This window comes from Bos javanicus, chromosome 14 (assembly GCF_032452875.1).
Source record: "Bos javanicus breed banteng chromosome 14, ARS-OSU_banteng_1.0, whole genome shotgun sequence".
Lineage (NCBI taxonomy): Eukaryota > Metazoa > Chordata > Mammalia > Artiodactyla > Bovidae > Bos > Bos javanicus.
The window spans coordinates 18635361-18779539 of record NC_083881.1 but is presented as its reverse complement, the minus strand read 5'-3'; the positions used below and the strand labels follow the sequence as shown (position 1 = coordinate 18779539).

General features: G+C 39.5%; 1 non-coding gene across 1 annotated transcript; it reads left to right on the top strand.

Moving 5' to 3' along the window:
• Positions 1-126950: 126950 nt before the first annotated feature.
• Positions 126951-127023, top strand: TRNAM-CAU (transfer RNA methionine (anticodon CAU)). The gene has a single exon. It is a non-coding gene; the product is annotated as a tRNA-Met (tRNA).
• Positions 127024-144179: the final 17156 nt, after the last annotated feature.

Here is a 144179-nt window from a genome sequence, read left to right as displayed (position 1 = left end):
AACAAGATATGGGGCTCCTAAAATCTTAAAATATCTAACTATCTGAAGGCCTGTTCTGCCAGATTTTCCCAGAGCACAGAGAACCTTATTCCTGATCTCCACCCTGAACTCCTTTCAGGATGTGTTGAAGGTCAGCAACTGAACCGGCTAATGACTTAATCTTTGTGGAAGTAGATGACAAATGACAACTTTTAGTTGGCACACCCGACTGGCAAATGAATTTATAGTAAACCCACATTTTCCGAGGGCGTGTGTGCATGCTCAGTTGCTTCAGTTCTGTCTGACTCTTTGTGACCCTATGGACTGACTGTAGCCCACCAGGCTCCTCTGTCCACGAGACTCTCCAGACAAGACTACTGGAATGGGTTGCTGTGCCCTCCTCCAGGGGCTCTTCCCACCCAAGAACTGAACCTGTGTTTCCTGCATTGCAGGTGGATTCATTACCGCTGGGCCACAGGGGAAGCCCCCTTTCCCAATTACATTGCTTTATTTAGTTTCAGATGCAATGGCCAAATTTCACCACGGGTGGTCGTCAATAACTCAGCTCTTCCAAAGAGTGAACTTTGGCTGTTGCTACACATGGAACAAGATACGAACTCAGGAGCCAGAACAACAGTGATCCAGACATCATATTGATGCCAATTGCGTTCCATACTAAGTTCTTATGTTTACACTGGCAGCTCAAAACTTCCTCTGAAGACATAGTTTTGCCATGAGGAAGAATCTGTTGAAAACTATTGCTTTCTAGTGTATGGAATGTTAGAATGTGAGAAAAATGAGATTTGCCTAATCTCACCTCATCCAATTTACAAAGGAAACACCTGAGATTCAGGGAAATGACTTAAGGAAAGGACTTGCCCAAAGTCACATAACTGGTTCATGTACTGAATCAACCTTCCATCTTCACACTATGTCAGGCAAGAAGAGAACCGAGAGGATCTAGGAAGGAGGACTGAAATATGTGTTATGGTGAGACCTGTACAGAACATTCATCACCTTGCTCACTGGATTCTGCACTCCATGGTACATAGCCCACCAATATGTTTATTCCATATTGGAAACTTTAAAGCGCTGGGACAAGTTCCTAGCTACAAAAGAAGTGAATGAAATAGATATAGAAATAAGAAGCTACCATATAGCATAGGGAACTCTACTCAGTATTCTGTAATGACCTACATGGGAACAGAATCTAAAAAAGTATGTGTATATATATATATATATATATATATATATATATAATTGATTCACTTTGCTATACAGCAAAAGCTAACACAAAGGTATAAATCAATTATCATCTGATAAAAATTAATTTAAAAATTAAAAAAAGAAGTGAATGAAGACAAAGATAGATGTTAAAGGCTGCTGCTGCTGCTGCTAAGTCGCTTCAGTCGTGTCCGACTCTGTGCGACCCCATAGACGGCAGCCCACCAGGCTCCCCCATCCCTGGGATTCTCCAGGCAAGAACACCAGAGTGGGTTGCCATTTCCTTCTCCAATGCATGAAAGTGAAAAGTGAAAGTGAAGTTGCTCAGTCGTCTCCGACTCTTAGCGACCCCATGGACTGCAGCCTACCAGGCTCCTCCGTCCATGGGATTTTTCCAGGCAAGAGTACTGGAGTGGGGTGCCATCGCCTTCTCTGTGTTAAAGGCTAACTTCCCTCTATTTCCAAATTATGTGCACAGCTGGTCATCACTGCCATCCACCTGTTTCTATTCAAGCCAAATTTCATATTGAAAACAGGATAGTCCATACAGAGACACTTGGTTCTGTTCATTAATTATGGAGAACTCCTTTAAGAAATCATATTCAGCTTTGGGAAGAAACTTCATTTGCTTCCCAAGATGCAAATGATGTGGTCATTTTGGCTAAAAAGCAAAATATGTTTCCTGTTTAAAAAGTGGAACAGAAGAGAGAGTCCTTTGAGATTTTTTTCTTCTAAAGAATTTAGATCACTTATCGCTTGAATTATAATGCAGACACAACCAGACTCCTGTGGCAGGAAGGGACCAGCAATTGGGTTTTCCCAGGAGCAGTTTTTTGTCCTAGAGCAGAGAGAAAGAGAGAGAGGACTAGCTTTATCACAGTGCCAATTATTTCATTCTTCTATTTTAGGCTCCAATTATTTAAACAGGAAATTTTTGAGGCATAGTTGCACACCAATATAGTATGTAACCAGGAAAAGACCTACAAGTAATATGTGATAATAAGAAAGAAATGTTTCTTTGAAACATCTTGAAGTAAGATTAATGAAGTGAATGATTAATCATATTTTTTAAAAAAAGGATTCTTTGTCTAACTGAAGAAATCACTAAATTTTCCCTTGATACATCAGTCCTCCTAGTGCATTGAAAAGAGACTCTTAATATCTTCTGTCTACCAGCCAACTATGCGTCCAATAAGACTGAATAATAGGGAGATTTCTCTTCTTTTCCATTTGGATGAAAGCATCCTGTATTTTCTCCGGGCTTCACTTCACATGGCCATGTCTGGGACCCAGTCTGTAAAAGCCCTTGATTATTGGTCGGATTCAACCTAAGAGGAGATCAGCTCCCTTACCATCCCAACCTTTTCCTGACTCGCCTTGCAGGAGTCAATGCAGTCAGCCCTCCTTTCAGGCGAGGTTTAAATTTGCATCTGCAGTTGGGTTCAACCAAACCCATGGAAGTGGAATCCGTGGAAATAGACAGCTTGTTGAACTACAGGCATTTTATATAAGGGACTTGAGCATCCACAGAATTGGTATCCTGGCAGGAGAAACCATGATTGAACACCTTCATAGTATAATTAAAGGGAGAAGGTAGTAAGATTCAATGGGCAGCTGACATTTTTGGAAGATTTTTTTCCTCAGCTGTTTTGAATCCAGAATAAGACTAGTGCCATTTTGAAGGCTTATGGTGATGAACATAGGCTTTGGCACCTGCATTGGTGTATCCAAATCCTAATTTTTCCACTTATCAGCTATGTGATCATGGGTAACATGTTTAACATCTCTGTGCCTCCGTGTTTTTCATTCATAAAAATAATTCCTTTCCTTGCAAGACTTTTTCTGAAACTTAAATGGAATGAAACAATGAATAAATAGCCAGTAAGTTTGGAACATAAAGCTGTGTAACAACTAATAGTCACTGTTTCAATTCAAAAAAAAAATGTTTCCTAAAAGCCTGATAACAATAATTTACTTCTGTACTCTCAACAGCATCTAACAAAATGCTCTTGCATGAAATTGTGGCTCAGTAAGCATTTGTTGCATTCAATTCCCTAGTCTGAAGGAGCAATAAAACTGACACATGCTGTGTCTGCCAGAAAAGCCACTGGCAGGGCTCAGATTGCTCACATGTGTTAGTTGGAAATGGCCTAAAAGAGGAGAAAGAAGCCAGACCTTCAAAACAACACTTTGGAAGCTGTCCAGCAATCAGCTTCGCTTATCTTGCAGGAAAGCACAGGACAGGAGACTGTCTGTGAGCTTTTCGGTAGCCTTCATTAAAACCGATGTCCAGAGAAGCTGGTCAAAACTTTGTCCCATACAGCAACCAGATCTCCTAAGTCTAATCTATTTCTTATCAGGAATGAAGAAGGCAGAGTCAAGAGAGATACTCTCTTTCAATGAAATAACCAATGCAAAATGTTACTATAAAGAAATGAAAATAATAATTCTTGCATATTAAAAAATAACCATATATATACATATATAGGTTATATATATGTATATATACATGTACTTGAGTCCTTTTGAGGATTGGTAGGAAATAAAATAAATTAATTATTAAAAAATAAAATAAATTGTGTTCCTCAAATGGATTATTGAAGAGGGTTTAACAAGGTGTAGGGAAGCCACAGGTTGATGGCAACATGTCTCTGGGGCAGGAACATCACAGTGCTGTCATCGCCTTAAATCAGAGGTGATGGAAACTTGGAATGAGTCATGTGGAGAGGGCTACTTTGACCTGAATTGTGACTTTCAGTGCATACAGTCAAGCCCCAGCAACCATTCAAGAAAATAATCGGGAAACACCCTAATCTCACTTCCCTTCCTCCAATCTCTGGCAGTGTTTTCATCTGGAGTCAGAGAGCAACGACACTCAACTGATGTAATCCATGCAAGGGCACAGAGTTGGGAGGAGAAAACAGGGTGTAGTTTTGGAGGGGAAGATTACTGAATCATCTCTGAAAGCTAATGTCCAGTGAAAAGTAGGGCTTTCAGAGATCAGATCAGATCAGATCAGTTGCTCAGTTGTGTCCGACTCTTTGCAACCCCATGAATTGCAGCACGCCAGGCCTCCCTATCCATCACCAACTCCTGGAGTTCACTCAGACTCATGTCCATCGAGTCAGTGATGCCATCCAGCCATCTCATCCTCTGTCGTCCCCTTCTCCTCCTGCCCCCAATCCCTCCCAGCATCAGGTCTTTTCAAATGAGTCAACTCTTCGCATGAGGTGGCCAAAGTACTGGAGTTTCAGCTTTAGCATCATTCCCTCCAAAGAAGTCCCAGGGCTGATCTCCTTCAGAATGGACTGGTTGGATCTCCTTGCAGTCCAAGGGACTCTCAGGAGTCTTCTCCAACACCACAGTTGAAAAGCATCAATTCTTCGGCGTTCAGACTTCTTCACAGTCCAACTCTCACATCCATACATGACCACAGGAAAAACCATAGCCTTGACTAGACGAACCTTTGTTGGCAAAGTAATGTCTCTGCTTTTGAATATGCTATCTAGGTTGGTCATAACTTTCCTTCCAAGGAGTAAGCATCTTTTAATTTCATGGCTGCAGTCACCATCTGCAGTGATTTTGGAGCCCAGAAAAATAAAGTCTGTCACTGTTTTCACTGTTTCCCCATCTATTTCCCATGAAGTGGTGGGACCGGATGCCATGATCTTCGTTTTCTGAATGTTGAGCTTTAAGCCAACTTTTTCACTCTCCACTTTCACTTTCATCAAGAGGCTTTTGAGTTCCTCTTCACTTTCTGCCATAAGGGTGGTGTCATCTGCATATCTGAGGTTATTGATATTTCTCCCAGCAATCTTGATTCCAGCTTGTGTTTCTTCCAGTCTAGCGTTTCTCATGATGTACTCTGCATATAAGTTAAATAAACAGGGTGACAATATACAGCCTTGACGTACTCCTTTTCCTATTTGGAACCAGTCTGTTGTTCCATGTCCAGTTCTAACTGTTGCTTCCTGACCTGCATACAAATTTCTCAAGAGGTAGATCAGGTGGTCTGGTATTCCCATCTCTTGAAGAACTTTCCACAGTTTATTGTGATCCACACAGTCAAAGGCTTTGGCATAGTCAATAAAGCAGAAATAGATGCTTTTCTGGAACTCTCTTGCTTTTTCCATGATCCAGCAGATATTGGCAATTTGATCTCTGGTTCCTCTGCCTTTTCTAAAACCAGCTTGAACATCAGGAAGTTCACGGTTCACATATTGCTGAAGCCTGGCTTGGAGAATTTTGAGCATTACTTTACTAGTGTGTGAGATGAGTGCAATTGTGCAGTAGTTTGAGCATTCTTTGGCATTGCCTTTCTTTGGGATTGGAATGAAAATTGACCTTTTCCAGTCCTGTGGCCATTGCTGAGTTTTCCAAATTTTCTGGCATATTGAGTGCAGCACTTTCACAGCATCATCTTTCAGGATTTGAAATAGCTCAACTGGAATTCCATCACCTCCACTAGCTTTGTTCGTAGTGATGCTTTCTAAGGCCCACTTGACTTCACATTCCAGGATGTGTGGCTCTAGGTCAGTGATCACACCAGTGTGATTATCTGGGTCGTGAAGATCTTTTTTGTACAGTTCTTCTGTGTATTCTTGCCATCTCTTCTTAATATCTTTTGGTTCTGTTAGGTCCATACCATTTCTGTCCTTTATCGAGCTCATCTTTGCATGAAATGTTCCTTTGGTATCTCTGATTTTCTTTTTTTTTTTTTTAACTTTTTTTTTAAAATTTTATTTAATTTTTAAACTTTACATAATTGTATTAGTTTTGCCAAATATCAAAATGAATCCACCACAGGTATACATGTGTTCCCCATTCTGAACCCTCCTCCCTCCTCCCTCCCCATACCATCCCTCTGGGTCGTCCCAGTGCACTAGCCCCAAGCTTCCAGTATCGTGCATCGAACCTGGACTGGCATCTCGTTTCATACATGATATTTTACATGTTTCAATGCCATTCTCCCAAATCTTCCCACCCTCTCCCTCTCCCACAGAGTCCATAAGACTGTTCTATACATCAGTGTCTCTTTTGCTGTCTCGTTCACAGGGTTATTGTTACCATCTTTCTAAATTCCATATATATGCGTTAGTATACTGTATTGGTGTTTTTCCTTCTGGCTTACTTCACTCTGTATAATAGGCTCCAGTTTCATCCACCTCATTAGAACTGATTCAAATGTATTCTTTTTAATGGCTAAGTAATACTCCATTGTGTATATGTACCACAGCTTTCTTATCCATTCATCTGCTGATGGACATCTAGGTTGCTTCCATGTCCTGGCTATTATAAACAGTGCTGTGATGAACATTGGGGTACACGTGTCTCTTTCCCTTCTGGTTTCCTCAGTGTGTATGCCCAGCAGTGCGATTGCTGGATCATAAGGCAGTTCTATTTCCAGTTTTTTAAGGAATCTCCACACTGTTCTCCATAGTGGCTGTACTAGTTTGCATTCCCACCAACAGTGTAAGAGGGTTCCCTTTTCTCTACACCCTTTCCAGCATTTATTATTTGTAGACTTTTGGATCGCAGCCATTCTGACTGGTGTGAAATGGTACCTCATAGTGGTTTTGATTTGCATTTCTCTGATAATGAGTGATGTTGAGCATCTTTTCAGAAATCAAAGAGGACACTAATAGATGGAGAAATATACCATGTTCATGGATTGGAAGAATCAATATAGTGAAAATGAGTATACTACCCAAAGCAATTTATAGATTCAATGCAATCCCTATCAAGCTACCAACGGTATTCTTCACAGAGCTAGAACAAATAATTTCACAATTTGTATGGAAATACAAAAAACCTCGAATAGCCAAAGCGATCCTGAGAAAGAAGAATGGAACTGGAGGAATCAACCTACCTGACTTCAGGCTCTACTACAAAGCCACAGTTATCAAGACAGTATGGTACTGGCACAAAGACAGACATATAGATCAATGGAACAAAATAGAAAGCCCAGAGATAAATCCACGCACATATGGACACCTTATCTTTGACAAAGGAGGCAAGAATATACAATGGAGAAAAGACAATCTCTTTAAACAAGTGGTGCTGGGAAATCTGGTCAACCACTTGTAAAAGAATGAAACTAGAACACTTTCTAACACCATACACAAAAATAAACTCAAAATGGATTAAAGATCTAAACGTAAGACCAGAAACTATAAAACTCCTAGAGAAGAACATAGGCAAAACACTCTCTGACATACATCACAGCAGGATCCTCTATGACCCACCTCCCAGAATATTGGAAATAAAAGCAAAAATAAACAAATGGGACCTAATTAACCTTAAAAACTTCTGCACATCAAAGGAAACTATTAGCAAGGTGAAAAGACAGCCTTCAGAATGGGAGAAAATAATAGCAAAGGAAGCAACTGACAAACAACTAATCTCAAAAATACACAAGCAACTCCTACAGCTCAACTCCAGAAAAATAAATGACCCAATCAAAAAATGGGCCAAAGATCTAAATAGACATTTCTCCAAAGAAGACATACAGATGGCTAACAAACACATGAAAAGATGCTCAACATCTCTGATTTTCTTGAAGAGATCCCTAGTCTTTCCCATTCTGTTGTTTTCCTCTATTTCTTTGCATTGATCACTGAAGAAGGCTTTCTTATCTCTTCTTGCTATTCTCTGGAACTCTGCATTCAGAAGTAGGGCTTTGGGGAAGTGATTAGGTTATGAGGGTAGAACCCACACAAATGGGATTAATGGTCTTAATAAAGTGAAAGTGAAAGTCACTCAGTTGTGTCTGACTCTTTGCAACCCCATGGACTATAAAGTCCATGGAATTTTCTAGGCCAGAATACTGGAGTAGGTAGCCTTTCCCTTTTCCAGGGGATCTTCCCAACCCAGGGATCAAACCGAGGTCTCTGGCATTGCAGGCAGATTCTTTACAAGCTGAGCCACAAGGGAAGCCCAAGAATATTGGAGTGGGTAGCCTATCCCTTCTCCAGCAAATCTTCCCAACCCAGGAATTGAACCAGGGTCTCCTGCATTGCAGGTGGATTCTTTACCAACTGAGCTATCAGGAAAGCCATACATAAAGAGGTCCCAAAGAGCTTACCTGCCCCTTCTACCATGTGAAGTTGTAGAGATAAGACAGCTGTGATCCAGGATGTGGACCCTCACCAGATATTGAATCTGCTGGCACCTTGATCTTGGACTTCTAAAACTGTAAGACATAAACGTATATAGTTTATAAGGCCCCCATTCTATAGTGTTTTGTGATAGCAGCATAAGCAGATGGATAGGGGAGTTGACAGCTCATGTTTAAAGTGAAAATGCACTTATTAAGAGTTCTAGTGAATTTTTGTCTTTGCTTTCCAGTATAGAGATTAAGAATAATAACATGTTGCTTTTTCTTCTACTACCCTGACTCCTCCCTGTTACCCATACTGCCACCTACACCGTCTTGTGGCTTCCCTGGTAGCTCAGTGGTAAAAATCTGCCTGCAATGCAGGAGATGCTGGTTTGATCCTTGAATAAGGAAGATCCCATGGAGAGAGAAATGGCAACTCACTCTTGCCTGGGAAATTTTATGGACAGAGGAGCCTGGTGAGCTACAGTCCATGGGATTGCAAAAGAGTCAAACATGACTTAGAGACTAAACAACAACAACCATTATTACCCATGTTTTGTTGACCAAGTTGGAATAACTCCCAACTGTCAATATCAGTTGACACCATGTCCATATCTGTGGATGTAGGATAGATACTACTCATTCTTCTTTCACTATACATTGATGCAAGTTGCAGTAAACAGCAATGATCATTACATTTTAAAAATTACTTTGGTAAATAAATAGAATATGATTTAACTATGTGGTCAGTCTTTATAAATGCACTTCAAAGTAAATACTATGTTATAGCTTTTTAAGAGTTTCCAAATTCATTCCATGTTATTTTTTTGCTCCATTTCTAAAACAGGGGGACCCAAACTCAATAGATTAAGTGGTCTTCTTAGGGTCACAGAACTATTATGTAGAAGAAGACTGGGGTCTTGAAGCTTTATCTAATACATGCAAGTCCAGAACTGTGTTTACTACACCGTATCAGGGTGTATGGTGTGGACTGCGGATCATTGAGTATCTGGTTGCAGCCTCCAAAATCTCTTACCTTCATTGTTTCTACTTATATATTTCTTTGAGATAAGGTCTGAAGATGCCTATTAAATTGGCAATGCTGTCAGAGAACAGAGGCCTTATGTGGTTTATTATAGGTTTTTCAGATTTATTTTCTGGTAACCATTTACAGGAGGAAATGGAACACAGAAATGTTAGGTTTGCAGAGAAGCAGACATAAAAGGATTGAGCAGGAGATCCGGAGCCCCCATAGGACGACATTATACCCAGACACTTTGGAGAGCTTTTATCATTTAAAAACAAAGGTGAGAAACTCATCCCAGTTTGAGACTGAAGGTCCCACATCTTAGGAAGCCTCTCAGATCTGGGTCAACAAGGATGGCTGGTCACTCTACAGTTAAGTCCAACATTATTTACCATTTGGAAAGCATTGCTTTCATGAAAGAATCATAGCCACTTCTGCTGACATTTCAGTGGCCAAAAGGTAGCACATGGATGCTCTTGGTTTCAGTAAGGTGGAGATAACATAAACATTCTACTGGGAGCAGCAAAACTGAACCTTTGGCTAAGGATAATACAATCCACTGTGACTGGTAATTAGTATATCTCATGATCCAACCTAGAAGGAGTGTGGAAAATCTTCAGAGTTCCAACTACTCCTTGTCATGGTTGTTGTTCAGTTGCTAAGTCATGTCCATTCTTTTGCAACCACACAGACTGGAGCATTCCAGGCTTCCCTGTCCTTCAGTATATCCCAGAGTTTGCTGTAACTCATGTCTATTGAGTCGATGAAGCTATAATCATCTCCTCCTCTGCTGCACCCATCTCCTTTTGCCTTCTTCTTTCCCAGCATCAAGGTCTTTTCCAGTGAATCAGCTCTTCCCATCAGGCGGCCAAAGTATTGGAGCTTCAGCTTCAATATCAGGCCTTTCAATAAATATTCAGGGTTGATTTCCTTTGACTGGTTTGATCTCCTTGCTGTCCAAGGGACTCTCAAGAGTTTTCTCCAGCACAACAGTTTGAAAGCATCAATTCTTCAGTGCTCAGCCTTCTTTATGGTCCAACTCTCACATCCATACATGATTACTGGAAAAACCATAGCTTTGACTATATAGGCCTTTGTCGGCAAAGTGATTTCTTTGCTTTTTAATATGCTGTCAAGGTTTGTCATAGCTCCCCTTCCAGGGACCAAGTGTCTTAATTTCATGGCTGCAGTCACAGTCTGCAGTAATTTTGGAGCCCAAGAAAATAAAATCTGTCATTGCTTCCACTTTTCCCCCTTCTATTTGCCATGAAGTGATGGGGGATGGGATGCCATGATCTTAGTTTTTCAAATGTTGAGTTTTAAGCCAGCTTTTTCACTCTCCTCTTTCACCCTCATCAAGAAACTCTTTAGTTCCTCTTCACATTCTGCCATTAGAGTGATATCATCTGACTATCTGAGGTTGCTGATATTTTTCCCCAGCAATCTTGATCCCAGCTTGTGATTCATCCAGCCTGGCATTTCACTTGATATATCTGCCTAGAAGTTAAATAAGCAGGGTAACAATATACAACCTGTCATACTCTCTCCCAATCTGTAACAAGTCAGTATTTCCATGTCTGGTTCTAATTGTTGCTTCGTGACATGCATACAGGTTTCTCAGGAGTCGGGTAAGGTGGCCTGATATCCCCATCTATTTAAGAATTTCCCACAGTTTGTTGTGATCCACACAGTCAAAGACTAGCATAGTCACTGAAGCAGAAGTAGATATTTTTCTTGTCATGGAAGCCCAGGTTATTAGTCACCTGCCTCCTTTAATTTTTTGCCAGCATTTAGGCTTGGGTTTTATAACTGGAAGACTCTCAGAGAACATCTAGTTCATCCCTCTATCTTTGGGCTAGTAAAGTGTGACTATCACTGTCTTAAAGGTAAGACAAGTGATGCCCAGGCAGGTGGGTTGCTAAGGTGTCCTAGAAAGAAAATGGTGGAGGAAAGGCTATGGCCTAATCCTTCTGTTTTACAACCCTCCTCCTCCTTACTGCCTTCTGGATTGGAATTTGCCTCATGATCCTTGTGTCACATCTCCAAAAGTTATTCAACAGTCTTTACTTTTACAGTGAGGCCAGCAACACCAAATTTCATAAAAGTAAATGCCGCAAAGTATACCATTGCAAGCAAAGCTTGGTTTTCTTGGCTTACTTTTTTGTTTTATTATCCTAGCAATTTTACATATGAAAACATGATTACATCATTGGGTTCTGCTAGTTAGTATAAACAGCATTTCTCCAAAAGCAATGATATCTACTATTGCCTTGATTCTGTAATTGGTCTTGACATAAAATTGATTATTGGACATTATATGAAGGTTTTGTTTAGGTGTCTCAAAGTTTTATTAAAATAATAAATCTCCAAATTATGTTGTCTTGAATTAGATCCAGAGGAGAATGAGGAACTCAGAGGTGGTTAGGACATGTGGTAGAGAAAGCTGTTGTGAATTCCTGAATTTAAGAGGTGAAGGCCAGAGAAGACAGGCCACCCTTCCATTTGCTAGGGTAGTTCTTCAAGCCAAAGTAAAATGACATGCTTACCTACTTGGCCTGTCGTGTCATGCAAATACAATGAAAGATATTTTCAAACAATAGCTAAGGGCCGTGTCATTTGTAAATTAAATTATTTCATTTTTTATCAATTTGGAAGCCAGAGTGAACTAGCAGGAATAAGTGAAAACTCATGTATTTAATATGAAAAGCTATGTAACACCGTCTGAACTCTTCTGCATATTTATGTATTACTAATCCCCACACCCTTCTACTTGCTCTAATTTGAATTCTTTCTTTACACTAGTATTCTTGAAAACATTTCCTTGCCAAGTAGCCTAAGTGACTCTTGATTTCATTCATTTCATTGCAGTAAAAATTTTCTGTGTGGGGTTTAAAACCCTCACAGCATAATCCCACCCTGCTTATTTATTCTTTGTCTTAGTGTAGGTAGGTAAGTGTGTTTGTGTGTGTGTGAATGCTTGTTTCCACGCTTCTTATGTTTCCATAGATGGGAATGTACTACAGCATTACTGCTCCTGGTGCCTCTTATAACACAGCCCATCCCATCTTTGTCACCCCTCCACCCCTCCCTCTAAAAGTACATAGATTTATTTAGTGAGATTTTGGAGGTACTGGCATATATTGGACTACATGTTTCAGCAGCTGGATCAATACACTGATGTGTAATAATAATAATAATAATATTATTATTACACTCCTCAAGCATGCTGCCCTATTCTCTTCCATTTCTTACTCTCTTACAGTAAGTACAATAGGTTAGAGAACTACTTTTTAAAAGAAACTCCGCCAATCTCTAAGTTCAAATTGATGTGAGAAGCATGTTCTCAAATCCAGCCATTTCCAGAGATCCTATACAAAGCAGATTCTATGAATAACACTGGGGTTAATTCTGGAGAAAGAAGACCCTGAAAATCCAAGTCAAAACTTATATTTGCAAATAGGAAAAATAGCTTAGGCCAAATAGATCCTTTGTCTCTTTTGGAAATAACAGTAAGATACTGTGAACTAAAAAAGAGAAATCAGAGCCAGCGTGGAGTTCTGTGCAGTTCAAGAAACTAGATGGGGGATCATGAATTGATTGTGTTTCTTGGAGGCCTTCACACATACAATTCTGAAAAAATTGATGTCCCACAGGTGCATTGGTCAATAGTGAAAAAGCAGGGTATAATCTGTTTTTTTTAAACATGGTACTTGGTCAGTTATACCTTCTTGATTCTTTAGATAGACTTGCAATTTTTGTGGTGGTTTCTTTTTTAAGTCTGTGGATATAGAATATCTTTTTTGGTAGGTTCCAGTCTTTTTTTAATTGACAGTTGGTCACAGTTAGTTGTGATGTTGGTGTGCTCACGAGAGGAGGTGAGCTCGAGGTTCTTCTACTCTGCCTCTTGTCCTCTCATTTTTCTCCTTTGTCTCTTTCCCTTTCTCCACAGAGACTCTTTTTCTTTTTTTTTAAATTTAAATTTATTTATTTTCATTAGAGGCTAATTACTTTACAATATTGTATTGGTTTTGCCATACATCAACATGAATCTGCCACGGGTGTACCTGTGTTCCCCATCCTGAACCCCCCTCCCACCTCCCTCCCCATACCATCCCTCTGGGTCATCCCAGTGCACCAGCCCCAAGCATCATGTATCCTGCATCGAACCTGGACTGGCGATTCGTTTCTTATATGATATTATACATGTTTCAATGCCATCCTCCCAAATCATCCCCCCTCGCCCTCTCCCACAGAGTCCAAAAGACTGTTCTATAAGTCTGTGTTTCTTTTGCCATCTCGCATACAGGGTTATTGTTACCATCTTTCTAAATTCCATATATATGCATTAGTATACTGTATTGGTGTTTTTCTTTCTGGCTTACTTCACTGTGTATAATAGGCTCCAGTTTCATCCACCTCATTAGAACTGATTCAAATGTATTCTTTTTAATGGCTGAGTAATACTCCATTGTGTATATGTACCACAGCTTTTATCCATTCATCTGCTGAGATTCTTTTCTGTGCTTTACAAGGTTTCCCAAGGCTTTTTCTTACCCATAAGTCTCCAGTTTCTTCTAAATAATCCATATTTTAAAGTGAGTTCTTATTTCTCTTCCCCCAATAGCCTGGCACCATCATGACTGTTTTGATCACCTCTGAATCTCCAATCTAGCACAGTTCCTATAATGCATTCAGTTCAGTTCAGTCGCTAATGCATTAGATGTTCAATAAAATCTTTCCAGTCTCTACTTCATAAATTATGAATTAATGAAATAAATTGGAATTGCAAGATTAGCATTTTCTTAATAAATGATGAGCTAAATGAAATATTTAAGAAAAGGAAAAAGGAAACAAAATATCACTTGAGTATCCAGTTGTCTGAAAATTTTCAATCATTCTGCTACTTGCCTTCTACTTCTCGAGATGTAATAGTGGAAGATTACATAGGAATAGATGAGTTAGGAACCAGAGGATAGAGAGGATGAGAATCTGGACTCATCCCTTTCAAGAAAAATAAAATTAAAATTTGAAAATGAATAAAGCAGACCAATTTTAGGTCTCTTCTAGCTTTATAATCATGTAACTACATCATGTTATTATTTTGTTTCTATTTTATGACTGTCATAAAAAGATACTTTTAATCATATTAGAAAAGTAGTTTTCTCCAGTCATTAGAAATATACAAAGCACTATATAATTCTGAATAAGATTACACTAACTGGGTGATTTTTACCTTACTCATTAAATAAATATCTCAAATTCTAGTTATATACATATAAGAAATGCAAATGTTAACCATCAGTTGTTTCTTTTTAAGGGATCAACAGACTCTTTTCAAATGATTTCTTTTTCTTATTACATTGATCAATTTTGACTAAACTGCTAAAATTTGATCTCTTCTTGTTGTTCAGTTGCTCAGTCGTGTCTGACTTTTTGTGACCCCATGGGTCACATGCAGCATACTAAGCTTCCCTGTTCTTCACTATCTACTGGAGTTTGCACAAACTCATGTCCATTGAGTTGGTGATGCCATCCAACCATCTCATCCCCTGTCATCTCCTTTTCCTCCTGCCCTCAATCTTTCCCAGCATCAGAGTCTTTTCCAACGAGTCATCTCTTCCCATCAGGTGGCCAAAGAATTGGAGTTTCAACTTCAACATCAGTCCTTTCAATAAATATCCAGGGTTGATTTCCTTTAGGATTGACTGGTTTGATCTCCTTGCTGTCCAAGGGACTCTCAAGAGTCTTCTCCAGCACAACAGTTTGAAAGCATGAGTTCTTTGGCACTCAGCCTTCTTTATGGTCCAACTCGCACATCCATACATGACTACTGGAAAAACCATAGCTTTGACCATACAGACCTTTATCAGCAAAGTGATGTCTCTGCTTTTTAATATGCTGTCTAGGTTTCTCATAACTTTTTATCTCTTGGAAATAAGTAATATAGCCCTCCAGTTTCCAAGAAATTTTGAGAAATACAGTATGTTTTTTTGAGGAAAAAATCATGTGTCTCCTTAGCTCAAGCTTGTTATTGCCACCGTCAGGGATTTTAACATTTGCTTGTGTATGTGTGTGTGTGTATGAAGAACTATAGTTCATTCACTTAAATACTTGAGATCATGTAAGACAAATTTTATTATGTACAGATAAATAGTATAACAAGTTGTAATATGACATGTCAGTTTTTTCTCTGACTCATCTACTTATTTTGTAATCTAATTTTCCTCATCTGTAATATTAAAAATACTTAAAATAAGCACATTAAGTACCTGGGAAGGCAGTAAGAACAAAGGTAGTGTCAAATAGGAAATGTTATTTGATATACCATTACATCAGTAGTGGGTATGGCAGCAGCCGCAATACTGATCTTAGTAGTAAAAAATTTCTAAGTGAAGCTGCAAAGGATGCCCTCATCAGCTCTTTTCCTCACCTCAGAAAAGGGCTGTGTGGGGTGGGGCAGAAATTGCCGGCTGGTCATCAAAATTATATATTATATTCTTTTTCCTGGCACACAGCTAGAATACATTTACTATTCTTTGTAGTTGGTGTGGCTGTGCAAATAAGTTCTAGCCAATAAAATAAGAGCGAAAATGAAGTACATTACTTCTAGGCTTGGATCATAAAATCTGATACATTCACCATTATCTTTTTAACTTCTGGGCTTGAAGAAATGAAGATGACTCTCAAAACTTTTTTAAACCAAGCAACTTCAACTTGCTTGCCTGCCCAGTCCTATTAAAGAGGTTTGAAATGTCATACATGTTGGGGTCTCTTCACTTAATAGTACTTACTGAGTCCAAATTTGTATTTTAATGAGTGTGTGTATCTTAATGTATGCACAGTCACTCAGTCATATCTGACTCTTTGTGATCCCATAGACTGTAGCCCGCCAGGCTCCTCTGCCCATGGAATTCTCCAGGCAAGAATACTGAAGTGGGTTGCCATTTCCTTCTCCAGGGGATCTTCCTGACCCAGGGGTTGAATCCACGTTTCCTGCATCTTCTGCATTGGCAGGTGGATCCTTTACTACTGAGCCACCTGGGAAGCCCCATCTTAAATGTGTACCATATCAAAAATCTGGCACTGGCTTAGTGACAGTAGGCAACTGAGAAAGGAAATAGGTATTGGAGACTGTAAAGCTGAAGATCCATTTCATGGAGAGTGTATTATCATTTAGGTAATGCTATATAAAAAACCATCCCAAAACTCAGCAGCTTTTACAACAGTCATTTTTTTCTCACTGTGGGTTAACTCACATCTATGGGTTAACTGTGGTGGTGTTGTAAAAGCTTGACCTGTCTTGAGTTGCTGGAGCATGAACTGGATATCAGGGTTGGAAAGGAGGGAATCAAGGATGGAAAATGAGATAACAGAGCCTCTGAATAAATAAATCACCTGGCCAAAATATCTGACATTTAGGTATTGCATGTAACATCTCTTAGAAGTTTAGCAGTTTTTACAACTAACCAGGAATCTCTCCCTGTTTTTAAACTACCAGGTGGAGGCCAAAGGTGTATCATCTCCAGGCCTAAAAATGTGACACAAAATTGGCTTAGAAAATTATTTTTGATCCCAGAGTTTATTTCTTTTTCCTCTCTCATAACTTTGGACAATGAGAGTCAGCTGATCTTAGTGGAGAAGAAAAAGCACCAACATTAACTATCTTTTAAGAGTTGTAATTTGTTACTAAGTTCCATGTCCACTTATTGCATGCTTTGGATCAGGATCAGTCGCTCAGTCGTATCTGACTCTTTGAGACCCCATGAATCGCAGCATGCCAGGCCTCCCTGTCCATCACCAACTCCCGGAGTTCACTCAGACTCACGTCCATCAAGTCGGTGATGCCATCCAGCCATCTCATCCTCTGTCGTCCCCTTCTCCTCCTGCCCCCAATCCCTCCCAGCATCAGAGTCTTTTCCAATGAGTCAACTCTTCGTATGAGGTGGCGAAAGTACTGGAGTTTCAGCTTGAGCATCATTCCTTCCAAAGAAATCCCAGGGCTGATCTCCTTCAAAATGGACTGGTTGGATCTCCTTGCAGTCCAATTGTGTGGTAGTTTGAGCATTCTTTGGCATCACCTTTCTTTGGGATTGGAATGAGAACTGACCTTTTCCAGTCCTGTGGCCACTGCTGAGTTTTCCAAATTTGCTGGCATATTGAGTACAGCACTTTCACAGCATCATCTTTCAGGATTTGGAATAGCTCAACTGGAATTCCATCTCCTCCACTAGCTTTGTTCGTAGTGATGCTTTCTAAGGCCCACTTGACTTCACATTCCAGGATGTCTGGCTCTAGGTCAGTGATCACACCATCGTGATTATCTGCGTTGTGAAGATCTTTTTTGTACAGTTCTGTGTATTCTTGCCATCTCTTCTTAATATCTTCTGGTTCTGTTAGGTCCATACCATTTCTGTCCTTTGTCGAGCCCATCTTTGCATGAAATGTTCCTTTGGTGTCTCTGATTTTCTTGAAGAGATCCCTAGTCTTTCCCATTCTGTTGTTTTCCTCTATTTCTTTGCATTGATCACTGAATAAGGCTTTCTTATCTCTTCTTGCTATTCTTTGGAACTCTGCATTCAGATGCTTATATCTTTCCTTTTCTCCTTTGCTTTTCGCTTCTCTTCTTTTCACAGCTATTTGTAAGGCCTCCCCAGACAGCCATTTTGCTTTTTTGCATTTCTTTTCCATGGGGATGGTCTTCATCCCTGTCTCCTGTACAATGTCACGAACCTCATTCCATAGTTCATCAGGCACTCTATCTATCAGATCTAGGCCCTTAAATCTATTTCTCACTTCCACTGTATAATCATAAGGGATTTGATTTAGGTCATACCTGAATGGTCTAGTGGTTTTCCCTACTTTCTTCAATTTAAGTCTGAATTTGGCAATAAGGAGTTCATGGTCTGAGCCACAGTCAGCTCCTGGTCTCATTTTTGCTGACTGTATAGAGCTTCTCCATCTCTGGCTGCAAAGAATATAATCAATCTGATTTCGGTGTTGACCATCTGGTGATGTCCATGTATAGAGTCTTCTCTTGTGTTGTTGGAAGAGGGTGTTTGTTATGACCAGTGTATTTTCTTGGCAAAACTCTATTAGTCTTTGCCCTACTTCATTCCGTATTCCAAGGCCAAATTTTCCTGTTACTCCAGGTGTTTCCTGACTTCCTACTTTTGCATTCCAGTCCCCTATAATGAAAAGGACATCTTTTTTGGGTGTTAGTTCTCAAAGGTCTTGTAGGTCTTCATAGAACCATTCAACTTCAGCTTCTTCAGCGTTACTGGTTGGGGCATAGACTTGGATTACTGTGATATTGAATGGTTTGCCTTGGAAACGAACAGAGATCATTCTGTTGTTTTTGAGATTGCATCCAAGGACTGCATTTCGGACTCTTTTGTTGACCATGATGGCCACTCCATTTCTTCTGAGGGATTCCTGCCTGCAGTAGTAGATATAATGGTCATCTGAGTTAAATTCACCCATTCCAGTCCATTTCAGTTCGCTGATTCCTAGAATGTCGACATTCACTCTTGCCATCTCTTGTTTGACCACTTCCAATTTGCCTTGATTCATGGATCTGACATTCCAGGTTCCTATGCAATATTGCTCTTTACAGCATTGGACCTTGCTTCTATCACCAGTCATATCCACAACTGGGTATTCTTTTTGCTTTGGCTCCATCCCTTCATTCTTTCTGGAGTTATTTCTCCACTGATCTCCAGTAGCATATTGGGCACCTACTGACCTGGGGAGTTTCTATTTCAGTATCCTATCATTTTGTCTTTTCATACTGTTCATGGGGTTCTCAAGGCAAGAATACTGAAGTGGTTTGCCATTCCCTTCTTCAGTGGACCACATTCTGTCAGATCTCTCCACCATGACCCGCCCATCTTGGGTTGCCCCACTAGTCAATCTAATCACACTAGGACCACAAGGCTGTGGTCCTAGTGTGATTAGATTGACTAGTTTTCTGTGAGTATGGTTTCAGTGTGTTTGCCCTCTGATGCCCTCTTGCAGCACCTACCATCTTACTTGGGTTTCTCTTACCTTGGACGAGGGGTATCTCCTCACCATGCCCTTCCTGACCTTCAACGTGGGATAGCTCCTCTAGGCCCTCCTGTGCCCGCGCAGCCACGGCTACTTGGACGTGGGGTTGGTCCTCCCGGCTGCCGCCCCTGGCCTCAGGCGTGGGGTAGCTCCTCCTGCCTGCCGCCACTGGCCTCGGGCTTGGGGTGTGGGGTATCTCCTCCCGGCTGCCGCCCCTGACCTCAGATGTGGGGTAACTCTTCTCCTCGCCACCCCTGACCTCGGACACAGGGTAACTCCTCTCGTCGCTGCCCCTGACCTCGGACGCGGGGTAACTCCTCTCGTCGCCACCCCTGACCTCGGACGCTGGGTATCTCCTCTTGGCCGCCCCCCCTGACCTCGGACGTGGGGTAGCTCCTCTCAGCGGTTTCTGTGCCGTCTCAGTCTGGTACTCTCGGCCGCTGCCCCTGACCTCGGACGTGGGGTAACTCCTCTTGGCCGCCGCCCTTCGGGCATGGGGTCCTCCCGGCTTCTGCCCCTGACCTCAGACCTGGGGTGGCTCCTCTCGGCCGTTTCTGCACCGTCTCAGTCTGGTACTCTTGGCCGCTGCCCCTAACCTAGGACGTGGGGTAACTCCTCTTGGCCGCTGCCCTTCGGGCATGGGGTCCTCCCGGCTTCTACCCCTGACCTCAGACCTGGGGTGGCTCCTCTCCACCACGCTTAGCACGCCTGTCGCAACCGCCTTAACCCCGTCTAACCATGAGTCCTTAACTACTAGAGAGAATGGTTTAGAAATTGTGGAAATTGATTAATAAGTTATTTCTTACTTGTGAGTCAAGATCATTAGTCTTTGTAGGATAGAGACTAAGGACTGGACAGGATAGAGATTTTACCACTGGTTTGATTTTTTTTTAATTTAAATGCTTTTTTGCCCTCTCAATATATTTGCAAGGATGTAATTTTCACTCTAGATATAAGAAAAACAGAACCACAGAAGCAAAATGACTTGTTCAAACCCCGTGTCCTGTGACAGTTTTCTGACTAGAGTCTAGGTTGTTGCTGTTCAGTCACTAAGTCGTACTCGACTCTTTGTGATCCCATAGGCTGTAGCCCACCAGGCTCCTCTGTCCATGGAATTCTCCAGGCAAGAATACCGGAGTGGGCAGCCATTCCTTTTCCCAGGGGATCTTCCCATCCCAGGGATCAAACCCACATCTTCAGCATTGGCAGGTGGATTCTTTTGCCACTGAGCTACCAGGGAAGCCCAGAGTCTAGGTATTTGACCTTCATCCAGAAATAATTTCACAGCAAGATACCACTCCTTAAAAATTGAAAGGAGTTGCAAAATATTAGTACAAGGGAATTAGGATTATCTTGTCCATAGAATACAACAGTTGTGTGTCAGAGAGGAAAAGCATTATCAACTAGAACAGCCACTCAGTTGATTTAATATAATATAAAATGAGTGTCTACTCTGTACCAGGCATTGACTGAGTGCTTACACCATTAATCCACCTAACCTTCAAGAAGCCTGGAATTAGGTATTAATTTAGCCCTCTTTTTTGCAGCCAAGGACACTGAGAACTTAGATATTTTTCTCCAGATAATTCAGCTGAACATAAGGATTCATGTTCTATCCATGGGTAGGAAATATTTGTATCTTGTTGGATGAAACTTTACAGAAGTTGGTTTATTTTAGAAAGTTATCACCAAATTTGCCCTAAAATATTAGGAAATGTTCTAACTAGGAAGCGATGAGTCCAAGCCACAGGAATGTCTCTCTTCATTCCATTAAATTCAGCAGTTTATTATCCCAAACTGAAGGTCATTGTTGCAAAACTTAAAAAATGAATAAAATTATGGGCAAACATTCAAACAATTGGGAAAAAGATCTGTAAGTGCTTGATTTCATACCTTCTGAATCTGTTCCCTCTTTTGTATTTTTTGGTGGAGGTGCAATTCTGCATAACACTCTGTGCCCCTTCCATGAAAACAGCTGCAGTGCTTGCTTAGTTTATCCCCCAAGGTATGGACATGACTTAATGCTCTAATCTGTGTCCTCCTATGGACAGGACATTGCCGTTTTAATCGATTCAGTCTCAGTTTGTATAGCAGTGGCCCTGATCCAGTCTCTGGCTCTACGTATTTCCTTAACCGATTCTACTATGATAACTTTGCTTCTATACTTTCCAACCATATTCTATGGAGAGCAATTCCACCTAGGCCAAGGACAAGGTGATCTAGCCAAACTACTCTCTTTCTCACATGTTTGATACTTAGTAATATATTGGAAACTTTGTAAATGGAACAGGAACACTGTGACTTCTTCTGTGCTGCCAGAGTCAATTACTATCATTGTTAATCTTATTAATATTTGCACACAAGTGAATCCTCCATTTGCTTTTGAAGTAAGTTGATTCCTTTGAAGTTGTACCAGACTGGTTGGAGACTAAGTTTAAAGGCTGATTCTTCCTTGTCTTTAAGATGACCTGTTTCAGTGAAATGATCATAACATTTCCTACAGCAGTAAATTCTTATTTTCATGAAATATTTTCCATTCACTATAATATTCATTGAGAAAATAGATCTTCAGGAAAATTTTTGCCTAGGTAAGCTCACTTAGAGATGTGTCATTTTTTTTCTGTTCCCTTAACTCTAATTGTCTTGAAAATTATAGGCAATACGTCCTGCTGGTTAAGGAAGCTACTCTGGAGCCAAAAAGTGTAATCCAAAAGTCAACTCCACCACTTATGATATGTGTGCAACAGGCCAACCATACAAACTTCCTGGACCATAAACCCTCCTTAGTGAATAGATAATGATGCTATTACCAATATCAAATATTATTACCAACCTCAAATAGGTAATAACATTTTATCAATTTCAATCTGTTGTACAGATTAAATGAATTAATATAAATAAAATACCTAATAAATGTAGAAAAGAACAATTTCTGATGTTACTTTATCATCTATTTGAAATAAAAGCTTGGTGGTAAAGTCCTTGAAACACAACTCAAACATATCTGAAAATATATACTTTGCATTTGATTGGGTTGATTTTGCTCAGTAACCATTTATTTGAGTATTCCTTCACAAAATCAATGATAACTTAGCCATGTGTTCACTCCTTGTTTCTCCTGTTCTCACCATTCTCTCAGCGTCTCTCCACTGGGAGATGGAAACTTGAACTTGTTCTACTAAATAATATTTCTTCCAAAAATAATAATGTATGAGTTGGAGAGAAGGGAAGATTAGTCTGTTTTTTGGATGAAGACCTACCTCCTCACCTGGTCTATCCAGACGGGAGCCAAGTGTGTTCCCAAAGTTCTGCCGAGAAAATGAGAACTTTCTGCAGAGCCACATCTCATCACTGAGTCCATAGTAAGGCTACATGTAATTTATTGAGCTTATTCTGCATAGTAAACTCAGCTGAACTAGGCAACTAATTTATTTATTCCATAGCACCCTCTAAACAAATTATGAAGATAGAAGTGTTAATCCAATTTTACAGACTATATAAACAGAAAACAAGAGAAGTAAAGAAAATGCCCAAGTTCCCAGATTAAGGTAGCAGTAAAATTGAAATTAGAACTCAGACTCCTGGCTCCCAGTTTCCTTTCTCCCTTCCTTCCTTCATATGTTCTTCTATTTCTTTTTTTTTTTAATTAAAAAAATTTATTGATGTTTAGTTGATTTTAAATGTTGTTAGTTTCATGCTTACAGCAAAGTGATTCAGATATATTCTTTTTCTGATTCTTTCCCCTTCCAGGTTAATATAGGCTACTGAATATACTTCCCTGTGCTATACAGTAGGTCCTTGTTATTTATCTATTTTATATATAGTAGTGTGCATCTATTAATCCCAAACCTCTAATTTATCCCTCCTTACCCCCACCCCCTACCCCCTTGCACCTTTGGTAGCCATAAGTTTGTGTTCTGTGACTGTGAGTTTCTGTTTTGTAAATAAATGCATTTGTATTTTCTTCCATTTCTAAATCATATCACATATGGGATGTCTCACTGAAGGTGGAGTAGGTTGATATGTTTCTTTTGGGTCTGAAAACTTTCAGCGTCGCTCTCAGGTTTTTAAGGGAAAACTCTCACTACCAGGTTTTGGCAGGGTTTTCCTGAAGGAATGCAATTTTGGGAGACGGAGGGCGCATAACACAGCTCTGGGATGTCCTCTCAAAAGGCAAACAACAGGAAATAAATGTAAAATGACTCTCAACTACTTACCTGCCCAGGCTAAGTGAAGGCAATTGAAGGCACAATTTGCTTGTTAACCAAATTTGGTTGGAGAAATGGTCAGAGAGCACAGAAAGAGAGGAAAATTGCCATTACAAAAATTGGCTCTAAAACTGGCTATTAAGCTCCCACTTGCAGTTAATGCTTAGAGCGTGTATAATATGACCCTTTGTAATTCTATCTTTTATACTTCTAAGGAAAAAAATGTATTAGTTTAGAGAGCAGTGCCGTATATTGGCTATATTGAGTCGGTGTGACTATAGTTTTAATGCCACTGGAGTTTTTGACTTGTTGGTGACCTTCTCAATTTTAGGTTTGAATACTGTAAGGTAAGATAAGGAAAAAATTGTTGAACTTAGACGATTGAGTGCCAGACACTTTGCAGTTTCGACATGCTTTAAGGAAACGTGGTAAGGAGGGAAGGTGGCAGGCTTTGCAGCCAGAGGACCCATGCTATTTCAAATCTAAAACCCTCTACTTTATACCTGTATGATTGTCAGTAGGTCATTTAACTTCTCTGATGTTCATTTTTTTCCAGACTTAAGTGAGAATAAGTGGCACGTGAGAAAAATCTCTTACTCTGTGTTTTTCTGGAACTTTGCCCTCAGGAGCTCTCCATTCTTTAACTGTGCATTTGTTTAGCATTTCAGAGGATTTTTGCATCCTTGGGTAGCACACCCAAGAAAGATTTCAAAAAAAGGTGAGATGTGTTTTCATTTTGTAAACTAAGCGAAGGCTGGTTGTGAAAGATAATTAGGGAAGGTAAAGTCCGAGATCTTTGGTGTCTCCTTGGATAAGTCAGGTAAACATTAGGAGAGTACAGAGTGACCAAAATGGATTGTGATTTCATGAAAACTAGTCTTTCTGTAGTCTTCCTCAGCAAATCTTTGAACTCCTGAAGTAGCTTTAATAAACAGACACTGAGCTGGATGCTAAGGCACCTCAGAGCTATGGTGTTATTTGGTCCCAAGAATTAACTTGGAGATAAAGTGCAGGATGAAAAAGGGATGGAAGAGTCTTCCTTGGCTTGTGAATTTCTGGGGTAATGCAGATGTGGATCAAGTGCTAAGGTTCAAGATATCAGTGTGTTTTCACAAAATACTGTTAGGTTTGCAAATGTGAGTCAGCCGTTCTTTCAGCAAAACCCAGAAGAGAATTCAGGCACACTGAGATGCTCACATGTAAGGGGAGAAGCAGAGCAGTAATTTCTTTGCTCCTTCTGAGGAGCAGGAGATACCAACTCCCTTGTCATTTCTATAGGGCCAACTAATGGTTATAGTTGCTTGGAAAGGATTCAAGGACCTTTGGTTTTGCCAACTCCAAAACTCCAAGTGAGAAAGACCTACCTATACCTTTCCTTTTCTTTTTAAAAATCTTGTCCAGGAAAAGAAAAGCAGTTATCTGAGCGTTAACCCCATTAACCCTTTAGGGGATGTAGAACTAAGGTCTAGTGTCCCGACTCCTAGGATGTGGATTTCAGTATGCTCAAAAGCATAATACAGACTTGATTCCTTTTAGCTGTTCACTCAATACTGGAGTTAACTAGACTTTAAGCTTTGGATCTTCCAGATACCTGGGAGTACAAACTCCAGATTGATATTTGATTTCTGTAATTCTCACTTCCTTGGTAGCTCAGCTGGTAAAGAATCTGCCTGCAGTGCAGGAGATCCTGGTTTGATTCCCAGGTCAGGAAGATCTGCTGGGGAAGGGATAGGCTACCTACTCTAGTATACTTGGACTTCCCTGGTGGCTCAGATGGTAAAGAATCCACCTGCAATGCAGGAGACATGGATTCAATCCCTGGGTCAGGAAGATCCCCTGAAGGGAATGGCTACCCACTCCAGTATTCTGGCCTGGAGAATTCCATGGACAGAGGAGGCTGGCAGGCTACAGTCCATGGGTTCGCAAAGAGCTGGACACAACTGAATGACTTTCACTTTCCTCAGCCTGGAGATAGGAACAATAATAGCAGCCCAAATTACATGGGGTTGGTGTGGGTATTAAAAAATAATGTAAACAGGGGATTAAGCATATCTTCTGGCCCACAGGAATAGGCTCAAACATTGTTGCTATTTTCATCCTAACTCTGAAAGGAGAAGAATTAGACTCAACATCTCAGAATTTCAGGAAAAACATAAAAAAGATTTGAAATTTCTGCAAAGTCCTTTCCCCCATTCTCTCTCCCTTTCCTACTCCCCCTTTCTTCCAGACAACAGTGATCTAACAGGAAAAAACATGGAGTAACTCTTACCTAACTGTAGGATACTGAGGCTGTTAGGCGCACATTAAATATTTTAGGGCAGCCACAAAATAATTTGCTTCTGAAAGTGAAATTAATTCTGCAGTGAAAGGATGCTATTCACTTCCAGCCCTGTGATTATATATCAGTGTACTCATAAATATTCTCAAACCAAGATGATGTATTTTGAGATACTTTGTATATAGCAAGACAGTATATGTCACTGCAGTGAAATAACGCAGATATATGCTTCATTGTTTTCAGCCTCATGAAAGTATATTTTTAAAAGGGGTTTGTTGAAAATCTTGAGGTAGGGGAATTCCTCTCATCTTGTATGGTCATCTTCTTATGACCTTCTGTAAATCTTAAACTTGATTGGTGAATCTACTCCATTTGGATGAAGCCTATGATAAGACTGTCAAAGGATTAGCACCACTTGAAAATCAGTATTTATTAAATAAAAATAATAAATATAAATACATAGCACTTGTGATAAAATAATAACACAGAACAGTAATTGCCTTTCTGTACCGTAACACCATGCTTCTATAGCAAAGTATCATTTTAAGCTGGATGTTCAGCATAAATTATACATTAAAAATTCATCTGAACTTGAAAACTTTCGCAATTGGATCCAATCGTTTCCTTGGAATGTGTGAAGTGTTACAAATGCCGCCTAATTCTTTTTGAAGCTCAAGGCAAAGGCAAAAAGTCTTGTAACATACTGGAATGATTTGAATGATTGTACCATAAAATGGCTTGGATTTGCTCATCTGGCTTCAAGTTCAGAGGAATGACCAACCAACTGACACGTTCTCAGCAGTGTAGACTCTGAAGGGCCTGAGCAGATGTTGAAGGCTTACTCCAGGCCAATGCACGAGGTTTTTTGTGGTTTCTCTTAAGTGTTTGCTAATATCTACCACATTGCAAACTCAATGTCCCTTTTCAACTGGCCTGACTGCTCTTAATATAATACAGATGATTTCATCTTTTGCGGAGCCTTTTCGCTACAGTGAACAAAAAGTCTGCAGGGCTCAGAATTCTATAATAACATACATGTTTCTTTAAGAACAGGAAAATCCCTTCCCCTTAAATGTTTTCCTGCTCCGTCTTGGGTTCTCTAGTACAAGATCATATGTAATTCCTGTTTAAATAATGCCCTACTTTTCCTCTGCATCTTCATTTAGGCTTCTGCTATTTTACGATTTTTCTAGATAGGCTGTACTTTGGTACACACAAAATACATTTCTTGTTAGGAGACAACGCCATCACTCAGATGGGTTAGGAATGCTTCATTTTAAAGTAAACAGAATTGAAAGGCTTTCTTTTTTCTGTGTTAGATGCAAAGTAAACAGTCCTTTCACACAGACAATGAAGAAATTGTATGCTTTTATACCCCAGAAAGAAAGAAGAGTCATGAGCGGACTGCTCTAGTTCTGATTTTGAACTGATTTTCACTGTCTTTCACCTTTGCCCTTGTTGAGCAGAGTCGATTGATTCGTGTGTTTGCACCAACTTCATTTAAAGGCTTAGTTGAAGTAGACATTGCCTTAATTTTAGCACATGAGAGCATCTTAGAGGGTGCTGATAATACTTTGTACATGTTTCCTTTCTGATTATCAGAATAATTAAAACAAAAGGGCCATTGAAACCTATACATGTTCCCTCTGTTCTTTTCAACTCACACTTCTATAAGCCTTGATAAGTCTGAGCTATGCAGAAGAGTGTTTCCAAGATTATCTCCTTCCACCTTAATGAGATTAAGAATGCACATGTAATGAGTTGTCAAATTTGTCTTTCATTTAGTTTAGGAGTGCTTTGTTGTTTTAGTTGCTAAGTTGTGTCCGACTCTTTGTGACCCCATGGACTGTAGGCCACCAGGCTCCTCTGTCTGTGGAATTTCCCAGGCAAGAATACTGGAGTCGGTTTCTATTTCCTTCTCCAGTGGGTCTTCCTGACCCAGGGAATCAAACCTGCCTCTTCTGCATTGGCAGGTGGATTCTTTACCACTGAACCATTAGGGAAGCTCTTGGGAATGCTTACAGAAGCCCTAATGGCTTCTGAATGAGTAAAACTGTATGAATTCCCATTTACCAAGGTTGATCTTACAATCACCTTTATCCCAGATGACCCTTCATCCTACAGTAAGGTGCTCATGTTTTATAGTAAGACCAAGCCAACTAGCTCAAAGAATTATTATTAACTTCATGAAAAACACCTTCTGTTGTGCTACTGGGCCCTGGTAAAAGACATAATGCCTGACCACAGAGCAGCCAGCAGCTATGCAACTAGAAGTGTTTGTGTGTATGCTCAGTCACTCAGTCGATTCCGACTTTCTGTGAGCCCATGGACAGTAGCCCATTGGGCTTCTATGTCCGTGGAATCTTCCAGGCAAGGATACTGGAGCAGGTTGCCATTTCCTTCTCCAGTGTTTACCCTGAGTAGAATTCAGACAGACTCACCACATCATAATGTTGACCTGGCCAGCAGTAATCCATTGTGAGAAGAAAGTGTTACAGCTGGGATTAGAAAAGAACAGGGCCAGAAGTCATAAATGGGATTCACGAGCAGGTAGCCCAGACCTAGGCCCTCATGATACCCATCACTCTTGTACAAGCCCTCTCCCTCAGGTCATACCTATAAATATAAGGGGGGTTTCCCCCTGAGGAAGAGGGAATAAGCCAAGCATAGGTCACGAATGGTTCAGCTCAGTATATAGACACAACTGAAACTGAACAAAGACATACTATATCCCATTCAAGACTGGCACTGAAGACACATAAGGGAAAATCACCCCAATGGCCAGAACTTTGGGCAGTATACCTAGCCACCTACTTTGTATGGCAAGAGAAGTAGCCCAAGATGATAATAATACAGACACATGGGCAGTAGAAAATAGCTTGGCTGGTTAATCAGAAGCCTGGAAGAAGAAAGAGTAGGAGATTGGGGATGAAAAATTCTGAGGAAGAGGCATTTGGACAACTGATGGGCAATGGTCATGAAATGTGATGGGCTTTCTACTGCTTGTCAGTGCTGACTAGAGAACATCCAGCATAGAAGAGACACTAAATAGCCAAGTACGCTGAGTGACTCAGCCAGTTGATGTCAACCATTCTAATACTGGCACATTGGGCACATGAACAGAGTAGGCTTTTAGGTAGTGGTGATGAAGGCTGTGCATCAGTCAAACTGTGTGAATTCCCATTTACCAAGCCTGATCTAGTGCCTGTCTTTACCACATTTCAGTCTGCTAACAAGAGAGACCTATGCTGAGCCCTGAATATGGCATCATTCCTTGAGGATATGAGCCAGTCCCTTGATGGCAGATTGACTTTAATAGGGTCCCTTCTACCCTGGGAAAGGCTGCCATTCTTATTAACTGATATCCACACCCTTCAGGATATGAGTTTCCTTTTTCTGTCAGTAGGGCTCAGCCAGCTCCACAACTGGAGAACTTGCCAACTCTCTGACCCACTGACATGTGAGTCCATGTAGGGTGATGGTAGAATAACTGACCTCCCTCACAGCAGAGTAGAATGACTTTATCCTGTCCTCTTGGGATGCCTTTGTCCTACTATGAACCTCATTTCCCAGGAACTGTCAGTCACTTTAGCAGTGGTACAGCCTGCTGAACAAACATCTGAGGCTCAGCGAGGGCACCTTGGGAAATACTGTATATACCTTAAGTTAAGAACCATAGTCGGTGCTGTGTCCTCCAGAGAGAGAGAACACAGCAGTCCCAGTGCTGAGCAGTGAAGATCAAAGTAGCCTATTTAATCATCACTCCCAGTGATTTGCTTAGAGAATCTTTGTTTCTTATTCTGACAACTCTGAGCCCTGATTACCAGAGGGAGAAATTTTTACCAGGGAACACAGAAAGAATCCCATTAAACTCAAGCTTTGACAGTTGTTCAGTCACTTTAATCTTTCTTGTGCCATGAGAATAGCATGCAAGGAAAGTGAAAGTGAAAGTCGCTCAGTTGTGTCCAACTCTGTGGGACCCCATGGACTATACAGTCCATGGGATTCTCCAGGCCGGAATACTGGAGTGGGTAGCTGTTCCCTTCTCCAAGGGATCTTCCCAGTCCAGAGATCAAACTCAGGTCTCCCACATTGCAGGCGGATTCTTTACCAACTGAGCCACCAGGGAAGCCTGCATGCAAGGAAAGGGGTCATCAATCTGACCGATGTTTCTGATTATCTAGAGGAAGTAAGGCTATTTTTATATAGGCAATAAATAATATGCTTGGTATTCAGGTGATACACTTTGGTATCTCTTGGTATTCCCTTTGCCCAATTTTGATTATAAATGGACAACTTCAGGGCTTCCTAACTGGCTCAGTGGTCAAGAATCCTCCTGCCAATGCAGGAGACTCAGGAGACATGGTTTCGATTCCTGTGTCAGGAAGTTCCTCTGGAGGAGAAAATGGCAACCCACTCCAGTGTTCTTGTCAGGATAGTCCCATGGACTGAGGAGTCTGGTGGGCTACAGTCCATGGGATCGCAAAGAGTCGGACACAACTGAGTTACTGAGCATGCACACATGGCCCAGTTCAATGGCTAAAGCTTGAGAAGAGCATGGTAACCACTCGGAAATAAGGGTGTGGGTCCCTCTACCAGGTAGGGCTAACAGCAGTGTAGGTTGAGGGTGAAGGGGATCTTGAATAGCTGGTGAAAGAGAAATACAATGAATATCACACTTCAATACCAGCTTTATTGTTGGTGCCTGTAGTTCATCTCATTAACCAGGTCCTGGTAAGCTTCCTCCAAGAACAATGGGACTGCTCCCAGAAATGATTGTGATGTCTGTGGGATTGAAAGGTACAAGGTGTGGATTGGAGTGGGCTCAGTGGTGTTCACCCAGGTCAAATTCCAGAACTGAAGAACTAAACTCTGCAGCTCCTAGGAGTGTTCATGGTTGATATCCCTAAGCTGAGTCCCTCTCCAGGTCTTATCCTTAGCTAAAGAAAGCCACCTTGCTCAGGGTTACCCTTCTTTACTAGATAGGCTGGGTCAAGTCAATACAGGGGTATAAAGGACCTGCTTCCTTCTCTAACTAGAGAAAACACTGAAGGGCTGTTCGAGCTCCAGAGGTCTCCATAGAATCTGCTGAAGTTTTTACTGTAAGTTTGTGACAGTTCAACTCCTTTCTCTGCTCTATCCTGATTCCTTCACTTCTTTACAGCTGTTAATGCCAAGGATACCCCAAAGTATACTTGCAAGCTAATCTTCCTCTAGATGTCTACTTCCTGGGAAACTCAACCTCAAATATCTTATAATTTAATTTAATATATCAATTAATAAGGGCTTCCTAGTGTCTCATCGGTAAAGAATCCTCCTGCAAGGCAGGAGCCTCAAGTTTGATCCCTGAGTCAGGAAGATCCTCTGCAGGAGAGCATGGCAACACACTCCAGTATTCTTGCCTGGAAAATCCCTTGGACAGAGGAGTCTGGAGGTCTACAATTCATAAGGTCGCAAAGAGATGGACACGACTGAAGCGACTTAGTATGCACACATCAGTTAACAAATCTTGTTATTTCTATTAAGGCTTTATGCTTATGTAATTTAAGGTTCTGTATGCGTATGTGTGTTTTGTGCTTACACACATGCACGTGTGGTTTTTTAAGTCTAAGGGCATTTCTCCCCCTTAGTAGAATGTATCTTTAACTTTCAGTGTCACATGGAAAACAAGATTAACAATGAAATTTCCATGAAAACTTTCTTGAAAAGTTTGTTAGAAAGAGATACCCGGAGAGCCATGATCAGCATTGAATCAGGTGGTGACTTTGAAGCAAGGAGTCTGTGAAATGTGTCTCTCACAATGATAGAAAACACACAAGTCTGACCCACTAGCTTCAGAATTTCCTGAACAAACACTTGGATTACTGGAAAATCACCCTTCTAAGTTGACTGTAGATCTCCATAACAATTACATTTTACAGCAATGTTGAAGAAGAAGGGTCCCTTACCCTTTTGAGGCGCTTTGTGATTTCCGTTTTAAGGTCTCACAGCAACCCAAGGACTTAGATAAGACAGGTACTATTATTCTCCTTTGCTATGGGCTGCAGAGAACTAAGTATGTTTCTCAAGGGTACACAGTTTGTAAGTGGCACCCAGGCATTTCAGAATTCTGAAACAATCTGGCCTTCTTTTGATATTTTTAGACACTGCCTCATTAAAAAAGTAAGGAGGAAAGTCAATGTAAGACAACTGTGGGACAATTTGAATGTTTACATTTAACACATAAGGTGTTTCTCCACGTTAAGACAAAAAGAAAAAACATCACATGATATATAAAGTAATTTGGATATATATATTTGGATATATATTTTATACATACAACATACAAATAAATATTGGCAAAAGTCTTATGAACAGTAATTCTGGTCAAATAGCTCTCCTACCCTCTGCCCTCCGGTTACTGCTCCATTAAATTCCAAGTTCTGATCCAAGCCCACTGCTCTGTCTTTAAATTCCGTGGCTTTCTCCTCTGAATTAAACTTGGGTTTTCATTTTTGACCTCCAGTTTTTCTTTTTATGTAAGCTTATTTTCTTAAAAGAGGATTTATTTATTATTAGGTTTGTGTTTTCTTTAATCCTATGAAATATCCATTTTTTTCCTCTACCCTGTAAAAAACAAAAATCTTTCACCTTCTTTTCCCCCTCACCTCCCCCAACTATTTCTATACCAGTACACACACACACTTTTCTATTTTGGCTAGATTTATTCCTTTGAATGGCTTTGACTATGATGAACTTTACTTAAGACATTAATAATTCTTGACAAGGGCTTCTTTTGTGTTTTAGCTTTGAAAGGAAAACTTACTATGCATAATTGCCCTGTTCTTAACTGTGTTATAGATTGAAAGCAGCAGAAGCTGATAACAAACAGCTTTGCCCCCAAATACACAAACTTCATGTCTAGCCTGTTCTCCCTGCAGAATCTCTTTTACCCATACATGAAGAAATTTTGAGTAAAATTAGGCTTAGGGACTGAAAAGGGAACAAAGAATTTAGATTTGAATTTAAAGTCTCAGGAATCAAACCCAGTGTTCTTTATACTTTAAGAATAAAGTAGGTAATACTAAACAAATATTGTGTGGTGTGCTTAGTCACTCAGTCGTGTCTGACTCTTTGCCACCCATTGGACTGTAGCCCACCAGGCTCCACTGTCCATGGGATTTTTCAGACAAGAATCCTGGAATGGATTGCCATTTCCTTCTGCAGGGGCTCTTCCCAACTCAGGAATCAAACCCAAGTCTCCTGTGTCTCCTACATTGCAGGTAGATTCTTTACCTATTGAGCCATTGGGAAATCCATAAATAAACCTATATTTTAATAAAAAACAAAATATACAAAACAAAAAAAAAGCAAAATTTCCATTTTGCCTTTGTGGGTACTATCAGAGATTCAAATATGGTGAGGATAAAAATTATTTTAATAGGTAACAGATAATATTTTTCCTGAAAGACCGTTATCTTTTCTAAAAAATGCAATTTAATAGAATTGTTTTTAAAGATAAGGCCTTCTGAGAATGGCAGAAATGATTCAACTATGGAAATAAATTTACAAATCCATTAATCAACCAATAGAAACAAACCTGTTCAAGAAAGCTACCAGACTTTTGAAATTGGAAGAGATAGAATAGAGAATGGAAGGAAAAATGAAAGGGAGATGAGGGCTGAACAATGAAGTTGAAAACTTGACCTAAATGTCAGTCAGTGAATAATTTCAGAGTCAAGTGTGATGCAATTTTTTTTCATGTTTTATTTTTATTTTATGCAAAGTGGTTTTTAATTGTTTTCCCTCCATATATATTTTATACAATTTTGAAGGCTACAGTCCATTTACAGTTATTACAAAATATTGGCTATATTCCCTGGGTTGTATAACATATCCTTATAACCTGTCTTATACCCAATTGTGTGTACCTCCCACTCACCCATCCCTATATTGTCCCCTGCAAATGTGAATCCGTTTCTTTTATTATTATTATTTTAATTAAATTTTTATTTAAGTCGAGTTTATTTACAATGTTGTATTAGTTTCAGGTGTACATCAAAGTCACTCAGTTATACATACAAATATATAATTTTTTTCAGATCCTTTTCCCTTATGCTGCTGCTGCTGCTAAGTTGCTTCAGTCATGTCCAACTCCATGCGACCCCATAGACGGCAGCCCACCAGGCTCCTCCGTCCCTGAGATTCTCCAGGCAAGAATACTGGAGTGGGTTGCCATTTCCTTCTCCAATGAATGCATGCATGCTAAGTCGCCTCAGTCGTGTCCGACTCTGTGCGACCCTATGGACAGCAGCCCACCAGGCTCCTCTGTCCATGGGATTCTCCAGGCAAGAATACTGGAGTGGGCTGCCATTTCCTTCTCCCTTATATACAAAAGAGTATAGGTTTCTGTGCAAGGTCTTTGTTGGTTGTCTATTTTATGTATAGAAGTGTGCATAAATTAATCCTAAACTCCTAATTTATCACCTCCCTTTCCCTTTTGGTAACCATAAATTTGTTTTCAATGTCTGTAGTTCTATTTCTGTCTTGCATATTAAGTTCATTTGTATCATCTTTTAGATTCCACTATAAGTGATATCTTGGAGAAGGCAGTGGCACCCCACCCCAGTACTCTTGCCTGGAAAATCCCATGGACGGAGGAGCCTGGTAGGCTGCAGTCCATGGGGTCGCTAAGAGTCTGATACAACTGAGCGACTTCACTTTCACTTTTCACTTTCATGCATTGGAGAAGGAAATGGCAACCCACTCCAGAGTTCTTGCCTGGAGAATCCCAGGGACAGGGGAACCTGGTGGGCTGCTGTCTATGGGGTCACACAGAGTCGGACACGACTGAAGTGACTTAGTGGCGGCATAAGTGATATCATATGATATTTATCTTTGCCTTGGCTTACTTAGTATGGTCATCCATGTTGCAGCAAATGGCATTATTTCATTCTTTTTTATGGCTGAGTAATATTCCATTGTATAAATATGCCGCATTTTCTTTATCTGTTAATCTGCCATTGGACATTTAGGTTGCTCCCATGTCTTGGCCATTGTAAATAATGCTACAATGAAGATTGGTATGCATGTATCTTTTCTATTCTGGTTTTCTTTGGATATATGCCCAGAAATAGAATTTCATGATCATAGATAGCATTGTTTCTAGGTTTTTAAGGAACTTCTATACTGTTCTCCATAGTGGTTGTACCAATTTACATTCCCACCACACCCTCTCCAGCATGTATTATTTGTAGACTTTTTGGTGGTGGCCATCCTGACTGGTGAGTTTGTTCCTTTTCTGTAGAGTGACTGACAGATTTTTAGGTATGGCAGATTTATGTGCCTATGTGGCTGACTGGATTTTCCTATGATAGTTGCAGTAATATTTCTTCCCTTATTTGTTCTTTAACAAAGTGACTGTGTCAGTCCTGTGACAACACTGATACTGTGCCAATTCCCATGTAACCCTTAAGTGGCCTTGAAGTTCTGTTACCTGTCTCTTGGAAATGTTGGGGGGAAACAAGTGGGACTGAAAGGAATGTGTCAATTTATAAATACAGAATTAACTGATTTTGTCACTGAGAAAAACAAATGCTCCAAAAGCATGTAAGTAACCAGCATAGTGACTATGTAATGACTTGTTCGATTATAGAGTTGAAAAACATTAACTCTCTGTGTGTCAAATCATTGTTATAACATTTTATATTCTCAAATTCACTCCTTCTCTGGAATAGCAGTATATCAGGAAATGGGCTAAATCTGTTTCATCTTTGAACTTCGTGTTGAGCATGATTCCTGGCTCCTAGTATATGGTTGTTGTTTAGTTGCTAAGTCATATCTAACTCTTTGAGACCCTGTGGACTGTAGGCCACCAGGCTCCTCTATCCATGGGATTTCCCAGGCAAGAATCCTGGAGTGGCTTGCCATTTCCTCCTATGGCACACAGTAAGTGTTCAGTAAATATTTGTTCAGTTAACCCAAACTTGGGTACCGAACCACCAAAGGGCGATTCTGAAGTGGTAGTGTGGAGTAGGAGAGGCATCACTATCCCACAAATGAGATGAGGAGGAAGGGGGTGGGAGTGAATTTATGCATCGGTAGAGACAATCAAATTCTCTACTTCTATCTCTCCCAGTGAAGAAATGATCATGTTATGTCCCCCAATCTTGACTATGGGTGAAGCTTCTTTGTTGCTAAAATGCAAACACACACACACACAACTGGGGGTTCTTTTGAATCGTATCTTTAAGAAATCGTAACAATAAAGGGATGAAAAAGGTGCTGTATAAAATTTTAACAGCCATATATCCCAAACATCTGAGACCCTAATCAAAACATGTTGGAATTTGAGAGGAAATGCCCACTATCCTGTCAGTAAAGACATAAAACCAATTTTCTGTTTTAATTTTTCTTTGTTTTTATTTTAAGAAAAAATAGCCCCTTGGTGGTTTGATGGGTTTTCATGAACACAAACCAGCAAACACTTCCTGATGAGGGCCACCTGCTCGCTTCTTCCCAAGGAGAGCTCCTTGGAGGCTCCCCACATCCACTCTTCTGTTGTTCATTATGTGGCCCATGGACTCAGGAACACCAGTGGAAATCTTCCCCAGCTGGTGCTTCCTGTTATAATTGTCTGGGTCTTTTCCTTTACTAGCTCGGAAGAGTTTTATAAGCTTCTCCCAGGGTGGTCAAATGTGAGTGTTTTTCCTAGCAAAGCATTCAGTTCCTACTGAATGAGGCCCTCTTCACCAGTTGCTTATTGCTAACACTGGAAGAAAAAACTCAAATATGTTGTGTATTAGTTCTTTTCTTATTCACACGCCTTAGCTAGAATACTTTATAATTTCTGTGTCTTGCTCACTCCAGCTCCTCCTTTTTATAGGTAGTTTTCCTCTTTACTGACTTGGGAGTTTAACTTATTAACTGTATTAACATAGTATCAATAGCCAATTTAAAACATTCAAACTATGACTCAAGGCTCAATTTCAGTATGAGTCATAAGAAAACTCCTATGATTTCTAAATGAGAGCCAGAGCGAAACATAATTTTTAAGGTAAAGACTGGTATGTTTCCTTTTGTCCTCTGAAAACTATATAACAAATCGTGCATCTTCCTTTATCATAATTTTGAGAACTTTAGGGCTATTTTTCTTTTTGAATGCCTTATTCCAGGATTCTGGTAATTATTCAATTTATTCTTTAGCCATGATTCTTAACATTACATGTGTCAAAGAAATATTTGAGAATATAAGCAAAGCTATATGCTCCCAGAATCATGCACATATGAACACAAGTTTGCATTTAATTCAAGAAATTCTGACATTCTTCTGTGGAACCCTAGGTTCTATGTGTTCTATAATTTTTCTCTCTAATAATATTATTTTTTATTTTGTATAGGAAAATACTTTAACTTTCTGAATTTTTACAAAGGCAGCATTATAGACTTCTTCACATTTTCTGGTGACATAGCCAGAAATTTTGAATAATTGGGGAAGTGTGTTTATTTGAAAGTAAAATAAAATTGACATTTTGAAGAATGCAGTTTAAAATTAAAGCTAGATAAATTGCTATGGGCAAATGAATTGATATAACCACTTTGAAAATCATTTTAGCATTATGTTATAAAAGTTGAATTTTCACATGGTTCATGAACTGGCGATTCTACTTTAGAGTACAAACCCACGAGAAAGAAACTCCTCAGCTCCTCACACTCGTACCAAAGTATAATATAAAAATTTATATTCGTGTTAATGTAACCTGGATTAGTGAATACTGAACCATTTCTCCTAGGGGAAATACAGATTTAGGTTTCTGTGAGCCTCTAATCACAATACTTGCATCAACTGATCAATGCATACCTTGTTTTCTGTGAGGTTCTGTTTAAGACATCCAATTTAATATATTTTGTTCCTTTGTTAACTTTGAAATCATGACCAGTATCACTGTAACTCATGCCTGAATGATGCTTAATATAAGCATTTATGATGCCTGATATAAGCATTTTCTCTAAAAGGCCTTCTCACACTGGGAACATTAGACAGCACTTTAGCACTAGGTTTGAGGGTCATTCCAAGCAGCAAAGTCACCAACAGAAATCACAAAAATGCAAAAAAGAATAAAAAAGTGATACTAAATAGACCATGAAATACACACTTGTTCGCAGTACTCAAATTGAAGCAAGAAGACAGAATCACTTTGTGTTTCCTCAACTGGGAGCAGGCATGCTGGATGACTTCTGCTCTACACATGCCCTTGAATGACCATGAGAGCTCAGCAAGTATTGATTCAAACGAATTTTAGGGAATAGGGGAATTTGTAAGCATAGAATCTGTGGATAATGAGGATCAACTGTGTGTATATATGATTTATATATATATATGTTAAAACCTAGCAATAAAGTAAGAGGATAGTAAACATAACGTCTTATTTTCCACCCCATACATGCCCAAAATAAGATGCTTACTCTGTGACCAGCTTCCACAAGAACTCTAATCCCTTTAATAAGATTTTAGGTATATTAAAAGAGATTTTGCCTGAATATCTAGGAGGTCATAGAGATGCACCGCATTTGCACCACACAACGTTTCAGGACCCTCCTTATCTCCTCTATGGTTCTCCCTATCTCCGGTACATCTTCCTCTCTATGCTGTCCCGCTTACTTCAGAGAAGTTAAATAACTCCTCTTTTTCTGAAATATTTGATGCTGTTCAGAGTCTCAAGATTTCTGATTATCTAGAGGCCATACAACTTCTTTGCCTGCAAATACAGTGATCTTTTCTTGAAAGAAATATTTTCTTTTCTGCCTCATGAAGTTTGTGTAATTTATTATACTACTCAAAGCTGTTTTTCTTCATGAGGACAGCCCATCATTCTGGGATTCTGCCATCTTACATTTCCGAGACTTGCCCGTCTCATGAAATATGCTGATATCATGAGAGATTGTATTTACAAAAAGTCAGCAGGTATTGAGTGTCTATCAACAATGTTGAAAACTCTGTACTAGTTGTTGATGCAGTTGTAAATGTGAATGTAACACAGTCCTTGCCCATGAGCTTATAGTCTGTTGGGGGAGACACACAATTAACACATTGACTGGGGGATTTTTGCAGAAACTAACACCTGTGGCATTAATATGTCTCCAGTCACTAATGTGTTAAAATGAAACGGTTCCACTACAAAGCAGATTATGAGCAGTGTTAAAAAAGAAGTGTGAGGGAGCAGCGATAGAGAAATGTTAAGTCTGGAAGGCTGCAGATTATTAAAACTTCATTGAATGAGTGATATTTCAGGTGGGACTTGAAGGGAGACCAGAACTGTGCTTTAACATGGCAACTCTTCTTCATATCCTAAGCGATGCCTTAGCGTTGCTCTCTTTGGGTTCTTCTGAAGCACTGCTGGAGACATGGGCTTGGTAAAAGTAGTTTATCTTGGTAGTGAACCCAGCAAGAAGTGGTAAGTCAGTAGGAAGAGTACAACAGAAAAGGAGAAAAAAGTGAAAGGAGAGAGTATTACTAACATTGCTACTACAGGTAACAAGGGCTTAATTCTACGGAAACTTCTGAGAAGTATACAGAATTGATCTTAAATGATCTGCTCAAAGAATGGGGATCTGGAGGATTTATTCAATGTTTCTGGTCCCTCACTGGTTGAGAGGTGTCCCCAGGTTATTAACTCTTGTGTATTTCTGGATGTACTTGTAGGAGTGCCTTCTGGGCTCTTAAAAGAGCCGAGAAGACACCCCAGCAGAAAGGAGGGAGAAGGAAGGAGGGTGCTTAAGGGATAGTGTCATCACAAGGTGAGTACGAGCTCCCATAGACATATCCACTGGAGTTGCAACCAAAATCAGCAATGGCTGGGAACACCGAAGATACCTGTAGAAATGCAAAGGATTTCTAAAGAGTTTAGGATTAAGAGCAAGGAGACCCGTTAGAGTAATGTCCATCAGCAGATGAATGGATAAGAAAGCTGTGGTACATATACACAATGGAGTATTACTCAGCCATTAAAAAGAATACATTTGAATCAGTTCTAATGAGGTGGATGAAACTGGAGCCTATTATACAGAGTGAAGTAAGCCAGAAAGAAAAACACCAATACAGTATACTAACGCATATATATGGAATTTAGAAAGATGGTAACAATAACCCTGTATACGAGACAGCAAAAGACACACTGATGTATAGAACAGTCTTTTGGACTCTGTGGGAGAGGGAGAGGGAGAGGGAGAGGGAGAGGGTGGGATGATTTGGAAGAATGGCATTGAAATATGTATAATATCATAAATGAAACGAGTCGCCAGTCCAGGTTAGATGCATGATACTGGATGCTTGGGGCTGGTGCACTGGGACGACCCAGAGGGATGGTATGGGGAGGGAGGAGGGAGGAGGGTTCAGGATGGGGAACACATGTATACCTGTGGCAGATTCATTTTGATATATGGCAAAACCAATACAATACTGTAAAGTTAAATAAAATAAAATTAAAAAAAATAAAATAAAATTCCTTCTCCCTGAAAAAAAAAAAAAAAGTAGTAAAGAAAGCATCCCTCTGTGTCTTTGCAACCTTTTCTCTCTTCCTGCAACACTTCCCCTTATTGTTTGCCTGCACTCTACCCAAGTAATAGGCATAGCCTAGAATGGTGCCTGGCAGTCAGTAGGTGTCCGTCACTATTAGCTGAATGAACAGCTAGCATATGTATTGTGATCCAAAATCTGCAAAAAGTCTGAATTTAAAGCCCACAAAACCCTTATTAAATATTCATTAGTGCCTCCATTTTCTGGGCATATTCATGTCTCAGTTCAATAAAGCTCACAGAATGTCAAATAGTGTTCTGAGTTATAGAAGATGGTAAGGAAATCCATCCCCAAGAAGGTTAACTCTGCAACTGAAAAACTCACAAGTGGAGAGGAAATGTGAACTCAATGAAGTTTTCCTATTAATACATCCCTCCTTGTTCTTTGATTCATAATCCTTCCAATTATACCTTATAAATCCCCAGCTCTCTTATCAAGCTTTAATTCCTGTACCATACTTTGAAATTTTAATTTGTTACAGAACTGTGATATTCTATTGGGTTGGCCAAAAAGTTCATTTGGGTTTTTCTGTAACATCATACAGAAAAACCTGAACAAGCTTTTTGGCCAACCCAATCCACTTTTACCGGTTTTATTTATCTTTGTCTTCTCTCTTCAAACGAGTCCTTTGAGATTAAGAATTGTTGTATTATTGATTTTCCAGAACTTTAGACCTTTGGCGGTGATCTGGATCTTTAATAATATCTGTCAGCACGTTAATTTTCCTATACAAGTATCATAGAATGAAGAAAATGTCATCTGATGGGAATGCAGAGTTGACATCTGAGTCATAACCTTTGAAGTGACATTAGAACTTTACTGAAAATAAATAACTAATAACTGGAAAAGTACAGACTTGTTGACAAATAACCTTTTATGATAGTTTTTTGGAGATTAAGCATTTAATAAAAGATACAAGACCAGCTTGAGCACATCCAGACCCACCCCATCCACCTCTTGTCTCTCCACTCAGTGTAGTAGTCTTCAAAATGCCTCTAGCAAACATGTCCAGACAGCACTGTCCAGTTGAAATAAAATGTGATTCTAAAAGTGTAATTCACATGAGTGATTTCAGTTTATCTAGTGGAAAGAACTATGTGACATTAACTTTCATAATATACTTTATTTAAACCAATATAAAATGCTGTTATTTCTGCTTGCAGTAAGTGAAAATTATTGAGATGTTTTACATTTTTATCACACCAAGTCTTCAAAAATCTGGTGAATACTTCATATTTTCGGTGCATTTCAGTTTGGACTATACATTCTAAGAACTCAGTAGCCACATGTCGCTGGTGGCTATCATTTGGACAGAAGTAATCAGTTTAGATTTCCAGATTGATTTCTACACCTGATATTTCCTGTGAGTGTGTGTGTATTTCTGACATATATTTTTACAGCGGCTTCCCTGTGGTCCTTCATTCTTTTTGATGTTAATCTTCCAAAACAAGAGCATGGACCTTGGCTACAGTATGTACATATATTCTAATGGCATCATGTATAAGTTTCTGCTCAGTTACAGAAACACTTACTTTCTCAGTAAGTCTCACTTAACTGATAATTGGCTGCTTACAGAAATAAATGGGGTTTTCTGGATTCAAAAACAATGAAAAATAAACATCTATCTTCTTACGCAGAAAGATCTTAAAGAAAAGGGCAATGTGTAAGTCTTCTGGGAAATGATATTTTATAAAAATTTGTTTTATTCTTTAGGTAGTGATAAATGTTTGAAGACTTCTTATTTCTTTCTTAAATCATGGCCTAGACAGAACATGTGAGGCAATGTGAACTTTTCTGTCCTTTTTGCTGGAGTTGTAGTTGTGGTCATGTACTGGGTAACACCAGGGTCTTGGAAACAGATGGGCTAGAGATTAAATCTTGAATCCTCACTTTTCACTTTCCTGGCTGTGTGACTTTGGCTTTTTTCTTTTATCTCTATAAACCTCAGTTTTATCATTTGTATAGCTGAGATATTCCTCTTGGTTTTTGCTCTTGAAAGTATTTGAATCCCATGTTTTTTTCTGAGATTCTAGCCCTGTCTCTTAGTGAAGCAATTGTCAACATTTTTTTTTACTAATTTTTTTAAAAGCATAAACTTCCTTGTATTTACTTATCCCTCACTTACAGTGTGTTCCTACACAGTATCAAACATATCTGTTTTTCACATCACTTATTAATGACTTTTTGTTGAAATGGTCCACTTGTTTCTATTGAGAATGGATTTTCATTTTAGCCACCAGGAGGGGCAAGTGATCTATACATCAGTTAAACTCCAACTGGCTCTTCTTCTCTTGACGTTTTTATTTCCCCTTGATTACCATTATCAGTCTCAAGAGAGAAGCAAGATTGTGTAGCTCTAACTTTGAATAAAATATTCTTTAAAATTAGCCAACTTACTTCACTGATCACAGAATACCTATGCTTCTAATCCTTCATCAGGTGTTAGAAGAGGACTCTAGACAGATGATTAAGACCCCAAATCACATTATTTCACTTGTCTGCTGAACATGCAGAGTGATCCCTCACCACAAGTTTACCTTCTCTGGTCTCATTCTTCGCCTTTTCAGCTTATCACCCTCCCGGACTGCCCCCCTACTTCCACACACACACAACTGAACATGAGTTCTTTATCCCTTTGAGCTCATCTCTTATTCTTTATCAACCAAGTTGTATAGTTTACCTATGTTTTCCATCAATTCTACCTTGATTGTGTGATTTTACTCTCATTTATTCTGTTTTAGATGACCTATGTAACTTGTCATTTTATGCCCATTTGCTTTATATAACCTGACTCAATCTTTCATTCATGAAACCATACCTGAATTAAGTTCAAGCTCTTGTCATCTATCTCCAAATACTCAAACTATTTGATCCACTGTTGTACTCTTCTTAAGTTTTCTTATGTGCTTAATTTTGTCTTCCTTAATGAGTGATAAATTCTTAAATGGCACAAAAATTTTCGTGTGTGTGTGTGTGTGTGTGTGTGTGTGTGTGTGTGTGTGTTTGCATGTGATGTGAACAATTCCTTGAAGACTGTTCTACTTATCAGAAGAACTTACTATTTGGGGAATAAATGAATGCATCATATTTTTATTACCCATTATTTCAGGTGAATAAACATAGAGTCTTTCCTTCCTTCCTTCCTCCAACTTCCTAACCTCCTTTTCTCTTTCCACATTGTGCTAATGTCTTGGGCTAATGAAAGAGCATGTGTGTATGTGTGGTTTCTTTTTTTTTTTTTTTTCACTTAGAGCTCGGAAAGAGAGGCAGTAACAAATGACTGGCTAACTAAGTATTATTAAGAAGACAGATTTCAACAAAATATAAAGGTGTTCATGGTAAGCAGAGTCATGGTTCCTCAAAGACATCCTAACCTATGAATATGCTACTTCACCTGACAAAAGAGACTTTGCATGGTTAAATTAAGGATTTTGAACTGGAACTGATCCTGGGTTATCTGTGTGAGCCCAATATAATCACAGGGACCCTTATAAGAGGAAGCAGAAGAGTCTGAGTAGGAAAAGGACATATGATGACAGAAGCAGAGACTGGAGTGATGTGGGGTTATGAGCCAAGGAAAGCAGGCAGTTTCTGGAACCTGGAAAAAGCATGAAATGCTTCTTCCCTAGAGAAGAAATGCAGCTCAACCGGCATCTTAATTCTTACATAAGGATACATTTCAGACTTCTGTTCTCTAGAACTGTCAGAAAATGTGCCATGTGTTGTCCTAGGTCACTAAGTTTATGATACAGAAACAACAGGAAACTAGTATAACCTGTGATGTTTAAGTTTAGGTTCCTGATTTGTGAAAAGTTTAGAAATTTTCCTTTCTCATTTTTACCCATTACTGCCACTCCCTAGAAAGCAAAATTAGCACAGAAAGTATAATACACTCACATACATGTTAGGGTTTCCCTCGTAGCTCAGATAGTAAAGAATCCACCTGCAATGCAGGAGACCCAGGTTCAATCCCTGCATCAGGAAGATGCCCTGGAGAAGGAAATGACCACCCATTCCAGTACTCTTGCCTGGAGAATCCCTTGGACAGAGAACCCTGTTGGGTCATGGGGTTGCAAAGAGTTGGACACAACTCAACAACTAAGACTTTGACTTCACACTTTTCATACGTTATAAAATTCATATATATTCTCTTACACAAATGATATGAAATCATTTGCAGTGCCTCACAGTTTCTTTTTTAACTTCAGGATCGATTGTGGACTTTTCTATTCCAGTAACATATTGAGTTATCTTATTCCCCTTAAGAAGTGGGTGTTTCTCTGTCATATGGATACAACATAACATTACTAAATGGTTTTGCTGTTGATGATCATTTAGATTGCTTTCAGTTTTCCAAATGATTAACAGAATTCCTCAATGAACATTCTCTGTCATTAAGAATTTGCTCAATAATAATCAAAGGAAAACTGTTTAGCTGTTTAGAAGTACAAGATGACAATATTTATGAAACATTTAAATGGTTTTGGAATGTTCATACCTTGCTAGTTTAGATTACTTTTACCCTCTTCTTACTGGAAAACACAAGAAATAGTCAGAAAGAAAAAAAAACAAACAACTTGATAACCAGGGTGATCACATGCTGAGACAGGTAGCTGGACAAAACACAGAGGGTAAAGTTGGTTAAGATCTCAAATTATGATGTGGGTGGACTGTTTGATCAAACTACTGATAATTGGTGTGTTAAATACTTCATACATCTATGCGTATATGTGTGTCTATAAAATCTTATTTAATTTAATAAAGTCTATATAATTTTTCATGTACATACAATAAGCCTACAAGGCTTTTAAAGATGAGAATGCTACCCAGGAGAATACATAGCTGGTAAGGTGAGGCAGTTGAGAGCTAAACCCTGGGTTTGAATGACACCATAGCCCATCCTCTTTGGCCTTTATTCAGTAGTTCCAGCCAGGTTCAAATTCAGGCTTATCCATCCAGCAACGAACAGGTTTTTTAACTAATAGAACAGAATACTGAATAACCTGGATGTTGGGGTCAGATAGACATTTGTTATTGGACATGTGTGTATGTGTGTGTGTGTGTTCATATTTCTGAGTCTTTCATGGCAATTTTATAATTGCTTATATCTAGCTCCTGTTGACCTGCAATTTCCTACAGCTCCCTTTTCTTTTGCTCATTCCTTCCTCCTTTCTCCCTCTCTTCTTTCTTCTTCTTCTTCCCTCCCTCCCTATTTCTCTCTTTATTGTCAGCAGATCTCCATTGTCATTACCAACCACATTTTCTTGCTGGTAAGAATCAAATGGAGAAGCATATATAGCCCTTATTTTTTTCCTTCCATTTTGGCTTTGGCCATATAAACCTGAGTTTTAATGATCTGTTGTATAATGATTTATTGTATTGTATGCTGAATTACTTTGTCAGATGTTACCTTGGAAAGATCTACAAAACTACACTCTCTACAGAGTAAATATAATAAGCTAAACCTAGTAAAAACTAGGGTAAAGCCAATGCTTTTGAAGAAAGCTAAGTATATTTATTCTGAATCTAATGTCCTCCTCCAATATTTCAGTTTTTAAAAGGATCCCAGAAAATAGAATGCTATAACTTGCACCATAGGGTAGAATGTGTCCATTCAAAATATGTATTATTGTGAACTCTTGGTTGCCGAAAACTTAGTGATTCTCAGCCTGATAATCAAATGTATCTTTGTGAAACACCATGGTGCTCAGCTGATCAGACAAACATATATCCTTACAGTCCCATTCTTATAAACAATTCTTCTTGTACAACTCGCTCTCTATCATATTCCTTTGTGTTGTAATTGCAAAAGCTAGGATTCTGGCGTCAGACGTCAAGACTTAATCCTGCTTCACTCATTGCATGCTCATTGGCTATTTATTCATCCTCTCTTAAGCTTCAATTTCCACTTAAGTAACTCAGAAATGTTCAGTTCAGTTCAGTTGCTCAGTCGTGTCCGACTCCTTGCAACCCCATGAATCACAGCACGCCAGGCCTCCCTGTCCATCACCAACTCCCGGAGTTCACTCAAACTCATGTCCATTGAGTCGGTGATGCCATCCAGCCGTCTCATCCTCTGTCATCCCCTTCTCCTCCTGCCCCCAATCCCTCCCAGCATCAGAGTCTTTTCCAATGAGTCAACTCTTTGCATGAAGTGGCCAAAGTACTAGAGTTTCAGCTTTAGCATCATTCCTTCCAAAGAAAACCAGGGCTGATCTCCTTCAGAATGGACTGGTTGGATCTCCTTGCAGTCCAAGGGATTCTCAGAAATGTTAGCCCTACTTGTATCAGACAGCCTAAACTCCCAGCAGTCATAAGAAGAATAGGGGAAATGTCTCTGGGAGTTTGGCAAAGCTGCTCTTAGCCATCTCTTATGCCAAACAGGTCATTGATTCATGTCTGAAATATGACCAGATAAGGGCTGTAGAGTTGCTTTGCCATTTTCAGCCAAGCTCTACTCATGGCCATATGTATACTAATTTCCTTCTTCTTCTCCCTCTTACCCTAATTTCATACAAAAAGGCATATAAAGACTATAATACAGACAACCAACCCTTAATTAGCTCCTCATCTATAACATTGATGTTTTCATTGCCAGCTGTTATTAAATCCCCCTCATCCGTGAGACCAGTCTTCCATAAAGAGCCAGACTGAATATTTTTAGGGATCACCATTTGGGATAAGCTATGCTGTAATTGCACTTGGCCTGCCACCCACATTCTTTCACATCCCAGATCTTATGTCTTCTCTACCTCTTGGGAGTAGCGTCTTTCTCTTAGGATGCAAACACTTGAAAGAAAAATTGAACTCATGATGCATGAACAAAACCTCAAAAATCTTATATTTGAGTTGTGGATGCATATATGAATATGTCAATAATTACAAGCCTCATTTATTATGAATCATTTTATAGATGTGGGCAGAGGGAAATTTTGAAGGTAAAGAAGAAGCATACGGAAAACAGATGCTGAATAAGCAGGATTTCAGGTCCTGATAAAAGCTTGTGAATTATTAACTACAGTGACCTGTTCATGAACCTAGAATGGAGGTAATGAGAGGAACAATATTTATTGTGCATTTAGTATACACCAGACACTGGGTCACACAACAGAAATGTGTCTGATCTTTGCAGTGATTCTGGAAGGAAAGCATACTTATTATTACATATATCCCCACTTCATGAACAGGTAGATTAAGACTCATCAAAGTGACCACAGTCACAAAGATGATGTTGCTGGGATTCAAATGCTAAAGCACTTTATGACCCTGGCAATGAATTCAAAGGGACAAAGAAAAAGTATGAAAGCTAGGAAACTGAAAGGGTGAGAGAGGATGGAAACCTATAACAGCATCCTGTTTAATCTTTCTTCAGAACGGGGACCCAGTGTGAGGTGAAATGTTTCTGTGACAAGGATAAAGTGGAATTATGAGAATAAAGGCAAAGTGGGATTAAGGAGGATGATTTAATAGAGGAACTGGGATTTAGCAACATCAAGAAACTGGCCACATTTTATAAATAACAGGATAGAGCGTTTACCAAAAACACGTAGTTAAGCAAGGGAAAGGACGCTATAGCACTGTGAGCTAGGACGTGTCTTAGTGGGAGAGGCGCACACGTAAAGCCAGCTGCAGACAGGAGGAGGACAGTGATCAGAGCAGATTCCAAGGTGTATCCGAAAAAGTCTTCAGCCTTTCCAGCAGGCGAGACCAGCACCGCCGGCTCTTGATTAGTCCGAGACGAGTGGTGTCTATCGTTGATTATCCAAGTGTCTGTTGTGCTTCACTTTTTTTTGGTGTTACCTACTTTCTTTACCCTTCCTCTAAGAAAGGGTCTGACAAAAGAAGAAAAGTCCACATTTCAAGTTAATAGCTTTTTAGAAAGCATGCATAATTGTTAATGAACTCAGGACCCGCTGGCCATCTATGTATTATGAATGAGGGATGGGGATGTGGGGTAGAAGTTTGAAATGTCCACACTTAATACAACACAGGCTTGCAAAATGAAGAAGAAAAAGGAGAAAGAATAACCTTTTAGTTTTCTCTATTCAAAATAAAATTCCTCAATCTCCCTTTAAAACCTTCTTTAGAAAGCATAAGTTTAACCTACCAATTCAAGGTAACAGTCTCTTTCACTTTGTAGTATTTTCATTTTACATCAGTATTCTTTCCATTTAAAGTTCAAATTTCCTTTCAGAGATGATTTTCCCTCTTCAACAAGTTGTCTTGCTGCCATGGGTAAATTATTTATGCCTCAATGTCCTCATCTATAAAATGGAGAAAAAATTACTTAGCTCGTAGAATCTCACCAAAGAGTTTCCGTTAAAGATACACAAGCATCTTCAGGACTCAGAAGACTTGCTTATTTAGTATGCACTTTCCATACAAGTTAGATTGGAAGGGTATAGTGTATAACCAACTCAATGCATGCTATTTTTCTTTCTCCTTTTCTTTTCCTGGAATTAAGCCTTTCATATCTCACCTTGCTTTTGAAGAAGATGGGGAGGGAGGTATGGGTAAGGTAGAATCAGGTTGAAAAAGAAGCAAGGAATAGAAGTATAGGATTCAATTCACCAATCCAATAAAGCGAGAGGAGTTCTGTATTTCCAGTCTACTGATTAAAGCTGCTAGAAGTGTGGTTTTCCAAAGAATGTGGTTGATGTTTCCATTTAGGGGTAAACCAGTAGAGCAGCACAATCTTCTCCCACTGTTTGAACAACAGAAGAAAACACACCATCAAGAGAGAACTCAATAAAGCACAGCATGGCTCTGTTATTTATTTCAACTAACAGATTACGGTGTTATCAAAATTACAAACTGAGGGTGACATTGGTGAGAATTTCCACTGAGACTTTGAACACAATGAGTTAAATTTTAGTATGGAATTGCAGAAGAAAAACTGGAAGAATTCATTAAAAAGGGGCTGCAAATATAAAAATAAAACCATTGTGAATGTGCCTACTAAACACATTTATCTCAGTTGACTATATTTGCCCAAAGAGAATTTTAAAAATACTTTGGTATATTCTATTTTTATTTGGAGAAAATATGTCATGTTTTTTGCATTTTAGATGAGAAAGCTAAATCTTTATCTTTTCTTTCAGATATGAAAAGACAGAATCCTTTGGAGACACAGCATGGACAGTTGAAAGTAATAATAATAGCTAATATTTCTCACATGTTTACTATGTGTAAGGCACAATGCCAACCACATAGTTTCACAAGGATGTTATATAATTGGTCCAAAAGCCTATGAAGTTAGTACTAACATTTTCTTTATTCCCAGATGTGAAATGGACAAAGAGAAGTAGAATACTTTTACCAAAGTCACACAGTAAGTACATGAGATTGAGGTGGAATCCCAAGCCACGTTCTAAATCCAGAGTCAGGTCCCTAATTCTTGAGTCTAAAAGCTGTGTTACCTCATCCTCTAGAGTCTTGCTATTCAAAGTGTGGCCCATATGTCAGTCACATCACTATCAATCGAGAGCTTGATAAAGTGCAGAGCCTCAGACCCCAACTTGGACCCAGTGTCCTGGAGTCTGCATTTTACCAAAATCTCAAGTCACAGCAAACTTTGGGAAGCACTGCTATAGAGCACTTCAGAACACTAATAATTTTGTAGTAGATTGTGAAATGTCTCTACTGAGAGATAACAATCTTTGTTGGAAAAACTCTAAAGTTCTTTTAAAAGTCTAATTCTCTGCTTCAGATTTATCTCGTTAGAGTGATCATACTACAATGTTCTTAAACCCTTTTAGGAATCATTATCCTCCTCTCAGTTTTTAAAATGTTGCATGGAGGTGGTCCTGTCTGTACTTCTACATGGGTTTCAAGGAAAGAACCTTCCTGGGTTTCAAGTAAAGAACCATTATGGTACACTCTGGTACTCCCAGAGTCCCCAGGAATGAAGAGACCCAAAGCAACAGGAGCAGAAGTCATGTGGCCAACTTCTCTTTGATCCTTTCCTTTTAAACAACTATAGCAAATATTTGCAGAGTGCTTTACAGTTTACAATAACAATTTTACACATGCACAGAAAAATACATATTTGATTAGCTTGAGGTTGAAATACTTCAAATTGGAATATTTACCAAGGATTACAGTCTCCTAGGTATCTGCAAAGTCCTACGTTTGCTTATGAATCACTTCACTGCCCTTACATAAACTATTGACCAAGAGCTATTGAAGGGAGTTTACATGGCTGTGAACTTCAAGGCACTATTTCAGAAGGCAAAAGAAAGCAGGCTAAAATCAAAGAAAAGAAAGTTATATCTTTCAGCCAGGGAACTCAAAGTTTATTGTATATTTCCAGCTTTCAGAGTTTAGAATCTTAGATCAAAATGTAGACAAACTATACAGCATGCACCAAAATGAGTTTACGCATTAAGTAACCTATAAATACTGGTGCACTCAAAGAAGTAAGTAAATGTTTTAGGCTATCTCCAGAGGGAAATTCAGGGATGTGTCCTGAATGAAGAGGTCCCAGAGGAATTGTTTTGCCCATTGGTGAAGCAACCTCTCATAGACAGTATTTAAGTACTTTCTTACGAGGTGTAATTGGAAATGCTTCTTATTGAAATTAAATTCTATGTTCACCAAGTCTGCCCTGAGTGAGCCTTATGAGACCAGATGTTCAGATCACATCAGTCGCTCAGTCGTGTTGGACTCTTTGCAACCCCATGAATCACAGCACGCCAGGCCCCGCTGTCCATCACCAACTCCCGGAGTCCACCCAAACTCATGTCCATTGAGTCGGTGATGCCATCCAGCCGTCTCATCCTCTGTCATCCCCTTCTCCTCCTGCCCCCAATCCCTCCCAGCATCAGGGTCTTTTCCAGTGAGTCAATTCTTCACATCAGGTGGGCAACGGATTGGAGTTTCAGCATCAGCATCAGTCCTTCCAATGAACATCCAGGACTGATCTCCTTTAGGATGGACTGGTTGAATCTCCTTGCAGTCCAAGGGACTCTCAAAAGTCTTCTCCAACACCACAGTTCAAAAGCATCAATTCTTCGGTGCTCAGCTTTCTTCACAGTCCAACTCTCACATCCATACATGACCACTGGAAAAACCATAGCCTTGACTAGACGGACTTTTGTTGGCAAAGTAATGTCTCTGCTTTTTAATATGCTGTCTAGGTTGGTCATAACTTTCCTTCCAAGGAATAAGTGTCTTTTAATTTCATGGCTGCAATCCCAGGAGGCAAATTTACCCTTGAACCTTAGTTCCACCTCTAAATACACTTCATGGCCTTAGTAGGCTGCTTCATGTTTTAAGCTTCCATTTTGTCATCTGTACTAATGGGAATCCTAAGACCCCACTCCTCCTAGGTTTATTGTAAGGACTCAATGGCATTCAATGCACCCCAGCTGGCATATAGTCAGACCTCATTAAGCTCATTCACTCAGTATATTTGAGTGCCTACACTATGGCAGACCCCAGCACTTGGAATAATAAGACAAAACGCTCACAGAGACCTTCGGCATGATTGATGTAATCACACAAGCAAATATAAAATTGTTCTGAGAGCTTATTACAGGATTTGACCTATTGACCAAGATGTGTTAGGATTAAGCTCAATGATCTAAATAATCTCAAATACTGCATATATTTGCAGAATATACTGAAGATGGAGAAGCAACACAGGTAAAAGGCAAAAGGAGTTACCTTGAACACAGCATTCACACATGAGCTCTGGCAATTTCTTTTGGAGGAATTTGCCTTGTTTGTGAGTTAGGCATCTGAGCTATTATCACATAATAAAGAAAGTGTAGGGTTTTTTGCCAGAACATTTGTGCAGTTTAAAGATGGGGTGTGTCTACTTATGACTGCATTTCAGATGTGTGGGAAGGGAGAAATGAGTGATCTCTAACTGTTCCCTGACCCTTTTTATTCCCTGACCCCAAGAAAATAATCTTTTTATTACGTCTGCTTGTTCTGAGGATGTAATGCAGTGGCTGTCCTCGTCTTTATATATATATATATATATATATATATATATATATATATATATATATATATATATTTTCCCCGCCAAAGAAATGAGGACAGGAAGACTGCCCTTTTGAACCTCCTCTCTGTCAAAGGACTTCTAGGGATTTTCAGCATGTGGAGGAAGATCAGAAAGTCTCCGGAACTTTTGCCAAGCGGCTGAAGTCACAGACTCTTCCCACACTCCCCCTGGGTCTCGTCAATTCTTATCAAGGATTCCGGGGTGGCGGCAGCAGGCTTCCCACTTCAGCAAAGAAAGCAAATGAAGCATGAGAACGGAAAACTAACATCAGGAAGCACAGGGCACCTATCAAGCATCAGTCATTCTGTCTCTGACCATCATAGAGGCTCAGGTTTGTGGGAAGAGGATGTCGAGGCCAGCAGCTCTTGGCTTGATCTCTGTCATGAAAATGGAGGTTTATTTCTGTGTACGCTTTGCAGAAGTTGCTTGGTGGGGACCCAGAAGTTAAGGGGAATACGTGGGGGCAAATTTTCAAAACACTTGACCTTCTTGAGTTCTGTCTTGAAAGCCTCGTCCCGTTCATTCAGCCTGCTGGGTCCCTGCATGGCTAATAAAACCCAACCTCCTGGCTCAATACACTGAAGGCTTCTTGGAGGGTGTACAAAGCATTTTGAAGAGTTAAATGTAAATGAATCAGGAACACGTGGATTCAATTTCCCTAGAAATTCACATGTGCTTGGAAATGAAGGGGGGCAGTGTCTGGCCAAATGTGCTTTGATTTATCTGACCCAAAAATATAGCCCTCCCCATGCCTGTCCTCCCCTGAAAATCATTCAAAATTTTGGTTAATGTCAAACCATGGCGGGGTTCTTGAGACCCTTGAAACCTGGAGTGGGTTTGAGTTCCTGGAATGCCCCCACTGAATTAAAAAGGGCATTCAGGGAGGTTATTCCACTCCTCAACCCCAACTAAAGGATCTCACGTGGTTTTCTTTTATGTAAGGGGGTTAAATTAATGCAAAGATGTGATGATGTTAGTTCAGTCACAAAACTAACCACCTAATGCAATCCATGGAAGCCTTTGCTACTGCAATGAAGATTCTTATTCACAGGATGTGGCCCTGCAAATTATTTCTGCCAGGAAAAGTCAGGTTTGACTTATCTAGGAAACCACCACTTAGATAAAAATTACAATTGTTCAACTGTCATCACCACATTGTCGTCATCACCGCATTGTCATCATCACCACCATCATTATCATCATATACCAATCATTTGTTGAGAGTTTTAGGAGTTTCAGAATACCTTTTAAAATAATTATCACATTTAATAGCCATGACTGACCCTTGCATGGAGTCTTAAAGATGGGATTGTTTGAAACCTATTTAGGGATGTCAGGCAGAGAGATCCCTTAGCAGAGGAGCTAGGACCTGGATGATAGAAGAAGGCTTTTGAGTCTCATAAGTTAGACTAATGGTGCTTTACATCCAACTATTCTAGTTCCCTTCTTTCTTAGGAATTTCTGATGGGCTAGAGAAGGGAAATTTCAACTTTTAATCTTAGCTTCTCACCACAAACAAGGATGGGCTGTTGTTTGTCAGAAGCTCATGTTGACTGCAGTAATTATTCATGTCATTAAGAAGAAGCTGGGTAAAGCATCTGTGCTTTTGGTCTTTTGTCACCATTAATTAATTTTCATCCTGTCCTTTTCCTCCTCCTCTGGCCAATTGGAGACCACAGTCTATTTAGGTATACCACCACTCATTTCTTCCTGGCTCAGTTTATCTCTACCTACCTGCCTAATATTGTTTCCTTGGTGTCTTCTTGGATTTCTTCCATTGGTTGTGATTTCATGCTGTGAGAATGTCACCAGAGGGACCTGTTTAATGACTGCGGGGAGAGTGGGAAGACATTATGGGTTGCTGCTGGTTAATTCTCCAAGGGGATCATGAACCAGCTTGGTTAGCTTAGCTTTTCTTGCTATGCATCTGCCATCACTCATTCCCTTCTTTGCCTGCCTTTCCGCCCCACCCCTCTCCTATCTAGACTCGCTGCTCTCAGCACATTAGATGACTGGCTTTTCCCAGAATCCTTAAAATTCTGGCTTAAGTGTTACCTTCTCAGAAGTTTTTCCAGATCTATGAAATGAAGGCCCCATACTCCCCTAACTTTTGCCTGTAATATATAATCCTGTTATTTCCTTTATAATGAATCATACTTTGCAATGATCTTGTTCACTTGTTTGTTTACTGTCTTTCCTTCTAGGACTAAATTTTTTATGATTAAGGATAGATTCTGACTTGTGCATCACTATTTCCCCAATGCCCAGAAAAACCTGGCATATAGAAGCTAATCAATAAAAATTACTGATAGATGGATTATTCTAGTGAGCAGTCCAAATCTTAAGGGTAGTATCCTATTGGAGGACTGTGGGGCCAGAAACACATCACCATAGTGAATTTTATAAAGACAGGATATTTTAGCAGTCATTTTTACTTGTATCAAGTGAGTAGCCATCCAATCCTAAAAAGGCACCACTTACAGGTGAGTACTCTCTAGCCACTTACACTTTGCAGTGCTGAGATAAAACATGTGACATGACAAATTCCATTTATGATGTCATCATTGAATGTTCTAGCCAGTGAATAAGTTAGATAGCTCACAAGTCTGATGAGTGTGACAAGAGCAGAAAAGTATTAAAACAATAGCAGCTGCACTGATGGTAAATTCCTATGTGAATGAATGATCACAAGTCATATCAAACGGCCTTTTATTGAGTGCTATAAAACTGGGTACAGTAAATAATTAGCTTGTTTAGCTAGTGACTTTTTTTTAGATGAGTACATAAAAAGGATGAAATATTTTAAAAATAAATGTAAAATAAGATTTTTTCCTCTTTGGGTACATAAAGAGAGAAAAGGAAACAAAATCAAGAAAAATAAGAAAACAGTTGAGTAAAAGGTTATTTCACTACTCAAAACATGCCGTAAATTCTTTGATATTTTGCTAAAGTTGATTGTAAGTTTTGTTCTGATTTTCTTAGCGGCCAGTGTAATGAGTAAAATATGATTTAGTATGTGATTTATAGGCAGGGCAAGCTACATAATTTGCTGGCCTCAGTGCAAAATGAAAATGTGAGGCCCCTTATTCAGAAAGCAGGAAAAATGCCATTAAATGTAATAAAACATGAAACTTTTTCCTTTCTTCCACGCTCTCATCTAGACCTGCTGTGGTGGTTTTTCATTTGTTATTTTATGCTTGGCCTCCGGGGGTTTGGGGATGCTGACTGGTACAGCAGATCTCAGCAGGCACAGGCAGCCTTGCCCCTGATATGGTTGACCTGGCCCACCTACTGCCAGGCCCTACTTCCTGCCGCCGCCAGACCTACACACTGTGCCCTTTCTCAGGGCAAGAAGCCAGACTGCCCCTCCTACTTCCTACTTCCTGGCTGCCCCAACCTGTTAAAAATTGGCACACGGCCCCTGCCCCCCACCACCAAGAATCAATCCTAAAGGAAATCAACCCTGAATATTCTTTGGAAGGAATGATGCTTAAACTGAAGCTCCAATACTTTGGCCACCTGATGCAAAGAGCCAAATCATTAGAAAAGACCCTAATGCTGGCAAAGATTGAAGGCAGGAGGAGAAGGGGACAACAGAGGATGAGATAGTTAGATGGCATCACCAATTCAATGGACATTTGAGCCAAGTCCGGGAGATGGTGGAGGACAGAGGAACCTGGCATGCTGCAGTCCATGGGGTCTCAAAGATTCAGAAACGAGTTGGTGAATGAATAACAACAGCAAGAAGAATTCAAAGTCCTTTGCCTAGATGTGATCAGTTCGTGGATTGGGGGTGAGCTAGAGGGTTGCCCTATGGAACACGTGGAGACCCCGCTATCATGTCCAGCCTGAGGCACCACAAGGCCTGCACTCACAGACTCTGACCCTCCCTTGTACACGGCCCACACCCATGTACAAATTCTCCCCTGGTGCAGAGTGGTCTCTTGGCTTGGAGAGAGATGCCCCCTGGACTCATTTCAGATTTCTGACATGCAGAGCTGAGAATGCATACACATGTTTTAAGTTGCTAAATGTGTGGTCATTCGTCATGATATTGTGCACATTCCTAAGGCTGCTGTGAGAAGTGGTTACCACCTTGGTGGCTCAAAACAACAGAAATTCACATTATATTTAGGATTGTACGTAGGATCCACTGAGATAATCCAGGATAAACCCTTCTTCTCAAGATTCCTCACTTAATAGCATTGTTTGCCATACAAGGCAAAATTCATAGGTTCAGCAGCAGTAGAAAACAAAGACCCTACTCATTTTATAGAGTAAAAAAAAAAAGAAAAGCAATGACCAAAAATGTTGCTTGACAGGTACACTGTCACATGACTTGTTCAGGAAGGAGAAAATCATAGGATGAGTTGGAATACTGGCTCAGTCACCTATTCTGTGCAGATATTTAGCTATTATGGCACCCCACTCCAGTACCTCTTGCTTGGAAAATCCCATGGATGGAGGAGCCTGGTAGGCTGCAATCCATGGGGTTGCTAAGAGTTGGACACGACTGAGCGACTTCACTTTCACTTTTCACTTTTATGCATTGGAGAAGGAAATGGCAGGCCACTCCAGTGTTCTTGCCTGGATAATCCCAGGGACGGGGGATCCTGGTGGGCTGCCGTCTATGGGGTTGCACAGAGTCGGAAACGACTGAAGTGACTTAGCATAGCATATCTCTAAAATAGAGAGAATAGTGTCTACATTTTAAGATTGTAGTATACTAAATGTGATACTATAAATACCTTAGAGTATACCTAGCATATAGTAGATGCTTAATAGGGCTTCCCTGGTGGCTCAGATGGTAAAGAATCTGCCTGCAATACAGGAATCCCAGGTTCAGTCCCTGGGTTGGGAAGATCCCTTGGAAAAAAGAATGGCTACACACTCCACTATTCTTGTCTGGATGCTTAATAAATGGCTGCTATAATTGTCATCATCTGATATGAAGAGGGATGACAGATTTTGGTTTTTTGTAACTTCCTGTTTCTCTGATCATTTCTAGAACTTGTGGCTCTAATTACAATTTGCTGTTTACTTGGTAAACATCTAAGCAGTGTTTGTGGGTCACATTGATTTCACACAAATAAATCAGAATTGCCCTGGTGGTCAATCTCAGCCTATCATACTCAATAGAAGTTCAATTGTAAAAGCACTGAAGGACAAGTCGGATTAAAACAAAACAAAACAGCAACTGGGGATTTACAGTAAGACCCCAAACATCTTTGGCTTGTTTGTCTCCTTAAAAGTCCCTGCTGCATGACCATTATTTTTTTTCTTTCCCTCTCTTTTCTCTAAACTCTATCTAGCTTGTCCCACTCCATTTCCTTCTTCTCTTTCACTGATGTTTTCTTCTCTAGAAGCTTCATGGTTTGTGTGTGATGCAAGTCAATTTAATCTCTCTTGGATTTTCCAAATACATTTCTCCATCATTGACCAAGATTAGATCTCAGTGGGCTGAGCAAAGCAAGTGAATAATTTTTTTAGAAGACAAATGAGTCAAAATTACTACTTTTGTTTTCCTGTATTGTTTCTGTTATTCATGCTAGGTCGCTTCAGTCGTGTCAGGTTCTTTGTGAACCTATGGACTGTAGCCTGCCAGGCACCTCTGTCCATGAGATTCTCCAAGCAAGAATCCTGGAGTGGTTTGCCATGCCCTCCTCCAGGGGATCTTCCCAACTCAGGGATCAAACCCACAATTCTTATGTCTCCTGTATTGGCATGCAGTTTTTTTACCACCTGGGAAGCCCTGTTTTTGTCATAGTTTAATGTATTAAAAGAAAAAAAAATAGAAGATGAGGAACAGAAACTTGGGATACCAAGATTGGAATAGGGATTATTGAACTGCAAACACAATCTGAATAGTCTTATTGGGAAGATGTTTTTTCCCTAGGGAAAAGTGATGGTCTTACTAAGCACACAATTTTGTTGGTTTTTCCTGAAATCCTATAATGTACAGGATGCCTGATATAGATCTTGAATACTAGAATAAGCATATATAAAATATCCTTCATGTCAAAAGAAATTACATACAGAAGAAGTTCAAAACCAATACTTTTCAGGTAATTGTAGAATCTCATGTGTGGTTTTAGACACTCTGGAAGAAGTAGGAGTGAGGTAGACAGAATAATGACCTCCCAAAGATGTCTGCATCTTAATCCCTGGACCCAGTAAATGCGTGTCAGAGGGGAAATAAGGTTGCTTGCTGAAGTAAGATCGCTTACTTCATAGGAAGACCACCCTGATAATGCAGTGGGCCCAAGATAATCAGAGGGATTCTGAAAGGTAGAAGGAGACGGAAGAGAGGCAGAAGTTGTGAATATAGAAAAATGGTCGGAAAAATTTGCAACGTTCTTGGCTTTGAAGATGGAGGAAGGGTCTCTGACAGGAAGAGTGTGAGTGGCCTCTAGAAGCTGGAAAAGGCAAGAAAATGGATTTACTGCTTCCAGAAAGAAAGACATCCCTACCAGCACCTTCATTTTCACCTGGGGAGATGTGTGTCTTACTTTTGATCTACAGAACGCTATGGTAACAAGCTTGTGCTGTTTTGCCAACAAGTATGTGGTAATTTTTTATGGCAGTCGTGGAAACATACCACTGAGGACTTAGTCTAAATTGTGTTATTTAACTCAAGTGCCCTCCTACGCCACTTTATTTATGGATATCCTGCTGCTGCTAAGTCGCTTTAGTCGTGTCCGACTTTGTGTGACCCCAGAGACGGCAGCTCACCAGGGTCCACGATCCCTGGGATTCTCCAGGCAAGAACATGGAGTGGGTTGCCATTTCCTTCTCCAATGCATGAAAGTGAAAAGTAAAAGTGAAGTCGCTCAGTCGTGTCCAACTCGTCGCTATCTTTATATAATTCTTCTCTCTCATACTAAACCCTACCCCTAATTACCCATGTTTTCTATGCATGACATATTGGAGCAATGTCAGAATAATAAATTCTGTTTTTTTTAAAGGTAATAATTAATTAACTTACAGTTGCAATGAAAATAGAATCAGTTGAAATGATCCTGGAGATATAATCTTTCCTCTTTTTAACAGAAAATGGGGATGAGGAATCTGACATCTATCTAAGGTATTCTACAGCAGGAGATCTTGAGCAGCAATGAATGCCCCTACTGTAGCATCCTAAAACACAATCCCTTATCATGAATGCATGGAAGATGAGCCAGAAAGCTTTAATTGGTAAACTAGCGAGCCCTGTGAAATTGAAAGTCGCTCAGTCGTGTCTGAGTCTTTGTGACCCCATGGACTGTAGCTTGCCATGGTCCCATGGTTCCTCCAGGAATCATGGTTCCTCATGGAATCCTCCAGGCCAAAATACTGGAATGGGTAGTCATTCCCTTCTCCAGGGGATCTTCCCAACCCAGGGATTGAACCCATGTCTCCTGCAATGCAGGTGGATTCTTTACCATCTGAGCCACCAGGGAAGCCCAGTGAGCCTTAGGGAATCTCTTTTCCTCCTCCCAGCCAGCAAACAAAGAGCTGACTAACTGTAAATCATGTAAGGTTTTCCTTCCGTGTCATTTTCCTTTAGCAACACTAGGTCATTGGGCATAGTCATTTAGAATTCTTTATTATTAGATTTGAACTTTACTTTTTTGAAGTAGGAACATTAGTGACAGATGAAAACATCTTTTATTTATTGCCAACCTTTTTAACCTATCGATATTATTTAGTAGAATAATTATCGACCATACTGTTCCAGAGCAGGACAACCAACAATAAATCCGTAATTGTTTCTGTTGAAGAGAGAGACTCCTTGGAGATAGTTGGCTGAGAAGTTATTATTTATCAATGCAACACAGTATAATTTGAAACAACAACAATAGCATCATTTGAAAGAAATAAAAGTATAGGGATACTTTTAGCTGAGAATCGTTCTCACTAGAGGAGCTTTCCATAGATAAACTAGAGGTTTGAAAGCAAGAAATTCTTCAGCTCCTGCTCATTTCCCAAATACTCTCAGCCTTAAAAATTGGTGCTCTCTTTCTGTCTCATACTCCTCTCTTCCCTTCTTACATTGCTTTGGGAAACTTTATTTAGTGTAAACATCCTGAGATACTGTGATTTATAAGTGTCGACTAAAAAAAAAATATGCGCAACCTGAAAGTAGAGAGTTATTTTATTTGGTGGGAATGTTTAGGACTGCATCCCAGTAGCTCTGAGAAAACTGCTCCAAGGAGGCGGGAGGGGAAGGCAGGCTATATACAAGTTTGCAACAAAGGGAGCAGGCTGTCTGAACATCAAAACATCAGGTATCAAGTTAACAAATTTAGCATTCTATATATGGGAAGATGAAAGCCTTTGGGCTCATTGAACTCATTCCTTTCATATGCACCTCAGCTATCTGGGGCCAATCCTGTTTACTTGGTTCACCTTAAGGAGTGGCAGATGGCTGCTGCTTGCATTCCTCCAGCTCCTCAGCAGTCACTGTAGAGGGTGGCAGCTTCCCCTGGATGGCAGTTTAGGGACCTCTCATTCACGTTTGGAGGCCAGAAATCACTGATAGCTGTGACATTTCTTGTTTGTTTAGATGCAGGAGATATTTTCATTTCACATAAGAAAAGTATATATTTGGTCAGGGCTTCCCTGGTGGCTCAGTGGCAAAGAATCTGCCTGCAATGCAAGAGACGAGGGTTCGATCCCTGGGTCCAAAAGAACTCCTGGAGGAGGAAATGGCAACCCACTCCAGTATTCTTGCTTGGGAAATCCCATGGACAGAGGATCCTCATGGGCTACAGCCCATGGGGTCGTAAAAGAGTGGGACACGGCTTAGCAACTAAACAACAATGCAACAATATATTTGGTCTTTCAGATGACCAAGGTATAGTTCTCATCTGGGCTTTGTTAAAGCTTCCTCAGTCACAGCTCCCAAAACCTTTGGCATATTCTAAGTGTTGGCTGGAAGGAGCAAAGGTGTCTCTTATTATGTTAATGTGTTAATGGGGTAAGTTTGAACTCCATCCAGGGAAGGAGGCTGGTTGCCAGGTGAACCAACCACATGATTGCTGTTGCTCAGTCATGTCCAACTCTTTGAGACCCCATGGACTGCAGCAATGCCAGGCTTCCCTGTCCTGCACCATCTCCTGGAGTTTGCTCAAATTCATGTCCATTGAGTCAGTGATACTATCCAACCATCTTGCCCTCTGTCATCCCCTTCTCCTTCTGCCTTCAATCTTTCCCAGCATCAGGGTCCTTTCTAATGGATACTCTTCGCATTGCATGGCCAGAGTATTGGAACTTCAGCCTCAGCATCAGTCCCTCCAGTGAATATTCAGGACTGATTTCCTTTAGGATTGGTTTGATATCCCTGCTGTCCAAGGGACTTTCAAGAGTCTTCTCCAGCACACAGTTTGAAAGCAACCTATGATATCTAATGGATATTTCCTGGTAGATAGTGTCAGAATTGAGTTGAATTCTTAGACATCCTGCTAGTATCTGAGAACTGCTTGGTGTTGTGGGGAAAAGCTTCCAAATATTTGGTGATCAGAGTGAAGTGTTTTTTGTGAGCAGATAAGAAACTCCTGTGAAAGGGAGAGCTGAGTTTATCCCCACATAGAAGGTGGAAGACAGATTTTTTTCTATTGCACATCCTCTCCACACTGACTCCTTTCTTCCAACTGGCCTCTGATCCTTTGTTCATCCCCCAAAAGTTAATTTGTAAGGTCCATCGCAATCTGTCCCCTGCCTGCCTTCCTATTCATTCACTATCTGCCACTCTTCCCTTGTACACCTGGGATCCCCTCCCTAACTTCTTCCATGGCAGTTTGTTCAAATGCATTCTTCTCTCCTCTGACCCACACTTGTCTCAAGCTCTGCCCGTTGCTTTGATCCCGACACCTCTTCCTGGAACATTCTTATTTGTCTTCCAAATCTTTATTTTTCTTCCTGATATTGTCTTTGTCTCCCTTCTTTGTCTCAGATCCTTTCTGTATGTTCTGTACCTTGACAGTTTCATGTATAAGCTCTCTGGTCATATTAAATTGCAATCATTTATTTACTGCCTGAAATTTTTACAGACTCTGAGTAATTGACGGCTTGGTTACTGTCAAACCGTTATCACCAAAGCTTAAAATACTGCCTTTACATATAGTAGATGTTCAATAAATGTAGAATTAGTAGGCAAACAGGTGAAAGAAAAGCTGACATAATATTTTTGCATTTCCCTAATTATAGACTTAATCCAGGTTGTTAGTAAATGTCAATTTGTGGACAAAAAATCAGGATCAAGCCTATTACAGCCAAGTACTTATCTCCCTCTATAGTTTCAAAGTTCTTTTAAAACAGGCATTAGCAATTCTCTAATACATCAGCACTATAATCCCCTCTCCAAAAATGCCAGAGGTCACCTGGAAATTGAATGGCTGAGCAAGGATTAAAATGTAAGAATAGGGGGACTTTGGTTAAGTTAACTGGATCACTGCTTCCATGTCCTTGTTAAATATGCTTTCTGGACCATGACAAGAAAGCATCGTGGGGAGTCATAGGTTGAGGAGGTTAAGGAAGAAAGAAGGCTTATTGATCAATGGTGATCAATTCATCTTATACTGTGATTTTCTTTTCTTCTGATTACCCTGCTTATATTCTTCAACCCAATAACCTTCATTAGGGATAGACCAGAGTCCCATGTCCCCAGATTCGGTGATGCTTATTTTTGTTACACAGATGCCTTACTCAGAAATCTTAATACTGGCAATCCCCATGTAAATAAAAAATCCCCAGAGTGTTTGAAAAGAGTAAGTGGAGAGAAATTTAAGTTTTCTTGAAGAATAAAAGATGATATGAAATCTCTTCTTCTTCTTTGGAATTAACCATTTTCCCCTGCCAAAAGAGATGTTTACAACAGCCCACAAATTTTCCTTCTATTTTTAGACTGAAATCTCCCATAAAATTCGCCGAATTCATTTCTCTAGTTTATTGGTTTATAGGGTAGACTACAGGAAACTGATGGCATTTCATGTAGATAGCATGCCAGGTTTACATCTTAGTGAATCTCAGTAGATTTCAAAGAAGAGAACTAAACTATAGACTTGAGTACTTTATTTAACTTATTCAGCTGGTCATCTGAGCTAAAACTATGAAATGTAGAGAGAGAAGGAGTAGCTGCCCGATGACTAAGTTTTTATTTACATTTAGTCTAGCCGCACTTCTTGTTGGGTTTCCTGAAGTTCTCTGCATCATCAAATAGAGCTTCTATTTTTTTAAACTTCCTTGAGTGAGGGATTATAAACAAATAGCAAAAACATTTAATACTGCAAACAATCTTCCTGTATTCTGAGGAGAGAATTAATACGCACTAGGCACTTACTGGGCTTCCCGGGTGGCTCAGACACGAAAGAATCTGCGTGCGATGTAGGAGACTCAGGATTGATCCCTGGGTCAGGAAGATCCCCTGGAAAAGAGAATGGCAAGCCACTATAGTATTCTTGCCTGGAGAATTCCACAGACAGAGGAGCCTCGTGGGCTACAGTCCATAGGGTCACAAAAAGTCGGACAAAACTGAGCAACTAACACTTTCACTTTTCAGGCACTTACTATGTACCTGATACATGCTTGGATCTTCACATTTTATAACATATAAGATGCATATTAAAATGTATACAATATATTCAAAAAAGTTCACTGATAAAACAGGATTTTTGAAGTCCATTTAACAGATAAAGGAACTGAAATTAAAATATATTAAGCTACTTACCCTACTCAAGTTCTTCCATCTAGTGATTCTGGGAGAGAGAATTAAAGTCTTTTATCATCTCTCAAAAATTTTGTCAAAATTGCCACCACTGTCAAAATGGGATTTCTTGAAGGGAATAAAAAGACACTGAAAACAGAATAGAAAGGAGTAGTGAAATTTTTAAAAAATGAGTATTGAGAAAAATTAAGCAGATTCTAGACATAAAACAGACCAAAATTGTGTAACTGGGAATGGGGAAGAACATGAAGAAGAGGAAGAGGAAGGAGACAGATGGAGAAAAAAGAATGGTCCCATGATGGGAACTTTTCTGAATTCAAAGGAGGGTGCGGGAGAAGAGCAGGGGAGGAGGATTACCAAAGCTGTACTTTTTGAAAGTACTTTGAGAAAAAACAGAACAAAAATAAGTCTCTCACTTAAAATTAAATAACAGAATGTAGTCAACAAAGCCAGCAAATTTTTTAATGTCTGCCTTTTCCTGATTATACTTTATAAAGCAAAACAGGATCCTTGTATGAATGATTTAAAATATATCCAATCCTATAGTGGTCCATTCTGAAGGAGATCAGCCCTGGGACTTCTTTGGAGGGAATGATGCTGAAGCTGAAACTCCAGTACTTTGGCCACCTCGTGTGAAGAGTTGACTCATTGGAAAAGACTCTGATGCTGGGAGGGATTGGGGGCAGGAGGAGAAGGGGATGACAGAGGATGTGATGGCTGGATGGCATCACTGACTCGATGGACGTGAGTTTGAGTGAACTCCGGGAGTTGGTGATGGACAGGGAGGCCTGGCGTGCTGCGATTCATGGGGTCGTGAAGAGTCGGACACGACTGAGCAACTGAACTGATAGTGGTTATTCTAAACAACAACAACAGCAACAAAAAAAATGATGGTCATTACATCTAATTCCCTTTCTGTCATATTTCCTTATTGTGTGATCCACAGTTTCCAAGTCCAGATTCTTAAGATATTTCTTTCATGCCTTGAACTTCCATGTACTTGCCTAAAGATCAGTTTCTCCAAATTTAGTTTCATAGATACAGTTTGGTAAGGAGCTATGATTATTGTGCTTGGAAAAGACAAGGTTTGCAAAGTTAAGCAGTTTTTCCCCCCTTGGTTATCATATTATAGAATTTCTCAGAGCCCATTCTGAATTTTAACACGTAGGAGGTAAGTATTTTTAGCCTTGTTTCTTTTTTAAAGGGAAACTTCATGGTACCAGTGTTTTGGGAAGCATAATGGAAACTCTGTTCTTGATTGAAAGTCCACAATACATGGACCTAGAAATAGCAGTTGATCTTCAAACTTTGCATAGATAGCTACTGCTGCCTCTCTTCTATGCTGCTTTTATTTTATTTTTTTTTTTTTAATGCTGCTTTTAGAGTTGATTTCCACTAGAGAAAGGAAATGTTGTTAGTTGCTCAGTCCTGTCTGCCTCTTTGTGACTTCATGGACTGTAGCCTGCCAGGCTCCTCTATCCATGGAATTCTCCAGACAAGAATACTGGAGTGGGTAGCCATTTCCTTCGCTAACCAATCCAGGGATTGATCTCAGATCTCCCCCTTTGCAGGCAGACTTTTTAGAGGGAAGTATTGCAGCTATGCCCCTGGAGAAAGAAATGGAAACCCACTCCAGTATTCTTGTCTGGGAAATCCCATGGACAGAGGGAGCCTGGTGGGCTACTGTCCAAGGGGTCGCAAAAGAGTTGGACATGACTTAGCAACTAAACAACACACAACAATGGCAACCATTATCCCTTCTCAAACATACACAACTTGCTCTCTGTGAACAGCTTCTTCTTCCCTGAGGATCCAAAAGCCCAGAAATATTAAAAAGCATGTTCTCTTTAGTGGAAGTTTGAGAGTGCTTCTCTTAAAGTCAAGGAGCTACAACAGAGAGACTTTTTTTTTTTTTTTGACGTCTGTTAGCATCAGTTGGTAACACTGTGGCATCCAACTTGTCACTTAACCTTTTGGGACTCAGTTTTCCCAACTGTAAAGAAAAAATTACATCTATGACACAAGGGTATGTAGAAGTCCATGATATAGTGGTTTCCCTCTTAATATATCTATCCACACCCAGTATGATAAAGATGCAGTTCTCTTTTTTTTTTTCCTCCATCTCCTGAGTGTCTCAGGGCATTATGTATTACTGGATTGATTCTCCAGGAACCTGGATTAATATTAGAACACGAATTTCTCATTGGATAATGTCTTTGCAAATACTAACTTATCAAGTTATGTGTGGAAAAAAAAATCCAGTAAACTGGACAATGAAAACTGAATGAAGAAGTCAGGTAGTCAAAACAAGATCTTTGTTTCCAAGGAGCTCAGAGTTGAAAATATTTGTAGCAAAATGCAGTTCACGATACTCAAAGGAGAAGAAATTTAAAGGAAGGGCTATAAAATTCCAGGGAAGGATAAAATGAGGGCATGAGACTTGAGTGAATTCTTAAAAGGATAAGGTCTTCCCATGCAATCTGCAAGGCTGATGAAGAGTTTGAGGGTATTGATTGAGATCATTTTAACTCTACTGTGCTTTTCCAGTAGGCACATTTTGGGTAAATATTTCTGCCCCTGAAGCACAGTGAACTTCTGGGTGGTCTAGGTAAGAGTTCTTAACAAGAACGGTGTCATAGATGACAGAAGAGAGGGGGGTTGTGGGGCAGGGTGGGGAGGGCCAGAGAAACGGTAATATGACCAAGGCACCTCTAAGATGATAACTATACACCAGCCCCTTTACCAAAAAAGAAAGGACAGTGGCCTCAGAGATCCTAACCACTCCTTCCGTGTCACTGCTTTTCTTCTTTATCTGGTTTCCCACACATGGGGTATGTAAGTAAGGTCACGGGGAAGTTTGGCTAATGCCAGCAACTGGGCTATTTCCTAGATTTAGTTTAAAATATGGAAACAAAACCTTGAAAAACAAAAATTAAAAGACTCAAAACAATGAAGTTTTAGAAGTCTCCTCAAAAATAAGCATTGCTAATTTAATATAACAATATTATGCTTGTAGAATTTGAGCCATGACATATGGTGCTGAGAGTAGATGCCAGAACTATGAAAAGCCCTGATACTCACCCAGTGGTCACTAGAGGGGGCGGTAGCACGCAGAGAGTCTTCAGTCCCTAGGCAAGCGGCTCTTCGTTCAACAGAGCAGCTTTCCCACCTCCTCCAGCGGTCAGAGCTCTTCGTTGCCATGGGAATCCCTAAACAAGGGGTAAATATGTCGACAATAGCCACAGACAATTTTATTTTTCATCCCTTTTTTAGTGCATGGCAGTCTCGGAGCACTCCATCTGCAGCGTGATGTTGCTCACTGGCCTGTTAAGTCTGGGTAGCACAACCCATCCGTTATTGCTAAATGGTATCACAGCACGCAGCTCTCTTCACACACTGCGGTGCATTGTAAAGGTCCCTGCTCTATGGAGAGAGGGGGGAAAAAAAGCTCTTTTTTCCCCTCCCTCTTTTGCTTAGCTTTCTCCCCCTTCCAAGTGCAGCTGAATCTTCAAATGTGGGTAACTCCTGAATCTGTCTGTATCAGGCTGGTAGATGCTCTCTGCGATTAAGCACAGAGAAAGAATTGGAAAAGAGGGCGTCCGATTTATTCTTTGGCACTCAAAAGTAGACGTTTGAGGTGACTAGATTATGTTTAAAATAAACTGACTTACTAAGAGATATTCCTTTAAATGGAGTCTGTGGTAGCATTAAGGCTAACATTATCAATGCCTGTGCTGTAATTGAGCATGTATCAGGACAGTCCCCTTTGTAGGAAATAGTTATCAGCCATTTGGAAGACTCCTAGGCAGGGATGTAAGTTAAGCAAGGAATGGGACTCTATTAATAGAGTCAGGCATGACTAAGGCAGCTTAGCACACACGTAGGCAGGGAACTCTATTAACAGTAGCAAATTACCTAGCAAATTATTATCTCTGCCTTTCCACAGTTGTGTCCATCACTTACTATGTACCTGCTAGGTGTTAGACACTGTCGTGGATGTAACTATTAGCAGAGATGACCCTGTACGTGAGATGCTCACAGCTAAGGGAGCTTTCGCCCCCTGAGAACTGGACCGGACCCAAGGGGAAACTAAGGTTGCTATGGCGATAACACAGATTCGTAACTCACAATTAGATCCCACCTTTCCCCCAGTCCCTCTTCTCACTTACACAGGAAGAACTCTCTCACAGGATGATGGGGAGGAGAAACAGATCTTTGGACCTGGTTCCTTGAGGTCAGGAACCAGATCAGCTGGTTCACGGAAGTACCCATTGTGGATATGCCTGTGTGTGGCCCGTGAAAGCACTTCTAAATTTGTGCTCTCCAAATGAAAACATGGAGGGAGAGATGAGTGAAATGTATTTCCCAGGTGGTACAGTGGTTAAAAAAAAAAAAAAATCCTCCTGCCAATGCAGGAGACACAAGAGATGCAGGTTCAATCCCTTGGTCGGGAGGATCCCCTGAAGTAGGAAATGGCAACCCACTCCAGTATTCTTCCATGGACAGAAAATTCCATGGACAGAGGAGCCTGATGGGCTACAGTCCATGGGGTCTCAAAGAATCAGACATGACAGAGTTTACAAGCAAGCAGGTGAATGGAATAATAAAATAGATGAGGATTCTTGGTGGATATGTTTAAAATGGAAGAATACTTACTACATCACAGAATACCAAACCTGCATAAATAATTTTTAAAAATCCAACATTGTCTTTAATTTTTGCTCCATCTCCCAAGTTCTATCTTTCCCTTAGCTTAAATTTCTTTTATTACTCTCAATATCAGAATATTTAAATCAAATCAAACAAATATTCATTTTTAGGGTGGTAAAAATTCATATGTAAATTATTTAGAAGGAGAAAGGAAATGAAATAATCATGGTCCAGTTTCTGGGAGGGGTATTCCAAAGGCCATCCCTGTAGAGAATTGTGGGCCTTTCCTTGAATCTTTCATTGACTACTTGGGTTCCTGGCACATGGGAAATTCCCATCTCCATCTGCAATTTCCCAGAGGACATATCCCTGAGAGCTTCAAGGACATGTGACTGAAGAGTGAAGAGATCCCTGGATTGTGAGGCATTATCATCCAGACATTGGGGAACACTACTATGATGATGTGGGCCAGTGTTGGCTTCTCCCCAAAAGGGCCTGAGAGTGTCTGCTTAACTGGAAACATACTCTGCAGTTACAGACCTTTCCCCAAATGGTTCTTGTTTTGTGATTCAGCATATGAGTCATTTGGTTAATAACAACTTCCTTTCTGTCCCAGACACCCCCTGGGAAATTGGATCTCTTCTGATTTGGGGAGGAATCCTTGGGTCAGTTGCTAAGGCTGCTGGTTTGAGGTTACTTGTCAGTGAAGTGGAGACAACGGAGGCTTGCTGTAGCTGAGTGAACTGCAGAGAAGCTGGTAGTATTACGGTCAGAAATCATCAGATCTTGGCATTAGAATGAAATGATTGCAGAAGAATGTTGTGCTGTTATCTACTAAAAATGAGCATAGGTGATTGTTCAGAGTGGAAGAATCCATTCATGCATCATACATGTCATGGACTTTGCCTCCCAGCATCCACTCCTCACCATCTTGATTACATAGTAACCATACAGTTGAGGTAGAATGGACCCACGTCAAGATCTGGGGGTGGCTCTTGAGTGTGTAAGCTCTTCCTATCTGTCTTGCTACAATGCTCAGGTTAGGAATGTACACTTAACCAGGTCAAGGCATTAACTTTGTACTAGGAAAACCAGGTCATTCCCAGAAGGGTGTAGCTGGCAAGTATTCCCCGAGTTGAGGAACTTATGGATACAGAAGAGCACGTGGGTAACTCTAGGAACTGTGGACAGCAAGGATTTGACTACCTGGGAAGCTGAGCCTTTTCTAAAAATTTATTTGTTTGTTTTAATTGGAGGCTAGTTACTTTACAATATTGTAGTGATTTTTGCCATACATTGACTTGAATCAGCCACGGGCACACATGTGTTCCCCATCCAGAACGCCCCTCCCATCTCCCTCCCCATCCCATGCCTCAGGGTCATCCCAGTACACCAGCCCTGAGTGCCCTGCCTCATGCATCGAAGCTGGACCAGTGATTCGCTTCACATATGATAAGATACACGTTTCAATGCTACCCTCTCAAATCATCCCACCCTCACCTTCTCCCACAGAGTCCAAAAGTCTGTTCTTTACATCTGCATCTCTTTTGCTGTCTCGCATATAGGGTCATTGTTACCATCTTTCTAAATTCCATATATATGTGTTGCTGCTGCTGCTGCTGCTAAGTCACTTTAGTCGTGTCTGACTCTGTGTGACCCCATGGACAGCAGCCCACCAGGCCCCTCTGTCCACAGGATTCTTCAGGCAAGAATATGGGAGTGGATTTCCATTTCCTTCTCCAATATATGCATTAATACACTGTATTGGTGTTTTTCTTTCTGACTTACTTCACTCTGTATAATAGGCTCCAGTTTCATCCACCTCATTAGAATTGATTCAAATGTATTCTTTTTAATGGCTGAGTAATACTCCATTGTGTATATGTACCACAGCTTTCTTATCTGTTCATCTGCCGATGGACATCTAGGTTGCTTCCATGTCCTGGCTATTATAAACAGTGCTGCGATGAACACTGGGGTACACATGTCTCTTTCAATTCTGGTTTCCTCGGTGTGTATGCCCAGCAGTGGGATTGCTGGGTCGTATGGCAGTTCTATTTCCAGTTTTTTAAGGAATCTCCACATTGTTCTCCATAGTGGCTGTACTGGTTTGCACTCCCACCAACAGCGTAAGAGGGTTCCCTTTTCTCCACACCCTCTCCAGCATTTATTGTTTGTAGACTCTTTGATAGCAGCCATTCTGATGGGTGTGAGATGGTAACTCATTGTGGTTTTGATTTGCATTTCTCTGATAATGAGTGATGTTGAGCATCTTTTCATGTGTTTGTTAGCCATCTGTATGTCTTATTTGGAGAAATGTCTGTTTAGTTCTTTGGCCCATTTTTTGATTGGGTCATTTATTTTTCTGGAATTGAGCTGCAGGAGCTGCTTGTATATTTCTGAAATTAATTGTTTGTTGCTTCATTTGCTATTATTTTCTACCATTCTGAAGGCTGTCTTTTCACCTTGCTTATAGTTTCCTTCATTTTGCAAAAGCTTTTAAGTTGAATTAGGTCCCATTTGTTTATTTTTGCTTTTATTTCCATTACTCTGGGAGATGGGTCATAGAGGATCCTGCTGTGATTTATGTCAGAGAGTGTTTTGCCTATGTTTTCTGCTAAGAGTTTTATAGTTTCTGGTCTTACATTTAGATCTTTAATCCATTTTGAGTTTATTTTTGTGTATGGTGTTAGAATGTGTTCTAGTTTCATTCTTTTACAAGTGGTTGACCAGTTTTCCCAGCACCACTTGTTAAAGAGATTGTCTTTTCTCCAGTAGCTGAGCCTTAGAATAAACTCACAGGATGAAAAGGGAGGTGGAAAGAACTAGTAATAGCAGCAAGGTCCTCGGTGAAACCAAAGACCATTCTTCTGTTGTATTTTTTTTTAAATATAAGCTGAGATATTTATTTTATTACTTAAACTGCTTTGAGTTGAATTTTCTATTACTACTGACAGAAAGAATGCCTACTGATGTTATTAAGTAACTGTTTATTCAGTTATTTATTCTATAAATACTTACTGGTTATGTACAAGGCTTAAAGACAGAGATTAGTCCTTTCCCTCCAGGAGGACACAATATACCTAAAAGAGAAACATATAAATGGAAAATGAATGTGAAGCATAGTCAATGCTAAATCCAGGCAAACATATACAAAATATGGTAGGATCAAGGTGGGAGAACCCTCAAGTTTGCTTTTGGAAGCAGTCAGGGGAGCTTTGGGCAGGAGATGCCACTGGAGGTAACTATTGGAGTAAGATCTGGAAATAAGACAAGTGAGGGCAATCCAGGAAGAGAGAAACATCTACAAAGAAATTTAGGCACAAGAAGACATGACTTATTTGACGTAGGTGGAGCATAAAAAGCAAGGAAGCAGAGTGACCATAGATGAGGCTGGAAAAATGGCCAGGGATAAATACTAAGGAGCTTTTTATTCAAGACAGAAGGTTTTGTTTAGCTTTCTTGTAACGGAGACCAAAAAGAATTTTGACCAGAGCTTTCGTTTTGAAACCATGTAGTTTATGAGTACTTGGTCCTGGTGTGATGGAAAGCAGTGAAACATCACGGTAAAAAATATGGACTATAGAGTAAAACTCCTTGGTTTTAAATCCTGATTCTACTCTCTCCCAGTGCCTAAGTTTTCACATCTGAAAAATGGGTGCAACCGAGTTGTAAGGTTTGAAGAGGAAGTTCTTAGTACAGAGGCAGGCATGTGGTATACTTAAAATACACAGTTTTTTAAATCCAATGTTCCCCTTGCTGATTTCATGAATCATGAACTTATGAATAAGTTCCTTTTGTCACGATGAAAAAATGAAGGTCTGGAAAAAGCTGCCATCTAATTTGTTATGCAGTGTGCAGTATTATACTGAGACTTTAAAAGTTGGGCATCCATTATTCTGTGCAGTTTAGTGAACTCTTTGTCCAGGCTATTTATTTGCAGTCTGGCTAGTTTTGTATTTGTGGAGCAATGAGTGCATACTCTTAGATAGGCTAGCCCATGTAAAGATAAATGTACTATACCCTTTCCCCCCAAATAAAACACCTCCATACATTAAAGATAAGCTCAAAGATAAAGATGTAGTCAGAGGTTTGCAGTAGTAGAGTAGGAGGTCCATGATAGCTCATAATAATTCCATGAATTAAACAAAATGTGTTGTCCATGTAAAATTTTGCCTGAATGGAAGTGCTTAACCTTGATATAAGCACATGTTGGACTTCCCTGGTGGCTGAGACTGGAAAGCATCTGCCTGCTATGCTGGAGACCTGGGTTCCATCTCTGGGTCGGGAAGATCCCCTGCAGAAGGGATCCCCACTGCAGTGTTCTTGCGGGGCGGGCTACAATCCATGGGGCCATAAAGAGTCGGACACAACTGAGCGACACACACACACACAGGCCTATGCCAGGCATAGTTGATATTCTCCTGGTGTCCACATCAGTATGACCACACCGGTTGTGTATTATTAATTATCTTTTCGGAAGTCAAGCATTCTCTGAGTAACCAAGTGTTGAGCCATAGTACATATTAAATATTTTGAATAATATCCTTGCAACTAAATGTTGCCACTCTTTATACCTAAAACTCAGATAGAAAGAGTATATAACTGGTAGGCAGAAACAGTGGCTAAGTCAGTAGTAGTTGTATGGGAATTAAGTCCAGAGCAATAAAATTCAACAAATCCCAGATGAAGAATAGGAAGCAGTAGCAACAATGTAATTCTATGAGGTGCATCAGTTTCCCAAAGAGCCAGACAGACCTAGATATTCATCCCACTTGATCTTTCTAACTGTGAAAATTCTTGCAAGTTACTTAACTTCCCTGAGTCTCCGTTTAGATGAAGATTCTGGCGATGATTCTGACCACAAAGAGTTGGTGGGAAGAATAAAAGAGATTATCATCTCATATGAAATGTGTCATAAAGAATGAGTAAAAATGATATCTGTTATTACTGGTTTCTGACCAGCAAAACTGGGAAGATATAATTTTATAAATTTATGACCTATTCAAGCAAGAAACACAGGTTATGGGTATCTCCTAAAATTTACCTGCTACTCAAGAAGTTTTTAAAAATTTCTAAGAAATATTACCAGGACTAGCTCATTCGATCTTAGTAAACTATAATGTTCAGGAGTGATATAGTGCTATTTCAGCAAGCCATTGAGATTAAATTTTGAGCAAATGGGAGCAAACACAAACTCCAGTACATTTTATTTTATGCTTATCATTGTATCCCCAGACCCGGCACAGTGTCCTGTACATTACTGAATGCTCAGTGAATCTGTGTTGAATGCATGAATACATGGGTGGTCTGTAACTGATTAGTACTGGATTTCAAGCACTGCTTAGAAGATGTAAGTGTTCTTTTTCTGGAATGATTTCAGCCTCATTTTAACATCCTTGTTGTTGTTGTTAAGTCGCTAAGTCATGTCCGACTCTTAGCTACCCCATGGACTGTAGTCTGCTAGGCTCCTCTGTTCATGGGACTTCCCAGGCAAGAATACTAGAGTGGGTTGCCACTCCCTTCTCCAGGGGATCTTCCGGATCCAGGAATTGAATTCCCGTCTCCTGCACTGGCAGGTGGCTTCTTTACCCCTGAGCTACCAGGGAAGCCCTTACCTTCCTTACTCTTACCATTTTCCCGTCTAATTCTGCCTTGTGATATGATTATTGTATTCTTGTCTTATATCCCATACAGAGTTAAGCTCCTGAAATTAGATCTTGTGCCTTACTTTATTTTTTCTAAAAAAAATTCTAATGGACAATTGATTCTTAGCAAATGTGTGCTGAATGTTGAAGTAACCTATGAAATATTGTATTCAGTTTTAAGATGAGAAACGCTGGGCTGGAAGAAGCATAAGCTGGAATCAAGATTGCTGGGAGAAATATCAATAACCTCAGATATGCAGATGATACCACCCTTATGGCAGAAAGTGAAGAGGAACTAAAAAGCCTCTTGATGAAAGTGAAAGAGGAGAGTGAAAAAGTTGGCTTAAAGCTCAACATTCAGAAAACTAAGATCATGGCATCTGGTCCCATCACTTCATGGCAAATAGATGGGGAAACAGTGGAAACAGTGTCAGACTTTATTTTGGGGGGCTCCAAAATCACTGCAGATGGTGATTGAAGATATGAAATTAAAAGATGCTTACTCCTTGAAAGGAAAGTTATGACCAACCTAGATAGCATATTAAAAAGCAGAGACATTACTTTGCCAACAAAGGTCTGTCTAATCAAGGCTATGGTTTTTCCAGTGGTCATGTATGAATGTGAGAGTTGGACTGTGAAGAAAGCTGAGCACCGAAGAATTGGTGCTTTTGAACTGTGGTGTTGGAGAAGACTCCTGAGAGTCCCTTGGACTGCAAGGTGATCCAACCAGTTCATCCTAAAGGAGATCAGTCCTGGATGTTCATTGGAAGGACTGATGCTGAAGCTGAAACTCCAATACTTTGTCCACCTCATGCAAAGAGTTGACTCATTGGAAAAGACTCTGATGCTGGGAGGGATTGGGGGCTGGAGGAGAAGGGGATGACAGAGGATGAGATGGCTGGATGGCATCACTGACTCAATGGACATGAGTTTGAGTAAACTCCAGGAGTTGGTGATGAACAGGGAGGCCTGGAGTGCTGTGATTCACGGGGTCGCAAGGAGTCGGACATGACTGAGTGATTAAACTGAACTGAACTGAAGATGATGACCTCCAGTGGGTGTATCTGCTAAGACCATGTCATCTCTGTATCTGAGACAAGATACCTTCTCTCAGTTTCAGCGGCTCTCTAGTACTTCACCTTCTGGACTGGCATGGAGAGTGACTCAGTTCTCAGAGTCATACATCTCAAAGTTCTGATCATAGTAGTCATCTGTTCTGAATCACACTAGTCTTGGCTGCCTTCCCACAGTCTACCAGCATCCGCAATGGGACAATCTTCGTGGCTTACCAGTCAATCCCTTGCCCAGTATTTGCCTTCTGTGAATTGTACCATCTGAATCATAAACAGCATCTTGCCTGCTTCCATTTACAGTGATGGAGCCTTGCCATGGAGTGGCAGCTCTTATAAAACATGTAGTCAGTACAAAGGGCAGGCAGCAATGCAGGACTGCCGGAAGGTAAGAAAGAAAGCACTTCACTTGGCTGAAATGACATTCAGAATCACATCTGAAACCCTAGCCATGTTCTTGGCCTTCCTCCTTCCTGGTATATCCATTCAACAAAGGACATTCACTCAGAGATGTGATGAATGGAGAGGGTTCCACATCCCAACACAGCAGAATCTTGTGAACTGCTCACATGGAGTTCATGACAGACACCTGTTTTGCGGTAGTTAGTGAATACAAAGTCTCACAAAATAAAATGGGATGAGCCAAAGGATCTGATCTCATGTTCCGGCTTGCTGATGCTCTTGTCTACATCTCTGCTTTTTGACTTTTCTTTCTCAGATACTGCCTCTGCCAATGTCTTTTCTTCTCAGAATACATTCCCTGCTTCTTGCTATGTCTTTGGATAGGAAAATATCTCTTTGGGAAATTCCACAAGCATATGAAGGCAATTTCTAACACTTTTATGTGTTCTCTTGGCCAACCAGGAAGTTTCCACTATGCCAAAGCGAACTTGGATCATAACTCTAAACAAGCTGTGGAGGAAGAAGGGGAGTTTCATCCTGCCATTTACTCATTAAGAAAATCAGAGGGTAAATTATTGCCCATTCTAACCAGATTCAAAGAGACTTGGGTATTTTTTCATTTACCATTTCATGTAGGAACAGTATGTTTACAGTTAGTCTGAGTTATACATGAGGACACTAAAGTAGCTTTAAAGGATGCAAACCAGGAAAAATTGTGATGCCTAGTAGATTATCTGTATTTTACATAATGTTTTATTAAAATGAAATTTTATCATCTCTTCCTATAATCTTGCTTTCCTCTTCACCCTATTTATTCCCATAAGTAAAATACTTGGTTATTGTAAAAAAATTTATGATGTAAGGAGAAATAGGAAGATCAGCAGAGGACTAATAGGGTTTTGTGACTTTGAATAGTATTTTCAACATTTTGGTCAACAAGTAGCTTTGAACCCTGAGTTAAGAAGCAGAAAATTTCATGCTATAATGCTTCCTAGCCTTCAAATTATCATAAACAGGAAGACTAGCTTGAGCAGTGCAAAGAAAGTTATGCCTTTAAATGGTATAACTTCTTCAGTATATTTTATTTTTATATGGAATAAGTCTTTTTCCTGATGTGTAAGAGGAGTTCTGGGGTATAGGACAGAATCTGAGAAGACAAAACAGAGTAAGTAGGATTGACTCTGGTTTCTCTGATTTTTGGCCTGCCTTCTCAATCCAAATGATGAAGGACCTCATTTTCAATAATAGAAGGAAGCATAGGGGTCAATGTGACTATTGGGGTACTTGGACTATGTTTAGAGCAACAATTCAAATTATTTTAGTGCACAATATTATCTGATGCTGCCTTATGATGGATGCCACTGAAACAGATTCTGATATGGGGAAAAAGTTTATGAGGCAGTGTCCGGGGATACATAGCTGTAAGGAAGTGAGTAATGTGGGAATAAGCAGGGAAAAAACTGGCCCACAGTGCAATTGAAGCTGAGACTTGAGCTGAGCCCATGGTGAGTTCTGTAACTGGGGTGACCCTTCAGATGATCTCAAATTGAGGCAAGTTGAGAAAGCCTTTGTTTCTCTCCTTCAGCTAGTAATTTGCTTCATGCCAAGTTACTGGCATGCCAAGTTCTTGGAGGGTCAAAAAATTGGAAGAGGCTGAGAGCAGTTACCAATAAACATAGCAACTGTGCATGGTCAGTAGCCAATAATATTACCACTTGGGTAGGGGGTGGGGGGAAGGGAGATAGGTGCATTGGCCTTAAAGAAGGGATTTGGAGCACTAGAATATCAATACTGGAGCAGTGATTTTTAGAGTTTAGTACCCAAATAAACAACATTTGCATTACCTAGAAATATGTTAGAAATGCAAGTTCTCAAGACCTACCCCAAATCTACTGAATCAGATATTCTGGGGGTGGGACAGAGCAGTTTGTGACTTAACAAGTCTGCCTGGTGATTCTGATGTCCATTAAAGTTTGAGAACTGACGTGTCTGTCATGGGCACCCAGCAAGAGAGCATCAAAAAAATTTTTTTTCATCATCAGAATAAATTTTTTGTATGTGTTCCAGAGAAGGCAATGGCACCCCACTACAGTACTCTTGCCTGGAAAATCCCATGAATGGAGGAGCCTGGTGGGCTGCAGTCCATGGGGTTGCTAAGAGTCGGGCACGACTGAGCGACTTCACTTTCACTTTTCACTTTCATGCATTGGAGAAGGAAATGGCAACCCACTCCAGTGTTCTTGCCTGGAGAATCCCAGGGACGGTGGAGCCTGGTGGGCTGCCGTCTCTAGGGTCGCACAGAGTTGGACACGACTGAAGCGACTTAGCAGCAGCAGCAGCAGACCTTTCTTTCTGATAAAAGTGGTCTGATTTCTGCATCTCTTTTTTGTGTGTTACTTTACAGACTGAAAAATCAGACATGATTTAAGACTTCAGTCAGTTGGATTATGATGGCCAATTGTCACAATATCACAGTGTCAGGGAAATGTGGAATGGTAGTCTCTGTCATGCTGTGGGAGCTCACCCAAGAGAAACAGCTTAGAGGAGTAAATGAAAAAGACAAACAGAGGTGCCGACATCATCTGCGTGCTTTCTTGTAGGAGACTGTGAAAGTTCGACATCGTGAAAACCTCTGACTTGCCTTGGGTTGAATTTAGATAGGTACTAAATGTCTGCATTTTGCTTCCGAGAAGAAAACAAATACAGTTTTCCTGTTCTTCTAGAAAATTTATACAAACATTGATTGGCCATGAAGATAACACCAATAGCCAAAGGGGGACGGAAAATACTGCCAAATGGTAAATGATATGGTATTTACAAAGTGTGGATTGTCTATAAACCATGAAAATCAGAACATGTTTTTAAAATGAACAAAACAGGAAACTAAAGATGAAAGTGCTTATTCATTAAATCTTATTTCAGAGTTCACTTACAAAGTTCATTGCAAATCTGGTATCCTTGCCTCTAAATGTGATTCAGAATGCCCATGTTTTAGAAAGCTCTGAGATGTGCCGTGAGTAAACCTTAGATACTGCTTCAGTTTATCCAACTTAGGTTTCTGTATCTACTTTTAAGAGTTCTATTAGAAAAAAAATAAAGCCTAGGGACAAAGGCACTCTTGAGCTTCTCCCATCCCATCTTGATCACCAGTTTGCCATTTGCATTGACACCCCCTGTGTTGTTCACCTAACTCCCCTTCTTTGGAATGACAAATGTCTAAGCATACAGACTCAACAATAAAAGGCTTAATCCTCTCTTCTTTTCAAATAGCATTTGGACTTCATTTACTTTTCCAACTACAGCTCAGCTATTGAGTGGGCTCTTGGAGCTTCCAAAAACCACTTTTATTTTGTGAGTGGGAGGCTTAGATAACCAGGAATGCTTAATTAAATGCAATATATTTTTCCAATGAATCCCCTATGGTGTACTCCTTTTTAACAGCATTTTAAGCTTCTTTAACTGTAGGACAACTGGTCTTGAATTGACTAGCAGACAGACTCACCATAGAGGCATATAACTCTGCTAAGACCAAAGATGCTCTCCAGGGGCTCTTCACATGTTGTATTTTTCCCTCATGGGGTCTCAATAAGTTGGAGAAAATGAAAATGTTCTCACTGCACGGAGGCTCTGTTATAAACTTCAGTCTTAAGAGCTACTCAATTCATGTCACAGAAATCCTCTTGAAATACTAAATTCTGGAATCTTCTACTAGTGAGAAAATAACAGCCCATGGCTGATATATTTTTTTCCCTGAGACTTTTAAATGAAATGATTAACCTTCCAATACATTTGAAGGACTTCCTAAAAGGGGGAATGTTCATGTTTATCTCAAGGAGAAGCTGTTTGAGTACCTTTCATATGATGGCTCAAATTCCATTGACTGGAAGGAAACTGCCTTTTCATTATTGCACTATAAACAGAATAATGATAGTTAATTATTTCAGAGTTATTGTTAGTTAACATTTGTCCAGTGCTGGCGTTTTGAGAAACACTAGATGATAGTCCCATTAGCTTCTTTATAAAGTGAAAATAGTCCAAGTTATAGAGTGATGAAATGTATGCTAATTTAACTTGGTGCCTTCAAAAATTGTTTAGAAGCAGGTTACTTGAAAATTTGAGTAGAAAGATACATTAAATACCATTATTAGTATAGTCTATGAAGAGGTTTTTTGTTTATTATTGTCCTGTGATTGTTTAGGAGAAAGGTCATGCATGTGAAAAGTGCTCTGTAAATTTCACCTATGTTACATGAGGCAGCATAGCGTACAGGTTATAAGCACAGACTCACCTGTACCCCTTCATGCATGGAATTGTGAGGCTACCCCATTCACCAGCTGTGTGACCTTGAGAAAGTCAGTTAATCTCTCTGTATTATTGTTTATCCTTCTGAAAAAAATTGGAGATAATAAAATAGCTACCTCATTGAGTTATTATGATAATTAAATGTATTAGAGTATGTAAAGGAGTTGTACCAGTGCCTGGCACATTGTGAATGCTGCACAAATGTTAGCTTTTATTATTATATTATGATCACATTGTGGCAGAAGCAATGCTATGATGCTCTTTACACCACCTGCTCTTCCATGACACCAGGAAGGCAATATCATCTAGCAAGAAAGTTATTACCATATGACTGAATTCTGGCAAAGGCAATGTGAGTGAAAATGATATATCATTTCCAGCCTGAAGCTTGTATAAGGTCAGGTTGCCTTCTTGATTCTTCTTCCCCTTTCCCAGCATGGAAGCAATGTATTATGATGGTTCTGTTGAAAAAGCTGACTCCTCATCCATCACCAAAACACCTGTTGATAAGATAAAACTAAGTTCATTGCTTACTCCCATAAAAGAGACCACCTCACAGTCACAATTCAATAGTCCAGCATTGGTGAAAACAGCAAGGTAAGGATTTTGAGGCAAAGGAGTCAAAAAAAACTTAGGTCATGCTGATACTTGATCTGTATCTGTTGATACTATCCATTGAATAGTTGATGGGCTTTGGGAAAGTTCCTGTAATAAACAATCAAACCATTTGCTTTGTAGGAGTGGAAGAATGAAGAAATGCTAGTAATAACAGTGAAATATCAAAGTCAACATAATTTAACAGCAAGGGGTGATTGTGTTCTCAGTATCCAGGCTCTGTGTGTGGGTAGACGGTTTGATTTTCAGTGGCATCACTGATGGAGCAAACCTGGATCCCAGAGTCATTGGATGGAAGAGATTCTACTAACTGGCATCAGAATTAAGGTGAGCAAGAAATAAGTTTTTATTTTACCAAAATGATAGATTTGGGGACTTCCCTGGTGGTGCAGTGGTTAAGAGTCTGCCTGCCGGTGCAGAGGACATGGATCTGGGAAGATTCCACATACTACACGTCAACTAGGCCATTTCACCACAGCTACTGAGCTCACTCACAACTACTGGGCCTGTGCTCTAGAGCTCCATGCTGCAACTGCCAAGCCCGCGAGCCTTAACTGCCGACACCTGCATGCCCTGGAGCCCATGCTCTGCCACAAGAGAATTCACCACAAAGAGAAGCCCACGCACCACATCTAGAGAGTAGCCCCCGCTCACAGCAACTAGAGAAGCAAGCACAGGAACCGTGCTTCAGATCCAGTGCAGTGAGAAATAAATGAATAAATAATTTTTAAAATGGTTTAGAATTTCATTTTTTTATTCTTTTTTTTTGCACTGTTTATTTATTTATTTTTTTAAATTTTATTTTATTTTTAAACTTTACATAATTGTATTAGTTTTTCCATTTTTGTCTGTGCTGGGTCTTTGTTGCTGTGCATGGGCTTTCTCCAGTTGCGGCTGGTAGGGGCTTACTCTCTACTTGTGGTGCATGGGTTTCTCTTTGCAGGGCTTTCTGTTGTCCCAGGCTCTGTAGTTGCAGCTCCTCAGCTTGGTTGTGCCACAGCATGTGAAATCCTGCTGGACCAGGGTTTGGGCCCATGTCCCCTGTGTTGGCAGGTAGATTCTTAACCACTGGACCACCAGGAAAGTCCAGTAAATAAATAAATTAAAAAATAATAAAATGATAAATTTTGGAATCTAGCCTAAATTATCTGGATATGTATATATATATATACACACACACATACACACATATCATATGAAATAGTATATGTGAGTGAAAAATGAAAACAAATGCAGGATATTGTTATGTGTTGGAGAGTGTTATATGCCTCTTTGGAGGTAGCAGAGGACTGAAGCATAGTATGACTTCAACATACCCGTTAAACTGGCAGCATTCACACAACCCAAAAATCTCCACGTGCAAGAACTTTCAAAGACACGTTGAGAGAGCAAATTAGATTTGTGTGATTTCATTTTTCCATCTGTTAATGCTAACTTCATGACCAATTCACTTGCTGCAACTTCCCAAATGGAGGTCATAGGCTCACCTACAGAGTTAACTAAGGAGTTCTTAAAGGATTATCAGCAGCATGCATAAATTTAAAATGTAGTGGCTGCCTATTTATAGCTACAAATTCATCTTCCTAAAATTATTGGAACCAAGGAGCTCTTACAGGCTCTCCCAATTAACTGATAATAAAGTATTTCTCACTACTATGTCTAAAGGGAATGTGTGAAAAAAATATACTAACAAAATATTCAAATACTTTAAATAAATTAGCTTTTAAATTCAGGGCTGGGAACATCATGTGTTTCCTTCATACTCTGGCACCCAGAAATTATACCCTTAACCCCAGTGCCTGTTAAAGTGGCAGTGTCATAGTCCAGTGGTAAAGAAGATAAAATGGGCCTCAAGACAATTCTCAAGAGTTTTGTAATAAAATAAGTAATGGAGGCGACAGGAAATCCCCTACCTTGTACGTCTGTACTTAGTCGCTTCAGTCATGTCTGACTCTTTGCAACCCCATGGACTGTAGCCTGCCAGGCTCCTCTGTATGTGGGATTCTCCAGACAAGAATACTGGAATGGGTTGCCATGCCCTCCTCCAAGGGATCTTCCCTCTCCCCATAAGGGAGCAAACCCATATCTCTTATGTCTCCTGCATTGGCAGGTGGGTTCTTTACCACTAGTGCCACCTGGGAAGCCCACCCCCTACATAGTGATAATTGGCATTTTTATCAATGGTTCATAAATGCATATTGAGTAAAAAAATAACTCACACAGGCTAGTCTGCAAATAGCTGTATTTGCAGGTGCTCTGCGTTTAATAATGACTAAGACAAAATTCTGGATAAAAGCTGAGGACCTAAGTCTTTGCCTAAACCTAAATGCTATTGATTTGTTTTCTGTTTTCAATATTTTTGATAAACTCGCCTTCCTGTACTCCTGAAGAAACAGAAGGACAGCAGTAAAGACATGACAAAAACGCAGAGTTTTCTATGAGAATCTCAAAAGATCCAAACCCCAATGAGGTCAGGGATCCTATACAACGCTGGGGGCATTCTTTCGATGTAGATAACTCCTTAAGCAATTAAACTTGGGTGTAACAGAAGTGACATTTGCATCTGTCTGGCATGGTTGCCTGTGTGTGTCTGACTCCAGTGTTAAGCCAGGAAAGTCTTGGGGAGAAGTGTCACCTCTTCATCAAACTGTTTTCCCACACAGTCTAGTCCCAGGTAGGACATAAGTAGTTTCACTGTATTGAACTGCAGAACTGAGTGTGGCAGGCAGGCTATTGCTGGCCTGTCCACCCTGCTCTGCATGTCTTATCTGCTCTTGAAGGTGAATGAGAAGGAAAAGCCATTATTCCTGGCTACTGCTGCAAACAGATGTGTGGGCAGAGACAGACCAGAGTGGCACAGCGGATGCTTTGCTGCTGTGGGCACTGATACTCAGGAAAATTCTCTTGTGGTATGGTCACTAAGTCATGTCCCACTCTTTGCGACCTCATGAGCTGCAGCACACCAGGCTTCCCTGTCCTTCAGTGTCTCCTGGAGTTGGCTCAAACTCATGTCCATTGAGTCAGTGATGCTATCTAATCATCTCATCCTCTGATGCCCCCTTCTCCTGCCCCACCATCTTTCCCAACATCAGGATCTGTTCCAATGAAAAGAGCTTCGCATCAGGTGGCCAAAGTATTGGAGCTTCAGCTTCAGCATCAGTCCTTCTCAGTGAAGCTTTGAGTCATGCCATGCAGGGCCACCCAAAGTGGACAGGTCATAGTGGAGAGTCCTGACAAAATGTGGGCCACTGGAGGAGGCTAGTGGAGGTGATGGAGTTCCAGTTGAATTATTTTAAATCCTAAAAGATGATGCTGTGAAAGTGCTGCACTCAATATGCCAGCAAATTTGGAAAACTCAGCAGTGGCCACAGGACTGGAAAAGGTCAGTTTTCATTCCAATCCCAAAGGAAAGCAATGCCAAAGAATGCTCAAACTATCACACAATTGCACTCATCTCACACACTAGCAAAGTAATGCTCAAAATTCTCCAAGTCAGGCTTCAATAGTACGTGAGCCGTGAACTTCCAGATGTTCAAGCTGGATTTAGAAAAGGCAGAGGAACCAGCGATCAAATTGCCAACATCCACTGGATCATCAAAAAAGCAAGCAAGTTCCAGGAAAACATCTACTTCTGCTTTATTGACTATGCCAAGCCTTTGACTGTGTGGATCACAAAAAACTGTGGAAAATTCTTCAAGAATACCACACCACCACCACTGGAATACCAGACCACCTGACCTACCTCCTGAGAAATCTGTAACTTGACATGAACAACAGACTGGTTCCAAGCCAGAAAAGGAGTACATCAAGGCTGTATATTGTCACCCTGCTTATTTAACTTATATGCAGAGTACATCATGAGAAATGCTGGGCTGGAAGAAGCACAAGCTGGAATCAAGATTGCCAGGAGAAATATCAATAACCTCAAATATGCAGATGACATCAACCTTACAACAGAAAGCAAAGAAGAACTAAAGAGCCTCTTGATGAAAGTGAAAGAGGAGAGTGAAAAAGTTGGCTTAAAGCTCAACATTCAGAACACTAACATCATGGCATCCATTCCCATCACTTCCTGGCAGATATATGGGGAAACAATGAAAACAGTGAGAGACTTCTTTTTTTTTTTGGCTCCAAAATCACTGCAGATGGTGACTGCAGCCATGAAATTAAAAGACGCTTGCTCCTTGGAAGAAAAGCTATGATCAACCTAAAGAGCATATTAAAAAGCAGAGACATTACTTTACCAACAAAATTCCATCTAGCCAAAGCTATGGTTTTTCTAGTAGTCATGTATGGATGTGAGAGTTGGACTATAAAGAAAGCTAAGTACTGAAGAATTGATGCTTTTGAACTGTGGTGTTGGAGAAGACTCTTCAGAGTCCCTTGGACTGCAAGGAGATCCAACCAGTCAGTCCTAAAGGAAATCAGTCCTGAATATTCATTGGAAGGACTGATGCTGAAGCTGAAGCTCCCATACTTTGGCCACCTGATGTGAAGAAATGACTCATTGGAAAAGACCCTGATGCTGGGAAAGATTGAAGCCAGCAGGAGAAGGAGACGACAGATGATGAGATGGTTGGATGGCATCACCAACTCGATGGACATGAATTTGAGTAGGCTCCAAGAGTTTGTGATGGACAGGGAAGCCTGGCATGCTGCAGTCCATGGGGTCACAAATAGTCAGACATGACTGGTTGACTGAACTGGACTGACTAGAGGAGGAGATGGCAAACCACTCTAGTATTCTTGTCTTGAGAACTCCATGACCAGTATGGAAAGGCAAAAAACTCTCCTGAGGTTCCTGTAATTCACATTGGATTTTCAGCAGACTCCTGGAAATCACAGACATGTGTTCCATGGGCAACCAAGACCATCATCATTTTCCTTTCGATCTAATCATTCTTGATGTCAGGAACTCAAGGCAGAAGCTTTCCCAACTCTTTCAATATTTGTATCACCTTTTAATTTCCTGTTATATGTATTGCCACTTGGAATACAATTGAGTTTTTTTTTCTTTATGAAACTGATATCTAAGGGATAGAGAACCAAGAGAAGAATGAATTTGAAGATTCTTCAATGCTATATGCTCCTACATATTATAAGATTAAGAAATACCTTGGTAGTTTCTTGGCTTTCAGTAGAAATGGATAGCTGGTAGCTAGACACTAGTGTTTATACTGTTTGACAATAAGCAGAACAGGCCAAAAGCAGTACAGACCTAAGTGCAGTGATATGCACCTTTCTACCAGCAACTCTCACACAATGATCTTGAAGCCTGCCATTTAAATTCTTCTTGGATTGTTAGTTACCTGAGGAAGGTCTCACAGAGAAAAACAGGATGTTATGTGAACCTGCTAGGCTTCCCTGGTGGCTCAGACAGTAAAGAATATGTCTGCAATGAGGGAGACCTGGGTTCGATCCCTGCATTGGGAAGATCCCCTGGAGAATGGAATGGCAACCCACTCCAGCATTTTTTCCTGGAGAATTCCATGGACAGAAGAGCCTGGTGGGCTAGCTAATCAAAGATATTGTCACTGGCATCACCTGGGTGCTTGTTAGAAACACAGGAACTTGTTTTTTTTTTTTTTTTTAATCAGAATCCTAAGGTGATTAGTATGTGCATTAATATTGAGAACCACTGCTAGGGAGGATTTGTTGAAACCTAGATTGCTGGTCCCACCCCTAGAGCATCAGATTTAATTTGTTTAGGGTGTGGCCTAGGCATCCGGCTGTTTCAAAGCTCCTCGGGGATTATTCCACTGTGCCGCCAAGTTGGAAAGCCTCTAGAACCTCTTCTGGTAAGGTCTGAAGACCTGCAGGAGATTTGGCATGGCTGGTGAGTTAACTGTAAAGGAATTTGTTTCCAGGTGCATTTTATCCTAAATAGCTGCACTGAATCCAAGTCCTGGGCTCTTCTACAATGACTGGGATGTTTGGATCTTGGCCAGCATTTTATAGGGTTGCCTGGCTCAGCTAGCACTCCATTGTCTGTTTCCTCCTGAACTCTATGGCTGCAATTTGCTTATTAGCTTCAAAGTAAATGGATGCTTTTTGGAAGTGGGGAGACAGCTTTGTGGTCTAAAGAGCTAGTCTTCCTAAAAAACATGGGGTATTTGTTCCCTGTTCCTGTTGTAAGAAGTCACCACCAATTTAGTGGCTTCAAACAACATGAACTTATTACAGTTTTTGGAAGTTAGAAGTCAGAAATGACTTACAAGGCTCAAATCAGGGTGCTGTCAGGTGGTGAAAGGCTCCAGCAGAGTATCAATTTCCTTGTCTTTTTCAGCATTTAGACGCTGAAGCGTTTCTTGTTTCACAGTCCTTCCTCCATCTCAAAAAGCGTCACCCCAACCTCTGTTTTCATTGTCATCTCCTTTTTCTGACTGTGACCCACTTGCCTCCTTCTTACAAAGATCCTGTGATTACATTTGACCCACTGGTTAATCCTGGATAATCTTCCTATTCTAAGATCCTCAGTTGAGTCCCATAGGCAAAGTCACTTTTGCTATGTAAAATAGCATGTTCCTCGGTTTCAGAGATTAGGACATGGACATCTTGGGAGGAGATGGCATGCTTTTCTATCTACTACACATGGTTAGACTTCCCAGATGGCGCTTGTGGTAAAGAACATGCCTGCCAATGCATGAGATGAAAGAGATGTGGCTTTGATCTCTGGGTTGGGAAGATCCCTTGGAGGAGGGCACGAGAATCCCATGGACAGAGGATCTTGGTGGACTACAGTCCATGGGGTCGCAGAGAATTGGACATGACTGAAGCAACTTAGGACACAGAGTCGTTGTGGTCAAATGAGTCAAAGGAATAATGCACTCAATATTGCTTTTTCTTAAAAACTGGAATAATCTATTAAAACAGTTAGATATATGTAAGCAACCATTGCAGTTTTAAAAAATACATACTACAAGATTCACAGTAATATAATCACTCCTTTTCCATGCAACTCAGTTTACTTCTTACCAATCTCAGTTTTTCTTGCATCATTTTGCAGGAACTTCTCCCCATATCCCCAACTGCTTCCTTTACCCAGTGTTATTTGCTGCCTAAATCGTTGACCCTTTAACAGAGTTCCACATGTATTTTACCACAGGTGTTCTTTCACTTTAATCTTTATTTTAGGTCAGTGAGTTTTATTTTTGGCTACACATAAAAATCACCTCGGGACCTCTGAAATATCCCAGTGTCCAGGTCCCACATCTAAGACCAATCAAATCAGAACCTCTGGGGAGGAAATGCAGACATCATTGCCTTTTTAAAACTTTTCAGATTCTCTCAATGTGCATCTCAGTTTGAGAACTACTGGTCAAGAGATTCTGTTTGTTCTTTCAAGTGTCAGCTCTCCTCCTATTTCCTATCTCCCAAGCCTGAAAGAAAGAAGGAAGCTGCACTGCTTTCTGCATCCACTTTGCAGAATCATCCCGTGATGGGCCTTTTCCAGCCAACTAGTACCCAAAGCAGGCTTCCCCAGTGGCTCAGTGGTAAAGAACCTGCCTGTCGATGCAGGAGACACAGGTGATGCGGGTTTGATCCCTGGGTTGGGGAGAGTCCCTAGTGAAGGAAATGGCAACCCACTCCAGTATATTTGCCTGGAAAATCCCATGGACAGAGGAGCCTGGTGGACTATCATCAATGGGGTCCCAAAGAGTCAGACACTGAGCATGCAGGATTCAAAGCAGCATCACAAGTTAGGAGTCAGGAGCTACCCTTGCAGCACCCACACCCCCTCAGGATTGTGGCTTTAAGAGGTTGAGAAATGCCAACAATATCTTCCTATTCAGTTTCCCGACACTGACAGAACCAGTGAGCACTCCCTGCAGGAGAATTGAGCTCTGCCCCCCTGGAAATGTTCAGTCTGTCTTCTCTTCCACTCTACTCTTCCACTTTCTTCTCTTCCACCCAAGGACAGCTGTGCAGATGAAGAGCACATAATCTGAGAACACACTGGGGCCAGCTTTATGAGCAATGGCCCTCTGTCGACTCCTGGGGAGGACTTATCTCCAAATTCAGTCAAAAGGCAGAGACCACTTCATTTCCTCCTTTATAGTTGTCTCTCTGCACAAGATTTTTGTTTGTTTGTTTTGTTTTTATATGTTGCTTATATTTTCTTGGAATCCACGGCATCATGAGGTTATAGGCAAAGCATTTTGTAGTACATTTGGAATGAACATTTCTGTTCTTGAATACGATAATACTTGCTAATTTTAATCTTAGTCTGACAGGCACCCTAATCATCTTTTTATATATGCTGCCATATTCAGGGTGCCTTAGCTTCTTGGGTAATAATAGCACTATTGACAATGAATATACCACATAGTATATTTATTTCATTTAATACCCTTAGATTGCAAAAAAAAAAAAAATGAGAGTAGAGTCTTAGTGTTTTTTGGTTACTACTTTATCCCCAGTATCTAAAATACAGCCAACACATAATAAGTACTCAGTGTGTATTTGTTGAATGTTGAAGGAATGATTAACCATTTCAGCCTCATAACAACCCCATGAGAGGCCCATTTTATGCCTGATCAAACCCAGTTAGAAAGTGGCAAAGATGACTTCAAACCTCGGCAGCCCAACGCTCAATCCCATCCATTTGACCATTACTTTCTAATGATTCTCTCTCATCAGCTACACTATTAAAGGCTATTCCCTGGAAGCAGTGCTGTGAGGGGAGAAGCTGTCCCTCATAGGTAACTGTGGGTTGGTGGAACATTGCCTCTGAGAGCTCCTAACTGGGGCCCTGGGGGCAGATAACATCCCACTCTGAGCCTCCGCTCTCCCATCTCATAGTTAATATGTGAAACAGAATCAGTTAGCTCCAGTGATACAGGTGGATGTGGGTGCATGTCAGTGCTTTCGGGGTCACCCCATTCTTTGCCCATGGCAGGTCTTTAGGCAAAAGAAGAGGTACATGAAATTTGGGGATGGGAAAACTGTTTTGGAAGACACAAGTCTACTCATCTCCATATTTGGGAACATTTTCATCAACAGGTGGAAGAGGTGCTCTTTTGGTCCTCCAATAAGCTATTTCTGTTTATCTACTTTTGCTGTACATGATCATATCTAGACATCTGCATAATTTGAGAGGTGACATGGATTTGCTGAAAGCATCTATAAAAATAAAACTATCCTTTATTTATTATGAAAGATTTAAAAAAATTTTAGAAATATCTGTTATTGCATGGGTTTTGAAACCCCTGACTTTTATTTATTTATTTATTTTTAAAAGAGGATTTAAGGATTATTGATTATTTGCTGTGAGAAATAATATGTGGTCCCATAGGTGAGGTGTGACATTGAACATTCTATTTTTTTTTTGAGAGATGATTCACATACCATAAAATGCACTCTCCTGAAGCATATAATTCTTTAATTTTTAGTATATTCATGTAGTTTTGCAGCCATTACCACTGTCCAATTTCAGAGTATTTTCATGAGTGCTAAGCCACTTCAGTCATGTGTGACTCTTGGCGACCCCATGGACTGTAGCCCACCAAGCTCCTCTGTCCATGGGATTCTCCAGGCAAGAATACTGGAGTGAGTGTGCCATGCCCTCCTCTAGGGGATGTTCCAGACCCCAGGGATCCAACCTGCGTCTCTTAGGTCTCCTGCATTGGTAGGCAGGTTCTTTACCACTGGTGCCACCTGGAAAGCCCCAGAGTATTTTAATGATCCTCCAAAAAATTAAAACCCCTGATTCTGTTAATAGTCACTCTCCATTTTCTATGCCTCACCCCCACCTCTGGAAACTGCTAATCTACTCTCTATATCTATAGATTTATGTATTCTGGAGATTTGGTATAAATGGAATAGCACAGCACGTAGTCTCTTGTGCCTGGCTTTCACTCAGCATAACATTTTTAAACTTCATCCATGTTATGGCAAATATTAGGACTTCATTCTTTTTTATTACTGTATAATATTTATTGTATGATATATTAAATTTTATGTATCCACTCATCAGCTGATGAACTTTGATTTTTCCACTTTTTGCCTGTTGTAAACAACCTATGAACATTTACATACAAGTTTTTGTGTGGAAATATGTTTTCTATTATCCTGAGTACAATATCTAGGACTGGAATTTGTGGGTCACATAGTAACTCTGTGTTTAACAGTATTTTTCATTTTGGCAAGATGGGCTTTCTATATATATATATATATATATATATTTTTTTTTTTTTTTTTGGCTGCACTGGGTCTTTGCTGCTGCTCATGGGCTTTCTCTAGTTGCAGCAAGTAGGGGCCACTCTCCAGTTATGGAGCATAGGTTTCTCATTGTGGTGAGAGCAATGTGTGGAGCAGGGGCTCTAGGGCACATGGGCTTCCTTAGTTGCAGCTCATGGGCTCTAGGGCACAGGCTTAGTAGTTGCCGTACACAGGCTGAGTTGCCTTGAGGCATGAGGGAAATTCCCGGAGCAAGGATCAAACCTGTGTTCCCTGCATTGCAAGGTGGATTCTAAACCACTGGACCACCAGGGAGCCCAAAATGGGCATTCTAAAAATTAAATCCGTTACATAATTTGAGTGGTAGGGTGAGGAGTGAGTTTCAGAGTCAGGCATTTTATTATCAAATTCCATTTTCACAGTTGTTACGGGATCGACATTCATATTTCTATTTTACAGATGAGGAAACTTAACCTTAGATAAGTGAATTGACCATTGCCACCCAGCTATAAATGGGAGAGCAGTAATTTAATCTGAATCTGTGAGACTCCAAATATTTTCATTATTTTCTTGCTTGCTTAACCTTTTTTTGATTTTGCTTTTTGTACTGCCTCATATTTACTTGCCTCCATTAGAGATGTTTGGAGCTTTAGAATTTGAAACATTTAAGAAATGTTTCTTGTACTAAAAAGAAATGTGAAGTCATGGTCTGGGCAGTCCATCACTTCCGTAATTTATGTAATTGGGCATCCATGCCAGAGAGCAAACATTTCTTAAAAAATCAAAAAACTGATAAAAAATATAAGTCCATTGGTGATTAATAATATATGCCAATATATAATAAATAATATATGCCAACTGATTTCTAAAACATAAACTTTGTTACTAAACATATAAGAATTCAATTTGTACTTTAGAAAGCTGCTTTCTCTGCAACTCAATATTTACCTTGATATTCACTCAAATTCTCCAAAATAAATGTTGACATTTACTAAAGTTCTTTTCCCACAAATGAAAATAGACGGTATACTGAAGCATTAAAACTGTTTTTAATGTCTTAGAAATAGCCATGAAGTCTGCTTACATTAATAAAGATTACTAATTTCCACAGAACATAAACAATTATTTTCTCTGATAGTAACCTTAGTATTACAATTCATATTTATGCAGTAGAAGCCCTCAAACATAGTAGTACTTTAATGATTTTTTTTTTAATGAAAGTGATCGTGTTAACACTGGTGCCTAATGACTAGGAAAAAACATTGACTTGGATCAGCTGAAGTAACAATTACTTAACAATATGCATTAATTTTATCACTCAGTACATTCATTGGACTGTTCCTACAAATAACAAAAATGTGCACATATATATCAATTGATAAACATATTAGCAAAATCTTCTTAAACAATATAAATGAAGATAATAACTATGATAACTTATAGAGTTATATTTGAAAAATGGATTGGTACTTTTAGCAATTGTTTGCTTTAAGTAGTCCAGGACAAAGTTTCCAAGTCAACACCACTGGTGGACAGTATTAAAATCACATTGAGTATTTTTTTGTTTTCTCTATGATTTTGTGTTTTCTGTCTTAGAAATGCCAATTAGAAGTAGATAGACTGAGAGTTGAGAACAATGATATAGAAAAAGTAAAACCTAAGTCAATGCTGACACATAACCTAGGTAACCTATCCAACAATAGTTACTTGGATACATTAAAACTTTTCCTTTATAGAAAAGACTTATTTAGATTTATTTTGTCATAAGAAATCATTCTAGGTTCCATGTCATTAATTCATTGATTCATGTAACAATTTTTTATTCACAGGTGCCTACTTTGTGACAAGGAATATGTTAATATTGATTAATGCAGATATAATCCTTCCTATGACATGAAATTGAAAGACGCTTACTCCTTGGAAGAACAGTTATGACCAACCTAGATAGCATATTGAGAAGCAGAGCATTATTTTGCCAACAAAGGTCTGTCTAGTCAAGGCTATGGTTTTTCCAGTGGTCATGTATGGATGTGAGAGTTGGACTGTGAAGAAAGCTGAGCACCGAAGAATTGATGCTTTTGAACTGTGGTGTTGGAGAAGACTCTTGAGAGTCCCTTGGACTGCAAGGAGATCCAACCAGTCCATTCTGAAGGAGATCAGCCCTGGGATTTCTTTGGAGGGAATAATGCTAAAGCTGAAACTCCAGTACTTTGGCCACCTCATGCAAAGAGTTGACTCATTGGAAAAGACTCTGATGCTGGGAGGGATTGGGGGCAGGAGGAGAAGGGGACGACAGAGGATGAGATGGCTAGATGGCATCACTGAGTCGATGGACGTGAGTCTGAGTGAACTCCGGGAGTTGGTGATGGACAGGGAGGCCTGGCGTGCTGCGATTCATGGGGTTGCAAAAAGTCGGCACAACTGAGCGATTGAACTGAACTGAACTGAATCCTTTCCCTCAGGGACCTTGTTGTATGTTAGAAAAATTTACTCAAAATGCAAAATTAATAGAAGGCAGAAGATTTCCTTTATCTCTGTGACTCTTGAAAGAATAATCTCTTATAGCTCCAGTGTTGAAAATTTTTTGCAAAAATTTAGCTGTCCTACACAGATTTTGTTTTGTCAAGGAACTTTGTGTTTCTTCTTCCATATGATAATTAATGAAAGGGTGAATCATCTAGTAAAGTATTCTATAATAATAGTGGAACATTAAAATATGAATGTATTAGAATGCACCTTTCCACAGCAAAGTCTTGTGGAAGTCTTGCTTACTAGGTGTCTTCTTTTGTAATGACATAGAAAGAACTCCAACAATAAAACAACCAAGTCAAAAGGAACCGAAGCAGTAAACTAAAAGACAGGCTCAGGAGCAGGTGATGAGTAGAACACAGAGCTTAGAAAGTCAAAGAAGGAAGTTGAAAGAAATGTATAGGTTTAATCACAGGCACTTCGAAGTCTATCACTTTCTAAGCCCTCATCCCATGGATGTAAATAACCATCTGCGTGATTCTTCTCTTAGAATCAAAAGACTTTAGGAGCATGCAGGAATCATAGAATTCTCCCCAGTATCTATCAAGGACAGTTTACTGACCAAAATAGGAAATTAAGACAAAAAAGAACATAGTTTTTTCTTAAAAATCTTATTCTTTATATTCCTCTTTTGTATTTAAGCTATCCATGTATAACTGGATTAAATGCCTATTTTATTATTTATTTGATGAAAGTTTTGGCATTTATAATATATTATCTGAAAGAGCACTAGGGGATGTCTGGCTTCTTTCCGACAGTAATTTTGTCTGCTTCCGTTTGACAGAGGCACATTTATCTCAGGTTTCTGCTTCTTGCCCTCTGCAATGAGTGACATTTCTCCCAGACATTTCCATTTCCAGATGTGATATTAGGTAACTTCCATAACATAGAGAAAAATAACAAAGAAAGGAAAACCTTATGTATGAGTGTTCTTTTAAACAAATATCTTTCCTAGTGATAATTTTGGAAAGATATCTCCCACAGGCTTTTTCATATGCATACACACACCACACACACACTTTTAATTTATTGGATGGTTTAAATTACATGTGCAGATAGCCTGTAGTGAATCTTTTTGACATAACACATCATGGCTAAGAGGTGGCTGATGGATCTCTGTTTTCAGTGTAATGTAAAAGGGAGCCATATAAATGTTTTCATCACTCGGTAGGTATCATTTTTTTAAGAATATACTTGTTCTTGTATCTTGGAAGTATTTTTTCATCAGCTTTATTCATGTGCAACAAGTCAGGGGCAAATATATGAATAAGTGCCGATTTCTTTTTGTATTGCTCATCAGACATATTTCTATTTGGGGGTAATATATTTTGCATGTCAAGTGTTTTCTCTTTCTTCCAGCTCTTTGTTCAATGAAAATAATTTCGATCCATAGGGTAATGGCTAAGAAAACTATGCATGGTGTGAAATGAGTGTACATGTGATAGAATGCTGAATTTTCATTAAATTATTGAGATATGAGTTACCATAGCTTCTCTTGAAGCAAACTGCAACACTTATCTAGGGAGAGTTTGAGAAAAAAAAGTCTCAGGTCAAATAAATTTGGAAAACCTGTGTATTTTCTTAGATAATAGGGTGCTAAGATTGAGCAAATAAGAATACAGAAACATCCAGTTAAGTTTAATTTCAGATTAAACAGCAAATACTTTTTAGTAAAACTATATCCCATGCAATATTGGAACATGCTGATCTAAAAATGTTACTATTTACATGAAATTCAAATTTAACTGGGCATCTTGTAGTTTTGTTTGGCAGCTTTATTAATAAATCATGTTAGTATTTTGTGATAAATTGATAAACTCCAATTTATCAATAATATTGAGGAATTGGTGAGATTCTGTGAAAACCTAATAACGAAAGAAACACTGACAGAGAAATATGGAGAACAGTGGACATTTTTGTTTGGCTTGATCACACAATATGTATGAGGTAACTCAGTTCAGTTCAGTTCAGTCACTCAGTCATGTCCAACTCTTTGCAACCCCATGGACTGCAGCACCCCAGGCATCCTTGTCCATCGCCAACTCCTGGAGTTTATTCAAACTCATGTTCATGGAGTTGGTGATGTTAACCAACCATCTCATCCTCTGTCGTCCCCTTCTCCTCCCCGCTTCAATCGTTCCCAGCATCAGGGTCTTTTCCAATGAGTCAGTTCTTCACATCAGGTGGCCAAAGTATTGGAGTTTCAGCTTCAGCATCAGTCCTTCCAATGAATATTCAGGACTGATTTCCTTTAGGATGGACTGGTTGGATCTCCTTGCAGTCCAAGGGACTCTCAAGAGTCTTCTCCAACACTGCAGTTCAAAAGCATCAATTCTTTGGTGCTCAGCTGTCTCCATAGTCCAACTCTCACATCCATACATGACAATTGGAAAAACCATAGCTTTGACTAGATGGAATTTTGTTGGCAAAGTAATGTCTCTGCTTTTTAATATGCTGTCTAGGTTGGTCATAACTGTTCTTCCAAGGAGCAAGTGTCTTTCAATTTCATGGCTGCAGTCACCATCTGCAGTGATTTTTGAAGCACAAATAAATAAATTCTCTCACTGCTTCCATTGTTTCCATATCTATTTGCCAGGAAGTGATGGGACTGGATGCCATGATCTTAGTTTTCTGAATGTTCAGTTTTAAGCCAAATTTTTCACTCTCCTCTTTCACTTTCATCAAGAAGCTCTTTAGTTCTCCTTCACTTTCTGCCATAAGGGTGATGTCATCTGCATATCTGAGGTTATTGACATTTCTCCCAGCAATCTTGATTCCAGCTTGTGCTTCATCCAGCCTGGCATTTCCCATGATGTACTCTGTATATAAGTTAAATTATCAGGGTGACAATATATAGCTTTGAGGTCCTCCTTTCCCGATTTGGAACCAGCCTGTTTCATGTCCAGTTCTAACTGTTGATTCTTGACCTGCATACAGATTTCTCAAGAGGCAGGTCAGGTGATCTGGTATTCCCATCTCTTTAAGAATTTTCCACTTTGTTGTGATCCACAGAGTCAAAGGCTTTGCAATAGTCAATAAAGCAGAGTAAATGTTTTTCTGGAACTCTCTTGCATTTTTCATGATCCAGCAGATGTTGGCAATTTGATCTCTGGTTCCTCTGAGTTTTCTAAATCCAGCTTGAACATCTATAAGTTCATAGTTCATGTACTGTTGAAGCCTGGCTTGTAGAATTTTGAGCATTACGTTGCTAGCATGTGAGATGAGTGCAACTGTGCAGTAGTTTGAGCATTCTTTGGCATTGCCTTTCTTAGGGATTGGAATGAAAACTGACCTTTTCCAGCCCTGTGGCCACTGCTGAGTTTTCCAAATTTGCTGCCATATTGAGTGCAGCACTTTCATATCATCATCTTTTAGGATTTTAAATAGCTCAACTGGAATTCCATCACCTCCACTAGCTTTGTTTGTAGTGATGCTTCCTGAGGCCCACTTGAATTCGAATTCCAGGATGTCTGGCTCTATGTGAGTGGTCACACCATCGTGATTATCTCTCGATCATGAACATCTTTTTTGTAACGTTCTTCTGTGTATTCCTGCCACCACTTCTTAATATCTTCTGCTTCTGGTAGGTCCATCCCATTTCTGTCCTTTGTTATGCCCATCTTTGCATGGAATGTTCCCTGGGTTTCTCTAATTTTCTTGGAGTGATCTCTAATCTTTCCCATTATATTGTTTTCCTCTATTTCTTTGCATTGATCACTGAAGAAGGCTTTCTTATCTTTCCTTGCTGTTCTTTGGAACTCTGCATTCAAATGTGTATATCTTTCCTTTTCTCCTTTGCCTTTAGCTTCTCTTCTTTTCATAGCTCTTTGTAAGGCCTCCTCAGACAACCATTTTGCCTTTTTGCATTTCTTTTTCTTGGGGATGATCTTGATCCCTGCCTCCTGTACAATGTCAGGAACCTCCATCCATAGTTCCTCAGGCATTCTGTCTATCAGATCTAATCCCTTGAATCTATTTGTCCCTTCCACTGTATAATCCTAAGGGATTTGATTTAGGTGGTGGCCTGCTGCAGGGTTGGGGGCACTGAGTGTAGCAATGCATACATGGGACCTTTTGAAGGAGGTAGCCATTATTTTCATTACCTCCACCATAGTTTGGCCTCAGGTCAAATAACAGGGAGGGAACACAGCTCTGCCCTTTAGCAGAAAATTGGGTTAATGATTTACTGAACATGGCCCTGCCCATCAGAACAAGACCCAGTTTCCCCCTCAATCAGTCTCTCCCATCAGGAAGCTTCCACAAACCTTATCCTTCCCCATCAGAGGGCAGAAAGACAAAGCCACAATCACAGAAAACTAACCAATCTGATCACATGGACCACAGCCTTGTCTAACTCAATGAAACTAAGACCTATGCCATGTAGGGCCACCCAAGATGGACGGGTCATGGTGGAGAGTTCTGACAAAACATGGCCCACTGGAGAAGGGAATGGCAAACCACTTTAGCATTCTTGCCTTGAGAACCCCATGAACAGTATGAAAAGGCAAAAAAGATAGGACATTGAAAGATGAACTCCCCATGTCAGTAGGTGACCAATATGCTACTGGAATTCAGTTGAGAAATAACTCCAGAACGAATGAAGAGACAGAGTCAAAGCAAAAACAATACCCAGTTGTGGATGTGACTGGTGATGGAAGTCAAGTTCGATGCTGTAAAGAGCAATATTGCATAGGAACCTGGAATGTTAGGTCCATGAATCAAGATAAATTGGAAGTGGTCAAACAGGAGACGGCAAAGAGTGAACATCATCATTTTAGGAATCAGTGAACTAAAATGGACAAGAATGGGTGAATTTAACTCAGATGACCGTTACATCTACAACTGTGAACAAGAATCCCTTCGAAGAAATGAAGTGACCATCATAGTCAACAAAAGAGTCCAAAATACAGTACTTGGATGCAATCTCAAAAACAACAGAATGATCTCTGTTCGTTTCCAAGACAAACCATTCAATATCACAGTAATCCAAGTCTGTACCCCGATCAATAATGCTGAAGAAGCTGAAGTTGAATGGTTCTATGAAGACCCACAAGACCTAACACCCCCAAAAGATTATATCATTCCCTTATCATTATAGGGGACTGGAATGCAAAAGTAGGAAGTCAAGAAACACCTGGAGTAACAGGCAAATTTGGCCTTGGAGTACAGAATGAAGCAGGGCAAAGGCTTAGAGAGTTTTACCAAAAGAACACACTGGTCATAGCAAACACCCTCTTCTAACAACACAAGAGAAGACTCTATACATGGACATCACCAGATGGTCAACACCAAAATCAGATTGATTATGTTCTTTGCAGCCAAAGATGGAGAAGCTCTATACAGTCAGCAAAAACAAGACCAGGAGCTGCCTGTGGCTCAGCTCATGGACTCCTTGTTGCCAAATTCAGACTTAAATTGAAGAAAGTGGGGAAAACCACTAGACCATTCAGGTATGACCTAAATCAAATCCCTTTCGATTATACAAGTATGAGGTAAGGTTGAGGGAAAGAAGAGTATAAAGAGACAATGGATATCTGTTGTTCTTCACCGACTAAGATCTGTATCTCTTTTATGTCATAATATTTACAGTATTTCTTTGGGGAACCATCCGTCTCCTTCTCCCAGCCCTTCTGAAGGGGGTGTAGCCCTTCTAGTCTCATAAATAGGGCAAGTGATTTAGGCTGGAGCTGCCAGTGTATCTCTTCCTCCTGGCAATAGTGGTGGATTCAGGGGAAAAAAACTAGCAGCCCTGGACTTCGGTTGGCATTATTTTGAAAGAGGCATCACTTCCCCTGGGGTTACTATAGGATGGGATCTGAGGCCAGAGGTGCTGGCAGTCATTCTTTTTTCTCTTTTGGAGAGGTTTCCTGCAAGTAAATCCAGCAGAGGAGAAGCTGAGCCAAAGGAAGGACTAGGAACGAATCCAGTGACATCACTGAAACACTTGGAGCTGGAGCTGGCCCTGGCTGAGGCCAACACTGAAGTTAATAAATTAACCCCTTCCTCAATTTCTTTCTTTTTTCTTTTCCCTTTCCTTCCTTCTTTCCTTTTTCTTTCTTTCTTCCTTCCTTCCCTTCTTTTTTTTTTTTTTTTTGTGTTAAGCCTCTTAAATTAGGTTTTCACTTGCCACCTGAAGACTCCTAACTTTCACGTAAAAACAGTTTGAGTTATTGACAGTGTTTCTTTTCAAACTAAGCTTTTAGGATTTTAGTCTGTCCTCCAGCATTGAATATTTTTGAGCAAGGGAGAAATGGGATTAGAGACTTGACTTGGGAAAGCTAGCATGGGGAAGGGTTAATGAAGAGAAGGATTTAAGAAGCAAGAGTGTCAACTAGTATACTATCAAAAATTCTTTGGTGAGCAGGGGTGTGACATTAGTCTGGCATATTGGACATGGCATGGGTACAAGAGAGACTACAAAAAAGAGAATGAAGATGAGATGGTTGATTAAATGATGGCAAGCAGGAAGGACATTTTATTATTTAATATATAATATTTTCTAAACTATTAGGGTGGTGCAACTTATTATCAGAGTAGGTCTTGAACTGGCTCCCCTAGAGATAAAAAGAACATTTAAAAAAACTAAAATCTAGAGGATTTAAAGGGGGAAAATAGGCCACTTGTTGAAACTTACTGGAGCTTGTGGTTCTATTATTTGATTCTTATAAGATTATGATAGCTATTGCCAGAAGCTGAGAGACTTCCTCTTTGGACTTAGGTCCTATTTATATTGCTGAATAAACATCCATTTTTAAAAAGCACAGCCATTAATAATTTGTCCATTTGTCCATTTATTTTCCCAAACCACCATGTCTTCCCAGACTATGGGTTAACATTATGACAGTCACTGTTAAGCTTTTAATGGCCATTTATTTATTTCTGCAATATGTCCATTTGAATGTTTTCCTTGAACATCCAGACATTTATTAGTCATTTGTTTACCATTACACAAATTTATGGAACTGTTAAATTCACCATCTTGGTGAGCTGTCAGAGAAGAGCTATAGGCCTGGGAAACATATTGTTTGGAATTTGTTAGAAGTTCATCCCAATACTATCAATTCTGTTTATTAGAGAACTGAGACAATGTAAGTAATCTCACACAGACATAAATATCTGACTTGAAAAACATACTTTCCTTCAGATTGAGAGGCTATCACTTGGAGGAAAAAAAAAAAAAAAACAGGCAAGCAGGGAGAAGATTGCTTGTTGTAGGAAACCATTTAGAAAATCAACAGATACATAACGGAGAGTTTAGTAAGATGTAAGACTCTGTATAATATTCTCTCTTGGGTGCATGTTTCAGAATGACGAGTGAAAGGTCTTTCTGATAATTCAGTAATAATTCTTTCTTGGTTGGATTCTTGAAGCCCTTTTATACTGAAAATTCTTTCTTAAAATTGCAGTAAGTTGTTGAACTAAATTTCCCAGATATCCACGCTTAATAAAACAGTCTTTTGGAAGCAAGCAAAAGAAATAGAACTATAAACTTCTGAAGTGAGTCAGATTTATACTTGGATCCCCTCTCTGACTCTTCCTTGCTATGCAATCTCAGATAAATGCTTTGAACTACTGGAGCCTCAAAAGCCTCATCTGCATGATGGGGATAGTAATAGTCACTACTTAAGATAATCAGAAATATTGGTACGATGCATGTGAGATGTTTGGAAGAAAGTCTATCATAGTAAAGACTTGCAGAATATTAGGTGTTAATATCATTATTATTGTCATAATTTCTCTTTAACATCTTATCAGACTGCTGCCTTTGGGTTCATGATCTGTGCACTGTTTTGATTGATTTAATGCCTGAAACCTACATAGCATCAAAAGAACTTTCTCTAGCCCAGACTTAGAGCATGATGACAATTTAACTGAATTTCTGCTTTTGCTCAAGAGTTATGTTAAAGCTTCTGTTCTTAATTTAAATCCTAAAGTGGGCTTTCTCTGCTGAGATTCTGGGTACTGTGCTTTAAGGCAGTGTATGCAGGAAGCCATAGTATTTATGTGCATACATACTCAGTCATTCCCTACTGTTAGTGACCCCATGCACTGTAGCCCACCAGACTCCTCTATCCATGGAATTTCCAGGCAAGAATACTGGAGTCGGTTGCCATTTCCTTCTCTCGGAGATCTTCCTGACTCAGAGATTAAACCCATGTCTCCTGCATTGGAAGGCAGATTCATTACCACTGTGCTATCTGGGAAGCCACGGGGTCACAAGGAGTTGGACACAACTGAGCACACACACCTGCATAGTATTTAAATGGGGCTATCCCTGCCTGGCCAATGGAGGCCTCTAGGTGGATTCTGGAATGCTGGTTCCTCCTTGGTTGAACTCCAGCTCTCACAGCAAAGCAGGCTGCCCTCTGCACACTCTTCCCTCCCACTGCTCTTCCACTCACTGCAGGCAAACTGCTTGCTCTCTTTACTAAAGAGACAGCTACTGAGCCCTACTTCAAGAATGAGCTAACACCTTTTGACCAGGACAGAACATCCAGAGTATTCTAAGATGATGAAGAGAAATGAAAATAAAAGTGATAGGATGTAAGTGAATGAGATAGTCCATTGAGGTTAACATCTGACAAACTGGAACAGATGGCCTCTAATCACCATCTCAACCCAATCAACTAAAATATAGCATTCTTCTTCAAGATTCTTATCCCAACAAGAAACTATGTGCTGCGTGAAGACTGCGTCAACCCTTGTGACTTCCCTGGTGGCCCAGTGGTTAAGACTTCACCTTCCACTACAAAGGTTGTGGTTCCAACCTTGGTCAGGGAGCTAAGATCTCAGGTGCCTTGTGGCCAAAACACTAAACCTTAAACAGAAGCAATATTGTAACAAATTCAATAAAGACTTTTTTTAAAGGTCCATATTAAAAAAATAATAAATAAAAATTATTTATTAAAAAAAAAAACAAAAAAAAGAATGCATCAGTCCTCAACTTTAGTTTTGCATCAGAATTACCTGTGATTTTTTTTTTTTAAATAATAATTTCCACCTCTAAAATCAATGGGTGTGGTAGGTTTGGAATGGGACCTTGGAACTTGTTTGTGTTTTATTTGTAAATTTCTGCAGACCATTCTGGTGCAGATCAAGGACTGAGAACTTAGTGAATGATGAAGAAGTTTGGAATGAGGTGCTAATAGAGGGAGGTTAATTATCCCACAAGTTAGCCTACACTATAAAACAAAACTTAAGAGTGAGTGAGCTAATACACATCAGTATGGACTGTCTTCCAAGAACTCATAAGCAAATTGAAATCCGTTTGGAAGCGTTTCACTAAAGCAGTTACTCCTGTGCTGCAAATAGTGTGACTATTTTTAAACCACTGAAAATCACACAGCTAAAATGACCTGGCCCCTCCTCACCTGGAAATTCTCCTCATCAAGTCTGATAGCAAAAGGTATGGCTGGGAGAAGAGATACAGTTCTATACTAAAAGGATTTTTTAGTGACTCAAAGTATCTATGTTCATGATAAGCAACTTCAGTATCAACTATAGACTGTTAGGAATGTAATTGGACCAGAGTTCAGATACTATTTCTGAATTTTCTCACAGGGATTAATAATATTTACTTTTTAGGTATGCAATAGGGATAATAGATAAATTCTGTTGAACATCTATTGATACAGAAATCTAATACCATCTAGGGGTCCTGAATATAGTTTGCTTTGTTTTCAGTAGGGGAAAACTTTTATTATCATTAATACTAAGCAAAGATACCATGCATAAAGAGGTAAGAACTAGGAAAAGGTACTAGGTGTTGCCGTTGTACTAGGTACTAGATGCTGGATACTAGGCACTATATAATAGGTTACAGGGAGCCATCTGAACTGGCCCCATAAAATCCCCTTCCATGATAAAATCTTTATTAACAAGGGCAAAACAGAATTCATTTTGACAATTATGAACTTCAGTGACTTTTTTTCTAATTTGGTCAGAAACTCTAGGCATTTGGGAGATGTCACTTGTTAATGCTCTGACATTTATATCTCAGTTTTTCACTGTACATATTAAAGCCTCAACAGGATCCATTTATGATTAAAAAAAAACACTCCAGAAAGCATGAATAGAATGAACATAACTCAACATAATAAAAGCTATATATATGACAAACCCACAGCAAACATTATCCTCAATGGTGAAAAAGTGAAAGCATTTCCCCTAAAGTCAGGAACAAGGCAAGGGTGCCCACTCTCACCACTACTATTCAACATAGTTTTGGAAGTTTTGGCCACAGCAATCAGAACAGAAAAAGAAATAAAAGGAATCCAGATTGGAAAAGAAGTAAAACTCTCACTGTTTGCAGATGACATGATCCTCTACATAGAAAATGCTAAAGACTCTATGAGAAAATTACTAGAGCTAATCAATGAATATAGTAAAGTTGCAGGATATAAAATTAACACACAGAAATCCCTTGCATTCCTATACACTAACAATGAGAAAACAGAAAGAGAAATTAAGGAAACAATTCCATTCACCATTGCAACAAAAAGAATAAAATATTTAGGAATATATCTACATAAAGAAACTAAAGACCTATATATAGAAAACTATAAAACACTGGTGAAAGAAATCAAAGAGGACACAAATAGATGGAGAAATATACCGTGTTCATGGATCAGAAGAATCAATATAGTGAAAATGAGTATACTACCCAAAGCAATTTATAGATTCAATGCAATCCCTATCAAGCTACCAATGGTATTTTTCACAGAACTAGAACAAATGATTTCACAATTTGTATGGAAATACAAAAAACCTCGAATAGCCAAAGCGATCTTGAGAAAGAAGAATGGAACTGGAGGAATCAACCTACCTGACTTCAGGCTCTACTACAAAGCCACAGTTATCAAGACAGTATGGTACTGGCACAAAGACAGAAATATTGATCAATGGAATAAAATAGAAAGCCCAGAGATAAATCCACGCACATATGGACACCTTATCTTCGACAAAGGAGGCAAGAATATACAATGGATTAAAGACAATCTCTTTAACAAGTGGTGCTGGGAAATCTGGTCAACCACTTGTAAAAGAATGAAACTGGACCACTTTCTAACACCATACACAAAAATAAACTCAAAATGGATTAAAGATCTCAACGTAAGACCAGAAACTATAAAACTCCTAGAGGAGAACATAGGCAAAACACTCTCTGACATACATCACAGCAGGATCCTCTATGACCCACCTCCCAGAATATTGGAAATAAAAGCAAAAATAAACAAATGGGACCTAATTAACCTTAAAAGCTTCTGCACATCAAAGGAAACTATTAGCAAGGTGAAAAGACAGCCTTCAGAATGGGAGAAAATAATAGCAAATGAAGCAACCGACAAACAACTAATCTCAAAAATATACAAGCAACTCCTACAGCTCAACTCCAGAAAAATAAACGACCCAATCAAAAAATGGGCCAAAGAACTAAATAGACATTTCTCCAAAGAAGACATACAGATGGCTAACAAACACATGAAAAGATGCTCAACATCACTCATTATCAGAGAAATGCAAATCAAAACCACTATGAGGTACCATTTCACACCAGTCAGAATGGCTGCGATCCAAAAGTCTACAAGCAATAAATGCTGGAGAGGGTGTGGAGAAAAGGGAACCCTCTTACACTGTTGGTGGGAATGCAAACTAGTACAGCCACTATGGAGAACAGTGTGGAGATTCCTTAAAAAACTGGAAATAGAACTGCCTTATGATCCAGCAACCCCACTGCTGGGCATACACACTGAGGAAACCAGAAGGGAAAGAGACACGTGTACCCCAATGTTCATCGCAGCACTGTTTATAATAGCCAAGACATGGAAGCAACCTAGATGTCCATCAGCAGATGAATGGATAAGAAAGCTGTGGTACATATACACAATGGAGTATTACTCAGCCATTCAAAAGAATACATTTGAATCAGTTCTAATGAGGTGGATGAAACTGGAGCCTATTATACAGAGTGAAGTAAGCCAGAAGGAAAAACATAAATACAGTATACTAACACATATATATGCAATTTAGAAAGATGGTAACAATAACCCGGTGTACGAGACAGCAAAAGAGACACTGATGTATAGAACAGTCTTATGGACTCTGTGGGAGAGGGAGAGGGTGGGAAGATTTGGGAGACTGGCAATGAAACATGTAAAATATCATGTAGGAAACGAGTTGCCAGTCCAGGTTCGATGCATGATGCTGGATGCTTGGGGCTGGTGCACTGGGACGGCCCAGAGGGATGGTATGGGGAGGGAGGAGGGAGGAGGGTTCGGGATGGGGAACACATGTATACCTGTGGTGGATTCATTTTGATATTTGGCAAAACTAATACAATTATGTAAAGTTTAAAAATAAAATAAAATTAGAAAAAAAAAAAAACAGAAAGAGAAATTAAGGAAACAATTCCATTCACCATTGCAACAAAAAGAATAAAATATTTAGGAATATATCTACATAAAGAAACTAAAGACCTATATATAGAAAACTATAAAACACTGGTGAAAGAAATCAAAGAGGACACAAATAGATGGAGAAATATACCGTGTTCATGGATCAGAAGAATCAATATAGTGAAAATGAGTATACTACCCAAAGCAATTTATAGATTCAATGCAATCCCTATCAAGCTACCAATGGTATTTTTCACAGAACTAGAACAAATGATTTCACAATTTGTATGGACATACAAAAAACCTCGAATAGCCAAAGAAATCTTGAGAAAGAAGAATGGAACAGGAGGAGTCAACCTGCCTGACTTCAGGCTCTACTACAAAGCTACAGTCATCAAGACAGTATGGTACTGGCACAACGACAGAAATATAGATAAATGGAACAAAATAGAAAGCCCAGAGTAAGTCCACACACCTAAGGACACCTTATCTTTAAGGAGGCAAGAATATACAATGGAGAAAAGACAATCTCTTTAACAAGTGGTGCTGGGAAATCTGGTCAACCACTTGTAAAAGAATGAAACTAGAACACTTTCTAACACCATACACAAAAATAAACTCAAAATGGATTAAAAGATCTAAATGTAAGGCCAGAAACTATAAAACTCTTAGAGGAAAACATAGGCAAAACACTCTCTGACATAAATCACAGCAGGATCATCTATTATGACCCACCTCCCTGAGTAATGGAAATAAAAGCAAAAATAATCAAATGGGACCTAATTAAACTTAAAAGCTTTTGCACAATGAAGGAAACTATAAGCAAAGTGAAAAGACAGCCTTCAGAATGGGAGAAAATAATAGCAAATGAAGCAACTGACAAAGAATTAATCTCAAAAATATACAAGCAACTCCAGAAAAATAAATGACCCAATCAAAAAATGGGCCAAAGAACTAAATAGACATTTCTCCAAAGAAGACATACAGATGGCTAACAAACACATGAAAAGATGCTCAACATCACTCATTATCAGAGAAATGCAAATCAAAACCACAATGAGGTACCATCTCACGTGGTCAGAATGGCTGCTATCCAAAAGTCTACAAGCAATAAATGCTGGAGAGGGTGTGGAGAAAAGGGAACCCTTTTACACTGTTGGTGGGAATGCAAACTAGTACAGCCACTATGGAGAACAGTGTGGAGATTCCTTAAAAAAAAACTGGAAATAGAGCTGCCATATGACCCACCAATCCCACTGCTGGGCATGCCCACCAAGGAATCCAGAACTGAAAGAGATACGTGTACCCCAATGTTCATCACAGCTCTGTTTATAATAGCCAGGATGTGGAAGCAACCTAAATGTCCATCAGCAGACAAATGAATAAGAAAGCTGTGGTACATATACACAATGGAATATTACTCAGCTAATAAAAAGAATACATTTGAATCAGTTCTAATGAGGTGGATGAAACTGGAGCCTATTATACAGAGTGAAGTAAGCCAGAAAGAAAAACACCAATACAGCATACTAACGCATATATATGGAATTTAGAAAGATGGTAACAATAACCCTCTTGGACTGCAAGGAGATCCAACCAGTTCATTCTAAAGGAGATCAGTCTTGGGTGTTCTTTGGAAGGAATGATGCTAAAGCTGAAACTCCAATATTTTGGCCACCTCATGCAAAGAGTTGACTCATTGGAAAAGACTCTGATGCTGGGAGGGATTGGAGGCAGGAGGAGAAGGGGACGACAGAGGATGAGATGGCGGGATGGCATCACCAACTCGATGGACATAAGTTTGGGTGAACTCCGGGAGTTGGTGATGGACAGGGAGGCTTGGCGTGCTGCAATTCACAGGGTCGCAAAGAGTCGGACACGGCTGAGAGACTGAACTGAACTGAACTGAACAATTACCCTATATGCAAGACAGCAAAAGAGACACAGATGTATAGAACAGTCTTTTGGACTCTGTGGGAGAAGGCAAGGGTGGGATGATCTGAGAGAAAAGCATTGAAACATGTATATTATCATATGTGAAACAGATCGCCAGTCCAGGTTCGATGCATGAGACAGAGTGCTCAGGGCTGGTGCACTGGGATGACCCAGAGGGATGGGATGGGGAGGGAGGTGGGAGGGGGGTTCAGGATTGGGAACACATGTAAACCTATGGCTGATTCATGTCAGTGTATGGCAAAAACCATTACAATATGGTAAAGTAGCCTCAAATTAAAATAAACAAATTAAAAAAAAATCTCAACAGGGAAGCAAAATAGGCAAGTTTATGAAGACTCAGCAGCATTTTCCAATAAAACAGTCAGAGAACTTATTTTCTGGTTTGAACCAAAAGCAAAATGAAGTTGATCATTATCTGTATATTTATTCTACATTTAACTTTGAGCTGCTCTATTTGGGGACAAATATTCATAACCACATTAAATCAACCTTTGGATTTTGGTGACCAGCTATCCCAGTTGCTCAGAATTCAGGAGGTTCATGGGATGCTGGATTTTTCAGATTTAAAACTAAGGACAGTCTTGGACAAATCAGGACATCTTACTGATTACTTACTTACTTACTTACTTACTGACATCTTACTTACTTACCCTATTTGTCATCCAGCTTTTATTTTAAATTAATGATCTTAGCTTCTCCAATAAAGTGTAATAGAACAGATAGACCCATAATTAAGAACCAACAACAATATATGGAGTTGCTGTCCACACTCTATCCTCACTCCTACTGGGTGCTAAAGATAAGATAGAAAGACAAGGAAGGCTACCAAATTAAATTTTTTTTAAAGGTAGGAAGTCTATATGTTATGTTATCACAATCATTTGTATTTGGATATTAATACAAATTGTTATACAGTGCTTACAATTTCAAAAACACTACTGTGAGGGAAACACTTTGAAAACTATTAAGCCCATATAAACATTCTCTATTATCATGAATATGCATGTGTGCTTAGTCAGTAGCTCATGTCTGACTCTTTGCAATCCATGGAGTGGAGCCCACCAGGCTCATCTGTCCATAGAAGAATACGTGAGTGGGTTGTCATTTCCTACTCCAGGGGATCTTCTGACTCAAGGATCAAACCCACATCTCCTGTATCTCCTGCATTGGCAGGTGAATTCTTTACGACTAAGTCACCTGAGAATCCCATTATATCAATGAATTAGAAAGGAACTTATCTACTGTGAGCATTATAATTTTATGTTATTAATATTTAGCAAGTATCTATGGCAAGAGTACTGTAGTGGGATGCCATTGCCTTCTCCGATTAATATTTAGCAAGTATCTATAGAGAATTATTGTGGCTCAGACGGTAAAAAAAAAAAATGTCTGCCTACAATGCAGGAGACCTGGGTTCAATCCCTGGGTCGGGAAGATATCCTAGAGAAGGAAATGGCAACCCACTCCAGTATTCTTGCCTGGAAAATCCCTTGGATGGAGAAGACTGGTAGGCTACAGTCCATGGGTCGTGAAGAGTCAGACAAGACTGAGCGACTTCACTATAGAGAATTATGGGCTTCCCTAGTGGTTCAGATAGTAAAGAATCCACCTGCAATGCAGGAGACCCAGGTTCTATACCTGATCAGGAAATCCCCTGGAGAAGGGCATGGCAACCCACTCCAGTATGCTTGCCTCGAAAATCTCATGAATGAAGTAGTCTGACCAGCTATAGTCCATGGGGGCGCAAAGAGCTGGACACAGTTGAGCAACTAGGCACACACACATAGAGAACTGTAGGTTCACTGATTGTCCTGGTTCTAAATAGCACTATAGGTGTTACTTAACTTCCAAAGTACATGTTGATGCAGAAATCATCTGTTTCCAATATGACAGGGATCAATTGTTTAAGGAATTAAAATTGTTTAAGCAAACTGACTTTGCTAGCATTATCTACAAAGGAAAGATAAAATTTTGCAGAGAAAAGATAAAGGTTAGTCATTGAAGTAAGTTTCCTTTTAATAGTTGAAGTGAAAGTGAAAAAGACATAACAAACCCCAGATGTTCACAGAGCAGCTATGGGAGGGTTAATTTTATTATGGATTTCATAGCACTGGGAAGTGTCAATTGATTAAGAGAGCTTGCAGTTCTGAGTGTTTTAGCCAGCCACCCATCTGCTTCACAGAAGTTTGTTAACACAGCTGGAAAAGATGGAGTTGCCAAAGCTTTCTTAAGCCTTTCAAGTCTCATTTTTTTTTTTCCAGTAAAAGAGCTAAAACAATTAGAATGCCTTCTCCAAGAAACTAAGGGAGAAAAAATAAAGTTTTTTTTTTTTTTCTCTATTCCTTTGCCATGACTGAATATTATCCATATTTGTAGCACTATTAAAATATAGATACAATTGTAGTTTCTAGCAATCCTAAATATATCTGTTAATTGCTTATGTTTTTTGAATGAATTATTTTATGATGTTCAAAGGTACGTCGTCCCAATTTAGCCAGAGGTCATAATCCCTACACAAAAGCTTTCTCTGTGATTGAATCTTCTCCAGTCTCAGTTTCCAAATCACATCTCTTGTACATTGATTCATGCTAAGCCCCTGGTAGTCCTAAAATGGTGATGATCAAGAAAATACATTCTGCCACGTCAAGTTAAAGGCTATATTCATTATCCTTTAAAATTCCAATTAAGAACTGCAATGCTCCTGAAACATGACTAAGAATGATGAAAAAAGAGCAAAGGGTGCTGACTGCCTGCCTAAAACTTCCCAGGTTGTTTTTAAAATAATTTGCTAAAAAAAAAAAAAATGGGCAGACAAGGGCCCTTGTCCTTAAAAGCCAAGAACAGTGCCATTCTATGTCTGTGTCTTATTTAATTATGTGTTTGTGCTTGCATTTTAACACAGCTATTGATTTATAGATGAAGAAACTGGAACTCAGAAAGTTCAAGTAAATTGGCAAAAGTCAAATGAGTGCCAGTCAATTCTAGAGGGTTGCAAAATCTATTTCCCAATATATCAACTTCTAGGTTGAAATGGAAGAGTTCCCTCTTAGAGGTTCTAAGGCCTTTTACATGGGATAAAGTGTATCAAACACAACTTCTGTCTTTTGAAGTTTCAGTAATAGTGAAATTGAAGTATGCTTGGGCTACCCTGGTGGCTCAGATGGTAAAGAATCCATCTGCAGTGCAGGAGACCTGGGTTCGATCCCTGGATCAGGAAGATCTCCTGGAGAAGGGAATGGCTAATCAGTCCAGTATTCTTACCTGGAGAAATATGCTTAAACTTTGTCTTTCAGTTTCTTCATAAGAAGAGTTAGACTTACTAACAACTGTGTCTTTGGTACTCAACTTCTTATTTTCATTTATTAAAAAAGAATTTATTAACAACCTGTTATGTGCCAGGCACTAAGTCCAACATTGAAATATCAGAGCTCAGTGCAACTGACATGACCTCTGCCCTCAACAGACAGAGTTAGAAAAGCAGTTCTCAAACTTCAGTGTCAATAAAAAATATGAGACCTATCACCTACTCAATAAAAAAGGTGAGACCAACCTCCCTCAACCATAATTCTGAAAGTCTGCGAGGATATCCAGAAGTCTACATTTTAATTGTCTTTCTGGTGATCTTTATGCAGAGAAATGCTGGGAAAGATATACTTTAAACAAATAACCAGATGACCAAGTATAATTATATATTATACATATAATTACATATGTACATTGGAGGAACAGAACAAGATAATATGCAAGAGAAGAAAAGAGACATGGAACTTAGAGCTGGGATCAGAACAGGGAGCTGATTTTCATCAGAGAGGGTTGGAATTAGCCAGATGGGGTGAAAATCAGAGAAATAATTCTGTTCTGTAAACAGAACAGCCAAGGGTGATAAGATTATTGCAGTTCTATAAAAATCTGAGTTGCTTCTTTGTAGATATAACTGCTCTCTCTTGACATATGCAAAGAAATTAAGTTTTACACAATGAAGAAGCTGCAGTTTCCACCAGTATTAGAATAATGAAGGATTAAGTTGTCCAACATCCATCACAGACTACGTCTGAGCCTGCTTACATCCTTGAATGAGGCTACAGCTCCAGAATCTGACTTTAGCTCTTCCTGAAAATTTTGGGCAATATCGAAAGGCAAGATCACTTACTGTAATCCACCAAGCTCAGTCCATTCTGATTCTTTTGATACATTGGGGAACGTCTCTGGTAACTACTTCCTGGAGAGGAGCTGGGCTGATCCTCCAGTTTCTATTGTGAAATGTCTGAGTTGCATCTGACTCTTTACAACCCCCTGGACTATAGCCCACCAGGCTCCTCTGTCCATGGAATTCTCCACGCAAGAATACTGGAGAGGGTTGCCATTCCCTTCTCCAGGAGATCTTCCTGATCCAGGGATCGAACCCGGGTCTCCCACATTGCAGGCAGATTCTTTACCATCTGAGCCACCAGGGAAGCTAAGAGGCCATAAACCAAGTGTTTAAGGACCCAGGTGTGGGGTGAGCTCTCAGACTCTCAAACAAGAAAGACTGTGTGGACCTCATGAATATGATCATTTAGTGCAGCCTGGCATGGCAGGGGGAGTTCTATGCTCTGTGGAAGACCCGTCTCTACAATATAATCAGTTTCTCTGAGGCTCCAGCCGGACTGTGTGACCACACAGTGGTGATGTTGTCAGAGGCTTCAGTTGGCTCACTATGCTTCTGGGCTCCACACACCCCTAATACAGAGTTCATTGTGTCATAACGGTACCGTTCTGCTGAAAGCATCATTTGTACGGTAAAGAACCGATAGGCCTTCATAGATAAGCCTCTTCAGTAGGCTCAGGACATATTTTGAATTTAGACACAAGGGAGAAACAGGTAACCAGATTAACTTTATAGTTCATTTAATTCTTTCTCACACCAAGGGGAAAAAATGCAAAAAAGAGGCAAATGCTTTATTTTTTCTTCATTGTTTCCCTTCCTTCTTTTAAGGCTTCACTGAAGGAAATACTCCTTAATACTAGAACACCTGTTATCTGCAGGGTGCTCTGCTGGCTCGTGGTGGTGGTGGTTTTGTCTGACTCTTGCAATCCCATGGACTGTACCCTGCCAGGCTCCTCTGTCCTCTCTCCATGGGATTTCCCAGGCAAGAATACTGAAGTGGGTTGCCATTTCCTTCTCCAAGGGATCTTCCCAACCCAGGAATTGAATCGAGTCTCCTGCATTGCAGGTGGTCTCCTTCCTGCATTGCAGGCAGATTCTTTACCAACTGAGCTACCAGGGAAGCCCATAAATGGAAATTTAGAGTCCAAGCCCAAGTTACCCTCATCATCTAGTTGGTGAAATATGTTTCAACAATTAATTGTTTTTAAATGAATTAAATTATTAATAGAACTTTCATATCTCAAACTCAAGAATTATTTATTTACTGTATGTCAAGCACTATTTACAATAGGAAATAGTGACTTATTATTTTAAGTCACTTATATTAGTCAAAACTGACCTATTTAATACTTGTGTAAGTTCTAAAAGTTCACACTGTAGATAACCTCTGTCTTTAAGAATAGGAAACAGAAAGGTCTAACAGGGAAAGAAAAATTGAGTACATATTGACACCCAGGAAGTTTGATTCTAGAGCCAGTGTTTGATCTACTTTGGTGTCCTACTGATCAAATACAAACAGAATATAGAGGAAGCACTGAGGAGGAAGTTATTCATGCTACTGGGCTCAGTGACAGCTTCAAAGAGTAGGTTCAGGTAGTCTGAGAATTGAGGCTGTAGTGAGGAACATAGAATGGTGATAACCAAGATTAGTAAATTACCCTTCCTGATTCTAAAAAACTTAGAGTGAGGGAGACAAACTTCAGAAAAAGGAAACTTCTATGTTATATAGGTTTTAGGCAGAAGATTCAATAGAAAGACATTTTCTCCCAGGATCTCCTTTAATTATGGAGAGAAATCTTTAAGCCCCCTCTTCCCCATCCACTCTCTTTACCCCTCATCCCTGCCTCCAAGTTTCCCCCTTAGTTTCTATCAAGCAGGGTTGTCCACATGGCATTCACCAAATGAGTCACTGATCTAATCAGATGGCCCATGATTGAATTAGAATGATCATGTTTCAGTTCAGCTCCTAAGCAAGTGATTCAACTCTGAGTGCCAAGGAGAATAGCTATGTGATCAATATTGGCTGTCTTCCAACAAGGAAGAAGACAGGGTGTAAATCTAATTGGTAACTAATGGTTCTGTCACACTGAAACTCTGATATGGGTCAAACAGTCTTATAAAGAGATGTGTGACCTACTGTAAAATGGAGGTGAATGCTGAAAATCACTGGGAAATTCCTACACATTCCTGAGAGTTTTGTTTATTATATAGTTCAGAGGATAAAAAGATGAAGGGAAGGGCATTGCTAAATGAAAGGGAAAATAATTATAAAAATGACATTTAAATAGATATGCTAGTGTTTAAATAGTGCTGATCTTGTGTCACACTTAAAACGTCATGTATGTGTGTGCATGTGTACATGGGAGGTCGCTTTAGGCATGTCCGACTCTTTGTGACCCTATGGATTATAGCTTGCTGGGCTCCTCTGTCCATGGGATTCTCCAGGCAAGACTATTGGAGTGGGTTCCCATGCCCTCCTCCAGGGGGTCTTCCTAACCCAGGGGTAGAACCGGTACTTCTAGTGTCTCCTGCTTTGCAGGTGGATTCTTCACCACTGAGCCCCTGGGAAAGCCCTTATATATGTATGAAAGTGAAAAGTGAAGTCACTCAGTCATGTCTGACTCTTTGTGACCCCATGGACTATAGCCTACCAGGCTCCTCAGTCCTTTGAATTTTCCGGGCAAGAGTACTGGAGTGGGTTGCCACTTCCTTCTCCAGGGGATCTGCCCAACCCAGGGATTGAACCTGGGTCTCCCGCATTGCAGGCAGATGCTTTACCATCTAAGGCACCAGGGAAGCCCTTATATATGTATACACACACATATATATTGTCATGTTTTTCAGTTGTATCATATAACATAATGGCAAACTATTCTGATGTAACTGCTACTTCTTGTGTGTAATGTGACTTTGGACAGCTGCTTAACCTCATTGTGCTTAGGCCTTGAAATGGGATAGCAATAATACCTACCTCAAAGGGATGGCATAGATGAACACATGTATATTTTGTGTGGATACTATTTATAATATATGTGTTATTTTAGTTCATCCATGCCATGCCTATGAGGTAGGTATTATTGCTATCCCATTTCAAGGCCTAAGCACAATGAGGTTAAGCAACTGTCCAAAGTCACATTACACACAAGAAGTAGCAGTTACATCAGAACAGTGTGCCATTATGCTACATGATACAACTGAGAAGCATGCCAATGCCTATTTTTAAACAATATATAAAAAGCAGATTCCAGTCATTTAATAAATAAATTTAAATTCATTCTATTTTAGTTGAATTACATTTGCATACTCTTACAAAGGTTGCTGAGCACATTTGCTAATTAAAGAAAAATATATTAAGATTTTGTCCAAAGTAAGGTTCAACACCAAGTCTAGACTGCTACATTTCAGAGCTTATTCCTTCCTTAATTGTTCTTTCAATTTTACCTAAGACCAAGATTCAACCCAAGAGAAAGGATTCTTTACTCCTATTTTGACTCTGAGAAGGGATGGAAGGCAGATGGGCAGGAATAGTTTTAGAATGTGGGAAATATTCTTAGTCTAAAGACACATCCATAACCTGATGTTCTTATGGGGGAGTTATATAAAAACAGATCTGTCCAGTTCTGTGCTCAATATGTCGCATTTCTGCAGTTCTTTAAGGTTTATTTTAGGCTCTAAGATAACGTCATTAACTGACCCAGTCACCTGTCCCCCCACAGTCAGTATTTGTAACTTAAATAGGTATTAAGAGAATGAGAACATTACACACGGACATTTTTTAGCTGATGCAAAAGTGAGTGCATGTTTAGTAAAACAAAAAATATGAGAGAATATGATCAAATGGTAATCATTTAAAAATTTCAGATTGTGTGATTATGAATGATTTTTCTTTTTCAGTGTTTTATATGTTGTCTATGTTAGTATATGTTGATACTAACAAAAGCTGCTGCTGCTGCTGCTGCTAAGTCGCTTCAGTCGTGTCTGACTCTGTGTGATCCCATAGACGGCAGCCCACCAGGCTCCCCAGTCCCTGGGATTCTCCAGGCAAGAACACTGGAGTGGGTTGCCATTTCCTTCTCCAATGCGTAAAAGTGAAAGGTGAAAGTGAAGTCGCTCAGTTGTGTCCGTCTCTTAGCGACCCCATGGACTACAGCCTACCAGGCTCCTCCATCCATGGGATTTTCCAGGCAAGAGTACTGCAGTTGTTTGCCATTGCCTTCTCTGACTAACAAAAGCAATTTGACATCTGTAGAAATAGCTATCAATTGGAGAGAATTTATAGGTGGCTCTTGCTGTGTGCTTACTATTTTTTCCAGGTGTTGTGCTTTAACTGTCTTATGTCATCTGAATGAATGGTGTTGACATGACCAGCTTCCCAGAGTCTTATCTTCTGTTAGTCAGTCAGTTCAGTCACTCAGTCATGTCTGACTTTTGGCAACTCCATGGACTGCAGCATGTCAGGCTTCCCTGTCCATCACCAGCACCCAGAGCCTGCTCAAACTCATGTCCATAGAGTCGGTGATGCCATCAAAACATCTCATCCTCTGTTGTCTCTTCTTCTCCTGCCTTCAATCTTTCCCAGCATCAAGGTCTTTTCAAATGAGTCAGTTCTTCACATCAGATGGCCAAAGTATGGGAGTTTCAGCTTCAGCATCAGTCCTTCCAATGAATATTCAGGAATGATTTCCTTTAGGATGGACTGGTTGGATCTCCTTGCAGTCCAAGGGATTTCAAGAGTCTTCTCCAACACCACAGTTTAAAAGCATCAATTCTTTGGCTCTTAGCTTTCTTTATCCAACTCTCACATCCATATGTGACTACTGGAAAAACCATAGCTTTGACTATACAGACATTTGTTGGCAAAGTAATGTCTCTGCTTTTTAATATGCTGACTAGGTTGGTCATCACTTTTCTTCCAAGGAGCAAGTATCTTTTAATTTCTTGGCTGCAGTCACCATCTACAGTTATTTTGGAGCCCAAGAGAATAAAGTCTGTCACTGTTTCCCCATCTATTTGCCATGAGGTGATGGGACTGGATGCCATGATCTTTGTTTTTTGCATGTTCAGTTTTAAGCCAGCTTTTTCACTATCCTCTTTCACCTTCATTTAGAGGCTCTTTAGTTCCTCTTTACTTTCTGCTGTAAGTGTGATGTTATCTGCATATCTGAAGTTATTGATGTTTCCTCAATATCAATAACCTTTGGTTAACATAAGCATACATAATGGCCTGCCTCAGGGAGATAATCTTACCCTGCCCACCTGTGAAGGACTGTGACATTCTTGAATTGTTTGTGTAGCAAATGGCAAGCACCAAGCGCCCCTATCTGCTGCTTACCAGCGAGGCCCAAAAATTTACATTTGTGGAGGCTGGAATCTCAGATAGATGTGACATCTTTGTTTGTTGATATGAGAGGAAGTGTTCCATTTCACACCACACATGAAATGATTTAAGCAAGTGGAACTAACACATCCCCCTACCTAAGACTTGCCATTCTAAGAGATGTTTGCAGGTCTTTTTGCTTTGTTTCCTCAGCTCCCACTCCACCCCATCTCTGATCCATAAAAGAACCTGGCAACCAGGCCCTGACAAGATGGTTGTTTTGAGGTGCTAGCCTGCCATCTTCTTAGTCAGCTGGCTCCTGAATAAAGTCCCTTCGTAGTCCCAACACCTCATCTCAGATTTATTGACTTAGCCTGCGGTGAGCAGCGTGAGCTTGGACTTGTTACAGAAGGTTGATATCAAACAACCAAAATATGTAGCATGTAATGTGCTAAAAATATTACCTTCTTATCTTTTCTAATTTCACCAACATTCTTGAAAGTTATTATCAACTGTAATACTACAGTTTGAGAAACTGAAACTCACATTGGCCAAATAATTTGTATAGATTCTGGTCCTTGGAAATTGGCAAAGTCAAGAGCCAAACTGAAGTATATCTGAATTCAAAGTCAAAGTTGTTCATAAATAAAACCCTAATATTTTTGGCCATATGTTCAGGGATTCAAGTGCTTTTCCTAGTCTCTTATTTGAATTCACTTCTTAAGCTAGCCTGAGTTAGTGTTAACTGAGTTCCACTATCTCTCGTTTTTGGAAAGCCCTGTCTTCTTTCCAGTGATTAAATATCTTCACATCATCTCTCCAAGCCCAACTCAAAGTATTTTCTTTTTGAAACCTTCCAGAGTATACCAGCTGATAGGATTCTTTCTTTTTTCCCCAAATCCTTTACTTAGATTTCTCCGTTAGTACTCACTGTAAAGCTGCCTTGTAATGCTATGGATCTGATGGATCACCAGCAGATAAGAAAAATAGAACCCAGATAGGGCAAATAAATTGGTTATGATAACATATCTAGTACAAAGTACAGATGGATTTTGAACCATTGCATGATCAGAAATCTTTTCATGATACAATTTTAATGGTAGAGGTACTCTGGTAACATTTTACCTAGTTATCTGATATGTAAAGGAGCCAAGTCATTGTTTGAATGAAAGTTATAGAAGAATAGGAAATTAGCACTCAGTGGGAGACTTTGAAAGGTTGTGACCAATAAAGTAACATGAAAGGAAACATGACTTATGTAGAATATATCTCAAACCAGGATACTTCTCATTTTCCAATCAAGAGATACTTGAAGCTCTGTCTCTGTTTGGCTGACAGTTTTTATGTCTTATTTTCTAAACACTGAGAATCACAGAGTCCTTATTAGTGAATATTTGAACTGGTCTCTCTCCAGTTTTCCTCATACCTTCTGTGATGAAGCGGCCATGATCGTAAGTGTAAGCTTCAGAATTTTTGAAAAGAGCAAATTCATTGCTGCATTTTTAATGAGCCAACCTTTGAAAACGGGAGACATCAGTTTCTTTCTTTCATATCCTACTTATCCTGCTTCAGATATATACAAGGCAAGTAGACATCATCTTAACATTCATTCAGTTCAACAGTGGAAAACCAACAATGTGGCATTTTAGAAACTAAGTTGTTCTTATTGCTCCACACAAGATCTGGGCATTAAAAATCTCTAAGTCCTGTCTCAAAGGCTCTTGTCAACATAGCAAAAAAGATTCTAAATCAATAAAGAACTTCAGGGAGCTTTTGGAAATACTCATTTAAAAGGTTCCATTTTTCAGAACAGATTTACTGCACCCTATTGATGGGAAAAAATGACTTTGTCCTTCTAAACATTTCCAGTTTGAAAAAGTGATTTTTAAATTAAGGACAGACGCAAAATAACAAGTTTCTTTCTCTTTTTTTTTTTCCTTCTTTGATTCTTGCTTTTATTCTCATTACAAAAACTATTGAAAATCTCATGAAAAAAACATCTGCTGTAAAAAGTAAGAAAAAGAAATATGTACATGCACATCTAAGGGAATTTTATATTCAGTATAGCATATAATAAATTCAGTTTTCAGTAAAAGGGAGATTTTTGGTTTCATGGATTAATCTCTGCTTCATGCCAGTTCTTCTAGGAATAAATTAACTGATAATAGTAATAAGAATAATGATCACAATTTCTATCTATGAAGTGTCTACTGGATTTCAGACATTGTATTATATACATGTGTCATTTATCTTAATTATAACATCTATCCGATAATGTAAGCATTGCCATTCCATTGTTCATATGAAGAAACACGAGGCTCAAAAAGATTAAGTAGCTTTTCGAAGATCACTTACTTTAAAAAACCATGACCACCAACAACAAAATGACAGATAGGATTTAAACCCAGCTCTTTGTAACTAATATCTCATGGTCCTAAGTCTCATGTACACTTTCTACCATGACTGTAAAGCACTGTATTAGATTATCATTGAGAATATATGCATGTATATAAAATATATAAAATAAATATAATTTATGTAATAATTTATTATAGATATTTCCTTACTCTCTAATATCGTGTAATGAATAGGCCAATGACTAATAACAGCAGATATCTAGAAAGAACGGGATGTATATATATCCTCCCAAGTGTTATGACAATTCAAAGAAGAGTAAACTCAATATAAGTTGAAAAAACCAAGATTTCATGGTTTTTCAAGGTTTCATGAAAAAAGTGAGGTTTAAACTGGCTTCTATTGGATGCGTATGTCCTGAATAGGAACAAAAGGGAGGTTGTTTGTTTGCTTGTGGCAAGGGGGCAGGAACTGGATAGAGCACGGCATCATGGAATCAAGAGTAAGAACTCTGGAGAAAGGAAGGGGGTGGTGAGTAAAGAGGTAATGCTGACACTCTATTTGTTCAGTAATAATAAAAGCTATTCACTGGAAGGACTGATGCCGAAGCTGAAACTCCAATACTTTGGCCACCTGATTCAAAGAACTGACTCACTGGAAAAGACCTTGATGCTGGGAAAGATTGAAGGCAGGAGGAGAAGGGGATGACAGAGGATGAGATGGTTGGATGGCATCACTGACTTGATGGACATGAATTTGAGCAAGTTCCGGGAGTTAGTGAAGGACAGGGAAGCCTGGTGTGCTGCAGTCCGTGGGGTCACAAAGAGTCTGACACAACGGAGAGACTGAACTGAACTGATCATTAGATGAGTGTCAAATGATGTGCTGATTGTCGTATATTCAATATAACATTCACATATTAAGTAAGTATTACTTATTTGCCTATCTTTATTTTGAAAAAATGGGGCATAGAGGAAAAGTATCTTGTTCAGGGTCACCATGCTGCTGCTGCTGCTAGGTCACATCAGTCATGTCCGACTCTTAGCGACCCCATGGACTGCAGCCTACCTGGCTCCTCCATCCATGGGATTTTCCAGGCAAGAGTACTGGAGTGGGGTGCCATTGCCTTCTCCGAAGTTACACCATAAAGCCATAATAAAGACAAAGTCTTTTGACTTATATACTTGGATTCTCACCACTCAATATTATTGTCTGTCAGGATATATAGTCTGGGATGTTGTGATGTTTACTCAGAGATGAAAAATTATCTCTAAGATTGAGTTTAGAGTGAGTATAATATACAGTAGAAAAGAAAAAAGATATCCTTTGTTTTGTCTATGCAGCAAACATTGTTGAGTGCCGTGAATGTCAGGGCAGTAGGCAGAAGTCCAAGAAAACAGAGGCAGGCTCCATGACCTCAAAGAAGTTCTAATCTATTGTGGTAGGTGAGATCTATAGTCTAATAATGAGCATACGAAGTATTAAATGATATATATCTTTGAAGAGGTAAAAATAGACAAAAGAAAAATAGAAGATATCTTTTTCAAGTAATGGAAGCCAATCAGAGAATTCATGGAAATGGTGGAGTCAAATATGCGTAGAATCCTTACAGGATACAGAGAATCAGCAATTGAGCCTCTGTTACACAGAGCTAAACCACTGTGAGGGCTTCCCTGGTGGTTCAGTAGTAAAGAACCTGCCTGCCAATGAAGGAGACATGGGTTTGATCCTTGGGTCAGGAAGATCCCCTGGAGAAGGAAATGGCAACCCACTCCAGTATTCTTGCCTGGAAAATCCCATGGACAGGTTACAGTCCATGGGATTGCAAAAGAGTCAGACTAAACAACAACAGCAAGCCAGTGCGAACTCAGAAATATGGAACAAAATTGACCATTCATGGTCTGATTTGACTAGTGCACAAATACATAGAAGGTTGTAATGGGAATGAAGATAGGAAAGTTGATGAGTTCAGGTTGTGGAGTCTTGATGTCAAAATAATAGTTCAGACTTTTCTTTGTAAACAATGGGGAGCCACTGAGGACTAATGAGTTCAGAATATAAACTTTACAAATGAAGAGATTTTTCTGTCTTTTCAATCCTTGCCTGCCATATATTTGCTCTTAATATTTGATGAAAGAATCAATGAACTGCCATCACATAGTCAAGGTTATGCTTTAGGAAGGCAGTAATGTATAAAATGAGTTATAAAAGGGAAAGGCTAGAGAAAAGGAAACCAGTTAGGAGGCTGTTGTGTTCAATCAGGAAAGAAAATGTGGGAATTACAGCTAGGTTTCTGGCAGTAGGAATAGAATTCCAGGGAAAGACATGAGAATCACCATTCATGAAGCATGGTCAACACATGTTGACTCACAGGATATTTGTAGAAAGGCAGAAAATGATTAGACATGGAACTCAAACTTTGAACCTAGTAAGAAAATAAGACACATATCAGAAATATCTGATTCAGAAGTTGGAGTTGATTTGTTCATATATTCAAAGAATGTTTTTGAAGGACTATTGTGTGCCAGAGAGAAGGAAATGGCAACCCACTCCACTATTCTTGCCTGGAGAATCCCATGGACAGGGAAGCCTGGTGGGCTACAGTCCATGGAGTCACAAAGAATCGAACATGACTGGGCAACTAACACACACACACATTGTGTGCCAGAAACTTTTCTAAGACACTTGATATACAGCAGACACAAAATGGACAAAACCCCTGCTCTCCATGAGTTTACATTCTATAACAGGTGGGAAGAGGGTAGAATATAAAACATAGATAATAACTGAACTATTTAGTATATTTAAGAGTTATGAAAAAGAGCATGATAAGGGGATTCTGGGTGACTGGAAGGAAATAGTCACTTTAGTCAAGGTAGTAGGCAATGGCACCCCACTCCAGTACTCTTGCCTGGAAAATCCCATGGACGGAGGAGCCTGGTAGGCTGCAGTCCATGGGGTTGCGAACAGTGGGACATGACTGAGCGACTTCCCTTTCACTTTTCACTTTCATGCATTGGAGAAGGAAATGGCAACCCACTCCAGTGTTCTTGCCTGGAGAATCCCGGGGACGGGGGAGCTTGGTGGGCTGCCGTCTGTGGGGTCGCACAGAGTCGGACACGACTGAAGTGACTTAGCAGTAGCAGCAGTAAGGGTTGGCATTAGGTGAAGGGGATGTTTGAGGAAAGAATTGGGAAGTAAAAAGTTTAGATATCTGAGATCTGGGAAAGAGAGACCCTAGAAATCATTTGCTTTAAGGTGATAAAAGATGGAATGTGAGAGGACAAGAAAAAAAAAACTCTCTTTTTTCTATCTGAAGACTGAGGGTAGCACTTTGGGGACCATCTACATTTAATGACAGCATAATCAGGATGTAACAAAGGGAAAAGCTTTAGACTCATTTAGAGATGAACATACTGTACTATTTTATCTGATTTAAAACATCTCCTTGCCTAGAAATTAAGCCCAGCTTAATTAAAAGTAATTAAAAAAAAAAAAAAAGCCCAGCTCTGTTAAAGTAATCCAGTTTCTCTGTAAGCCTAGAAGGAAGAGCTGGTTGTCATATGTGATGAGCCTTCTATGATCCTTTCAATTCTTATATAATAGAAAAGGCCAGAGGACAAAACTCCAGTTGTAAATATAATTTGAGATGAATTTTTCAGTTTTGCTCTATTATTTCTTCTATCTACCAGTACATCAATAATGGAAATTGGCACATAGAAGATTCTCTATGCATGTCAGGCGAAGAAAAATTAAGCTAACCAACGTTTGATTTGGGGGGTGGGGGTGAAGTGTTGATGATAAGGCTACGCGACTACTACTTAGCAGAACATACTTGACTGATGCTGTACAGGATTTGACTTAGGGACTCAATCCAGGGTGAACACCATCTGCCGATTCCAGAACTGGAATGAGCTTCGCACACTGAGCAGAGTCCTCAGAAGGTCATGGGGTTCAGTTCCCTTCCTCTAGGCATTTGAAATCTAAAACATCAAAGCTAGTGATCGCATATTCTCTTTCTTAGAGTAGATTCTAAAACATCTTATACATTTTAGACAATCTTTTATATTGAGCCAAGCCTCTCTTGATGAGACTGAAGTTTATTTTCGACTACTCTTCTTGTGTGTTCCAGTATGTAAGAGATTCTAACATTTACATAGGTTTTTTTTTTTTTTTTAACAAGCCTATCAGTTTGTTCTCCAAAGAAACCATCCTCTGCTTGTACATTGCAGTTCATGAAATGCTGCACTTTCAGGACAGGTTTGCTTACAGTAGAAAATCTTTAAGTTGTAAAGATTTTCAAGAATTCTATAGCTAGATGTAAATACTTCAGATTTAATACCTTAGAAACTTTCCCCCTTGATTCTTTCGCAGGTGAGCCAAAGAGAGCAGTAGAATCTGGGTTCTATATAAAATGAAGAAGGGGGTGGGGGGAGGGGAAAAACTGCCCCTGATGTTTTTTTTTTTTTAAACTGAGATTTAAAAGGTTTCACCAAATGTTTTCTCTGTGCAGATAAGGGAGCCAAAGGCTATGACAGCAGCTTGTCTGGATTAGAAGGTTGATTGTTTGCACTCTTGTTTAGTTTCGTTCCTTAATGTGGACCAGGATGTCAGGGGTCTTCTGTGAGAGCAGCTGAGGAGAGCAGAGACACAGGGTGGGGTCTAGGGAAGACTGATGTGAGGTATGTGTGGGGGCAGAGGGGGGAGGGGGAGGGAAACAGAGATCAAAGAATCATCCAGAGCTCCTCAGCCTTCCACAGCAAAAAAGCCTTTGGCAACTCTTTGATGTCCAATTTGCCCTCTGCCCCCAGTCAGAAGTGTGTCGAGGGACCTGAGTGAGAACGGATTCAGCAGGGCCATTTTATAGGTCTGTGAGGCAGACAGCATCTTTCCCGTACCTTCTAAAAGAGACAGGCAGAAAAAAAAATTGCTATAATTCCTAACCTACAGGAGCTTACACTCTAGTTCAACAGACAAAACCTTGAGTATCTTGACCAGTCAACTTCACAAACAACGGAAACTTTTGATTGTGTCGTGGTTGTGATTTTTACTCTTAACATGATAGTTTGATAAATCTGTTCTTCTCAGGAATAAAAAGCACCTGAACACAATGTGTCCTTTTGTCTGGTAGGGTGTCTTTCCTCAGTCACGTCACTTTATTGACTCTCTTTTTCCTCCCTCTAATCTATTTCTGGTGTTTTATATTTTGTATTCAAAGCAGGTGTGTTTTACACAATGTTATGGCCATCTATGGATATCTGTTTTTGTTTTTTTTTTCCTTTCAGCTAACAGAAAAATTTTCTTATCTGCCCCCCTGGACAACATAGGCTTTGGTAACTTTTCAGAGTTTTTTTTTTTTTTTTTTAATAGAAGGATAATTGCTTTCACAGAATTTTGTTGTTTTCTGTCAAACATCAACATGAGTCAGCCATAGGTGGACATATGTCTCCTCCTCTTTCACCTCCCTCCCATCTCCTCCCCATCCCACCCCTCTAGGTTGATACAGAGCCCCTGTTTGAGTTCCCTGAGACATACAGCAAATTCCCATTGGCTATCCCTTTGACACATGGTAACGTAAGTTTCCATGTTACTCTTTTCATACATCTCACCCTCTCTTCCTCTCTCTGCATGTCCATAAGTCTGTTCTCTATGTCTGTTTCTCCACTGCTTTTCAGAGTTCTTGAAAGGAGTATTGTGAGTAAATATGGAACTGATATCTTAAAAATGACAGCTCTGGTAGCTGCTGATTAAAAGTCGAACTATTAATGCTCTGTTTCCTAAAGTGAAACTGTAATCTTGAAGAGGTGTAGATATGCAAATTAAATGACTAATGTGTAGTTTTCTTTAAATCTATGTCCTTTTTCCTTGAAGTTAACTTTGCGTTACATCTACACACAAATGACCCTACAGAGATGTTGAAAATAAACTCCCTCACTCCACCCAGGTCTGCCAGCCTGTGTATCTTTGTTCTGGTTGCTTAGATTTCACACCTAGTTAATTCTTTCACCTACTAGGACTAAAAGCAGTCTCTTTTCATCATAACTAGTCAGTAGGGAAAGCAAAGATTTGCATGGAAAAATCATCCAAAACTACTAATAGCTTTAGAAGGTTGCAGAAATCACCTTATGTGACCTGCTTGGAATGGCATGGTTGTTCAGCTAGAACCATGGTAGCAATGCATGTTACAGGTCTTCAAGAAAACGCTGTTGTTTGCCAGAACAAAATGCAGCTATATTCTTCTCAGTTAAATTATATTAAATATCAGGACAATAAGCAACATTTTGCAATCCACCCTTTTCCAAAATATTCCTACCGTTTCCTTCATCCTTTCCTGGATCTTTAAGGGCAAGGAGCTTAATAGAAGGCAAAGTGAAAGTGAAAGTCACTCAGTCGTGTCTGACTTTTTGCAACCCAATGGACTATACAGTCCATGGAGTTTTCTAGGCCAGAATACTGAAGTGGCTAGCCTTTTTTCCCAACCCAGGGATCAAACCCAGGTCTCCCACACTGCAAGCAGATTCTTTACCAGCTGAGCCACAGCAGAAGCCCTAATATAAGAAAAAGGTCACATAAAGGAAGGCTTCCCAGGTGGCTCAGTGGTAAAGAACGCTCCTGTATTGGCCACAGAAAACACAGATTCAATCCCTGGGTCAGGAAGATCCCTTGCAGGAGGAAATGGCAACCCACCTCAGTATTCTTGCCTGGAGAATTCCAAGCGGGCCACCATCCATAGGGTCCAAAGGGTTGGACTCAGTGGCACCCCACTCCAGCACTCTTGCCTGGAAAATCCCATGGATGGAGGAGCCTGGTGGGCCACAGTCCATGGGGTCGCCAAGAGTCGGACAAGACTCAGCGACCTCACTTTCACTTTTCACTTTCATGCATTGGAGAAGGAAATGGCAACCCACTCCAGTGTTCTTGCCTGGAGAATCCCAGGGACCAGGGAGCCTGGTGGGCTGCCGTCTATGGGGTAGTACAGAGTCGGACACGACTGAAGCGACTTAGCAGCAGCAGCAGCAGAACACACGTATAAAAACACTGGTTAACTTTATCTTGGTATATTGTGTCTCTACACTAGAAAATTCTGTATAATTAAAGCAGCTTCAATTTTGAAAGACAGTTTGAGCCAATTGTTGAAATGTATTTTGAAAGCAATAAAAAAAAATTGATGATTCTAATATTCTACCAGTTTTCAGGCTTCAAAGGAAAATGCCTGTTTGTGAGGAGTGTCCACAGTGAGCCATGTTTTCAACTTGCCTCCTTAGCACAGTAGGCAGTGCATCAGTCTCATAATCTGAAGGTCCTGAGTTCAAACCTCAGAGGGGGCAGTTGTGTTTTGCCTTCATCACTTCCTAAGAGAATTTTCAGAGTAATTTTTTTTTAGCTATTTTACGTTCCTCTTAGTAACTTTACTTGTTTTGACAAATATTAGTTAATAATATTGAAAATGAAAGTGAAGAGGTGGCCAATATCAAAGGAGAAGCCAACTGAATGTTGCAATTATAATATCACTAGATTTCAAAATTTATGTCATACATTTCATTAAAGACATCATCTCATAAAGGAAATGCTCCATGGATTGAAATTATAAAATATTAATTGAACATGTAACTAAATATCTTTTATAGGAGAAACTGGTTGTAAAGCAAGATAAATATACTTAAAAAAAAATATCTTTGTAAGACAACCCTGTGGAGGGAGTGCACTCCTTTGATACCAGGAAGGGTACTAGTGGTTTAGAAACGTGTGTGTGGGTATTTTAAGGGGATGTTTTTGAACCTTAAGGAACACATACTGACCAAGAAGAAATCTGTGTGTACGTGTGTATCTGTATGGGTGTTTGAGAGAGTGGGAAAGCAGGCAGAGACCTGGTAGGGTTCAATGTGTGTTCAATTGCAAACACAGATACTGGGCCAAGTGGCCAATATGCTTAAATATGCATTAGGATTAGCATAAGCAATCATTCTCAGGCTTTTAAGAAATGGAGCTGTCTTTAAAAAGGAACGTTGGGCAATCAGTAAAAATAATCAAAGGAATGTGCAAAGGCTTCCTCTCTATCCCAACTCTTTCACCCAATCATCGGGCTTTCTTTTTGCCCCAGTTACTCTGGTTTGAAGAGATGCAGAATAGGTTGAAGAGAAATGGAGTGTTCTGGAAAAATGTGAATGGAGTCTGAGGATTAGGAGGTGGAATTAATTAATCATATTTTTTTTTTTTCTTTAAAAAAGTGATTGAGTTGAAGGTCCATCTTAGTAGTGGTCATAGTTTGGGATATTTCTAAAAAGCCCTTGTATGATGATAGTGAATTTAATTAGCCTCCAATTTAAATAAATTTTAAAAAATTAAAAATAAATAAATGAATAAATGAAAGAAAATTGAGTGTGTAAACATTTTATGTCAAGGAAGATCTAGGCACCAAGACAATAATATTCAAAACAATGGAACAGAGAAAACAATCCTAGTAGAAGACCCTAAAATTGCCCCTTGTATTTCCTGGGAAAAATATCATGTGGGCGGGACTTGGAAAGCCAGCAGAGAACAGATGCATCAAAGTCTGGGTTACATTACACTAATCTTTTAAGAGTATTTTATCTAATCTCTTTCTGGCTATTGCTAAGTGCCAGAGATATGATTGCCACTATATAAATATCAGAGATTATCTAAACTCCTCAGGAGAAATCCATCTAATAGACATCAAAACCAGTCAAGGCATTGTGGGTCCTCAGTCTTTCCTTGGCAGAAACAAAGATGAAGGCAAATCCAATCTGTCCTTCACAAAGGACCAACTTCTACATACTTTCATATTACTTTGACTTCCTGCATCTATAATAGCATTTTTGAATGTAGATCCTCTAAAAGCAAAGAACAGTAGAGAGTGTTTATCAACTCCTGAGGTAAAGAGGCATGCAAATTAACCATAATCTATAGGCCTAGTCGCACATCTGACTCTGTGACTTCATGGACTGTAGCCCACCAGGGTCTTCTGTCCATGGGATTTCCCAGGCAAGAATGCTGTATTGGGTTGCCATTTCCTTCTCCAGGGGATCTTCCTGACCCAGAGATTGAACCTGTGTCTCCTGCATTGGCAGGCGGATTCTTTACCTCTGAGTCACCTGAGAAGACCTTAATCACAAGACAAAGAAAATATAAAAGTCAAGATGTGAAGCAGAGAAGTCACAGTGCCCTGCATTCCAAAATGTTCTGTCTTAAGGCAGTAGACTAACAACATGTTTAAGCACATTGTAGGCTCTGGAGTTCAACACAGGTTTGAAGATCATTGCTGCCGTGTGATAGCAGTAAGTTCCATCCTAAGGTATTAGTAACTTTGAGTCTCTGAGTTTCCTTAATCTATAAAATATAAAAAATACGAATCTCTCAGGGCTGTTGTGAAAACTGGAGAAGGCCACTTATATAAAATACTTGGCAAGGTCCCTGACACCCAGTAAACACTCAATAAAGAGCAGATGTTTTGTTCTCATTACTTGTGACCAGTAAGACAAATAAAAGACTGAGGAAAAGTGAAGAAAATGGACCTTTTGTCAAAGAAAGGAACACTGTCTTGCACTTCCAAGGAAAACCTAGGGGGCGAAAGTGCTGAATCAGACATGTTACAGGAATAAAGGGGCAGATTTATTTTTAGACCCTTTCTTTACCACTCTGACTCCCAGCTTTCTGTTCATCAGCAGGTGGAGACAAATGAATCTGCTTTGATACAATACTTATGATAAAGATATTAAGTCTCTCCTGAAATTTGCTTATATTTGCACCATGACTGCTCTTCCACTAACCCACTATGGATGTTTCATTAGCACCTTGCTGGATGTGTGCATTTGTCTTTCCTTTCCCACACAGTTACCAAATGGCAGGGAGCAAGGGTTTTTTTTTGTTGTTGTTGTTGTTTTTGAGTATAATTGCTCTGCAATATTGTGTTACTTTCTGCTGTACAACAGAATGAATTAGCTATATATATACATATATCCCTTCCTTCTTGAGCCTCCCTCCCACCACCACCCCCCATCACACCCCCGTAGGTCATCACTTTATTGTTGGTGTTGTTTAGTCGCTACGTCGTGTCTAACTCTTTGTGACCCCATGGACTGTAGCCTGCCCAGGCTCCTCTGTCCATGGGATTTTCCAAGCAAGAATACTGGAATGGGTTGCCATTTCCTTCTCCAGGGGATCTTCTTGACCTAGGGATTGAACCTGAGTCTCCTGTGTCTCCTGCACTGGCACATGGATTCTTTACTGCTGAGCCGCCAGGGAAGCCCAAGGTCATTACTTCTTGTTGTTCTTCTTTCAGTCGCTAAGTCATGTCCAACTCTTTGCAACCCTGTGGACTGCAGCACGCCAGGCTTCTCTGTCCTTCACTAAGGTCATCATTGTGTTTGTTACTCAGTTGTGTCCAACTCTTTGTGACACCGTGGACTGTAGCCTGCCAGCCTCCTCTCTCCATGGGATTTCCCAGGCAAGAATACTGGAGTAGGTTACCATTTATGTCTAAAATAGATAGCTAGAGGGAAGCTGCTATATAGCACAGGGAGCTCAACTGCATGCTTGTAGATGACCTAGAAGGTAGGGTTCTTTGACACATTTGTTCAGTACAGACTCAGTCAAAGATCCTTACTGAACTGCAAAACCTTAGCTCCCTGCCTGAGTCCTTCACACTTTCGTTTCTCTGCTTAGTCCCCCTCTCCCCTTTCTTACTCGCATTTCTTTTAAGTAAGGAGAGTAAAGCCTCACTCAACTTTATCGACTTTTCTCCTCCTATGGTTTTCTGGTACAGAGGAAAAAAACATCAAAAGCAAAGCATATTTATGTGCAAGAGCCCAAATTGGCCCAAATTGATCCCCTAGTTTTCTGCATGCTTGCCTATTGTATTCAGGAAACAACAAACCAAGTTCCTGTTTGAAAAGAGTATCATTAGACACTTGTCAGTATTTTCTGAAAAACAATTTCCTAGGAGTGAGGTGCTTGATTAAATGGTATGCACACTTGTGGTTTAAAAGAATATTGTCATTGTTGTTCAGTCACTAAGTTGTGTCCGACTCTTTGCAACCCCAGGAACTGCAGCATGCCAGGCTTCCCTGTCCTTCACTTTCTCCCTGCATTTGCTCAAACTCATGTCCATTGAGTCAGTGATGCCATCCACCCATCTTATCCTCTGTTGCCCCCTTCTCCTCTTGCCCTCAATCTTTCCCAGCATTAAAAGAATATAGCAAGATTTACTTTCCAAAACTTCTAGAAGTTTTTAGACTCATCATTGCTCTTGAGTGTGTGCATGTTGTTTTCCTAGCAGTGTCTTGGGCATTGGGTGTTAACGTGATCTTACATTTTATCAATCTAGAGGGCCAAAAGTTTTATTTTATTGTTGCCTTTTCCCCCATTCTCTTGAATATCAATTTTCCTTGTGCTAAACATTATTCATAGGAATTTGAAGAACTACTTATATCTTAAGAGTATTCGTCACTTTTTTTGTGTATGTGTAGCAAATGATTTTCCCAGTTGGTCATTGTCCTTTTAAATTAAGTTGCCTTTTTCCATCAAAGAATTTTTAGTTTATTTCATTATTTTATAATGTTATCTGATATTTTATTTTTCCATTATATCTTTTTGTTCCCATCTTCCTTACTAAGCTTTCCTTTACCCCTAAAGACATATATACTCATAAGTTAATTTTTCTCTTTTAATACATTATTTTTCTGGTGGGAACTATTGTCTTAAATTTATATTCGTCTGTGGGCACACAATTGGGGTTACATTTATTTTCTTCTAATAAATAACAATTACCTCAATACCAGTTGCTGGTAAATGCATAATTTCCCCACTGACTTGTAGACTAGTTGTTCCATTTATTGAATTCAGTTCCTTGAATTAAGTGTCTATGCCTAAGCAAGTGCTTTATTATTTTGAATATAGTTAGCTTTATACTGTTTCAATAAATAATAAATTACTTCACCATATTAACATTATTGTGTTTTAAGACTTTTAAGCAATTTTTGTATATTTTTCTTTTACATGGACTTCAGAATCAGTTTAATAAATTCTAAAAATTACTGCAGCATTTTTTAATTTTAAGAAGCTGGAAACAATAAAGCAATGTCTGTAAGTAGGAAAATAGTTGAAATATTCAGTGCTGCCAAATTATGGAATAAATTTAGATCATCCAAATTAGGGAATATGCTGTAGCTCTCAGAAAGAATGAGGTAGTGCAAGTATATACAGAAGTAAAGACATATATATATATATATATATATGCAGAAAAGGTGTCAAGTATAATAAAATCATTTAAATTTATATGAAATTAAATTATATTAAAAATTATATGAAATTATAAAATAAAATTTTCAATGCAAATGTGTATTTGTAAGAAAAACAAATCAACAATCCCTGCCTGTTATTTAGTCTCTAAGTCATATCCAACTCTTTTGACCCCATGGATTGTAGCCACCAAGCTCCTCTGTCCATGGGATTTCCTGGGCAAGAATACTAGAGTGGGTTGCCATTTCCTTCTCCAGGAGATCTTCTCCACCCAGGGATCCAGCCTATGTCTTCTGCTTGGCAGGCATCTCCTGCATTGGCAGGCAGATTCCTTACCACTGAGCCACCAACAGGTGCATATGTATTTGAATAAGCAAATAAAAATATGGAATGATACAATATTTTTGGTAATAGCTTTCAGAGATGTGGGCTTATTTCTGTGTGAACTAATAATATTATTATAGATACTTGAAAATGAAAGTGAAAGTCGCTCAGTCGTGTTCGACTCTTTGCGACCCCATGGAATATACAGTCCGTGGAATTCTCCAGGCCAGAATATTGGAGTGGGTAGCCTTTCCCTTCTCCAGGGGATCTTCCCAACCCAGGTTTCCTGCATTGTGGGTGGCTTCTTTACAGCTGAGCCACAAGGGAAGCCCAAGAATACTGGAGTAGGTAGCCTATCCCTTCTCCAGGATCTTCCTGACCCAGGAATCGAACTAGGGTCTCTGGAGTCTCCTGCATTGCAGGCGGATTCTTTACCAACTGAGCTATCAGGGATGCCCTTGGATGCTTGAGATTCCCTTATTCATGTATTACTTCTATAATTTAAAATTTTAAATATCTGAAATTAAAAGAAAAGTAGTATTCTTGCCACATACAAGAAAACAAACAAGAAAAAAAGAGTTAAACCTCCATTGACCCTTTTCTATTGTTAAACGTTGCAGAATATGTATTAGGTAGCCTCTCTTCAAGAGGTAATTTGTCTCTGTAAGTTGTCTGTGTAAGTTGTCTCTATAAGTTGTAAGTTGTCTATGATAGCATGCAATCCACTCTATTTTTCTCTTAATTTATGCACAAATCTCAAATACCATATAAATCCAGAGCAAAGTATCTTCAGATATCTTATAGACCAAGTTTACTGATGTAAGTGTGCCTGTTCAGTCACTTCAGTCATGTCCGACTCTTTGTGACCCCATGGCCTATAGCCCACCAGGCTCCTCTGTCTATGGGATTCTCCAGGCAAGAATACTGGAGTGGGTTGCCATTCCCTTCCCCAGGGGATCTTTCTGACCAGGGATCGAACTCATGTCCCCTGCATCTCCGACATTGGCACACAGATTCTTACAGCTCCTGCATTGGCAGGTGGGTTCTTTACCACTAGCGCCACCTGGGTAGACCTTCCTGATGAAGCTACCTATGTGAAATCATCTTCCTGATGGAACCACCTATAGTCAGTATTACTATCAAGTAATCAATAGTCCGAATGAAGCCCACAAGTGGCTTTTTTCCCCTGAAGGAAAACTTTATAAAATTTAGAATAATGGACACTATATTTAGAAATCATGGTATTTTTCTTATTACTCTTGAAAAATCAGAATATCTGAGGAAATTGGATTTATTTTTTTTGCACAGTAACTAATGGTCATACAAGAGGATTCTCTGGAAATCACAAATTTTATCTGCTAGTGAAATCTAGCAATTAAACTTACCTCTTCCCCCTTCGTTGTTAACAGCTGAAAAATCAATTATATCTTGTGATTGGATTCACCATAAATAAATGACCTTTGGTCTTTATAAACAACAGGCTCCAATTCTAAAAAGTACAATCATGACTCCAAGCTAAGAAACTGAAAGTTATCAGTGAGGTAAGCGCTAAGTCCCCCATGTTGCCAAACATGACCCTCTTAGAAATTTCTGTTCTTGGATGTAAACCAGGGGTCATAGGCTTATTTATCAAGAAGAAGGCCATATCAGCAAGACCTGACCTTGTAGACCACACAAGGGTGTAACTCAGACTTTACTGAAATGGGTAGGTAGTATGCCTCTTTAACAAGTGTCCTTTTAGCTAAAAGTAATACAGTGCCTGTTGGTTAAGAGCTAGGGGAACATATACTTTTAATTTGGGCAAACATACATGGAACATATATGTGGCGAGCTAGGGAAGGATGCATGAAATTGGAGCTCCTGGTTACACTAACTACCAAGACAAAGCACTCACTCCTCTCAGGACAGACCTTTCCCTCCCTAACTCATTTTGACTGTGACATAGGAACTCAGAACCTAGCTCCCCCTCCTGTCTCAGTTTCTTAGCCACTTGCCCTGGAGTCACTTAGGAGGTATCTGCTCAAGGTTCCTTTGTGGGGGAATGTCCAATCCCCTTGACTGCTCATGGTGTCCAATCAAGTTTTCTTTGAGGGCGTTGGTCACTGTCCAAACTCAGCCATCACTCCAGTCCAACTCAGGAAATATTTATACTCATTCATTCATTTATTCATCATCATTCAGAATAGCCTAGAGCTTAAAAAGTCTGGGTCCTGGATACTGACAACTCTGCAGTTGAATCTTGGTTGTATAATTTTACACAAGTTTTAAACGTCTTTGAACTTCCTCTTACTCATCTGCAAAGATATCATGAAGCCACCGATTCCCAGGATTAAGTGGGATAATCACTGTAAAAAACTGTGTCTGTCACTTAATAAGCACTTATCCAAAGGGGTTGGAATAGGCAAATACTGAGGCCAAGACTTAATTCTCAAGACAATTCAAAAAGGAGGTCTGTAGTTCAATTGGAGATCCATGTAGGTACACACTGATAAGGTTTTATCACCAAATAACTTTGAGAATATTAAAGTATGCCAAATTAGATACACTTCTCTCCTCAAAACTGCTCTGAATATTTAATAAACTAATATGCAGTTACTTTCTAAGGGTAGGTAGTAGGAAGCATCTCCTCAATTTTCTTTTCATCCAAGGAATAATTTTACAAAGGAACATTTTGAAGAATTATTATTCCTATGAAAAATAGTTTGGTAAATAATTATCTGCTGGATATGACATTTTTCTATAGTTTGATGAAGAAAAAAAAAAAATCCAGGCTAGGGCTAGAGTTTTAGTTTCCCAAAACTCATTTATAATTTGCTTTGGGTAATTTAGCATTTTAAATAATAATCATAATAATAGTAATAACAAAAATAATATGAGAACTAAATATATAGCACTTATATTCTGGACTTTGTGCCAAGTACTTTACACATTGTAATACTTTTAGGTATTTAGAAATATTTCATCTGCCTAAAAAGAGGCTGTACCATAGAATGTCAAAGATGGAATTCCATCAAGTTTAACATGACTTCTTTCTGAAGTTTGTAATGCTCTATAAATGATAGGGTTAGGACTAAGATTCTTATGGGATTCCCTGGTGGCTAAGACCAGTAAAGAAGTTGCCTGCTGCGCCAGAGACCTGGGTTCAGTCCCTCGGTTGGGAAGATCCCCTGGAAAGGAAATGGCAACCCCCTCTAGTGTTCTTGGAATGTCAACCCACTCTAGTATTCTTGCCTGGAGAATTTCATGGACGGAAGGGCCTGATGGGTTGCCGTCCATGGGGTTGCAAAGAGTTGGACATGCCTGAGCAACTAACATCCACGCACACACATCAGGACTAAGTTTCATGTCTGTTGGCCCCTTGCACCCCAGTCTCTGAATCTGCGACACCACCTGGTGTTTTTTCCAGAGATCTAAATATTTAAAGTAGTTCAGAGCGGTCACTTCACTCAACTACACTTTTCTACCATTATGAGGTGTTTTAAAATTCCACACTATAACTTATTATTTTTCCAACGTTAATGATTTGAAATAAGTCCTACAAACAGCATTCAGCTGTTCAAAATTTTCCTCTACTGAAAATGTTCACCCAAAGAATGTGATTTAAGACTGTGACCTTACAAATGTTGCATTTTCTTATCTCAAATCAAAAGGGAAATGATGAGCAAAGAGGCTTTACAAATATTTTTTGTTTCCTCCTAGTGTTCTTTTGAACTCTTGACTCCAGGCTCCTTGAGAAAGAAGCATGATGGTGGATGTGAAGGTTCTCTAATGGGACCAAGTGGTGGGACAAGATTTCTTACGTTTCCGGCTCTGTTCTGGAGGGACCACCAAGGTGAGATGTGATTTTTAATCTCTGGGCCTACTGTGATCTTGGCCTTTCTGCGTAAACTGTCAACAAGGGTGCTAACGACTGCTAACTGTTATGGAAAAAAACAGGAGTCCAGGCAGAACTGAGCTGAGCTAACTGCTTCATTTCGCTGGAAGCATTAAATCACTTTCTGCGGCCAGCAGCTTTCATCTAACCTCAGCGTAAGCCGGGTTGAACCAGTGACCCACGAGGCAGAGTTACCAAGCATCACATTACCAAGCCAGGAGGTCTGGGATCACACAGCCTGGTTTACATCTCTCAGGCTGTGCCCCACTAATGACACCACTCACACTGAGCTGGGTTTTTCCTCTGGTCTGTGAGCTTAGTGTCACCTTTCACTGTTGCGTCCTTTTAAAGGGTGAGATCTGCCACTGGAAACTATAATGGTTCATTAGATGATCCGCACTGTATTATATTGTATGAATTTAGAAACTATTATCTTCTTTCCACCCTTTGTCTTATACTAAGTCGCTTACATGATTTAGAGAGGTAGACAGATAAATTTTGTGGAAAAGCTTAAAAGCCTCTTAGTTTGAAGACCAGCAAAAGTTCTCTAGGAACTATTACTTTGAAGTGTTTATATTCAAAAAGTGTCACTGCTGTCACGAGGACCACTCACTTTTTTTTACGAATTCCAGTGAATTCATACTATATCATTTGAATGAGTGTGACATAAACTAAAGGTTTCCTCATACAGCCTAAATATTTAGGGACAATTTTCCAGAGAATTCTTTTTGAATACTCATGACCCTTGGCAGCGGTATGGGTAAATGTTTAACGACTGACTATGTGAGGGAACACATGCGCTGATTTGTAGCCTTCGCCTATTTCTAAGGTGGCCTATCGATAATCATGAAAAGCAGAGTTAGGACCAGGTGTACAGAACAACATTACATAGTGCTCCCACCATATGGATGCAACGGATGCACAATCTCAAGAGCCTTGGTAACAGTAAATATAATAAAATAATTTGAAAATGTAGTAAAGTAATATGTACAGTAAATTCTATAGTATTAGCAGGGGTAATATTGTTAATGGTATTAGTATTATTTATTAATTTTATTATTAATGTTATTACCACTAATATTATTAGTATTAAAGCTAAAATGAGTCACAAAGGTACAAAAGGATTTACCTTTATTTTTAATATAATTAATTTGATTACAGATTTCTAAAATTTAATTCTTAATACTGACTAGGTTTGGTCACCTGTTTACAAATTTCCTGACATTTTAACAGTTGGTTTTTGCAAATTGGTGTGCAGTGGCTCCAGACACCCCTGGTGAAGAAATGGACATGGAAAGGGCATTGGGGTGGAAGGCAGTTGATCTAGGAAGTGCATGGCAGTTAAGGATGAAGGTTCAGAAGCTAGACTGCCTAATCCTCTGCTGCCCCTTCTCCTTTCGCCCTCAGTCTTTCCCAGCAGCAGGGTCTCTTCCAATGAGGTGGCTCTTGGCATCAGGTGGCCAAGGTGCTGGAGCTTTAACTTCAATATCAGTCCTTCCAATGAGTATTCAGGGTTAATAGCTATCACATAGAGTGTTCAGAATATAAATATTACAACACATTCAACATAGTGTCTGTAACAATGTAGGCATACAATAAATGGTAGCTAGTAATAATAATATTCTCATAACCTACGGACTACATTCTATTATTATTACAATTAAAAAATTAGTAATAATAATTGTAATAATAATAGAGTGTAGTCTATAGCTTGTGAAAATATATTTACACTTTTCAAAATATGCTTACCATATTGCTCAGTGCATTACATATGGTAATTAGTGAAAGCTATTATTCTTACATAATAGAAATAGGTGATAGGTATTTGCCATTGATATTTAGCATTTACTATCAATTCACTGTTGAGAATGGTTTGGTGGGTCAGGGTGGAGATCAGAGAACAATTGAGAATACAGAGCTCCAAAGTGTTTTTTGGAAAGAACTGCTACTGTGTTTTCATCTCAGGTGGAAGGAAGCGAAAATCTTGTCTTGAGGGGGAGGTCCAGCAGGGTTCCTGCAGCTGGAACAGGTTAGACCTTGCAAACACTGGGTTATGAGGTGTTACTATTGTGAGAAAGAGGTGTTAGACTAGCACTGGCATGAGATGGCAATGGTCGCAATTATTCTCTCTAGTCTAATGGAATTGAATTGGAACAATCAGATCTTTGGGGGGAATCTGTTGAAAGCTGTGGGGGTTTGGTTGTTGTCATTTGTTTACTTGCCAATCCCATGTCTCTTGCTATCTTAAAACACATTTTGCTTCTTCTGTGAGACATCAGTGTATACTGTTAACTGTAACTGCGTCCAAAACATTATCAAATTATTAATGATCCCATTTGTCATGTCTTTGTGTTTATCCATTGCACTTACAATGAATCATTTTAATAATTTCTTAAAATATCATCCTCAAGTCAGTCCATATGGTCTTCTGATCTCATACTCAGTAATAAACACAGAGACATATGGTTAAAAAATAAAGTATCTCAGGATGCTCCAGTCCCTTTTTCTGTTGCCCCTCAAAGGAACAGACTGAGCTGATCCAAAAGGCCAGATAGGAAATCAAAGTGATCTCATCTTCTCTCTTGGCATCAGCTGCCACCTCCTTGGGGAATAATTACTTAATGAACTCAGGCTTCCCCCTTCAGTGGCTTCAGAAAACACAGGGCTAGATTTTCAGGACAAATTCAGCATTCATGCCAGCTCATACCTGAGAACAGAGAAGTTTAGTCGATGTGGTTCTATTGAATGATGTCAAGAAATTTAATTTTGGGTGAAGCATTTTTCTGGACCATCTGAGGCTGAGCTCAAACACAGAGTGGACTTCTCAATGAAGTTAGACAATCTGATTACAGTCATTGAAATATAAGGAAGGCCCCAAAAGATAAATAAAATGACCATATAAAGGACATACCTGTGTGCATATGCAACTAGACACTGAGGAATATGAATATGTGTGTGTCTGGGTATGGATGTGCTGAACACCATCAAATTTCAGCAGTCTTAATCAAAAATGCCAACTAGAATAATAAGGACATTCCATTGTGCTCATTAAACTTGAAAGGTAAAGTAAATAATGCTGATGTTTAGTGAATTTAGTGAAAATTATAGTGAAAGGATCATTCTTAAATACTGCATACAAGAAAGGCAACTTTTACCATCTTTTTAAATGTTATTTAGAAATGGGAATCAAACAAAAGTCAAACAGGCAAAAAAAAAAAAATCAAACAAGCCTCAAAATATATGCAATAAATGTTATTGCATACAGTAATTTAGCTTTGACTCTGTGCTTGGAAAATATGAAGATAATTATGACTGAAAAATTTATAGTATTGAAAACAATGAAAACTACATAAAATCCAACATTAGCAATAAAAATAATGTTTTTATGGTATTTTTGATATGTAAATTACTCTGGATAAAATTGTAAGAGTGAAAACTCTATAGGGAACTTCTTGACCTTAGCTATATTAAAACATGAAGAAAATATCCAAGAATGAAGTTATTTATTGCCAACGGCATTATGAGTCATTTTCTTTTGGGTATTTCTTTAATATTCTGCATAAACTATATGGTCAGAAAAATGAAAGTAATTTTTAAAAAAGGATACTGAATGCTCATTTGTAACACCATCATGACATGCATGTTGAGAGACACTATAGAGAAAACCAAGTATATAAAGAGATAGAAAATATTGGAGTAAATCGAGTTGACTTTTTCCAGAGTCAAAGTAACTCCTTTTTTTCTCATTAATTGCAAAATTACTTTAAAAAAAAAAAGTAATTTCACTTTCAAATATCCAGAGATCTCAGTCTGAGGTACATGGAGTCAAAGCAGGGGGGAAAAAAAGAAGAAAAGATGTCATTTTTAAGGAGTGTGGTTTCAAATGGGTTTGGCTCACTTGAAAATGTGTCTTTGAAATGTGTTTAGAATTTCAAGACAAGGAAGAACTGTCACCTCATATTGCTTGTGAATCACTTCACATCTGGTCCTTCTGCCCTGGGATAAGACTGGAGCAGGGAAAGGAAGACATTAAAGATCAGGAACATTGCTTTGCAATCAGATCTCAGATTTCTTTTTCTTTTCTTTACTTACCATATTAAAACACACACACACACACACATAAATCATGTTTTTTCATTCGTGGGAACTGAGCAGCATCACATTACTCTGCAGTTCTTGTTCAGTCAGTCCCCCAAGGAGGTAGCATTAAGTTGGGGGTAGTATGATGAACATGGTTAAAAAAAAAAACACAACTCAATTAACCAGCTTCATCTCAGTGTCTTTGAAGGTTCCCCCGCTTACTTGAGTGCTAAAATCAAGAACTGAGTGCCTTCTTACAATTGAAACGTCACGATTTAGACCAGCTAACCTTTAAAAACAAAGAAATAAAGTCAAGGCTCAGAACAGAAGTTTTATATCAACAGATATTATTGGCTTTGTTAAAGTTTAGTTTTGTTTTTAATTCTCATGATTTTATTTTGGAGTGGTAGTCTTTTTCTTTTTCTTACGGCATAGGCAACATTTAAAATACTTTTCTGTCTGGGCTGGAAATGTCCAGTACAACTCAGGGTAATAGTAACTGTTGGCACAAGGAAAGGGCAAGTCCAGTGAGACGGAGGCCATGAAGATGGATTTTTCTTTTCTTTTTTTAACAATCGTGTCTTCTTTTTTCCCTTCCTTCTGTGTGGTGTCTTTCATACATTCAGTACATCTTTGCTCAGCTTTGTAGCTACTCATTTTGAAATAATTGTTTCCTTGGGACTTTTGAGATGAAAGAACATAGCTCGTCTTTCTGAAAAAATAAACAATGTGACTTTTCTAGTTGTCATCTTTCCTCCCCTTCCTTCCTCTTTTTCTTTCTTTTTTTCAGTCACCTATTAACAATCTCCTATTATATTTTTATCAAAGAGCTAGATGCTGGAAATGTAAGAGGGAACAGGATAAGGTCTTAAGCCTTAAAGACTTTAGAGTGAGCTAGAGGTCACAGAAAAGCGAGGAGACATTTACCAAAGAGTGTGATCATTGCCATCTTTAGTAGGGGGAAATCCAGTGGCTGTAAAAGCATCCAGTGTGGACATTTAACTCAGACTTGGGAATAGAGAGAAACGGTCATATTTGCTATCATTCAAATTGTTGAATTGATGGGACTTGGGTTTGGAAGAGAAAGAGAAATGAGGCATTAAGGATGTCTCCTAACATTCAGAGAGTAAAGAGAGAGAGAAAGAAATGACATGCCCATATTATAATTTTGCATGCATGTTAAGTCACTTTAATAGTGTCCAACTCTTTGTGACCCTATAGACTGCGGCCCACCAGGCTCTTCTGTCCATGAGATTTTCCAGGCAAGAATACTGGAGTGGGTTGCCAGGCCCTCCTCCAGGGGATCTTCCCAAACCAGGGATTGAACCCTGATCTCTTAAGTCTCCAGGTCTTTACCACTAGTGCCACCTGGGAATTAGTATAAAGAATGAGTTGGAGAAAGATACGATTGAATACAGAAAGTCCAGCTGGGATTCCTTTATATTAATCCAAGCAAAAGATAACTGTGGTCTGAACAATAGGGGTAGTATTAATCATGAATAGATTTTAAAGGTATTTAAAAAGTGGAATATGAGAACTTGGCAACTAACTAGTTGTAGGTGTTGGGGAAAGAAGAAAGAGTCAGTAATGAAGACTTATAAGGGTTATGGCTTAAGCAACTGAAACACTGATGAATCAATTCATTAAAATTCAGAGCACAGATGACAATGCAGTTTGTGGAGGATAAGAATATGAGCTCAGTTTTAGAAATATTGAGCATAAGATTTTGATCAGATATCTAAACAGAGATATATAATATGAAAGTGAATATAAAGGCTTGATATTCAGAAGTCTATCTGGACTATAAAAACTTGTTCAGCAACCTAGATGTGATTGAAGTCAAAAGAACATCTGAAATCACTCAAAGAAAATATAGAAATTGAGAAGATGTATTAGGAGAGAGTTCTAAGAAATACCAAGGAAAAAGTTCATTTCAAGGAGATGATATTAGTGTCCAAGGGGCTATTGATGACTGTCAGAATCAGGTTCAGTAGTGTAGCAGAACCCAGATGGCAAGATGCTGAGAACCAAGGAGCTCAATAAGCTGTAGATATCTTCATCAGATGATTTATGTATATTTTGTGGACAGATATAATTGTAATAAGCTGAATTCTCTGAGTTGTTTTGGAACAGGTTAGCAAATGCCATTTGTACTTGACAGCAAAAAATATTTCTCTTTTCAATTTTTCAATAACAGATTGTTAAAATTACATCATTTTAGTTCTTTTAATATTTCTGATGATACAACCTGGTGAGGGTAAGAGACTAGTTAATTAAGAACTTTACTATGCTTTTTAGTGTGGGCATTTGCTAAACTTCATGTTGTATAAAATCATTTGTTTTGATTGGCCTCTGAATAGGAAAGAAAGGAAAATAAATGAGTATTTATTTCTACTCAGGATGAGATAAGTGGTGTTCTCTAACACAAAATGAAATACTTAATTATCAAGTGCAATGAACAATGTGGAGTTTTCTCTAACAGTAAAATATTCAGTCACTAGAGATTGATAAAGATTAGTAAACAAGACAATACAAATAGATTCCCATAAATCTTCAGGAATGCAGTGCTTCTCAAAGAAGAAAAAAAATCAATGGTTATTTTTCCTTCTTCAAATAATAAATATTAATACATTATGGCTGAAGTAAATTACAGTATTTAGTTTTCCAAAGATGACGTGGGAATATACCATTAAGTGGAGAGTGTGACCAGCTGTTTCCTCAGGATAGAAAAGTCCCAAAAGTAATTTTAAAATGCTTCTACTTTTACACAGAAAGATTTTGGAGGCAAGCTCATTTTATGATTACTTTTGAAATTTCATGGATATTGAAATTGTTCCAATTTTGACTGTCAGATTTCAAAGAGGAATATTTACTTTCTTTATTGAATTTAAAGTTTGCTATTCTTCAGGATATCAATTCTTGATCCAGAAAAGGAAGATAGTTCCCTTTTCTTTGCTTATATGGTGGATTTTATCCAAAAATCTCAAAATATTAATACTGTGTACAAGTTAACTCACAGTTCAGTCCTTCTAATATTTTGAATGAGGATTAATGAGACTCCTATTCCACATATGGTAACATGGAGTTTCTGGAAATCTTGGATGAAGTGAATGAGACATGACATAGCTGCCAGCAAGTTTGCAGATGAGCCAAAAATAGCAAACACCATTTCTACTTTACTGTTTTAACCACCAGGCCCATGCAAAAATTCATAGATATTTAAATAATTAAAACTACAGACTAAAATACGGTCTAGAAGGACATTTTTGACTCCAAGTCGGCCTGTGTGTGAACCTGAAAAAATCTCCCTGATGGTCTCAATGGTCTCATTTCCCCATCTGAGGTGAATTGATTTTTAAGATTCCTTCTCAATCTGCTGTTTTAATTCTCTGTAGAGCTTACTCTGGAAAGGGGGCCTTGCCTGAAAATAAGAATTGTTTAAAATATTTATGGAAATAGTGAGGCAGGATGGTGCTGTGGGTTTCTTCATGCTTCTCCTGAGCAATATTGACTGAATTCTGCCTCTTTTCCAGTAGCCCTCAAATCTAGCTCTTATTCCTTTAAAATTGCTATTTCCTTAACTCCTTTCCAACAAAGTCAGTTACAAGTAAAGCCAGTTATGTTACTCCTCGCTGGAATCCATCTTGGCTGAGCTATTCATTCACTGCCACCAAGGACCCTGAGTCAGGTCAGTTGGCCAGAGACAACCCAGAAACTAATCATCTCCATAAAACCCAAGATTGTGAGCCATGTTCTTCTGGCTTCTTCTGGGTTCCTTTACCATCCTGCTCTTTGCCTGGGCACCCCTCCCCATAATGTCTCTTGCTTTGTCAGGAAAAAATTCAGTCAGTTATATTATTCTCTATATCACTACATGATTAACTTCATTCTTTTATCTTTTCCACAGGAATAAAAATCACAGGTAAATGAAAGCAGAGTGGTGAAGAA